Source organism: Argiope bruennichi, chromosome 1 (genome assembly GCF_947563725.1).
Source record: "Argiope bruennichi chromosome 1, qqArgBrue1.1, whole genome shotgun sequence".
Classification (NCBI taxonomy): domain Eukaryota; kingdom Metazoa; phylum Arthropoda; class Arachnida; order Araneae; family Araneidae; genus Argiope; species Argiope bruennichi.
The window spans coordinates 73,238,812-73,382,990 of NC_079151.1; the positions used below are offsets into that span (position 1 = coordinate 73,238,812).

The 144,179-nt window shown below is 28.6% G+C and overlaps 5 protein-coding genes and 1 long non-coding RNA gene across 16 annotated transcripts in view; 4 read left to right on the forward strand and 2 right to left on the reverse strand.

Moving 5' to 3' along the window:
• Positions 1-431: 431 nt before the first annotated feature.
• Positions 432-5,931, reverse strand: LOC129968682 (noggin-2-like). Its single transcript, XM_056082825.1, has 3 exons — positions 5,735-5,931; positions 3,937-4,214; positions 432-829 (listed from the first exon to the last, which is right to left on the reverse strand). Exons 1-2 carry the CDS (start codon positions 5,929-5,931, stop codon positions 3,944-3,946), a joined length of 468 nt encoding a protein of 155 aa, XP_055938800.1. The 3' UTR covers positions 432-829; positions 3,937-3,943.
• LOC129968688 (uncharacterized) lies at positions 2,841-33,817 on the forward strand. Its single transcript, XR_008784439.1, has 3 exons — positions 2,841-3,032; positions 5,872-6,127; positions 33,730-33,817. It is a non-coding gene; the product is annotated as an uncharacterized LOC129968688 (long non-coding RNA).
• On the reverse strand, positions 18,149-81,855 carry LOC129968622 (proton-coupled folate transporter-like). 3 transcript variants are annotated; one of them, XM_056082722.1, is made up of 7 exons: positions 81,818-81,855; positions 75,642-75,754; positions 27,989-29,302; positions 25,674-25,916; positions 23,751-23,834; positions 21,729-21,885; positions 18,149-19,074 (listed from the first exon to the last, which is right to left on the reverse strand). In XM_056082722.1, the coding sequence occupies exons 3-7, from the start codon at positions 28,980-28,982 to the stop codon at positions 19,011-19,013; spliced, it is 1,542 nt and encodes a 513-aa protein (XP_055938697.1). In that variant the 5' UTR covers positions 28,983-29,302; positions 75,642-75,754; positions 81,818-81,855; the 3' UTR covers positions 18,149-19,010. The 3 variants fall into 3 exon arrangements, with proteins under 3 accessions (XP_055938697.1, XP_055938688.1, XP_055938703.1); XM_056082713.1 differs by lacking the exons at positions 75,642-75,754; positions 81,818-81,855 and adding an exon at positions 46,535-46,563; XM_056082728.1 differs by lacking the exons at positions 75,642-75,754; positions 81,818-81,855 and adding an exon at positions 41,283-41,421.
• Positions 81,856-84,636: 2,781 nt separating this feature from the next.
• LOC129968640 (proton-coupled folate transporter-like) lies at positions 84,637-105,234 on the forward strand. Of its 7 annotated transcripts, none has more exons than XR_008784438.1 (7): positions 87,910-88,417; positions 92,206-93,282; positions 95,657-95,893; positions 96,504-96,587; positions 101,513-101,669; positions 104,567-104,726; positions 105,090-105,179. XR_008784438.1 is itself a non-coding variant. In XM_056082775.1 (7 exons), the coding sequence occupies exons 3-7, from the start codon at positions 92,301-92,303 to the stop codon at positions 105,169-105,171; spliced, it is 1,542 nt and encodes a 513-aa protein (XP_055938750.1). In that variant the 5' UTR covers positions 87,914-88,417; positions 91,569-91,647; positions 92,206-92,300; the 3' UTR covers positions 105,172-105,234. The 7 variants fall into 7 exon arrangements, 6 of the variants coding, with proteins under 6 accessions (XP_055938733.1, XP_055938750.1, XP_055938715.1 ...); XM_056082775.1 differs by lacking the exon at positions 104,567-104,726 and adding an exon at positions 91,569-91,647 and having other exon boundaries at positions 87,914-88,417; positions 105,090-105,234; XM_056082766.1 differs by lacking the exons at positions 87,910-88,417; positions 104,567-104,726 and adding exons at positions 88,492-88,646; positions 91,569-91,647 and having other exon boundaries at positions 105,090-105,234.
• A 13,008-nt stretch (positions 105,235-118,242) lies between these two features.
• On the forward strand, positions 118,243-131,370 carry LOC129968670 (uncharacterized). 2 transcript variants are annotated; one of them, XM_056082801.1, is made up of 6 exons: positions 118,243-118,311; positions 119,951-120,998; positions 123,300-123,536; positions 125,627-125,710; positions 130,089-130,245; positions 131,140-131,370. In XM_056082801.1, exons 2-6 carry the CDS (start codon positions 120,029-120,031, stop codon positions 131,207-131,209), a joined length of 1,518 nt encoding a protein of 505 aa, XP_055938776.1. In that variant the 5' UTR covers positions 118,243-118,311; positions 119,951-120,028; the 3' UTR covers positions 131,210-131,370. The 2 variants fall into 2 exon arrangements, with proteins under 2 accessions (XP_055938776.1, XP_055938786.1); XM_056082811.1 differs by lacking the exon at positions 131,140-131,370 and having other exon boundaries at positions 125,627-125,748; positions 130,089-130,197.
• A 9,078-nt stretch (positions 131,371-140,448) lies between these two features.
• The window catches only part of LOC129968604 (solute carrier family 46 member 3-like), a 25,875-nt gene continuing 22,144 nt past the window's right edge, over positions 140,449-144,179 (forward strand). The window contains exons 1-2 of one of the 2 annotated variants that reach the window (XM_056082690.1): positions 140,499-140,584; positions 144,010-144,065. The gene's annotated coding sequence lies outside the window, so the exon portion shown is untranslated. Of the gene's footprint in view, positions 140,585-144,009; positions 144,066-144,179 lie in introns of both variants that reach the window. The other variant, XM_056082699.1, reaches the window with a different exon arrangement.

Sequence of the window (144,179 nt, forward strand, 5' to 3'; positions counted from 1 at the left end):
CTAGTAAAGCAGTAAATTCTATCATCAGAACATTTAAAATCACTTATTCAAAATTGTTACAAGAGAAAAATATGAATGCCTCATAAATAGTATCAGAACGTTAAGAAAAATGCTGGTTGTGCGCTTGAGAAAATTAAAGCGGATGGTCTAAAATATTCTGTTATTTGCTATTTGAGATATTTAAAAGTTTAGAAGCATAATATTAGAGATCATGAAATACTTTTAGTTTAAAATTATTAAATTACTTTAAGAGTCTTCACAAATTTCAATTGGGAAAATATAATTATTTTGTTAATAGTTTTAATAACTTAGTTTTTCACTGGCCTTAAAAATGAATATTATATATAAATAATAGATGGTTGCCAATGTTTTATTTTGTTCGTTTAGCAGTAATTAATAGCTTAACGCATATAACTTAATAATTAATTTTAAATGTTTCATGTATATAGGATACCAATGGACTAAAAATAATTTTTTCAAAGTACTTCATTACCTATAAGTTCCAGTCTCATGTTTTCTACAAAATTTCTTTCCCTTTTAAGAAAAGTTAATGCATCAAAGTAAATCGTTCCTCGTTCATTTTCGCAAATATAAAAATATCGAATCACAGAATTTAGTCATAAATGCTCGCTACAAAAGCACAGACAATTGACTACTGAAAGGCCGCGATATTTAAAGCTGCAACAAGTAATACTCGAACAATAGATCGCCAAAAGTATTCTCTTGGTTCCACATTCTTCGGCTTGCAGCAGTCAACCGAATCTTCGGGAATTGTTCAAGCTTTGTGCAAAATTCCCATTTCAACAATGCATCTTGAAAGGCGTCATTCCTATATTTAAAAAAACGAAATAACAAAAACAAATAGAAATTTTGAATACAAACTATTAACTATAAGATAAAACATAAGCTCCATATTGACGCTTATCTTAATTGTCCACAAAACTTTTTTTCAACATATCGTTTTATTATAATATTCCAGCAGTACTGCCACGATAAGGCAGTCACGCCAAAGAGTGGAAAAAGTTGAAACTCGCTGTGGAGAATTTCTTTTTTTATTTAGTTAATAAAATAGTTAACTAATTTAATAATTAATAATTTAATAAATAATAACTAATTTAATAATTATTTAAAAACAATTAATGTTTTTTTTCATTTTATTAATAGTGCTTTGTCGCATCTTCAAGTTTGCACTTAATTTACTCATTATCAAATAAATTTTATGCTGAAATGGGCTTTTTAAATAATGTTGTGATATGTGCTATTTATTATACATGAAATGAGCTTATATTTGGTTAAATCAAACGAATAAAATTAATTAATAAAAATAAAGAATTTCTATTTTTCCTTTCGCTGATAAAGTAAAGTGATAAAAACCTTGACTTTAACGTGAATAAAAATAATCTTGAAGCAAAATGGAATTGATTTTTCTAAATCATTTATTTTAAATTTCTTTTCGGTAAAACACATACTTTCTCTATTTTGTTTGCAATAAATATTTAAATCTGTATTAAAACTGACAATCTTCAGTACAGCAAATTTAGAGCATGATATAAAAAAAATTTCAAGTATCAATTTCTTCTATCTTTTTAAATACTAGAGATATTTATAAAGCAATTATAACTAGCATTTGCATTTATGTGTTGATAAAATATGTATACATTTACTTGAGTAATTTCTTTAAATTTCCCCTCGTTCTTATATATAAAAAAATTAATTTCATATTTTTCTATAAAAAAACTATGTGCTTAATAACTGCAGAAGTTTCGTAAAGATATTTTAGCTATAAATTTGCTTTTAATACTGTTATATTTAGAAGTTTTTAGCATTTATTAGCTTGATTTGTCAGTGTCAATTATCACGTCAGTTGATTATACTATTTTTATTTTTATTTATATACTGTTACTTCGTATTCAGAGAAATTTTAAAGGATGGATTGTTAAAATAGTTATTAATAATAGAATGACATATTGAGAGCCACTAACTGTTTTCTAAATGTCATTGATATATATATATATATATAGATGTTACTTCATTCTATTAATACTATTGAATATCGGAAGTCGTAATATACAGACATAAATTTTGATTAAAAAAAGTACAGTTTTTAATCTTTTAAATTGTTTTAAATAACATTTTTTCCTTTGTAAATGTAGCAATTTATTAGCTAATTTAGCGAATCGATAATAGAGGAAGTTATTTATCAGAGTCGGCAGGACTTTCTCTTTAGATAACAATAAAAAAATTCTTGTGGTTTCAAATTTGTAACAATTGAGCATATCTTCTAAACTTCTGATGTTACATTGTCTCTGGTTGCTCTGTAACGCCACATTTTTTTTTCTTTCTTAAGAGATGACATTCCAAAATTTTATTGGCGCCACATATTTAACGCGCTTCACATGAACACTAATTGAAACTAGTTATGATATGAAATCACCGTCCTTAAAGGATCTGAAATAATATTTTCCAAATATTGTGGATAAAAGAATTCCTGTTTAATAATAAAATAAGCAACTTCAAAAATGGAGATATGACTAATACTAGATCAAATATTTTTTTCTTGAGTTTCCATAAAAATGAAATTTTCTGGATCAGATTAGAAGCAGTAAAGCGGTAGATTGATTCTGTCTGTATTGCCAGACTGTTGCATGAAAATTCATCCATCAAGATGTGCCAGCCCCCTCTTTTAGTCTCCCCCAAAACGTTCTCCGAAGCCATCCTGCATTTGAAACTCACGTGACTCACAAAATACAAATGCGTAGGCGTGTGCTTTATAGCATCTATCTGTTCGTTGTCCCCGTTGCTTCTGGATCAGATTTTCCGAGTTGATGACGAAGGGAAACGACAGGATTTCAGTCAGTGCTGCGTCTCATCGTCAGTTTAACAGTATACGTACTCAAAAGATATTATAGGCATGGTGAAACATACGATTTGACGCTTCGTTATTTAAATGCTTTGTTTTATGATAAATTTTTTCATTTTATATTTGGATAATTACCAAACACTGATTTATTTCTGAATTATTATCATTTTCGGTAAGTACTTGTTTTTATATTAATGATAACTTATATATTAATCTGGAATAGAAGGGAAAATATAAAACGAACGCAGCTTCTCCATTTTTGGTAAGATTTGGAAGCTATTCAGGAAAAATTAACATTTAAATAAAAAAAATGTTGGTAAATGAAATTTTTGTATAAGTTTTAAAGCTTTTCATTCAAGATTAGGCTGCTGTAATGTTAAAACATTTAGAAATCGTTTGAAAAATATGTACCTAATAAACCTAAAATATGTACCTAATGTTTTGGGAAAAATCTTTTAGATTATTTGCTCGTTTTTATAAGAAAACGGAAAACTAATCAGTCTCTCCCAAGTTTCTGTTAAATATGCTGATCAGACAAAGTTTTTTTTTTTTAGACTTTTATGCACAAATTACAGTATTATATACTTTTACTCACTTTTAAATGTTATTTTTTAATGAGAGACGCTTGTGTATAAAAATTCAATATACAATTAGACTGTGCAACGGTTAGTAGCTTGATTGGCTAGAAGATCAATTGATTTACATAACTTGAAGATACTTTTTCTCTGTAAGGAAAACCCATGCAAGTTAACTGCCTTTCCTACTTATAATAGAATAATATGAAATGGCGGGTTTCATAAATTTGGGAATTATTGTTTCTGATTAGAATCTAAAAACGGAAGCAAAATTTGTAAAATAAAGTTTCATTAGACGATGCCTTGACAACTCTACAAGCAATTTTAAACATGTATGATAGTTTCTAGAATGCTAACAATTTCTCTTTAATAAATTAAAAAGTATACTTACACTTGAGAAATAATAAAATCTTACATTTCTGTTTTCATCATTTTGGTCTATAATAGCAATTGCTGAAATTAATTAGAAATGATTATTTACTCTTATATTCAAGCACTCACCATTCCATTAACAGCCACACTGGCATTCAGTGACCAAGGGATACTGCACTTTCAGCCAATTGCAATTCTTTTTCTGATCCCAGTTCTGGCAGTGCCATCGTAAGAGAACCTTATTCACTGATTTGTGAGGTTTGCAAACCATTCCACGGGGAAAAGAGCATGACTGACGAGCAGCGCAGGAATTCTCCAAAAAGAATCGAGGCCAGAATCGAGGTCCTAAATCTTTCCACTTCTGCAATAATGGGCAATAACTCTGCAACCATAATAGATCCCGGAATCTATCATGAAAAAGCTTCGTTGTAGTATTGCTCTTAATTAGCAAATTATAATTTTTTCGCCACAACTTTTTATTTATCACAAATTCTAATTTTATAATAAACTCCAAATAAATGTTAAAATGTTTTTTTTATCATATGTTTTAAGCACTTTTTCATATAGTTGTAGTTTTATATGGTGATTTTTAAAATTACTTTATCGCTAATTTAAATTTCCCACAATGAAAATAAAGCAACCTTAAATTTTGTTAAATAATGTGAATGGTCTCCTCAACTAATATATTTACTTATTTGTGATTTGTTTATTTATCTTCTATAAATTAATTTTACGAAGTTTTTAAGCTAAAAAGTTTAAAAAATTGCATCTAAATTTGCTACTTCAACTTTTTTCCATGGAATATATCAATAATTATTTGCTGAGTTGAAGTAATGTTAAAGATAGTAAAGTGGCAAGGAAAAATAAAAATGAATAATTGCCATTGGCTATACAGAAAACATTTATCAATCAGATTTCTGAAACGATTTGCAGTGAAAGAAAAATTAACTTATCAAGTTTCAAATGGTATAAAATAGAAATTATTTTTATCTTGCAGTGTTGAATATTTTTCTGTGTTTTAAGAATTTTTTTACGATGTACTCATTATGTTTTTTGATTCATAGAAAAATATTGCGTTTTTATATTTTAATATATATTATGTATGAGGAAATTTCTGTTCAAATTTTATTTTCTTGAAATGCATCCGGAGTTATATTTTTTCAAAAACAACCTATTAGATTTTAAATAAATAAAAAGTTATTACATTGTTAATGAGGAAATTTTAGTGCTGCTTTCTAAACTAAATTGTCCGAATGAAAATTTTCGAAAATGCTATAGAATGCTGCATATTAAAAGAAACAGTATTTATTTAAGAATTTCTGTAAGATTCATGATATCAATGGTATAGAAAGACTTTCGTATCTTCCAAAATAAGTTTTAATAAATTTTAAGAAAGCGCTTATTATTATAATTAGAACTTAGTTTACGAAATATTTTCTATCTTTTTGTTACAGTGTTTTGTGTATTAATTATTGTTCGCTTTTTGCGTACATATTTTATTCTTTATTAATATATTTTTGCTAATGGTACAAAATTACATTTCAAAAGAGCTAGTTATAACAGACTAAGAATTTGCTAATACCTCTTAAAAGAAATTTAAATAAAAATATAAGCATTAGTGACGTTAAGATAATTATATGTAAATAATTTATACGAATAAATTTTGCAAATAAGATTGATTTTGTTTATCAATATAATAATAATCATCTTAATTTCAATTTATAATTGCGAGTATGAATTCATTGACAATGTAATATTTTGTATTTTAAATGAATTTATATTTTATTTTTTGATAATTTGTTTTTAATTATTGATTTGATAGTTCTAATTGATTTGAATAGTTTTTAATTTGAACGAATTATACAGAAAAAATAAAGTATAATTACTGAACTAATTATACTGCAAAAATAAATTACAAAATACAAACCTTCTTCTCATTTTGTTTCCCATCTTTAAGTGAATCCGTTTTCCCTCGGCCATTTTCACAAATTGTAGGTGCATTCTTTTGATATGTTTGGGCAAAGGTCCTTGTGGTACAAACTGACCAGACCGTGTCTTTTTCAGATTTAATTTTACTGTGCCATTGGGAGACAATGTGAAAGCTGATGGCTGTTCTGAGCTCATTACCTGCGAATCGAAAAAGTTGCCCAGAAGATTTTTAAGAGTCCCTTCATCAATATCTTCAGGACTCGGGTCATACATGGCGCCTTCGGGCTCCATAAGTTCCAATACTGGCATAATTTTAGATACGCTAGGTCGCCTTCCTTTGGACTTGGTGCTGACAATACACAAGACTGTAAAAAGAAGACATCTCGCAAATGTAAGGTATCTCATCTGAAAATAGAATATCGAATAACATTGTGAGAATAAGGCTCTAAAAATTGATTATTTAAAATTAATTTTTTACTTGATTAATTTATTATTTTATATTCATTACTAGCATTGAGGAAATGTTAATCTAATAATTTTGTATAAAAAAGCATTTTATAGTAAAATTGACAGATGATTTAAGATAATGCCAGGTCAAACTTTATCAAACAGAGAATACGTTTTACTGAACCTAAATATTTAGTACAGAGTGGCTGCATTAAAATATTAGTATCGCATGGATTTTAGTTAGTGAATGGCAAGACAGGTTAGTACATTCGTGAGTGCCATATATGTAAGTATTGAGAGTAAAATCTATTTAGTGAATATTATTTCTTATTTAAAATAGAATTTTCTTTTTCCTAAAAAAAGAACAAATTTGAATTGAGATAATTCTTATAGAGACATTTTAAATGATAAATAATAACTTGATGTTCAAAAGAAGAAGTGCTTAAATAAATTAATTGTGTTTTGAAAGCTAAAGAAAGCATTTATTTTTAGATGTTTGAATGAAAATCTCTATAATTAGTTATGATAATCTCATATTGCATTTCATATTTCTTTTCGGACAGCAAATGTATCCATATTTACTTCGGAAATTTCTTAAAATATGCTTCATTTTTATGCTATTTTATAAATTATATTTTGTAAAATTTATAGTAAGTGTTGTTAATGTTTGTTTTACCAGAAATATGGTATTTTTCATGTACCTCAAAGTTCTAGGTGCAGTCATTTTTATCTGCTCTTTTTAAATAGCCAGAAACCAATTATTTTTCATGATTTTTTTTGTTGCTAAAAAGGTTTTTATAATAATGTAATTGTAATTTACAGTTTTAACCTATTTTCTCCTTTGGTATGTCGTCAAAATACTATTATACTTCAGAATTTCACTTTAATGCAATTCTCAATTTCTTTCATTTCAGTTATTTGTATAATTTGCAAATTTCACAGTAAGCGTTTTATTCTATAAAATTTTGGTTAACTTTAAAGATGTAAATTGTTATTTCTTACATTCCTTCTAATATAGTTCTGTTACGTTTCATATTACATGTTCTCCAATGGTTTCATCAATAGACTTTTAGCAATTTTTCCTAAATATGGTAATGCTTTCAACAGATATTCTGACCAAACATAAGCCGCTATCCTAAATTTAATCCCGTAATAATTTAGGCCCCACAAAAAAAATCTTTGTATCAGGCCCCTGTTTTTGTTCGAACCAACGCCTGCGAAAGTTAATATTTTCGACAGGGAATTGAGAACTTAATCGACCGTTTAAAGCAGAGTCAAGATTCGGAATACATTTTCAGCAACCGGAAATTTTAAAATAATTTTTAAGTAAAAAAACATTTTTCACTATCAATAAGGTAAAACAAATTTTTTAAATGTCTCTCTCTCTCCCATGTTTGGCTTATTGAAATTCTGTTTAAGGAACAAGTTTTGCTCGCCACCATTTTGTTTTGCGATGCAGTACTGTGCATATCCAAAGGAAACAGATTGTAATTAATAAAAGTAACCATTTAATTAATTGTCAATAGCATTCTTCATGTAATCACTGTATTTGTGAACAATATTCGAAGAAAACCTATTGAGTAGTTTAGATTTTTATTGGATATGGGGATATTGGCGTTTTAAGTTTATTTATATTACTGACATAATTAGGCAAAAAAACTTTAAGAGTTAATCCACTCAGCCTAAACAACGGTCCGATTTGTATAGTTTTTTTTAATATGAAGCTCATGTCTCATCAGTGGTTGCCTGTACTGTTTCCTCCTATCTTTTAACTATATCTCAATAACTATATATATATATATACATTCTCTACGGAGGAAAAAACCTCGACAGAGTTTCCTAGCATTTAAGTTGATTTTTCCAATTTCCTTTTTTTTTCAAAGCATATGACTTCAGATACTTGATGAATAATCACCTGTTCCCCATCTCTCATTTTCGAGAAAAATTTCAAAAATATTATTTCACTCTACATTATCTTAAAAGTAAATTTTATCGAATTTTTAAGCCTTCACCTAATCTCCTGGTGCCGACTGTATAGATAAGTAATTCAGTGAAACTTAACAGAGCAATTTTCCATTTAGAATTCCTTTATTGCTTCTCTAAATTTAATTATTTCTTAAGGAATTACATTTATAAATAAAGTATTTTCTATTGATTTAATAAATATTTCAATAAATAAAACAGGATGGGAAAACTCTACCTAAAATATATTCTGATATTGTTTTTCTTTCTTGCAAGATAATTGTTCTAACAACTTTCTTCGTTTATTGATTCTCATTATTTTCTTCCACTGAAAAATTTATTTTTTGTTGAACCCTTAGTGAATGATCTCTGCCTGAATTGTTTCAGCAACACCGTTTTATGGATCATGCCTTGATAATCAAATCAATACTAACTATAAATCAACCATCAAAATTGGTAATTAATTCATACAGAAATTGCGAATAAAATTTAATCTATTTATTTTGACAGTTCCCTGTTTTAAACTTCCAAAAGTAATAAAAAATGCGTTTAGTTGAATTATTGTAAAAAATTCATCTTAAAACAAAAAGAGCAATTTGGGCTTCATTTATTTAACAATTTCATCAATAGATACATTATTCATTCATTTTTAAATCCTTTCATTGTAAACCTTTTTAATTTTCATTAGATTAGTTTTAACTCAATCCATTTTTATTTTTCTCAACTATACTGATTATAAATCAAATGAAAAGAAATCATTTTTTAAACTTCAACTTCGAAAAAGGCTGCAGAATATTTTGATGTTATTGTGAATGTTTTTGATGTCGACATATCAAAAAAAGTATTTACTTTTAGAGAAATTCGAAAATTTTTAATTTCAATTTATTAGGTTTAATTTTATAAATGATAATTTTTCTAATGATGCCATTAATTTTTTTTGCTTAGTTCGTGTTTTATATGTAACATTTGTAAAATTGTATGCATTAAATGTTTAAAAGAGAAACTCAAAAAATTTTTAAGATGAAAAATTTTAGTTCTAATTTCTTGATATTCATTTATATAGTTAATTTGTTTTAGTTTTTTCTGAGATAGATAAAAATGTAATCAATATTGTTTGGGCTTACCAAATTTCTTCCATATTAGGTTTCAAATTAAGTCAAAGGTCATTATGTGGCACCATGTTAACTATTGACACAAATTCCAGGTTATTAATCTGGAACATTATGTTTCTTCATTATGAATAAAATAAATTATTGCATTCTGTCTACAAGAGAATAGATAATTGTTTTGCGCGAAATTTTTTTCGACATATAGAAGAAAAATATATAGTAATTTTTCTCTATGTAATTACAAATTCCAGATGGAAATTCGATATATAGCGATCTGCAATCTATGGAAAAAGATCGTATGTCTTTCTTTTCATTGTTTTTTTTTCAAAATGGGATAATAATTGAAAATATCTTCCTTACAATTAGACATGAGAGCACTTATAATAAACCAATTTTTATTTCACTTTATTATATGATGTAATATAAATTTGACGAAGTGCGAAGCATACGAATTTATGAAATAATTTTATCAAGTTCCTCAAAAAGATCCAAAAACGTTATTCTGTTTGTCCTAAAATAAATCTATATTAATATAGAATAAAAGCAGTTTCAGAGACTGCGAAATGTTACCATTTTAAAAGGAAAAAATAATTAGGAAAACAATGAAATTTAAGAATTCAGATAGTTTAAATATTTTTGAATTTTTGTAGGAAAGAGTTTCAGTAAATTTTAAATAGGTCTCTTGCACTTAATAAGAAAGTATTTATAAGTGAAAAGGGACTTTAATAATTTTCTCATTGCAGATTTTGATTCTTGTTTTTTACTGCAAGAAAATTACTATATTTTTAGTAAGAGTAATTATTATACCTTGTACTATAAATGCACGGGAAAAATTATTATTTCTATTTCAAGAGTTTAAATTTTTACTCTAGAAACAAACATTGTTAAGGAAAAATGTCAAAAGGCAATAATTTCAAGTTTTTGAAGTAGAAATAAAAGAAACATAAATGAGTTTCCTTTCTAACCATGCTACATTTCTTAGAAGATTTGGAATTTATTGTTGTTTATACTTTTAAAATTGTTTTGTATGAACCAATTACATTCATTGCTATGCTGAATTGGAAGATAAATAATATTTGTAAAAAATATTTTTCTGAATCTTCAACTAGTAGAAGTTGAAAATTCATAAAGCTATAAGCGAAATTTTATTTATTTTTTGATTATACGAATATTTTAGTTATTATCTATCTAAAAAGTTAAAAAATTTCAATCTCAATGTATAACTGTTAGTAAAGGTTGTATTTAATACTTTTGTCATAACGTTAGATTTTTTAAAAAATAAAGTTTAATTTCTGATATTGTAAAAATACATTTCAGAGAAAATTTTAATTGAAAAAAAAATCAGAATTATATATTTTAAATATAATGTTATTGCATATACAGACTGTTACTTTAATGAAAATTTCAGGAAGGTAAATCTTCTTAGAGGAAGGTTTCTTCTCTTTTATTTATAAACGTGAATCCAGGATTTTTCAAATATCGCAGTTTTGACTTCTAATTTATTTATTAATCTTTCATTGTTTCTTATGGAATTAAACAAATATTCAAAATGTTATCTTTTTTTGAAAAGAATTTTAGCTCGATAAATCTTAAATATAATATGTTTCGTTGTATGAAACCTAATCAAAAGTATTGAAGTTTAAAGACAAATGGCGGGAGAGAAAATGCATTTCATTCGGAGACTTGCTTAATATTATTTGAACTATTAAACTTATTTTTCCAAATGCAATGATCTGATTGATTGAAATATATTATGATTGATCTTCTTTTATTTCTTTTTAGTAAAATATGTTAAAAATTTTTTTTATCTTTAAAATATTTTATCCCTGCTCACACAATTTAGAGACATATGCAATGCATATTTTAATATTTTAATTACAAAAAATGGCTTGGTGTAGTGGTATGTGGACTATTTATAATATTTAAAAACCTATAAGGAAATGGAAGCAATCTTTTTTTCTTTGAGAAATCAATTTTCCTAAACTGATAAATTCTTCCGGAAGTGCATATTAACTCTCATTCGCAATGTTCTCTTACCTTCTGCATCGTTTTATGCTTGGATATTGAATTGTATTGAAAGATAAATCAGGAAATTATGAAATAGTGTCTGTTGAGATTTTACGTGTTATGGTTATTTTCTGCACTTTTGAAAACCAATAAATCAATGAAGTTAAATTCTGTATACTTTATAATAACTACGAACAATGATAATATATTCTGAAAAATATATGATAGTTCCCTGTTACGATGATTCGAAATCATTCGAAGTTACCGTAATAATATTCAAACTTTTATATCTAACTCCGCTTTTTATATCTATTTTAATGAGATACTTTTTTAAAAATATATGCCATTTATTTTATGAAACTGAAATTTTAAAAATACAATGACAATTTACTGCTACTATGGAATTATCTCTAATGAATCATTGCGTTGATGAGTGAAACGATTTTGGCGATATTAGGTGATATGTAAAGAGAAAATACCTATTTGTTTTCCAACTTCAAGCACTTGGCCAAGTTACTCTTATAATTTTAATGTTTAAAAAACATAGAATTGAAACTAAATATTTCTATTAGATAGTTACATGCATTTCTATATATTAATGAATGCGCATCAGTAAGTGTGAATATGTTTCACAATGTCTAGTAACACACGGATGTTGCGCGTTTCATCAAAAGAAATAACACAGTGCAGGTGTGCAAGCAAAATTTCTTCTTCATTATGTATGCATACAAAAAAAATTCCTCTCCATTGTTAGTGACAAAAGAAATTGAAGTGATTTGTAAGTATGCAATTATTTGGAACGACTTTTTAATTTTATAACTATAGGTGAAAGGAATAACTATAGGATAGGAACAATATTCTTTATATAAAAAAAGTTTTCTTTCTTAACAAATTGGATGATATTGACTAAATTTCAACACAGAAAAACATAATATGTGAAAGCAACGCTTTTCTAGAAAGATAAATCCGACTATGTTTGAATTGTGCCGAATATAGCCTATTTTTATGAGCACATAAAAAAAAGAATTTTTTTTAAAGAAAAAAATTACTGCTTAATTAAGTTTTAGATAAATAAATAGTTTTTGTTTTAGTTTAATTAGTTAAAATTAAGTTAGTAAAAATAGTTTTTGATAGTTATCATAATGTTAAAAATCCTAAAATTTAATTTAAAACTGAAATTTTTATTTTCAAACGCATATATAGAAAATCATATTCAACTGCTGGAAAATCGCCAAATGAATACCTAATTCCTTTCTCATTTAAAAGTTTTAAATTATTTTCCTAATACGTATAAAATCATAAATTATAAAACGTTAAAAATGTAGATAGATAAGAATTAAAAATGAAATTCCTAATTACCTGATAGCTGTTTGAATTTATTAAATCAAAAACAAAACTCTAAATATATTTTAAATTAAATAGCACATAGGAATTATCGAGAAATCACAACCATTTTAAATGAAAGCAAGTAAAGATATAATGTTTGCATAAATATTGCTTTTTTTTGTCTAGAGAGATTATAATTATGGTTACTTTATGATAAATTATAATTTAATAAAATTTTTTATTTAAAGCCTGATATATCGTTGTTATTATTATCTATCACAAATTTGAAGCTCAGAAATATTTATGGCCAGTAGAAATATTTGAGTAGCTTTTGTTTTACTTTTTATGACAAAATTTGCTTGTTAGTAAGTACATAGTATTTAAAAGGAAATATCTTTAGTGTTAAATTAATTGGAAAAAATTCTTGTTTTCAGATTCTTTTAATGCGCTTTATTAAATTAATATGTAAAAGGATATTCTAAACTAATAAATTTGAAATCCTACAAAAGAATTTATAATCTTATAATATCTAAACAACATTTTTTCCATAAAAATTGGTAGCATAGTAAAAAAATAATTAGATGCAGAAATGTTTGTTGGATAAGTATTTTCTCGATGTCTAAAAAGAAAATAGTCCTTTTTACTCAAAAATGAGATATCTTATTTTTTAATACCAAACTATAACACGTTGTAAACACATTTCGATAAAAGAAAATTCTGTTCATATTAAAAACACAGGATGAATATTTCACAAGCCTTCTTTATACGAATTTTCCCTGTAAATGAGGATACTTATTACCAAACGGATAATTAAGCGTGGCTCTGATGAAATAGCGTAGACAGTAGAAAAATTTGTGACTGAATATTTTTCTTGTAATAAAATTGTTGTACAACTTTTTTAATGAAAGTATTAATGGCATTGACCATTAATCTATAAAAGAACATTTAATTATTTATTTTACCACCTTACCCAACAGGGTTCTTATATTTTTAAGCTGAAAAGAAATTCTAAACAAATTTTAATCTCTAAAATTTTCAGTTCACAGAGAAGCTATAATTTGGAAGTTTTTCGTCTAAGTAAATGTTCATTTAATTGAACATTATTTTCAAAAATTAAAGCCCCAATTTATTGTTTACAATTGTTGCAATACCAATTGCAATTTGCATTATTTATCGTCTTTACATGCCTTTCTCGATAAAAAAATGAACATTTAATAAATATTTTAATATATCTCCTTTTTTATGCTAACGCAGATTAAAAAAAAATGAACTATTGGATATAAATATTTCTCAATTTTCGACAACATTTTTACACATAGCGTGTATTTTATTAAAATAATAATTTCCTTTTATTTGCGATTGACATTTGCAGTATTTTTGTAACTGCACACAAACTTCGGTCGAAAAATCGGTTCTGGGGGATAAAATGTTTTGAATTTTTTGAAAATATTATTTTTTAAATCAAAGTTCATACAAATAGAATTTATTCTACTGATGATAAGATGATAATTTGCACTACTTTTTGTACACGCAGCTTCCTAAATGACAATAATTAGTAGAAGAATTATTTTTTTTAAATTAAAAACTGCTGATCAAAATATTCTAATGACAAATAAAATATTCTTACCATGTATTAGGGATAAATATTAATTTCATTTCACCTGCGAAAGACCATTGCAATTATTTATATTCCTTGCATGCAATAATCGACAAAAAATCATTTTTTAGAAATAAAAATTATTTGAATGAATTTAAATATAATTTTTTGATTAAAATATAAGTAAAAAGTTTTTTTTTTGTTACGAATAATCATATGCACCACGTTTTACATATCTAAAATTTCTTGCATTAATATCAATGGATAACCGATGCATTTTCCCATTAAATATGAAATGCAAATTATTGCATAAATCCACAAAGCATCCTTATTACGCATTATAGAAAAAATATCAGTTTTTTTTTGTTTGTTTCTAGCGGAAAATCATTCAAATTATATCTTCCATGCAATCGCATGCAAAAAAATATTTATTGGGAATAAAAATTTTTGAATGTCATTTAAGAAGTATTTTTTAATCGTAATTTGTGGAAATCGATTTTTATTCCATGGACAATCATTTGCACATTTTCTGACATTTACAAAGTTTTTTTTAAATGATAAAAGTTTGAAAAAAATATTTAATTAAAAATGCAATGCAAACTATTCTGTTAACTAACAAAACGCGCTACCATGCATTGTAAAAACTTTGTGAAAAGTTTCCTCGTCTTACCTTTAGGGTTTGCTGAAGGCGCCTAAACTTTTCTTCCCCTGCTTCACAGACTGAAGCGCGCGAAAGACGGAACGAGAGAGAGAGAATCTGGAGAGAAAAGATGCTCAAGATGAAGATGATATTCCGGAGGCCACGCCGACGTCGAGTCTAGACTCCGGGCCCACAGTTCGGGAGACAGACGACGGACGCCTCCTCCCATCCGAGCCCCCCAAAATGACTTTTTTTCCCCCGAAAGTCCCCGGGGCTCTTGTGAGGTCGCGACCCTGAAAAAAAAGAGGGGAGGCGAAGGGGAAGAAAGTTTAAGAAAGTTCCCGCCTTCGTAAACAATAGTTTTGTAGGTCGGCATGCAACGATCCAGTGGGCAAAGGAGACACGCGAGGTATTTTTCTTCTGCATTTGATAGATATTGAATCAGTCACCGTCGACATTAACTTAATATGAAGACTTTAAAATGTAGTCTGGTTAGTAAATAGCATAATAAATTCAAGTTTTGTAACACTTCTAGTTATGCTTTCAAAAAAGTTATTTCGCAATATTTGTCAGTTATGTTACAATATATAACTTAAAGAAATCCAAAAGCAGCGTATTAAATTGGTTTGACTTACGAAACACTGTATTCTTAAATATTTGAGATGAAATTTTAAATCTGTAACGACTTTGAAAGATATAAAGGTGATAAAAAAAATTCATTTTTACAGATTCTTGGGAAGCTGCATTATTAAGATTTTATTTGTTTCATACATTGATAGACCCTTTTTTTCTATATACTTAGTTCCTTACTAATTAGTAATAATAAATGAAATTGAATCATATGCTTTCATTTTTTTTTCTCATCGCTTTAACGAGTGCAGCATGGATGGAATTTAAATTTTCTCTTTTGTTTATTTTAAAATGAAGTTTCTTTGAATTTAAAATAGATTTTCATATCCATTGTTAAAAATTAAACTCCATAGAAGCAGTTATTTTTTTTAATAATATAAAGCTAAATTAATTTCTTATAGCATTTCATTCCTTTCAGATGTTGAATTTTAAAAATTTCTTTTGTTTTCGATTTTAGTGTCATAATTTCATCTTAAGATATCTTTTTCCTTTTCAGCTATCACAAAACACGTAATTAAAAAAAAATCTTTTTCTAATCAATACTATAAAATTTAAGAATTTATCCATATATGATATTTTTTTTCATCATACAGTTTAGGAAAAGTATTTTCCGTACAAGTGATTCCAATGGCTTATAAGAATAAATTTATGCACTTATATATTAATAAAAAAATAGTTTATAAAATTCGGTCTAGTAAAACAAACGAAAAGTTGAAAATCGGGATTGATGCAATTCGAGAATAAATAGTGCTCATTGAGCTTTATAGAAAACCTATTTTATTAGATAAATAGAAACAAATACGCACGACATTTGCTTGATTGCACAAAGAATAATAAAAGACAATATTTCTGTCAAAATGTATCGTCAATTAATAATGACAGCGAGCAGAATTAATTGCTTCGAATCAATAATTTAAATTTAGGCTGTTGAATCTTTTTTTAAATTTTTTTACAAAGATTAGTTATAATTACTTATGTTTTGATAATAATAATTATTTTTTGTTGCTTGAAAGAAAGGCACTCTTCATTCTACGTAAGTGAATGTTATTTTATCAACTTGAGTCAAATCTAACATAACTGGGATGCACGCAGCTATTTAGTAGCAGTCTTTCACAACTTACATTTTCATATAGATGGTGACATTCGGTATTGTCGAAATGTTCAAAATTTCTGCATTTATTTTTCAAATTAAAACTATGATTTTAAATATAGCCTTTAAAATAAACGAACCGTAAAAGATTAAGCTGTGCCAAGGGGAATGATTCAGATATGCACCCACAGTGTGACTTGCCGGATGTTAATGTTAGTTATTTGGTAAAAAAAATGTTAGTTATTTGGAACTATCTTCTAAAATGATTAATTTTTATTTATATTATACTATTTTTAGGGCTTGAATGACTACCAAATTGACAGAAATATAATGAAGGCGAAATACTTTGCCATTTCTAATATTGATATTTTTATTTATTTATTTATCAGCAGATCATTTTCTGTTTTTTAAAAATCTTCTTGAATGAAATGTTTCATCAATATATTATTCAATAAATTTGTTAAATAAAAACCCCTAGAAACAATATTCAAATTCCGCAAAGTATGATATCTGAAACAACTATATTGACTTTCTTAGTGAAATTGAATTTGAGTAAGAATTAATCAAAATTCAGCCGTTTCTCTTTAATCTTTGTAGATGTCACTGTGTATTTTCATTACAATGCCACGATGTTAATAGTACATTTATAATTCAACAGAAACACTACGCAAGTACAAAAAAACGCAACCCCCCAAAAAATTATATTAATTTGTAATCAGTTCATTATTAAGGAAATGAAAATATAATTCATTTTGATTGCTAATGAAATATAATATTGTAAAGAAATTGAACAAGAACACACCACAAATTTCTTTTAATTTTATTATAAAAAAAATGGTGTAGAAGTTCTGCAAAAATGGTAGTGAATGTAAAATTGATCAATATCCAACGGTCAAAAAATAGAAAATGGTCAAAACCAAATTGCCAATAAAAATGCTACTCATTAAAATGAATATTATATAATTTAGTATTCCTTTAATCTAACTCCTCCAGTTGTCTTGTGTTTTCGAAGAAGCGATTTGGAGCATAAGTAGTCATTGTATGCCGCTGTTAATAGAATTCGTGCAACTTAAACAATATTCTGATGCTCACATTTTATTATATTTATTAAATACATCATTGTTTTTACAATTTCATAATATTTTGAGCAGTAAGCACATTTCTAATTAAACTGTGTGTGTGTGTGTTTTTTTATTGAGTCTTTTTTTAAAAAGGAGATCCGATGCTTTCTTTAATTGAGCGATCCGCTGCTCAGTTAACTGTCAGATTATTGAGGGATTACTGTCAGTTTTGAGATGGAATTTCATATTTTGTTTTATAATCTTTTAAATTAAGAACATAAAGTTTTCTAAATCAGACAAAAATGTGGTTTGCTATGATTTCAAAAAACCTTTGCAAATGTTTCTAAATATTTCCAATGAAATTTGAGATAAATTGCTGGCAAAATTTATTTTAAGTTACAGTTTCCATGATCTTAGTTCACACTTTTATAAAAAAACACAGGAGAGTAAATACTATAATTCGTTATTTAATCGATACACTTTGGTTAATATGTAATATTATATAAGCTTCAGAGAATAAGAATAACTTCGAACGCCTTTAAATTAATAAAAAATTTTTATTAGATCATTTACAAATACTTGATACAAAAACAAGAAACGTTTAAAATGATGACACATAAGACATAAAAAATATAAATCAGAAATAATAACACTTAAAGATGAACATGAAGTCATTTTCACATTATGAAAACCTTTTATTGAAAAGTATATATCTATCAATAAAAAGTTTTAATTAGTGATACAATATATCACAATAACAGAATTCTGTTTCGTTTCGTAGGAACCATATCCGCGTTTTATGAAAATGGCATTTTCTTATCAAAGTAATATGTATATTGTGTTTTTGAATTTTGGATTTCGTTTACATACAGTCTGAAAGATAAATATTGTTTAATGAATTAATTCTTTCCTTTCCTTTCTTCCAATGTAAAAAAACGGTCAGTTTCTTTTTAGTCGAAAATGAACTTTACTTCTGTTCAGAATGCAAAGATACCGGGGAAAGTCAAATGATTCATTTTTCTTTCTATTAAAAAATTCCGGCATATTAATTTGTTTTTCATTTATTACTGTTTGATTTTATACTATTTCTAATTCAGTTTCGTTTTTTTTCTTTCACGTCAAACATATTCCAAAAATCTCATTCTTATATAAATATTCTTACTTTTCTTGTTAAATTATAATAATATCAATTAAAAAGCAGAAATAATATTATTTAATTCAAAAGCATTTGGTGTAAATAATTTTTTCATTCAGTTTGGTGTGGAAAAAAACAAGTTCCATAACTTTATAAGCATTTGTGTTATTAAACCTCAATTAAATGTATATAGATTCTAAATATTTAATTAACTTTCATTGATGAAGAAATAATAATACAAACAGAAATTTTCTTTCCTTTTAAAGTATTTCATTGAACTGAAGTGGCTTCTTCTTGCATGCGGTGACTTTTTCTCAAACAAATAAAAGCCCATCTGCAATAAGCAATCGAAAAAAGATCATTTCAAAAATAAGAAGACGAAAAAAACAATTTTTAATTACAATATTAATCTATTTATACATAAAATTACAGAAAAATTTAATTGTAAGGAAAAATTGGTAAATAAATGTTATATGATACATTTCAAAATAATAATCATTTGCCTTTCTCGAGTCAGGTCAACAACAAAGAATTTTTTATATATAAACATAATTTATGCTTAACAATCAGCAAAAACCATTTATTCGGTGATATTTCACAAAATCTAAAGAAAAGTCTTTAGAATAAACTATAAAGAAAGTCAATTTTATGTTGATCATTTCCTCTTTTCATTCAATCTTTTTTGCTTTTTATAGTCTCAGTATTGTTTGGTTAAACTGACAAATAAAGAAGTAAGAAGAACCGGAAAAATGCGAATAATATCCTATTTATATGGTAAAAAATATCATTATCAGTAATCTTTCTATATCCATCTTATAAATGAAAATGAGAAGTTATAGTTGATTTTTTCTCCTTCTGTCAGACAGCTAGAGAATTACGTGACAAATCTAAAAAACGTTTGGGTTTGAACACCATTTAAACAGTAAACTGGAGCAAGTAACACAATTTCGATTTCTCTTTTCTGGTATCGAATTTTTTTTTATCTTGTATATTTGTTATAACACTTTCGAAAATTTTTCTTTCACGTCAAACATATTCCAAAAATCTCATAAAATGTACAAAAAAAAAAAAAAAAAAAAAAAAAAAAATCGGGGTTTATTTTTGCTTTCTTGCTTACATTCATACAAGAACAATATCTGAAAATATGTGCATCCAACATTATAGATTAGAGTTATTAAAAATGATCCTATAAAATCGTCTAAAAGTTATCTTTTTCCTATAATAATTCGGTGCGTGAAAAAATTTAGAAAAAGAAAAGAGTGACAAAGAGATAATATTGCATATTCTAAAAGAAATATTATGGATGTTAATACTAATTGAGAACGTTTGGTTGCATAACACACGAACTCAAACATTTTAAGTCGCACATTTGAACTAATAGCCTTACTATATAAAAATACTATATAAGAAAATATGAGAATAATTGAAAGTTGCGGCAGAAAACTTTTTCAAATACTTTTTTTTCAATGTCGAAAGTCCAGGAAATATTGTAGAATCCAATCGAATGCGAAAAATGGGCTTAATTGTCACCAGAAAAGTAATGATAAGAATAGTTTTCTATTTCTCACCAAGCACGTCAAAATCGTGCCGATCTCCAAAAATTCGCTAAAAGACTGCCATTCTAATGGATATCAGAAATGTAACAAACAGCTTTTAGAATTTGCAATAAAAAACTGTTACGATTACATTTGGAAAAAAATCGTCCCAAAATATTTCAATTTTGGCGACCAGACATTAATCTTAAGTCTAGTTGTAAACGTTGTGATTTCCCTACAGAAATTGATATTTATCTCTTCTAAGGCAATTTGTCTTTGTCTATTCTTCACAGACTCAAGATACAGACGTAGTATATAAAAATATTAAAAATAGACAAAAGTATCAATACTATTTAAGACTCAGAAATTATCTTTTTAATGATATCAGTTTCCTTTCTGTACTGTTTCCCTTTATTTTTAATAACATTTTAACATATTAACATGTTTCAATTTGATACACTGTCTGAAACAATGTTCATAAATGCTATGAAGGAATTCAAACTCATCCATCAAAACATTCAATCACCTGTTTTTTATCAATCATTCACTCAGTAGTAGGATTTTCACTCCCGCTTTTACTTCGTAATATGCAACATTTAATTTAGTGTAAATTGATTCAATAAATTTATGTTTCTCAATCTTATTTAATAACAAATAAATTTAGCAGCTTAAAAATTCCATAAACTGGGTGCACAAACTGGTAGCGAAAGTCGGCTAGTTTAGATTAAGTTACATTCTCCTTTTGTGAAGTTAGTCAAAAATTTGATAAGACTTATTATTTACTGTAATGACGATGTGGCGGATTTCATCCTTTTTAGATCCTTGCACCTTGCACTTACGAGTTACCACTTTCATATAGTCATGGAAAAGCATATAGGCGAATAACACATTAATATTTGCTAAAATGCGTTTTAGTCATACTTCTAAAATGAAATCTCGATATTGATTTTTTTAACGATAATGTGTAGAAAGTAAAAAAAGAAAACTTAAGTTTTGAATGTTTCTATATTACCGACAGCCCTATAAAGATTTGAAATAATTTCCATCAAATATTTTTGTAAGATTTAAACTGAAAATTTATTTTTATTAATGAATATGAAAACCAGTATTTTTTGTTTTTGTTTTAATAGCTTTGAATAATTCAACTGCAGATTTCCTTATCAAATCATTTAATAATTGTTGATTTTGGATTTGTGAGAAAATGAGAAATTGTGCGGACCTATTATTTTCTGTAAAACAAACTGAAGATATAATTCGTATTTTTTCCAAATTAAATAAAAAATTACACTTCAATTTTAGAAGTATTGATAAGTGGGAAACTCACTTCTTAAATGATGAATTAAAGTATTTATTTCGACTTAAAGAATATTCTAAGCATCTTAACATATTTATTTCGTTCTTCGTAATATTAATTTTAAATAGGCTAAAATAATGGCTTTTTTGTACAACTTACAAAAACGTTCCGAGTGGAAGAAGAAGAAGACCCACAATCATCAAGTAACTAACGCTTGGGAAAATGTCTATAGTTGCATTAAATACTTTGGTGATAACCACTGTTCCAACCATAGGAACTATAGCTTCACATGTGGCCAGAAATGAGAACACTTTGCCTAAAAAAAATCGATAAACATAACTGAAACAGGAATAAAATTCATAAACGATAAGCACTAAATAATAAAACAAATTTTATCTTTTGCATTAACCCGTATTATAAAATAGACCACAATAATAGCTGAAAATAAAACAAAACAACTTTTTGATTAAAATATGAATAACTTTATTATTACTAAAATACATTTGTTTCTATAATTGCTGGAAAATTCCCACCTAAAAGCTAAAAGTTTCATGAGAAGAAATTAACATGAATTATGCAATACAATGTAAGCTGCAGAATAATATGTGAGGATATTACCAAACATTTATTTTATTTTGCAAATATGATTCATAACTAACAAATAAAACATTGCTTCCTGCTGCTATGTAGATTATCAACCCGAAGCTCTGTTGGATTCATCGCTGCCATAGGAAATTGTTATGTATTGTATAACAATACATACAACGCAAAATAAACACCAAAAAAATTGCACCAATGGACTTCAATAGCACTAATCCTCCACCGAAAGATATGATGAACAGTTATGATGATGTGTTAAGAAAATTTCTCTTATAAAGATAATGGCTTCTCCGTAAAATTCCTTTAAGAGATCTTCAGTAATTAATAGAGAGTATCAGGCTATCTGCAAAACATGAAACGATTGGTTTCGCTTTGCAAATTAAACTTAAGTTCAACCATGAAACGATCTACTCTCAGTTTAATAGCAATACTGTGAATATCGCAATGTGAATCAATCAAATGCTTTTTTCCTTCAGTCTGCCGTTTTTTGATTCCTTCTTTCCCTCGAAGACAAGTTAGAAAGTTCTTTATGGGAAACTGAAACCGGTCTGTTTGCGTTTTGCTTTTCATAAGCAGAATCTTTGTGTCGGTCTCTTCTTTCTTTTTTAGAGGATAAAGTAGTTACTATAAGTATCAGAGAAGACGTATATGTCCGCAGACTTCGTTCAGGGGATCTACTAATTGAAGCTTCTTTCCGAAACCAGTAAAAAAATATTAACTAAGTTAAAATCGTTTGCAGCTATACCAGCTATAATAACGTCTTATGCAATTCTGAATTACTAAAAAAGAGTGATTTCGTGCGAGGAATTACTGCATAGTTCTATTGAGAGAATAACCAAAGAACTTGAAAGTCAAGGAGTGACGAATGTATACTGAATTAAAATACGGAGGCAGAGAACTACTCCTTGAAGTTAAAAGTCTGGTACTCACTCCAAAACCACATCAATCCATAAAAGCAGGGTACAAGAAGTAGACTGTACGACTATACACACTGAAACCTTTGATTTGTTTCCAATATCAGCATTTTGGCCATTCGATAACTAGTTGTCACGGGATCTCTCTTGCGCCCTCAGTGCTGCAGTCGGCCATGATAGCTCTGCGTGCACTGCGCAAGAAATTTGCCTTTATTACAATGTTCCTCACGCAATATTTTCCATCTTATGTCTCGCATGGAAAACCAAAAAAGAATCAATTGCAGCTAAAGTTAAAATACAGATGTCATATCCTGGGACTCAAAGAATTCTCAGAGTTCGGACACCGTCAACAGGAAGCACTTAGACATCGGCTATTAAGGAACAACTAAGAACTGTTGTTATACAATATAATAGCTTTTAGTTTCATACTTTAGAAGCTTTTAAAAACTTTTAAGTTTGTCTTATTTTTCAGTAATACAAAAGTGAATACTTGAAGTGGCGAATTTATTATTTCTTATCATTTATTATTTTATTTTTTATATAAATGTTTTCAAATTTTGAAAGTAATGATACATTTTACTAAGCTATGCGAATCATAAATATTTTGAGCAACAAATAGGAAAGCCCTGTTTTATTCTAAGGAATTTATGATCTTATTCTTGCTTACCTAACTCATCTCGTTCTGCGACTTTTGAAAGGGATGACCGAACAGCAAGAGGAACTAAGCCATTTAAATATCCAGTAGCATTTCCTAAAACCATATAAAACGTCCATTAAAAAAACAAATTACAGATTTAGTACATAAAAGAAGGCAGAATAAAGTAGGAACATGCGCCGAGGTTTTGAATGTTACAACAAAGAGAGTTTTTCATTGCTTTAGCTTAACTTAAGGTATGAATTAACTATGATGTTTGTACTTAAAGCAAGTTTGTTTTTATAAATAATGGCCAAAGCAACCATCGAAAGTCGCTTTTTTTTATTCGCTAACTGTGATATTTCCTGAAACAATGATGAACACCACCAAGAAAACAAATTATTTTTTATTTATAACTTTATTGTCATAATTATACTCTTTGTAAGTTTCTACTGCTAAATGAAAAACACAGATGAAAATGAAAACGATGATATCACGCTTTTTGTATAGGACAGTAAAAAATTTCCATCAACGCGGCAAGGTAGAGGCATATTACTTTTTGACTAGTCTAAGATTACCAAAATGGATATAATCCTTATAAAAGAACAGACAGCATTTCAATATTTTCGAGAAGAAAGCAATATTAAAACTTAAATGTATATGAAGGGATTATCTACCCCATCTTCTAAAGGACGGCAGCTATCAAACAAAAAAAAAAATTTGACGCAAAAGTTGTTCATTATGACAATTGTTATGGTAATAGTTTATCACATTTTAACAATTCTTTTTATCTTAAGCTGCAAAAGGGATACAGAAAAAAGAAAAAAAAATATTTCCTCGCCATTTCCATTATTAATTTCATAAATATTTTAACTTATGAACTGATAGAATGTGAAAGAATACTTTCTAACTAGATGCCACGTGCGTAGGCAGAACAATGGAAGCTTAACAAAGTTATCAACCCTTAACTAGTAATGAGTGGCAACTATATAAAAAAAACTTATTCGTTATGATGAAATATAAGGAATTCCTATTTGCCAAATTTAGCGACGTAATGAATTTTTATTTTTCACCGATTAAAATGGAAATCAAATCCCCTATTTAACGAATAATAAACCCTTAATTAACGAATTATTTCAACAGTCGGCATTTTTTTTTTTGTTAGTTTGGGTTCGAAAATACAAATAAAACTGAATTATTTATTACTACTGTAAAAATCCGATCAAGCGTATTGCTACAGAATTAAAAAAAGCTTTGGCAGAGATAAAAGCCAAATGAGGATTACAGTTTTGTTTGCGGTTAATGATGATGAAAATAACAAGTGGAAGCCATTTTTGATACCAAAAGTAGTAAAGTCGCGACGTTTTAAATACGTAAACGGTAAAATACGCAGAAAACAAAAACACCGTGGTGATTTCTTTCCTATTTATAGATTGTTTTGAAGTATTTTGGATAAGTCTTTGAAGATAGAAAGAAAAAATTCTTTCGTTTATTACTTATGTCTCGCACATCCTCCAGTTTGCAATTGAAGAAACGTCAGAATCAAGCTCCATAAGGTAAGTGCAGAATTATTTTTTTGTTTGTTTTGTTTTGGACCTCTATATTAAGAATAACCCCCGATATAACGATTTTTGGTCGAGATGAATTTGTTCAACAGAGATCTGACTGTTTTCATTCAATTAAAATTTGATCAGGATGGTTTGAGGTTTTACAGATCATGATTAGTGAAGATTTGCAGAAATTTTTCCAAAGTCGTGATGAATTATCGATCATAAAAATAATATGATTGCTTTCTCTTTATAAATTTATAACAACCGTTGAATATTTTCGACTTCTACAATATAAGCATAAAGTTAAGAAAAATCATAAAAAATTCCAATTTTCAATTTTTAAAGCGGTACATTAAATGACACAAAATAAAAAGTTTTTGGATAAAAAAAAGTAGAATAAACTTACCTAGGTAATACAGGTATACTCCATAATGGGCAAAGGCAAAAAATGTATATTTTGCCATCATTGAAAAGACCCCCATAAGTCCCAGAGCAAAATCAGATACTTTAAATATGCGGACTAGTATAGGAATAGAGGCACCTAATACCACCATTGTGGTTAGACTGAAGATGGTATTGATGGTATTATAGGTAGTGGGATCCCAATTGTATATGTGATGAACGTATATAAAACCAATGCTACCTAGTGCTGAAATTAAAATATTTGCTTACATTAATTAAAATGATTATGCTATAGGTGAAAGATTTATATAAAAATGAAATAAAAATATTTGATGGTATGAAGGTCAAGAAATTAATTTCTAATTCTAAATTTTGCTATCTCACTGACGTAAGGCTTAACTTTTTTTAATTTCACAAACTTTTAATATTTTAAGTGCCTTAATATTTTTAATGAAATTTATTTAAATGAAATATATTCAATTTGTTCTTATTTCTATTTATTTGGAGCAAAGTCTGCAACGAACTTAGCATATTAGTTGTTATATCATGGTATATTATAGCGTCAAATGTGGCCGAAATTTCTGATGAAATAGCAAGAAGCATTATCCACTAACGGAGTTCTTGATAATATATAAATATCTCTTTAAGATTTACTGAACACATCTAATCACCTATGCAATTGTTTTACATCAATAAAATATTTTGGCAATTGCGCCATGAAATTTTCATATGATAGCGATAATATATATTTTTATTACGTAATAATAAATAACGATTTTAAAGCGTATCATACGCATTCCTAAACAATGGTGCTAACAAGAATTTCATAGATAAATTTAATGATGTCGTTATGAATAGAAGATTATATTTGTTGTCTCTCTTATTTTAATCGTATTTAAAAATAAGTATTTAAAGCAAAGCAAGTTATAAAGCATAAAAGTATAAAAAGTATATAGTAAGTATAAAAAGCAAATATTTCGAAATTATTCATTTAATATCATTTTTAAGTTCTTCTTACAGTCACACTAAGATACAAAATAAATATTGAAATTATTTTAATACGTATCTAAATTGTTCTGAAAATGAACCAAATTTTCACTAAGAAATAAACTATTCCTACAAAGTGAAAACAACAAGAAAATAAAGATATGTGGGACATGAAGAGCCATTTTATATTAGGAGAATACCTGTTTTAATCTTTTTATAAAGATCTATGAATATACAGAAAAAGTTAGAATAACAGAAAAAGTTAAAGTAGGAAATGAAATAGAAATCATTAGTTTTGTTTAATGCATATTTCATAATCTATTCTTAAATGATCATATCTTCGTAATCTACCCTTCTTTTTCAAAATGCTTGACTTCTGCTGTAATGATAAAACAATCCAAGACCGATTTCAATATTTCAAATTAATTTATCTATATCGATGTCTACCACTAAGTTGTGAAGGCAAATAAATAAACTGATGTAAACAGAACATAAAAGTGATTAAAATTAATAAAGATACGGTACTAATGTTAATAAAAAAGGAAAACTTCAAATTATAATAAACGTCGTTTGTTTGGCATCATCGAAATCTTAGATTCATAAAAATTATGGCAGTATTTTTTTAAGAATTTTAAGTGATCAACGCTAAAAACGTAGCTGTAACTTTGAAAATTAAACTGTAAAGCTCAAATTACAAATTTTTATTGTATTTAATTGCATTTAGAAACATTATTTAATAAAATTTCATCACATTGAAAATCATCCCTTTTTTATGTAATCTGAATGTTATCGATATAACAGGATTTTAATTAAAATTCTATTAATTGTGAAGCTTTGCTTCTCTCATATTGCTTAATTGTGAGATATCCATTCAGTTAGAATTAATCGAAACATTTCTCAAAATTGATTTTTAAATCAAAATAGTTGGATGATTATGCTCGATTGATAAAAAAATTTTTTTGTTAGCATTCCTAATTTTAAGAAATTTAAAATAAAATTATTCAACTACATAACGTTCAGGCAAACCGTATCTGAACTTAGATTATTTCTTCATTTCAGATATGATAATGTTTTAATACAGTTTTTGGATTCCGATTTTATTCGATTTATTCGGATATACTTGTTCTAACCCGTAATGTTAATACATATGGAATTAAAGTTCTAATTGATTTTTTTCGTTGAAAGCACGACCATGTAATTAAAATGTAACAGCATGTTTACTGTTACATTTTATAATTACATGCCATAAAAATAATATCAGAAAAGATCAGAGTATGTGTGTTCTATAATCGATGCCTAGACATATGCGTATATATAAATAATTATACTTACATTCATAAGTCAATACAATCACACACATTGATGCAAAATACAGCAAAATCAGGGCCCTTCCATTATTTTCTCGTACTCTTACTGAGGCTTTCCATCCTTTTAACAAACTTTCACATACGAAGAAATCGCTCACCTTCTCCTTCCATGTTGCAGTTGAATTGAAACCGGTTGTTTCTTCAACGACAAGCAGGAGCCATGGCAGGCACATGACATGCAAAACAAATCCAATTATGTATATATAAAAATATCCATAGTAGCGATAAACCAAACCACCGCATAGGCCTCCAAGTGCCATGCCCAGGTTGAATGATATTTCTACAAATGTATACTTCATAGTTCGTGTTTTTCTTGACGACACTTCTGAAGCGTGACTGTAGATGATGGTCAAAATACAAATGAATCCTCCGAATAATTCTGCCGGTATTCTTGCTAAGACAACGAAAAATAAATCAGACTCGTAATTATAAGTGCATAAGGTTAGACCAATGTCACCCAAAATAGTTCCTACGAAGGCCATGAGTAATGGCAGCTTTCGCCCGTATTTGTCACTCCATGGCGCTATGAAGACCATCATAAAAGCTCCAATCAGACCCACGAGGCTGTAATACATGGAATAATTGTTTGCAAGTACCTCCACGTCTTTTTTCTCCGATGGATAATTACTTAGATTATTACACACGCTTTCAGAGTAATTGAACTTGTACAAACAACCTTTATTCATCATCATGTTCGACAAGCAAGAAAGATTCATGACGAATGCAAAAGAAAATAAGAACATAATCGGTTCTATGGTTAAAGACCTCAAGCAAAAGCATACTCGCATACATATGTTTACTTCGGGGTCACTTGCCATCATTAATGGATCTTTATCATTGACACTTCCATACTGAATGTTTCCTTCGTCACTTTTAAGTGGAGTATTAACTTCAGCCTTTTCAGGTTTAGTGTCAGCAGAATGCTCGGCCGTGCCGTTCTCTATATCTTTTTTCTCCATATTGTGAATTATTCTATAACAAGTAATTGTATTTAAGCTATGGTGCTAAATGCGTGTTGATTGACAGTTAATATTATCACAGTCAGTCTCAGTTAATGATTTTTGAATTATGATAGATGCATGAACACAGTTCTGAATTTCTAGTTTGTGGCTTCCATTTTAAGAGTTGTATCTTTAATTACTATAATAAAAATTTACTGAGTAGTCATTTTCAAGAGTATATTTCTATATGTTGAAAATTAAATCTTGTTTATCTTCAAATGTGCTTTCATCCTACCAAACATATTCTTCAAATATATCTATTTATTCTTTTTATTAATCTGAAAAGAGAAAGAGAAGCAAATTTATTCATCCTTGTATTGAAAATAACTGAACAATATTTAAATTTTGTTTCATAAAAGGAAATTTTCAAGCCTATCACTCTAAAAAAACGTTTTTTGGATTCTCCATTATTTCATAAATTTTTCGCAGAATGAATGAAATACAAAGTTTTACTATCAAATGAGTCTAAATATACGCACTATTTGAGAATTACATAAAAATTGTTAATATTAATAAAAAAAACGAAATAAAAATGAATAAGGGAAAGTATATAATTATACTGATTGCTGATTAACTTTTGAATTGGCTGCTGAAATAGTTCCTTGTACCCAAATATTCTATAACCGACAAAGAAATTAACTTTTCTGAACAGTTAAGAATTTCTTAAAGTTACATACAGTTAATAAAGTTTGATTTATAAAAATTCATAAATGCAAAAAAAAATCTCCTTTTAGTTTGGTTTCCCATCATTAAATTATATTTTGTGTAACCTGTTTACTTAACAGAATCGTTTTAACACTAAAAAAGTAAGAAAAATAGCGTCTAAAAAGCAATTACAGCTTTCTTAACTCTTGCAAAATGCTCTATTTTTAAATAATTCTTTACACACAAGAATATTTTTTTTAGTTTCTGATTTGATACTAATGTTTGGAACAAAACTTTATAGATGTCGCATAGTCTGGTGAAATTGATGTTTTCTCAAAAATCATCTGTACACAATTTTGCCGACATAGTAAAAGTGTCTACAAGAAAGCTTCGAAACATTTTTGGTTATATATATATATTTTTTAAAAATTAAAACTTTAATTGTTTCATTAGTAAGAAAGCATTTCAGACATTTTGTGTCACGTGATTTTTATTCGGACTATACATTTAAGACTTCTTGGTGATGTGTTTTTCTTCTCTAATAAGAATATAAATTAATCGTTGACTACACATACAGCTTCATTAAGAATGTGGAATTATTCTTAAGTGATTAAATGTGAAAGCTAATAGTTCCTTTTATGAAAAGAGTAACAGAAGAAAAGAAAACAGAAAGTGTAACTTGTCTTCCTTTGAAACAACTGCATATAAAAGTATCGAAACGTTTTTTATTCTTTTTTCGACTGCTTTTTTTTTTTTTTCATTTGAGTTTTCTTTGTGATGATTGACATAAACAAAATACAAGTTGCAATGAAATAATCATGACTTATTAAGATTCAATTTATTATTAGATTTGGGACAACATATAAAAATAAATAACAAGCAGTGAAATAAATATTTAAAAATGATTAATAAAAATATTTGACGTATGCTTAACTACCTTAAAACTGAGTTGAAGACGATTCTTTAAATTTCATTTTCTATCCTAATTGAAAGAAAATTAAATTTCCTTTTTTAATATCGTATTAAATAAATTTCTTTCAAATTTTGAAGTGATGTTTTTTCTTCTTCTAAACCTAATAGGTCTTAAAAAGCTGACTTAAAATTAGATGTGATTTTTAGTATTTTATTTGTAGCATTTGCACTCAGTTAAATTATTTTAATTTTATATGCATTGTATTGCCTATGATCGAAGCACAATATTTGATTTCTAAAATAATGGATGCAAGTATATGATTTCAATTGGGAAAAAAATGCTTTAAATGATGCAAAGAGTTATATTTTACATCATTTCAGTCAATACATGCACTTTTAAAAAAATTATGACTCTAAACTTTTATGCAATCTTCCAATTGTAAAAGATTTATTTATTAAAATATTCTTGATGTACCATTCTTGATTTCCACTCTGAAATTAAAATTGATAGAGGTCAGAAGCATTGAAAATCACTATTTCAGGCGATTTTATACCATTTCAATGAGCGTTTCGAGAAAGATTCGCCAAAGAGCACTCAGCATTCCGTTTGTAAAAAATAATAAAATTTCAAATTTCATAACATCGTTAGTTTCATTTGCAGGCGTTTGCTTTTATTTGCTAACGTGTTAGGAATATTTTACTAAAAAGTGTATAAAAACTTAGATGTCTTCATTTTTTTGAAAAACACATGTATTGAATGAAATAACATAAAATATCATTTCTTTCATCATTTAAAACATTCTACAATTTGAAATATCTTTAACGGCTTAGCAATTTTTTACAAAGCGACCTTTAGAATGGATCTTGTATATATGCTGAGAAAATCAAATCTTTATTATAAATTGTTTTTCATAAATTTATTATGGCCTTTAAATCTCGCAATATTATTTTAGCGAATTAATTTTTCATTGCAATTTTTTTTAATTCATTGTAAATTTTTCTCATACAGCAAAAAGTGATTTTATTAGAATCTGCACATACTCTACAGGATTAAAAAAAAAGTAAAACGCGATTATTACCTTCCGATTAGTCGGCCGTTAGATTTCTTGATAATTATCAGTTGAAATTATCCTTGAACTGTCATTAATTCAAACAAGTACAAAAGTTAAAAAATACTTACCATTTTGTTCTATCAACAGAAAAATAAAGCTAAATAATCAGCAACGAAACTCTTCTAGGATTTGACTAGCGTTATAGAAATGAAGAAAAATTCATCTACGTCGGGGCAACGATGATCATCAAGCTACTGCTCTTTTTATTTGTCTTTTTAAAGTTTATTTCAAGCTTGCTATAGTGAAAATTATATAAGAGTTCTTTTAAAATTCTAGTTGTTATTTAAATTGCATATCTTTGATGAGAAAAAGTCTCTCTTGATCTAATTCTTATCTTCTCCTCTAAAGGGATTTGAAAACTCATCTTAAAAAAATATAAAGACATTGATAGTTTAACTTGGAATTCTCAAAAAATGCTTTTTGAAAGATACTGAGAATTTTGAGTTCAGTGATAAATTTACCTTTTTTCTGAAAACGGTATGTTTTTATTAATGGATGTTGTTAATTGACTGGAAATGTAACTAAAACTTAACATCCATTCTTATATGACAAGAATGTGATGTCATTCTTATATGACTATTCCTAAATGGAAATGAGTTCTTCTTATCATCCGTATCTAATTTGAACCTTTATTATCAGTTGTATTTGTTTTTTATATATCGACTGATGATTTGCTGTTTAGTGGATAGAAATTTTCTTGGTGTGATATCTGTCAAAAATCAAATTTGCACATTGAAAGTTTTACATATCCTTTTAAATACACTTTTATTTTAATTTAATTTTATTTTAAATCATTTATACGGTGAAGTGATTTTTTTTTCTTTTGAATAGATAAACCAAAATAATTATAAAGTGCTTATTATTACAGCATGTTACATCAAATATTTTTTAATACGATTGTACTAGGAAATGTTTTGCAATTTCAAACGTGAACATTTTTCCTTATTAATCATTGTGTCTGACCAGCGTGCTCTGCATATTAAAATCTTTACATTTCGTAACCTTCTTTGAAACAAGATTTATGAAGTCACCAGAAATAGAAAATGCTCACGTTACTACCTGCATATTAAGTAATGCGTTACTAAATATAATATAAACTGGCTTCAGAAAATGAGTTTTCTTTCTTCTTCCTTTCTCTTTTTTACCTGCTTTCATCTTCTTAAAATTATTCGTTGTAAGCATATCAATAAGCACTCATCCATTTGCATTTCGTTGCTTTTCTCAAATAAGAAAAGTTTATATCAATTTTGTTCGTTAACTTCTTTTTATCTAATAAACTCATTAAATGTTTGAATAATTCATCCTTTTTACCAATCATTAATAATCATTTAAAATTTGCTAATATAACAGATTTAACTGATTAATAAAATATTAATAGCCCTTGTAGTACTTTTTATAGAATTTCTATAGCTCTAATTCATTTGTACTAGATAATTAATTTTTCAGCATTTTTGCTCCACAACAGAATTCCTCAAAAGATATATATATATATATATATATATATATATATATATATATATATATATATATATATATATATATATATATATATATATATATATATATATATATATTAGTAATCATAATTGTTCCTTTTCTAAATGGCATAATATTATTAATTCATGCCTAAAAATATAAAATAATAAATATTATTAAAAGGTTTGGCCTTCAATTAAGTTCATATCAGTGCCCTCCTAAAATCAGCAAGTCATTTGTAGATGTTCAACAATATACATAGCAGTGATGTGTTAGTGTTTAGCTTATGATTTAAGGTTTCATACTTCTCTTAGTTTTCTCACTCTCAGTTTTGGTTCTTGATGTAAATACATGACAGTAAATTTAAAAAAAAAAAAATAGAAATTTCATTGTTACATTGAAGCTAAAATTAGACATATTCTATTGAGAAACAAAAAAAGTTACTCCTAAGAATAAATAAATATGCATGTTAATGACAGATTTAATTTGGTTATTAATTATTAAATTTACTAAATTCTTTGAAGGAAAAAGGACGCAATTTAAGAAATTTTTTTTCTAAGGATTGGAACTTCTAATTTGAGGCATCGCAACCAGCCATGGATCTACGACTAAATCAGCAACTGCTGGCCGTTGAGTGCAAGAGAACCGTAGGCAAGTTGATTAAAAATATACTATCAGCCTAATTGTCGAATTATTGAGTTTTTCTAGTATACAAATTTTTGTTAATTATAAAATACTAGCTGCCTTTGGCAACCAGCCTGTTCACCAATCTTAATGCTCGTTAAAATTTTAATAATTAAATATTTATGTAGCTTTTATTTTAATAGCTTCTTCATCAAAATATTTTAAAGCTTCAAATTTGATAGTCATATAATTCACTTATAATATTATAAAGGCCTTCAGCCATGACGTAATATGTATCTCTCTAATTTTCTGTTAGCTCCCGTAGAATTTATGCTTTAAATTAAAATTGAAATGATTAATCTGCAATTAATATAAAAACACTTTTTACCGAAACGAAGCATTTTTTAAAAATGTGAGTACTGAAAACAGAATCGCTGAATATTTAAACCTTACGGGCACTAAAGAATATCTTTCTTAATTTATGTAATATCTCAAGAAGTGTTCAACAAAATATTCTCAGATTCATCATGAACAGATCGATTAATTAACAATGTTTAGTTTTAAATGCATCAAACACTAAGAAAATAAACAGAATCGTTTGAAATAATCGGTCGAAAACATGTTAAGCCTTCAAAACCAAGTTCGTATCCGTTGAAAATAGAGTTGTCAACCATCAGAACACAATGCGCATGCGTGAATTTTCAACGTCAATTATGGTAACGCAAATGCGTGAATTTTCTACGCCAGCTGGGGTAACGCTACGCAGATTAAAAATTTTTAATTTCCTTTATTCTGTTTTATTTTAATTCAAAAGTATTTCAGAATGAACTGAAATATCGATTAATTAACAATGTTTAATTTTCAATGCATCAAACATTAAGCAAATAAAAGAATCGTTTGAAATAATCGGCAGAAAATATGTTAAGCCTAACCTCTTTAGCGTGGGAAAAAACTGAAGCCTTGCTCTTTTGGCAGTGGGGAAATGAAAAGATTTTTTGGCGGGAAAGTTAGTTTTTATTTAATAATTAAAATTCTAATTAAAAATAAAAAAAACACCCATGTTCACACTCCCGACCTTCAAGCATGTGCGAAATTTGGTAGCTGTAGGTTGAACTGTCTGTCTTGTAGAAAGCCAACACGCACGCACACACACACACACACACACACACACACACACACACACACACACACACACACACACACACACACACACACACACACACACACACACACACACACACACACACAGCTTTATTATAAATATAGATTAAGGTACCATTAGTAGTTTTTCAAGTAATGTTCCTAAATTTATTTCATTATGTTCACTGCGTCTGCCAAAATTATAATTTGTATGTACCTGAAATTATCAGTTACAATAAATAAAAAAAATGCATATAAATTTTCAAAGTTACTGAAATTAAAGAAATTAACTTAATAAATCATTAAAATGATGCTAAATAATAAATTGGGAAAAATAAGAAACTAATTTGACCAGTCTAAGAAGGGATCTCATATTGTGCATTGCCTGGGTTGGCAAAACTCTTGTCATTGATTATAGCATAATAATGTTTCAGTTTTATTTACCTATCTTTATTTTGTTAAAAAAAATTTCTATTTATTATATAGTGATGGTAACTAAAAAAATACACATAAATGCATTTCACAAAGCCGGCAAGCAATATGAAATACATTACGAATATGAATCTAATAATTAAAAACAATGAAAATTACTAAAATACATTTAAAAGTATTTTTAAAATCCATCAAAATTAGAAAAAAAACAACTTTAAAATTTGTTTTCTATTTTATTTCTATTCAATGGGCTGATATGCTCAGAGAATGACGTTAAAATGTTAATTAATGTTTTATTAAAAATTTAATTAGAATTTTCAAAAATACTATCTTAGAAATTACCTACTGTCCAAGAACATATCACATGAACTTTTAGAGCACTTTAAACAATTTTTTTCATCAATACCATAGCATAACGCTATTTCCAAATAATATGCGATGCTATAAACAATAACATGCTAAAAACTATTGGATGCCATTAAAATGTATTTGGGAAATTAGCTCCTAAATTTTAAACTATTCTAAGCCGGCGATTTTAAAATTCCTAGAAATTATGACTTTTCTTTACTGAGTAATGTATGTCTTCATTCAGAACTTGTAGAGAAAATTTATAATTGTTTATAAATCGATATTAGAATATTTATAATTTATTATATATTCATAGTTTTCTGTATCATTACGTCGAAAAGTAATAAATATAAATGAAGACTTCAAATGAATATTCCAACTGAATTTATATACCTTTTCTCTTTTCATGCATTTTAATTACCTATAAAGTTTTGTAAATTTTGTTCATAAATGTATTTTTTCATATTGATATGTTTTTTCTTCCATTCAATAACGATTTTTTTTATTTCTTTATATTTGAAAGACGTTTGACTTTTCGGAAAGGAAGTCTTTGGATAGACTGGCAAATAAAATTATTGATGAATTTATGGTCGTTTATTCCGCGTCAAGTTCTATCCTCAAAGATGAATAAAAGGTTTATTCAAGTATCATATTTTTATAAGTGATTTCAATATCTGTGACGTATGCAAGATGTATAGTTACATCTGAATGCAGCAAGATTATTGTCAGATAAAAATCTTAGACCACGGACATCACATTTATCTATTGCGAGATTGATATGGAATATTTCTTATTGAAGCGAAAGTTCATAAAATATGCTTATTTTCTCTGCAACAACTTTTCTAAAATCTTGAATAAAATACATACCTCTATGCTTGTATAAAGCTATCAAAACTGTATTTTTAATTTGCTTCAACATGTAAGCAACTGTAATAAATGACTTCAGAATAATTTTTGTCAACTAGAATACTTTCATTTCAAAGAATAAAAATAGAAAAAGAAAAATCTACTTTAAATTCTTATTAATTTAAATTCTTTTTTTATTCTTTAAATTCTTATTATTCTATTTAATTTCTTATTTCAAAGAATTTTTTTTGAAATATTTTAAAAATTGATTATAATTGGAAATTTTATTTTACTAACAAATCATCATTCTTATATTAGTAAAGATAGTTTTCCGATTGCAATAAAAAAACGTAAGCTCCAATATTTTAATTAAAAATACGCTTGTTATGGACTTTTTTTCATTGTTTCTTTTCAATTTTTTTTCCGTTTTACTTTTGGTACTATAAAATCACTATGTTTCTTTTACAAACTTTTAGTAGCACTGTATTTTGCGACTTTTAGTAATACTGCAGTTTGCAACTTTTAGTAGTACAGCAATGGCAACTTTTCAAGAAAGTGTTTTTGATCTTAAATTTTCTGCTTTGAAATTGTTGATATTTTCATTAAACAGAATTAATTGGAATATAAAAGGCTTTTCACTTTATTGTAATCATACTTGTAAAATATTAAAAATCCTTTATAACTCGGACAGCAGCATGAAATTTTGTCAACAAAGTTAAAATTAAGTACAAAATATACAGGGTGTGCCATAAATTCGTGTAAATTACAAAAGAATAATAGAAAAAAGCAATGCTTAAAAAACTGCGGTTTGCTGGAATATGATCAAAAAGTCTTTGGACTTTTTTTTCCAATTAAAATTATTAAAAAATGAACGATAGATGGCGCCCACACACCAAACCGAAACGGTTTATGCAAATCAGGATAGGTATAAAACACAAGGTTGGAAACGAATCCATCATTCGATATCAGCAGCGTGCCATCGTTACCAGATCCAGCATTAGTGATTAAACTTTTCTATAAGAACGATCAATCCACGATAAAAGCATTGCGAAAGTTCCGCACGGTGAAAGGAAGCAAGGTGAATAAATGAGTGGGATACTGAATTTAACACGTCGTTTTGAGAAAAAAGGGAGTTTGGAGGATTGTCCACAATGTGGCTGACCATGCATCAATGCGGACTGCGTCCCTGTTGTACAAGTGTCATTGAAAATTTGATAGCCGAGATATCAGTGGGAAGTAGGGATTGCAATACCGGTATACCGGGATACCGAATACCAGTATTTTGAGCTATTTGTACAATTTTGTAATATCGGTATTCACAAGTTTAAATACCGGTTTTTCGGTATTTACTAGAAATTTTTAAAATTGTCTCCACTATATGTTCAGGTATCGCGAACATAGCAATATAGTATACGCTTTTGTTTTTATGTTTCCCTAACGGGCGAAATTAATTAGCTAATTAATGGCTTAAATAATTGCTTAATTCTAAATTAGCGAAACATGGATTATCCCTGAAAGAAAATATTGTATCAATAACGACTGATGGAGCAACAATTATGAAAAAAGTTGGAAAGTTGATTGGTGCAAATCAGCAGTTGTGCTATGCACATGGAATTCAATTAGGAGTAATAGATGTATTATACCAAAAATATAAAGAACCGAAGAATCCAAATACTGCGGATATAGAAACTTCGGATTCCAACTATATTACATTGAAAAATCGCACAGAAGAAAGGCATACCAAAATAGAAAATGAATTATGGTATTTACATAATTCTAATGATTTTAAAAATGAAAATGAAAAGAAGAAAAGAAAATAACCAATTCAAATCTGATTAAGTTAGAGTAAAGTTTCTAAAAAAATTTTCCCACAAACCTATCCACATTCAGAATTCGGTTCAATTATAGAAGATTATGATGTCACTACTGTCGATAGTGAAAAAGAATTGTCTCTTGAATAAAAATTAGAATTAGCAATAAATAAAAAAATTTCAACGAACCAAAATACAATACAGAAATCGGCTATATCCAAAACCATCCGACGAGAAATCGATTTATTTGAAGATGAGGGATTTAGAGATAAATACTTGGAAAAAGTATATTGCGCATTGCTAACAGTACCACCAACTAGCGTAGATGCCGAAAGAGCGTTTTCGAGAGCTGGTCATTTTTACACAAAATTACTTTTCAGGCTTAATGACAGTACAATGGATGCATTAGGTTATTTTTAGATCACATTTCAAAAATTTGTAATAGTACCACAAACTGAATAGTGATATTTACACTTTTTTTTGTTATTTAAATAAATAAGATGTTTCTTTACTTTTTTGTAATTATATACTGTTATAATTTATAAGTTGCAAATTATTTTTTGTGATATTTACGCTCTCTAACAGAACTGGCAAATAAAAGAAAGAAACACCTGTGCTTTCTTTCTTTTTCTAAAATTTCTAATACCGGTATTAAAACCGGTATCCCGGTATTAAGATTTAAAAAATACCGAATACCGGTATTGAAATTTTGGGCCGGTATTGCAATCCCTAGTGGGAGGTAATAGTGTTGAGAGAGTAACGAGGATTCCGGAAACTTCAATCTAAAGCATTTTGAAAATAATCTTGAAACTGCATCTGCACAAGATATAGGCTCTTCATTAATTATTGCCAACAGAGTCCGAAGAAGGACAAGCCTTTGCAACATGGGCACTTGTACAAATGGAACATGACCCACGGTGACTGCTGAACATCATGTAGACTGATGAAGCTCACTTTTCCTTGCATGATGACGTCAATACTCAAAAAAATCTTATCTGGGCGACATCAAACCCTCGTGAGTACACGACCAAACCGCTACAATCTCCGTGTGTGACTGTTTATTGCGGTTTCGCCGTTTCATTTTGGGACCTATATTTATGAAAAGCATTGTCCTATAACCCGCTAGGAAAACCAGTTCTGTCACTGCAGAACTGTATCTTACGCTTTTTCGAGACCATATTGTGCTTGTTTTGCAGCAAAGACGTGCATTACCTGCCGTCTTGCTGCAAAACAAGCACAAGCTCCTTCTTATGTTACTCGTTCTATTAAGACGTTCATCCTAGACACATTCTCTGAGGACCGAATGATAAACCGAGAATTGCAAAATTAAGTGGTTCTCACGATCGCCTGACCTTACTCCAAAGGACTTTTGAATCTGGGATACCTAAATTCTCGTGTCTACCGAGTCTTTCCATTCACTTCGGTGGAACTGAAAGATGCTATTCAAAGAATCGTAGGAGGCATCTATGTCGACATATTATACTCATCTGTAATAGGCGCTTAATCCCTGTGATGGAAGTCATGTTGAACATCTTTTGCTTTAAAATGAAATAAGTTGCATTAAGTTATTATGCTCTGTTTTATCGATTCCTTAAACCATCTCATTCTGAGCGCCATCCATTGGTCATTTTTTAAAAATCATTTTTAATAAGAAAAATATCGAAAGGTTCTGCTAGTCCCCGCCAACCGCAATTTTTGTCGAACATTATTTTTTTTATTATGATTTCTTAAAATTTCGCTTTACGTACCCTATATTTTTTATTTCCATAATGTAAACACAACCCAAAAACATCTGATTTTAAATAACATTTTTAACATTACAAATTATTTCTTCCTTCTCTTATGTAAAAAAGCCAAACCCCACATATAAAGAAGGAAAAAAAATGTTGTTATTTTTATTGTTTGGAAAAAGTTTTTACAACAGTTATTGATTGAATCAATATTCTTCTCACTGACGCATTCATTATTTTTCATAAACGTTTTTAATTTGTTCTTTCAGTTTATCTCACAGAAATTCTGATTTTAAAATAAATTCTGATTTGATCTGACCTCTTATGATCTCACGAAAATAAGACGTTAGTTTTCAGCCAAGAGATAAGAAAGGTTCGGTAGGTAATAAGCTTGCACATTTATTTGTATTCTAAAGTAATTATTTTTTTAGTCCAAAATCATTCTTGAATTTTTTATCTCTTTGTCAGTTTTGCTAAAATCATTTAAGCGTTTTGACTCAATTATTATTTTTTCCCACAATTTTTTGTGCAACTCTCATAATACATTTTCTTTCATTTTTTCAATGCATTTACCTTTTATAATGCAATATAATGTGATAGTGAAATGAAATGTCCGGGTATAAAGCAACGAGACTCAATTTCCAAGAAAATGAATAATAATTATTATTTAAAGCTATTATCTTATTTTCCCAAATTTTGTATTTTACTTGCCTTGGAATTCAGCGAATGCGTCTTTTTATTGTTAAAAAGCTAGTTGGAATCTGGTCTTCCATATTTTGATACCCAAAAGGAAAGTTAAGAAGGTGAATTTCAAATTTTAAGTAAAATATTTTTCTCAAGAGATATATTTAACGCTATTAATTAGTAAAAGATACTTCTTCGTGATACTTGATGTAAAATATATTTTTTTTAATGAATAAACTATTTTGCTTTGATATTTATAAAAAAATTACTCATATCTAGTATGGTGATCTGTTATGGAGAATCAGTCCCATTCAATTACAGAACCTGATGAATCATTAATAACGGAGTGCGATTGATTTTCTTTTCTGAGGATAGAAATGGATTAATGGAGTAAAATGGAATGTTGTGTTTTATAGAAACAACACTTGAATTGATATTCATTCACTAGAATTGTTCACCACACCAACAAGAAAACATTCAATTCTGCAGAAAACTTACGGATACAGCAAATTTTTATTGGCATTGGGAATTCTATTCTTAATTCATCAATCATACATTTGAGATTCTGCTTTTTGCTTTCTCAGCTTTCTGATCAGCTAAAAATGTTACAAATATCTTCCCACTAATCTGAAAATAAAGAAGAAACTTCGAATTGTGATTAGTTAGAATCAAGCTTTTCATTATTGAAAATTTAGATTTGATTTAAGAAAATAAACAGAGATGAATATGTATGATGCAACATAATTAATACTCGGAATATGACTAATACATGGACGAAGATTAATTAAAAGGAGGAATCAGTCTGCATAGTGAAATAAATTTGGAATAATTGGATCAGTAGGTAAAAATTAAAATTTTTTATTCTGACATTTATTTGTTAAATGCCAAATTTACTGCTTATTCATTATCATTATTTTTTTTAACCATATTCAGAAAAATGTCAAATGGAATTTTCTCCGTGAATTTAATTCAATTATTTTGTTCTATTATTTTTCATTTTTCTATTGTAACAACTAAATACACAAGAATTGTCTGCATCAAGCTATCAAGACATGAGGGCTTTATTCAATAGTTTCAATGCGTGTGCTTTTATATCATATTTGATTTTATATCAAATGTCAATGAGATATTTTTTAGATTTTTACATTTTTACAATAAATCGACTTTCAGTAAAAAGTGTAATGGTATGTACAATTATCAGGTTCATATAATCAATTCATCGGTATATGTATCTAGCTTTAAGCTCTCTAAAAGTATTTTTCCAATTCTATAAGATAATTTTATGCGAATATTGTTTTCAAAAATGTTTTTTAGATTTAAATGTCGGTAATTTAAATTCTAAACATAAATAGAAAAGTGCAAGTTTTTTTAATATACATTACCGTTTACCTTTTTTTCAATTTTGATTAATGTCACATCTTTGTTTCTGGAAAACGTTTTTTAATTTTTATACCCATATGGTAATTTAAGCACCATACAAATGCACATGAATTTTAAGATTTTAAACAGAAATAGAGATTTGTGCACATTATTCGAATAATTTTTTATAATTGCTCTTAATCAGTAAATATTGGATAATAAATTATCCAAAAAAGGGATGCAAAAAATTTATTATTGATTAAAAAGCTATTACGCGCTTATTTCTCGCGTTATTTGTTTTGAACAAAAAATAGAAAAAGAGTGAATCTTGTTTTTAACTTTTTAATGATTATATTGATTAGAACTGATTAAGTAATATGAAGAGATATGAAACCAATAAAATATCATTAAAAATCATAAGAAATCTTCTCATAAGAAAAAGAACCAGCGAAGAATTATTTAATTATTAAAAGCACCATTTGAAGTATCTTTCATATTTTCAATAACATACAAAATACTCTTTTGAAAATAGTAATTTTTCTTCTGATAAGATATAAAAATTATCAAATTAAATTTTTTCAGTATAATAAAAACCTTTTGACAATCACCATTCTCTAAATTTAAATGTGCACTTAAAATTTTATAAATCGGTAAATAATAGATAAATAGTATTATATAACGAATATTCATGTTCACTTACCTTTCCATGTTGGGGCTTTCCTGCTATGATCATAATTCTACCTTTTCTGAATAATTCCGTTACGAAACTCTCGCTTATATTTACTTTAGATTTATGAATAAATTTTAAGTGAAACTGGTTAATCTTGTTCTTATTTTAAAGGTTGAGCTTTAATCTTATGAATCGCTCTATATGAATTTCAATTACTTTAAAATTCATAAGAACATCAAAACAATGAAAGATATTTTCATCAAGATTTAAAGTTAGACTAAATGAAGTCTCCAGCAGTGACAAATTAAATTAAAATAAAAGGCATTATATAAGGCATGAATGCTGCGCACGGTCTAGATATAATTATAGAAGGAAATCTTCCCTTTCAAGAACATTAATTAATTAACAGGGTTTAAAACCTGTTATCTAATACGAATGCATATCTAAGTTGCAAATTCTAAAAAAAGGATTCGTATTTCACTCATTTGATTATCATGACATAAAAATGATATAGAATAAACATATAATATTTTAGACCTGTTCCACTACAGACACATTAAACTTGTATTTTTTATTTGCCTAGTTTTTTTCAGGTAAATTATTTAAAATTGGAAATTTTGGAATTATTTTGTTTTATTATTATTTTTGTAAAAAAACATCTTTTAATCTAGCAAATGATTTTCATCTTTGAATAAGATAATGCAACAAACATTACAAGAGCCATTTTAAAATTATGTGTTTGCTGAAAGCAAAGCACATTTTAAGTAATTAAAATTTTTGTATACCGCAATTAAAAAAAGTATGTGTCAAGTGTATTTGATGTGTAATAAAAACTGCGTATGATTCCAATTTAGTCATTTTTGCAAATACAGCATTTTATTATGTGAAAAAATTGAAAATATGATAATTTAACTCTTCCAAACTTTAAATGAGGAAAGGTTTCTATAAATATATAATAATATAAATTTTAATAAAAAAAGTAAAGAATCAAATTATTCCAGAATTACTGAAAACTGTCAAAAAAATCAATTAAATTTTTTTTTCCTTTAGAATAGTTTCGAATTTTGAAACAGAATGCATTAATTTACTTAGAATGTATGATCTTTGATTCTTTAGTTCAAAACTAATGCAAATTTATTAATACTATTATTTGGGATTTCTATCAAATGAATATATTAGAAGTAAAAAGTTAACTTTCCGCATAAAAAGTAGTTTTTGTCTAAAAGAATATGTACATATTATCTAGAGTTCATTCTAAATCTATTGCAAATGTGGATAGAAAAGCTAATGACAGTTCACCTTAATTAATTTCGATGAAAATGGCGATTTCAAGAAAATGCGAATAGTTCAAATTTAATGCGATTTTTTTGTTAGTACTACTGCTGATTTCATAGTAGTATAGCATGTAGTGACGTACATGCTGTGTTTAAATCGCCCTTATATTACAAATTATATAAATTGCACAATTTGAAATTCGCAAATTTCGCTTTCAGTTTAAGTTTCCCATTCACGTGGAATATTATTTTATATAAAATTGGTGATCATGAACAACTTTCTACTTGATTTTTTTTTTCATATTTCTAATATTTTTGGATATATAATACGTAAGGTGTGCATTTCATCTCTAGGGATGTTGCAGGTCGTCTCACTATTTTGGAATACCTATATTCCTATGAACACACGAAACTTTTATAATTATATCTGCACTTTTCACAAATGAACGTGCATGTTTTTCAGTTCCTACATTTAAATTTGAAATAAATAATAACTTGCAAGCATCTGATTGTAATAATTTTTTTAAAATAGTTTTTTTGCCCTCAATTTTTTAACAATGCATACAGATGTTTTTCTTTAAATTGGCATAACCTCTGTAAGCATTTCAATATCGATTTTATTTATATTTTGTTTAATATATGCACAGTTACGAGAATTATATTAAATTTCGTTGCAACGGAAAAGAAAATGAATGTGAAGTTTTACATTCTAATGCATGATTCATTTTCTTCTCTTTTCTATTGACTTTTAAATAAGGCACGAGACCGTAATGAAATCGTTTCCTATGCTGAAATCGAATCTTATCTGAAATTATGTTAATATCAAATTTTGAAATGATAAATTTATCAGTTTTGATAGAATTGCCATTTCCAACAAGATTTGTCTATTGATACGAATATTAGATTTGTCACTATCATGTGATTCAGAACGATAGAAAATGATTTATGAGCCCAGAAACTCCTAACATACAAGATTTTATGCAATTTGATTAAAACATTTCTTGCATATGAATAACTTACGCATTTTTTAATTTTGCTAAGAAAGATAAAGAAAAATTTAAATCAGAAAATTATACATTTGACTTCTTAAAAAGACTTAAATTTTATCTGTCTTTTGAGGATAAAACTTTTAACATTTAAAACACAATTATTTTTAAAATTACATTTTGATATAAAATTTTCAAATTTCGAAGAAATTAAGATGAAAGAATTTAATTCTTGGATATTTTCAAATAAAAAAATTAAATTACTTGCCTATTTTTTTAACAAATAAATTTTGTGCTGCTATAAATACTTACATAAAAAAGTTAACTTCAATGAAACAGAAAATAACAATAAGAAAGCATATGCAAAGCTACGCAGAATAAAAACGAATGTAAAAGGACATGGTACATAAGCATGGTATCATCGTAACTATGCATTATTTTATATATAAAATATTCGTATTTCAAAGATATGCTTTAAAGACCTATTTGTTGCTGAATTTAATTGTGGTATCAATTTAAACTGATTTCTAAAAATCTTGAAAAATATGAGTAATAACAGAAAAAAGATATAAGGAAGTTATTGGATGCATAAATGCTATTAAGCATATTAATTGTTAACGAATGAAATAAATTTGATCTTTCTTTGATAAAAAAAATCTCACGAAGTCAAGAAGTAAAATTATGCTTCATTTTAAAACAAATTTTTATCAAAATCTTTTAAAGAAAGATTATATAAACGGAAAGTATTAAAATTATTTAGTCAAAGCTACTCATCACTGAAATATATTAATCTGAAAGGAAGAACAAAAGTAAAATTAATATTTATTTACAAAATTGCAATATAACTATATGAAACATTACATAAAAATGCTTATACTGGATGGAAAAGTATGTAGCGTTGAATGAAAACTTAGGAACCTCTAGATAACGAACGGCGATTTCATCTATTTTCATAATAATAAATTTACATAAATTCATATACTTAGATAATGCAACAATCTCTATTAAATTTAATCGAAATTTTATTCTGGCATATCTGTTTATGTGAAGTTATTTTCGGGAGAAACTGAAATATTTCTCAATGATACTTGATAATAGATATGGATGCACGGCTAATATTGCTTAAGGTAACACCCAAACATGACATCTATTTTTGTCCTTTCAAAATTATATTATCGAATTTTAAACGATAAATACCTCCTTATAAAATAAATATACATAAACGGATAAACACAATGAAAAGAATCTCCATCAGTCATTAAACAACAAATAATCCGTTACCTGATCGTAATCGACCTGACTTAAAGAGCTCAATTTTACACAATTTGATTCAGTAATTCTTAATAAATTTTAATTTTGATCAATATTAGCTTTCTATTTCATTAAAATAAGCGGTGCAATAAAATAAAATGTATGCAAAACGATTATCTAATTATGATGACAATAGGAAAGCAACATTACCTACACCGAAGTGAACTCCATATTCTCCTTCCAACGGAATGAGCCGGTTTATTTTTATACGACGAATATAGATAGCACGGACCAAGGTCGTTCGATAAAGCTATCTGTGGATGAATCTAATAACATGCATGATGGAGACAGAGAGAGAAGAAAAGATTTCAAAATTTAATTTTTAGCGGTGTTTTCTTCTCCGCAATCTTATCCGTATGTATATATATATATATATATATATATATATATATATATATATATATATATATATATATATATATATATATATATATATATATATATATATATATATATATATATATATATATATATATATATATACTGCCCTGCTTCTCTTACCTTAATCGCTGCCCAGTAGTTAATTTTTAAACTATGAAAAATAGGCATCTACTTTAAATTCGAAAGAAAAAAATGCTCTGAATGATTTAAAGAATTTTATTTCATAATCGATAAATGTATTGCTAAAAATTAGGAATTCCAAATTTTTGTACTACTTCCTAGTCCTATCAACCACATATAGTAAAATATTTTTGGCCTTTAATATTTTAAACATAAAAAAATCCACCCTTCTGCGATAAAAACTAACCCCTAATTATTTCTGCTTTGGATATTTTTATTAAAGATTATTTCATGCATTTCTCGAGACATTTCTTCAGACATTTGACGGTCTCGAGGAAGGTCTACGAAAATGCACTGCATTTCTTAGCAGTGACCGTTGACTGGTATATAATTCCACAACTAAAATAATGGAATTCGAAGCTTCATTTTAGTCTACTTTAGCAGCAGAAAATTCGAACCTTCTTGTATGAAATGCTAGCGAAACAAAAATATTTAATTAAATATGATTAATAGCACCAGGAAAATGTTTAAAAGTTTAAAAAATTACGTATTTTAATCATTTTTAGCTTTACATTTATTAACTCAAACAACATAATACATAAATATAATTTTCGATATTATTTAAAGCAAGTTTTTTCAACTGGAAGTATATGGCTTTCTGAAACGGTTCAGAAATCAGCTATTGGGGAACGATATGAGAGAATTTACATTATAGTTATGTCTAATGAAAAAATGAACGCTTTAATATCAAAACAAAAATAATGAAGAAAAGTGTAGTCTTTTATATCTTAAGTAATCTACTATAATGTAAATATAAGAAATAATTAATAAATATAAAATTATTTGATATTTTCATTGAATGATATATTTATTTTTTATAGTACTTATACAGAATGTTCGCCGTACTGAATTTGATTGTTAAAATGTTATTGTCCTATAATCAGGACATTGAATCATTGTAATTTTATGGCTTTAATGTATAAGTAATTTTTTCTGCACTTTAGAGAAGTTAGTTAGACATGTATAGTTTGAAAAATGGCCAACTATTAAAGTAATATAAAAACTAAATAAGCAATATAAAATGTCCCCTATGATCTTTCACGTATGAAATTGTATAAAGAAATCCTACACTTAATAGTACAATTGTCAGCTTTGGAATCGTGATGCTAAGTAATGTAGCCTCACTGTGTCATTTTTGCTGGAGATAATATTTCACTCCATTGTGATTAAAAAAAATAAAAAATGACTGCCAAATGTATTAACTGAGGGGGTTGCTTACACGGCCAGCTATCACAGTTGCCCTAAATTTCCTGGCAAATCGATGAATACAAATAATAGAATTCAACTTGGTTAAAATTCGCATTACTTTTGAAACAACAATAGTGCCTCTGGTCAAGACTAAGTTAAATCCTCTCCATCTTTTCATCATGAAAAACCTAATTACACTGCAATTAACGAAGGTGAAGACACCAGCAACATCAAAGATGTGCTCTTACTTCTCAGTGAGATGAATTCAATTTTCGTTATCAAAGACATATCTAAGTTCATAACCCAACTGAAAACAGTAAATGATCCTATTGATAAGCTATTCATCCATACGGATGCCATGAAAAGCAGTGAAGTTGCTTCTAATTAATTATTTCTGTCTTGTTTCTGATTGCTATGTAAAACTCTGAACTTCGTCATTCCTTGAACTCTTCTACTACAGGGCATTACGACCTCTTGCTTAATATTATCTCTGATATATCTCACTTCTTATATTATCTCTGATATCTTATATATTTCACTTCATTTGCAATGATCTTCAACCAGCCTGGAACAAACTTTATAGAAAGCCATATTTCGGTTTTGGAATCCATCTAACTATCTCGTTCTGTGATTGGTTCTTTCCTTTTTGATATGCCACGGGCTGGTATGATATTTTCATCTTGATTGATTGTGCTAATATTATTGTAAAATTTGTTCTTTTCATTTTCTCTTTTTCCCCCTTCCTCCACTTTCGATAAAATTATCGCATCTGAGAATTTTCATCAAAATTTTTTTCCAGTAAATTTTATTGAACTATGCAACTGCGATTGCTATGTTATTTATAACATAGTTAGGTGAGGAGATGAAAAGCCCTTGAGTTCAAATTTCCGTGAACTTTTATTTCAAATAAGCTATTCAAATAATAATTTATCTTGAATGATCACTGGTAAGTGTATTTGTCATTTATAATTTCATAAATCAATTAGTTAACTAGCAATAAATTGATGTTTTCTTATTTTAAGCAATTAGTTTGTCATAATAAAATCTCATCAAAAGAATCGAAGATATCAAAAAGTTAATATCTGTAAGAGCTGAAATAAAATGACTAAAAATATATGACATTTTAAATCTCTTCTAAAAAAACAATTTAATATTAAAAGTCTTTTCTAAGCTACAATAATTGGAGAAATCATATTAATGTTCTGCTTTGAAGTAACTTTAGAGTTTTTTGAGAGGTACTTCGTAATTTCGAACCGCGATCAGATGACGAGAACGATACTAGGGCTAACATGTCTCTCCTCCAAGTTTCCGCATTACTCCAGTTGGAGGGCATTGCCGTTTCTATGGTGGTTCTTTGATGGAATCAAGTTTCGAACTTGAAGTCCACCGCCCTGAAATCCAGACTTAGTCACTGTAATCCTTATACTTGACACAAATTAAAACCCAATGACACGATAATGCATAATTTCAGTAGTTGTCAAATTTGTTTAAAATAATGATTATTCAGATATTCATAATCTTTGGCCAATCTTGACTGCAACAAAGCAAACTTTTTTTTGTTTGAAATTTTAGTAGTTTTATCAAAAATGTTTACCAAGTATTATTGATAGGTACGGTGGTCTATATAAAAAATAAAATTTCTTGATTTTTCCCATCATTACTTTTACTTTTCAATCAGCATAAAAATGACTATTTGAATTATTTTTTAAAAAATTTCTGATTAGGAGTGCATGCATATTTATAATGATTATGGAATTATTATTAGGCCACGATTAGAGTGACGGTCCTATGCATAACTTAAAACTATTGTTTCCCAACTATACATGAAGTGATGTCAAAGCAGAAAGTTATGATTGTCTGGTTTATCTTGATTTACATATCATGGGGCAGATAATAATCAGTCAATCGGAACCATTATGTCATAATGCTTATTTGAAGCATTAGATTACAAATAGCAAAAATTTGCTTTGCTTGCTTTTCGTTAACTTAAAACTATTGTTTCCCAACTATACATAAACTATTCATTTCTCTATGCTTCACATTTTTAAAAAATAGTTTCCAGTTACAAAAGAAAACCCTGCATCAATTGAAGGAAAGATACCTATACATATTTTATTTATTGATTTAGTACCAAGAAAAAAAAAACTTTACCTCGACTGCTGCAAAATTCATGTCATTGTCTTGTTATCAATAAGTCTATTTGTAAAGAAATATCAGTACGCGTGGTTCGGATGATTGTTTTTTGATAGCATTATCTACAAAAGGTTGTAAGTCAAAATATTTTAATCTGATAATTTCATCACGAGAATGTTTCATAACAGAATCTGACAGATGAAAAAATTTAATACAAATTAAAGATCTCCGTAATACTAATTCATGGAAAAAAGCAAGATAAATAAATGCCTGAACATTTGCAATCAATTAAAGGTAATTTTTTTTTTAAAAAATGGCATTGATAAAATTAAGATAATTTTTTCGATAAAATTTATTTAAATATTTTATGTATGATGTTCTTCTAATATTGTTATTCGTTTATGAAAAAGGTATAAAATCTCAGTAAGGATTTTATCAAGAAATATTTAAGAAATGTATTTTAACATCTGTACAATAATCCTTTGATATCCGTAGACTGTTCAACAAAGATTGATCATAAATTGGTAAAAAATATTTCGCGATAGATATACTCCAAATTTTGATGCCTTTCACAAAATGCTTTCCATTATATTCAATGTATTCATCCCACCTTTTTTTTCAGTCTTCAAACACATGCTGAAAATTTACTTTTACAGGCCCTTTAAAATCGTTCCTGTAGGTTTTATCATAACCCTTGATGAAAAAGATTTACTCCGGAGGCGTTTTTTCAAATTGAGGGAAAATATCTCATGGGGTTAAATCAGAGCTATAAGGAGGATGGAAACAGGTAATGTTGATTTTGAAAGGTAGCGATGAGCAATCTCAGAACTCAGAATCTTGGATTGTTACTAGCTTGGAATATGTTATGAGAAATGTAAAAACCTCGGATGAGTTCGTAGATGCGCCATGTGGCTCATAGGGTTTAGAAATGGTGGGAACTTGAAATATTCAATTTGCAATAACTTCTTTAATATTGAAGATAGAAAAATTAATTAAATTAGCCGAATCAGCGCCTCATTAAGAAAAAAAATTTCGTATTTAAAGTTTCTAGATAGCTGCAAATGCTTATAAGTTAGAGGTTAAAAACTGATTTTTAAAGTCTTAATTCTGACTGTCTCTAACATCAATAATTTATATTGCCAAATTAAAAAAAAAAAAAAAAAAAAAAAAAAAAAAAAACGAATCAAAATCTCTACTTTTCTTTTATTTCCTTTGGTTTGCTGTCTGCAGTATTATTGAGAAGATACTATATTAAGACATATTGTAATAATAAAAGACAATCTTATGGCTTTATCTCAAGTATGGGTATATTTATTTATCGACTAATATATATTTATCGCGAAGAAAATCGGCAAAGATACCTTGTTACAGGGTGTGGCAGAAAAATCCGGACAAACAAATTTCAATGTAACTTGATTAAAAATTAATAAATTATCAAAATATAACAAATAATAATAAGAGTAGACTTTTACTGATAAATAAATTTAATTGATTTCAAAGTGGCCGGCTTTTATAGTGATGCAGAGGCGCAAACGCTTATTGAAATTTTCAGCAATAGGCCGCAAGTCTTCTTTCTTTAATCTATTTCATTCCAGCAGAAGCCATTGCTTTAGAGAGTCCAAACTTTTATGTCGTTTAATGCAAGCCCTAGAATCCAAAATGGACCATATACTTTAATCATGGGATTGAGATTCGGCGAGTATTGTGCCCGTTCACCAGATGATATTACGTCCAGAAAATGTTACTTCCACCAATCTTCTGTCTTTTTAGCCTTGTGAGCCGATGCAAAGTCTTGTTAAACTCCTACTTTAAATTGCTCAAGTGTGTTTTGGCTCACGGAAATATAACAGCTTCTAGAATGTCCCACTGAAGCACTTTTGGGATTATTTTAGCTCCCTCATCCACAAAAACCAGAGATGTTTTGCAGCTTTCGCAAATTCCGCCCCAGACCATGACCGACTTTGGGTTTTTGCGATGTTCACCAATTGCTGAAGTGCTTGGTGCATCTACATGCCAGATCCTATAGTTCTAGGAGTTACGAACTTTTGGAGGGTAAAGATCTTTTCATTAGTGAAAAGGAATCTCTCTCAGTTTTCACATGCGGCCCGTTCCAAAAGTTTTTGGCGTCTTGGGAACCGCACGAGTTTGTTTTCTTCAGTGAGAAGCTGAACTTTCTGGACCTTGTAAGGCTTCAGTCCAAGTTCTGGTTTTGCCATTCGTTGTTCTGATCTATCCCTTATTTTCAGTTCACGAGCGATCTTTCTCATGGAAACCTTCGAATTTCATTGAACTCGCTTTTTGATAACCTACGGCTCCTGAAAGTGTTCACCATACGTTTTAGTTCACTTCCTGAACTTTGGCCATCATTGCCAAGCTCTTTGAAACGATAGATTGCATCAGATAATGTTTGCCGAGGAACATTAAACAAAAGAACAACTTCATACTATTCGTTTTCCAACTTTAAAATAGCATATCATTTGCTTGGCATTGTAAAAAGGCCAGAAATCAGTATATAAACTAAAAGATACGTTATAAAATATGTTATAATTGAAGTGGTAGACAAAAAGAAATGAATAAAAATTGAAAAGAAATTAATTAACTTTTATTCTATGATGTAATAACTTTGTCCGAGTTTTTGTGCTGCACCCTGTATCCTATTAACTATGACATGTGGTTAAACCTAAAGTTTGCCAATGCAATGCAGTAAATACACAAATGCTGAAGAATGTTTAAAAAAACCCTAATGATAAATTTCGTTTTATTCCAATTAATAATTATAATTGAAACATATAATCTGCATAAGATAAGATCTTAGTTCCAATATTAATTAAGAAGAGCAGACGTTTTTTTTCCTTCAATATAAATGAAAAATCAAACGATACATTCGTATTTTCTGTCAGGAAACGTTATTGTTTGCATTTAATTTAAAGAAAAATATTTGCAAACGATAGTTGACTTCTTCAAATATGTTTAAAATGCAGAGATAAACTTTCAGTTCTGGCTGATTAATACAAATTTTTGACACTTGCTAAAAGCTTCAAAGCATTTCAATTATATAAACTTTGTAAGAAGTCTGGGTATGTACATTATTTTTTATAATATTTGTACTTTGATATTATTTATTTTGCAAGAAATAAAGAATTATTTCATAGCAATATAAATATTATCTATGGTTGATATACAATGTAATATTTCATTTTCACTTTATCGTATACAAAATATAAAGAAGATATAATCATCAAAAAGTTCAAAGCGCAGCATTTTATGAAACTCGAATCGTATCGAATGTCTCTGAGTCCGAAAAACATATTTTTGTTATTATGGCTATCAATCTGTCTGTCTGTGACAAAGATAACTCAAAAACACTTTGAAGTAGACAAATGAAAATTCATAGCTGTCTTTCCGACACATTTGTAGATTTCTATCAAATGTTGAGTAAAATCTGCTTAGAGGAAGTTTGTCTATATGGTTGTTTCAGTAAAAATGAACTCAATAATTACGAAACGCTAAAAGCCAAGTAAATAAAATTTGATACACAGAATTAACATCTAAAATAGAGATTTGTATCAAAACTTGAATTAAATCTGTCAAGCGGTTGACCATCTGTCGGTCCGTACTTTCTCCTGCTTGTAAACGCGATAATTCATAAACACAATGATTTAAATCAATGAAACTCATTATGTTATTTGTTGCCACAATTGTAGTTTCGCGTCAAATTTTGTTGTGAATCGGTCTGCAATAAGGCATCCAAAACACGTATTCGCAAAATAGTAAAATACCAGATTCATATCAAATATCTGTATTTTGTAACTGTCGTCATATCTGTAATTTGTAACTACTTTCTATGGCGTTAACAACGCTATACAAGGTATTCGCGGCCTTATCCAAGTTTTATGCGGGTAGAGGGGGGAATAAACTGTAGAATATGCAAGAATGTTTTAGGAAGATCATTTCCTTTGGTTTCTGTCTAGGGATTGGAAGGAATTCGAAAACAATAACTTAGATAAAAAGAAATCTACCTTTGCCTTCCACCTGGCCGAACAATTTTTTTTATATTTTAGTTCATTTCTTATCTTATCTTTTAAGTTTTTAGTGTTTATTTTCCATTCTTGTTGATCATCGAACTCTCGAGCAAAAAATAAATAAATAGAAATAAGCATCGATATTCCAAAATAAACAATAGTCGATTAAAAAAAGAAAATATTACTTTTAAAAATACGCTCGTGGTTTGCTACTCTACGACCCTAATGGGCAAGATGCCACTGGGTTTTCCACAGATTAATAATATTTAAACTTTAATTTTCGATTTCTTACTTGAGCAGTATGATGATAAGAAATAAGGTAAATGTTTCCTAAATATTAATAATTTAAGTATCTAATTTAAACAATTGATCAATATACAACAAATTAGGATAATATATTACCTCCTCCCTATTATTTACAAAATATTAAAATTATAACTCGATATAAACACTACAAAATTACATGCATTCGAGCATCTTTATCTTTTGTTTATATTGCTAAAGAATGAATTATTATTACGAAATGGGAGTTACTAATAAGAAATGAATCCAATAAATATTTATGAAAGGAGCTGAAAGTGGAATTTGAATTTGATTGCAAGGTAATCAAACTCAACATTTATGACAGAACTTCACTGTTTGTTTTACAAGAGTGGACAGCAATTCCTTGAGAAATATTCCAGAGACTTGTAAATAGGCTTTTCTCATAGAGTAGTAGACGTCTCTGCAACAACAACAAACCGCTCTACTTCACATTAAATTTCCACGCATTTGCAAACTAAGGCATTTTAAATTCATTCAATTCACACAGCGAATACAATCAACGAAATACCGTAAACTTGACTCTTTTTTTCCATTTTTGAAGGCGCCCGGTTCTTTTAATTATAAAAAGCACAGAGTAGTCATAAAATACTTTCCTAACTACAAAAATATTACAAAAAAACCTGAATATAAAACTGTAAACATTTTACTATGGAAATGTATCCTTAATTTTTTTAGTCCAAGAGATACTGCAACTAATGCAGAAATAGTAATTTCTACATTGTAATCAAAATGGCACCAGAGAAGGAAAAACTTTAATGTGCCCTTTGGTTTCCTGCATTCAAACCGAATATTAATATTTAGTACCGATTTTGGGGGTTTTTCAAACCCATTTGAAAATATGGATTCACTCAAGATCACAGATGTTATATCTGGATGCGACAGCCGAAATTCCAGACAACACTTGGTAATAAATCTTAGAGTGTCAAAGGTGAATACCAGTACCGCGCTGAAATATACTGACGTAGGTAATTTTATCAAGAACTTCATAAACATCCTTTCCACTATATCGAGACAAACCATATGTCAAATTCTAATATTTTTTTGTAATTAAGGAAAAGCTTTCGAGATTACACCGTTACATAATATTACATTTCTGAGCAAATAAATAATATAATAAAATGTATTGCTATTTATGATGTTAAATTTATTGCAATTTAAAATAAGTATTTACTTTATTTTTAGTGCATTTAGCAGATTTCTTATCTTTATTCAACTCAATATTACTATAAGAAGATTCAAGTTTAAACAATATCAATTTATGGAAAATCAGCTATTCTTATATAGAACAGAAAATTTGATGAGTTTCGTAAGTGGACAGCTAAACATTATTTACTATAAACATTTATACTACTTAGGATATTGAAGATTTTTTATTTTTAATATAATGAGTGATGGTATTGATATTCTGTAAATTTCGCTTGATTTGATTGAAAATTCTACACGTTATAAGCAAAACGTAAGCAGGAAAATTTGGGATTTAGTAATAAAATTTTTATATCTTCTCCGATCTATGCCTTATTTTCATGGAAATGCATATAAGTATTAAAAACTCTCGAGATAAGACAATAAAGGTTGCAAATGATTGCTAGATTTTTGGGGAGAACCTAAATCATTTCGTCTGCCATCAATTTCTGGTTGGTCCCCTTAATACCCTCGTGAACGAACTTTCATTGTAAAAATGTGAATTCATGTATATTCTTTAAACGATCTAAATTCAAATGCAGTTCACCCTGCCTTTCTAGAAAAAATTTTAAAAATGTAAAAATACGAAAGCTTTTGGATACTTTTGATCAGATAGTGTATATCGTAAGTAATGAATATGAAAACTGTTCCCAGAAATTTCTTTTCATTTATGCAAATAAAATCTACGGTTTTGATAAATGAGATTAATTTTAAGACTGAATAGCAATTCATAATTGTTTTGAGACAGAGAGCAATTTTTAAACTCGTATCACATAGACATGGCTTGAATGATGTGATGGTAAGTGTTCTTCATCTTAAATAATAAGGATTGCTCATTTATATGCATACCATTTGTATGCATTTCTCGTACACTTTTAAAATTAAAATAAACATCATGATTCAAATTTGTTTGATCTTTTGTCATTCTTGTCCTTGGGAATGAAAGCAGAAATGGGTGTTTTGTTATCGCGTTCAAAGAAAATCATTTATTTGTTGTATTCAAAGCAAATTTCAATAAATATCAAAAGATAAAAGAATTATACGACATGTAAAATATATTTAATTATGCAAGCGCACAATTTTAGTACATTCAACAGTCCCTTATTTCTAATTTCATTTCTACTAAAAATTATTTAGTCTTTGCGTGGTTTATAGAAATGGATGCTTAATGCAATATATACACAAAACAGCAAAGACAGTTCTTTTGATGTAAAGGTATTTAAATTTACAATGCCTTTTCCTATACAATATTTGATATTAGAATGCAATCATTTTGAATTTTTGTTATCATTTATCGCAACTGATACAAAAGTATCATAAGACTGAGTGGCCTTTAAAATATTACGTAGAATTGTCCATGAGCATTTAGCAACAGAAAGGGAATTATTCCTTACCATTTTTAATAATCCGGGAACAATGTGAATGGTTTTCATTGATAAGGGTCATCACTAGCCACAATACAATCTCTCTCGTAGAAGGTACGCTTCATCATTGAAGTGAAAAGAATTTGACTCGTCAACATATCTTTACTCATCAGAGAAGCGAGAGCCTGCTTATTTATACAGAAATGTCTCATCCACATACTTATGGGTTCCCTTATGGGACATTAGACATATGTAGTCCTTATGTTACGATTTACTGATACCTTTGTAAGTCCCGAGATTTACAAGTAATTTTTTTAAAAAATAGGAATTTTCTTCTGACCAATTAGTTAGGCATTATTTAGGGATAATTTGTAATTTTTGGGATAATTCGTGATATTTTTTCATAAACAATTAACCAAGAAGTGACAGTGTATTCATAGAAGTGGGTGACTGCGATTCTTGTCCCATTAATTTGTTGAACATTTAAATTTCTTTTTAATACTTGATAATTATAGTTTCTTCATATTTTAATTGTGTACTGGCATACCTAATATGTTTAAATTGCTTAAAAATTCCAAATGATAGTTTTTCTCTTTGCCGATTCCTATACATTAATACAACTCTAATAAACTTTCCAATCTTGTTCTGTTCTGTTTTTCATATTTTGTTTATTGATTTTTGTAGTCTTCATTTTTAGGGATAGTATAGTTATGTTGAAAAAAAATTATTAACGCTGTAGATATAAATTAATTGGAATTGTTTTATATATTTTCTAGTATACATAGAAAAGGAAATAAAGGAAAAATCAAAATATATTCATGGAGATTATGAAAAATCTCCGTTTCAGTCCGAAAAATACAATTTTGGAATTATGTCTATCTGTCTTTGAACATGATAACACAAAAATCCTTTGAGTGAGTCGATTGAAACTTGGTATGAAAATGTTATACCACATTTGTAAATTTCTATGAAATCTTAAAATGCGATCCATTCATAAGAAGTCCGTCTAATTAAAAACGATAACTATAAAACTTAGAGAGTTAAATAAATAAAATTTGGCGCATAGCATTAGCATCTAAATGTAGATTTGTATCAAATTTTGGATTAAATCTATCAAAAAGTTTATCGTTTGTCGGTCAGTAGTTTTGTGTGCATGCACGTGGTTGCACACATTCATTCAAAAGCGCAATAATATAAATAAATGAAATTTGCAATCGTGTAATAGCAATCGTATTTCTATGTCAAATTTTGGTTTTTAAACTTTCATAAGACAAATTCGATTTTCGGTGGCTTGCATATTAAACGTTACCGGGGGTTAATCACTAAAAAATAGATCCACGATCGATATTTTTAACCATTTTTCGCCAAAGCCATTTAAGGTATTCAAGGCATTCTTTCATTTTTTGTGGAGGAAAGGGAATTTTAGAACAAGAATAATATAAAAATGATGAGTCTCAATGTTAGGTAACTAACTCATTCTTCGTCTTTTGCATCAAAATTAAAATCAGTTTTCTATTCAAAGTATAAGATTCAAAGTATAAGATATTTATTTAAAATATATATTATTATATGGTGTTGTAAACTATTTCTGTATTTAAGAGGTAAGTGCTAGTAACATCTGCAATAAAGTATTAAATTTCTCATTTTTTTTTTGTTCATCTAGAGAAAATAATTAATTTTGTTTGAATGTAGTTAGAAAAACCAAAAGAATTTTTGATGCTATCTGAATTATTTTCTTTTTATGCTGTTCATGCTTTGTTGACATTTTTAAAAACGTTTTTAGATACTGAAAGCATGATCTCTAAAACACAGAATACTTTTTTGTATGTGTTTCTGATAAATCCTTTTTGAAGGTGAAGCTGTTCAAAGTTTAAATTCAAACTGCTTCTATCTCAATGTCTACCTAATCTGCTTTGATTTTGTCTATTAATAGAGCAAGTAAAAAACAACAGCTTTATGTAACAAATTTATGTATTCAATAAGTGGGTCTTACTAATCGAGTTTTTATCTTTCTAACATCGAATCTTGTTAAGACCGAATTAAAGGTTGGTTAAAGCTTTGCATATTTTACATGATAAAAAGTTTTATCTGAAACAAAATTTAGATTTTAGGAACTCAGTCACAATTTCATTCATCGCATTAATATCAAAGAATTTTTTAAATAATATCATTTGATTTGTAATTGTATGTTATAATAAATTACATTGACTTGGATGGTTTTTTTTTGTCGTTATATTTTTGTGTGCATCTCCAGTCAAGATTAACTTATTTGCCAACTATTTCTAAAGGAAGTTGTGCTAGAATTTTTGGATAAAAACGCTAACTGCTATTCTACGAAACACGATTCCCAATACGAGTGAATCCCTTTTCCATCTATACCACAAAGTGCTTTACTACTGAAACTCGATAACTAGTTAATGGTGGAGTGAATTTACTTCCGAGTGGACAGCCAATTATTCAAGGTAATTACTATTACCTTGATTACTATTTCAAGGTAATCAAGGTATAAAATAAGCCTACATTGGTTAGTGAGCCAAAGTTTCTTAATCAGTATATGTGTGTATCATCTAAGAAAATCAACTGTATTTTAAATTTTTGGAATGCTTTGGTTTCCTCTACAAGATTCAGATTTCTTTATCAAGGTCCAATTGTGTAGACATAATACATATGAATCATGTCAATAATAATGCCTTTTCTTTGTTTTCCCTTTCGTTACACATGACGAATTCCATTGCCTTTCATTTTATTTTTTAGATTTAAGTCAAGGGAAACTGAAATCTTCCTTATATATTTTTTTTTCGAAAGACATGAAAACTTCTCGGATAGTAAGAAAAAAATGATTTATTGTTCCTTCTATTTTACAATAGCAGGATGTCGCGTTTCCAAATCGTCTTAAAATTCTACAAAAATTAACCAAAAAAAATCTTTAAGAAGAATACAAAAGAATGCAATTATTTTAATCGATTGGAATTTCAAAAAACTTTTTGTTAAAATTTTCGAAAATCTTTTTATACCGGCATACTAATTTTAAAAAAATAGAAGTGTAAATATGCATTGTTGCTACTTTTTAAACAAATTTTCAAATATCCACTAGCGATCTGAATACTTTTGAAATGTGAAAAAAAAGGAAATGTGTAGTTTCCAAATGAAAACTGTGATGAAAAATACTGATATATCCATATTTGTCCACGATCAAAACCCAAAGAATTGATAGCAGAGAATCGTTTCAACAACAGAGGTTATTCGTGCTTCAGAAAGGTCATTGTCGATCAGCCACTAATGTTACGTGGCACCTTCCCATAATTTTTCAAAATGCATTAAAGAAAGGGGGACAGTTTTGTAGGAGGAAAGAAAACGTGCAGAATAGTTCTAGATCATCTACATGTTTTATTTAATTCTCGCAATTATTTTGAATAACTTATTTTGGTCAAAATATCAATTTGAATATCGATTTCGATTATTCATTTAGTTAACCGTTTGTTAGTAAATGAATTGAAATACAAAGGCATTAAATGTAATTACTTAGGGGAGGCTTCCACATTTCTCATGATTTTTACCCCTCGACTCATTGACTTGAAGACTAAATTCACGCTCTTGCCAAATAAAGCGCTAATTTCATTTTGTAATCCATAATATATTTTGCCCTAACAGAAATGAAATTACAACACAACACCATGTAAGACAAAAAGTAAAGTTAAGATGAATTCAAAAGCTGATATAACGGATTTTGCTGTGTGAATGCAACGTCACGTGCAGTCACTCCTTTAAGGACTTACGTGAACACATTTAATCGTATTAAAGCTGTTCTTTTTTTAAAAAAAAATTTGTTTGCGACTTTTGCTGTTGTAAACAAATAAATTATTTATAATGTAATTGTTATTACTAGTACAACAGTGAAAACGGAATAAGCAGTTATAACTTTTTACTTTAAGCGTTCTTATGATGAATTTTATCTAAGAATCACATGAAAAATAAAAAAATTTAACGACAAAAAAAATTAACACTTCAGGTAAACTAAAATTAATAGAAAAATTTTATGTAGACATTCAATTTTAAATTTTGAGAATAAAATACTTTTACATCAGAACTTTCTGAATAATCGATTTAGCTAAGAATGAATAGTGAAAGCTTGTACTGTGTTATAGAATCTTTTCTTTAGAATAATTGGGCTTCATAAAAATGAGATTATCCTGATTATATATTTTTTTCTATAAATGCACAGATTTTATTCTTTTCTGGATATCATTTTTTTCTCTCATAGATAGTATATAACAGATTTTCTCTAATCTAGCATAGATGAGCCTGGATATGATGTAAGATTATTTATATGTCCGGACTACAGAGGGTCAGTAGAAAAATACAAACTGCATTGTATCGCTCTGAAACGTTAATAAAAATTCAGATAAAATTGCTAAACACTTATATATATATGTAAGTACATTTCATATGCGTAATATCTGAATAATACATAATATGAAAGACTTTGACTTAACACAAAATAAAGCGCATAGACCCCTATTAGCTAAGTTTTAGGTTTGAAATAATCTTTTATTGTCTTTCGTTTTGTTTTATATGATTGATTCACTGATTGCTTTGTCTTGAATATCTTTGAAAATTAAAATTTTGTGCAAGTTAAATCCTATCGCTTCAGCTCACCGTAACAGAATGTTAGCTGCCAATACAGCTTCATCATTTCTGGCAGTGAAGCATGGCAATACATTTTCAATGTCATCATTTTTTTTCCAATCCTTGATCCTCATTTATCTTTGCAACGGTTTTCTCATCAATTAGGTCAGCAATGAAGTTAATTTCCATAACTCAACTTCGTAAATCTTTAATGAGATTTCTGGTTCCTCCAATCTATATTTAGTTGTAGAGAGTTCTTCCCCCACCTCAAAATTAAACTATGTGTCTTTTTTTGGTGTCCTTTGGAAGAAATGAATGGCCAAGTGTTTTACCAAAAAGTTAGTACTTTTGATAGTCTGTCTTGATTCCGGGCTTATTCACTATTGATCACAATATTGTTATGTGGAATTTTTCCAAAATATGTGTTATGTCATTATCTGTTTGACTCATAATATCAGTAGAATATGAGTAGGTGTTTTTTACAATATACATACATCATTTTAATGATTCCTTGATTTGATTGTTCTGATATATAAGTTGAATTTGAGTTGTAGAGTATTTTTTGGTCAGATACATTTTCTCTATCATTAGATCTTGAATTTTTATATTTAGCGTTTGTTCTTCAGAGTAGGTGGTAACATTGTTCAAAATAAGTTTCTGTGGCAAATTTTTCTGTTTTAAGAAGTTCTTAACCCTCTAAGGGTTCCACACGTATTTCGACGCAGCCCCATAGATGTCTTTAAAGTGCACTGCACGCATTTTAACGTAGGGTAACGAACGATGCAAATTCGTTTTGCACTGAAAATCACGTAGGGGTGTTACTGCACCGCAGATGGTGTCGACGTATTTTAACGTATTTCTTTCCCCCTACCAGTTTCGACATCTTGATGAATTGGAGGGGAGACAACACAATGAAGTTTTACGGCCATTTAAGGAAGTCACAGGATCTGAGAGTCCGAAGATTCCTTTAGGCATGGGGCATTGTGATGGTGCCGGCGTTATGGAGGAATGAGGGGTGAGAAAGGAAAGGGCTCGCCCAAGAAAAGAGGAACAGGAATTTTTCCCCAATTGTGTCTCCCATAATGGCTCTATGTAGACTTAAATTTAAATTGCATTTTGTTTCAATAGTTTTTGTTTGATATCGATAGGGATAGGATTTCTTTGATCTAAGCGTTGCCTCAAAGTTCCATTGAGTTATTTTTTTCTTAATGCAGTTTTATGCTTACTTGTGATTAAACATCACATTGAAGTACTAGCAACTCGAAAGGGATATATTTGAAAAATTGCCATCAATATATAGTTAAAATATTAAATATATTTTTCATTCTTAGTTCAACTGTTATTATGATTCAAATTTATATTTTTATGCTAATCTATACCTCCAATTATTTTTCACGAAGTAAACAGATGCAAATGAATTTTGCGTTTTTAAGCAGTCTAAATTTCACAGAATATAATAAAATATATTATTATATTGTTTCTCTTATCTTGTAAAAATTTGGAATAATGTGTCGTTTTTTATAATGCGACTCCTTTTCAAAGTTTTTTTTTTAAAGAACTGAATAGAATAATTTCATTCAAATTCATAAAAGAAACAAAAACATTTTTTTAAGAATTATGTCTATTCAGAAAATTATTAATATTTAGTTTTAATATACCTTGATGTAGATGAAAGCAAATAGTAAAATAAATTTAATTCAGGGTTTGATTTATTTTGTTAGGAATATTAAGAAACGAATCGCATTGTAAAAGTCTTAACATTGTAAACAATCTGAAGATATTTTTTCAACAGTTTATCAAAGAAGATATATTTCTTAGATAAAATTACAGATCTCTAAAACACTTATAAAAAAATAAGTAGGTAGTTCAAAAATTCTGTTCTTATTTTACAAGTCTATTAAGCAGTATTTTTTTTTTTTTGTAAATAAGTTAATGAGCATTCTTCAATATAGAATAAAAGCTGAGTGGATAAATGAGAACTTTTGGTGAATCTTGTGCTAAGTACAGAATGAGTTTTAACTATACGTTTTTAAGGATGTTCTAATACAAAATGGTGCAGATAAATTCCTGAATGGTGCATGGATAATAAATTATTTTTGAATGTTCAAAAGCTTAGCATTCATAGTTATGCCTTGAAATCACAACCTGCTATTTTCTCCTATCAAATAAATGACTTTTCATTACTTTATTCAGATTTTGTTACTGATGCTGGTGTTACTTATGGAAGAAAACTTCATAAACTGCACACTAATGCAGGATCGACCTTAAAGGTTGTTGGGCCCAAACAGGAAAACAATTATTATTATTATTATTAAAAGCAATCCAAGGTTTACAATCAAGGTAAAGATCAATGGTAGCATCAGCATTCTTACTTTTTCCTATTCATCTGCTTATGCAGTGTAGAGCTATCCATATTTCTTAGCTCATTTTGAATAGAATCAAGTATGAATTTGGTGCGTCTTCCTATCCTTTCAGACTGGAGCAAAAATTCGACACATTCGCAATAACGATATCAAACCAACTTACCAAACTTCATTTATCTATTTTGTATGTGTGCGTGTGATTTCAAATAATTATTTAAACACTCATGTGTAATAAATCCTTTGTCAGAATACATTTAAAAAAATTAATACAAATCTACATTTTGATAAAATTGCATGATACATTTAATTTATCTCGATGCTTCCGTTTTGGGATATCATGTACAGGCATACATGACTTTTACATACAGATTTCTCATAATCAGTTTATCTAATATTTGAAGATAAGATTACATATAAATTAATTACAATTAATTATAGAAAGGTTGCTATATGTTGATTTACGATAAAGAAAGAAATCGTTTCTCAAATTCTTTGACTGGAATGATTCCTAGTGAATGCTCAGCCTTTTTAACCCAAGCTATTGAATGGGGAGGTTAAAAAAAAAGTGAATAAAGGGTTTTAAAGGGTTGAAAAAAGGGATTAAGCCATATCCAGTATGCTATATTAAACTGAAATTTGAGAAACAATTGTTTATTTTTTAAACCAATTATATAAATAATATTGTCAATCATATATTAATTTTCTTTTTATATGAGGGCTAATGACTATTGATATATCATCAATGATCACCTATCATATATATATATATATATATATATATATATATATATATATATATATATATATATATATAATATCTTCTCAGTATATTCAGTTGATACGCCTATGGCGGAATTACTTCCAAAACTTGCTCCAGTCATTCGACCAAATCTGTCAATTTATATTTCATAATAAAACCATTAGACCATTAGATATATCACCAATGATCGTCTGCTCTATATAATTTTTCAATTTCGAAAGAAGAAGAAAACGCCTTTTTTTAATGTATTTTCATTTTGAAATAAATAAATTCTTTCTTTCCACTATTTGGCTGCATGATTCATCAACAATTCAATCAAGTTTATTAATTTTTTCTACCGCTTGGAGATATATTTGATAAATTATAAAAATAAAGTATCAAGCGTTGTGGATGGGTACAATTTGTTTCCAAATTTTTTTTTTTTTTTTGTAACCATGTTTCTCTGCGCGCTGGGGAACGTGAATACAGAATTTCTGCGAAACATGCGAATAACTTTGTATAATAAATTTTACGAAAACCAGTTCTGTGATACTTGAAGTTTATAAATATTTTACTGAAGCAGATATGTATTGTAATGCTTAGAACTAGTTAAATGAATATTATAATTCGGTATAACTATACTGCATAATATTTTAATTATTCTAATAATTTATATATTAAAAATTTTCTGTTCTTTATATAATATATATTATAAAGTGACAAAAGAAAGCGACAGGAATTTGAGGTTGAGTTTTGAGGTTGAAATGGATTTCTCTTCATGATTCCTCTATGAGCTTATACTGCGGCCATGAATTTATACTTTTGTTCCTTTTGCTTGGCTCCTTTTTAGCATTGGTTTCTATATATGTATTTCCTCTTAAAAAAATTAAAATTACTGAATTTGTGTATTTTAGTAATGCGTTTATTATTCTTGTTGTCACGTGAAGTATTTCCTTTTAAAATATTTTCATTCTATTACTTTTTTTAATGGATTTTGCTGTTGAATTCTGTTTATAATTGCCCTTATTGTGAGGATATAGAAACAACACAAGAATAAGCAACACATTGAAAATATTTAAAAAGTATATCAACTTATTTTTATTGAAATGGCTATTATTTAATTATATAAAGTTTTTATAAAGTAAAATGCGTTTTCCTGTATTAAATCCAACATCCTACACAACTGTGAAAAAGATTTCAATTTTTGGTTAGTTCTTTTGGAAGTTATCAAGAAGTACAGTAAGTAAAATGTTCTGTTGAGTAAAATGTTGAGTTGAGTAAAATGTTCGGTTTGTAGAAAAACGGCGGCCCAAACTCATAGCGACACGGGTGGCATTTGAATCCGTATAGTGTGAGACGAGCCTTAGGGCCACGCGGTAGGTTAATCGCGAGATGGTCTTTCTGATTTAAAGGGGGGGGATCCATAAATCAATGGAATAGCTTACAAATTAGAAAGTAACTGCTTTATAAAGGCTTTTTTTTTATCAAGATTTAATTTGATAAGTTTGTGAAATTAAGTCAGTAGATGTAATCGTTTAAACACTATTATTAATTTTCGACAAAAAATATGATTAAAAACTAAAATCAACTTTTGATAATAATATGACGTGATGTTCTAAGACTGGGCATATTTTGTAAGTATCAAATTTCGAGAATCTGTGAATTATTCTTTTCAATAACGAAATACAAAGAGTGATTATTTAGTTATGGTAAAAGATAGCTTCATACTTAATGAACTAAGGTATGCGATTAATATATTCCTTCTAATATTGAATGTGTTTATATACTAAATGCGATCTCCAGATTTATTTTGAATTGCTCTGAATAATCATATCATAAATCACCATAGCACTCATGACATAAATCATCATAAAACAGATTTCAAAACAAACATCATAATATTGATTTATTTAGAGGAAAGAACACGAGATGTAAATGTTATTTATGATTTTCAGGTATGTTAATTGTTGTAATATAATTTAGAATACGGTTTATTAAGTTATAATCAAAATAAGAAGTGCTTACGTCCTACGCGCAACTACTAAACCTTTTTTTACTAATTAAAAAAAAAAAGAAAGAAAAAAAAAAACTTTATTTTTGTGTATTTCAAAACCGATTCAAGGCTAATGTCAATGATTCTGGATACAACAAGGCTACTTTCATAAATGAAAGTAATTGCTTACACCGGTAATTACTTCTAAATAAGGAACCAGTTACCTCTTACGCTGGTTTTCAAACTATGCTGTCAAATATTTGTAAAATTTATACATCCCAATTTCACTGAAATACGAATATCACTATTTCTTCACTAAATCCATTTACTTATATAGTTTGATATTTTTACAATGTCTATGGAGGTAATCAACAAAAGTAAAAACTTTTCTAGTAAGCAATTAAAACTTCCAAACTTTGTTTCAAATACAGTTCTAAGACATAAAATTTCTTAATTCAATTGTGGAATTGTTGCGGTTCCTACCAAAGCAAGACGCTTATTCTTTTATTGAATCCATCGTCATGAATTATTGTTAAAAAAAAATGTTTTCGGTGATTTTTATCTTCACTCCTAGCGATCATTAGAAAGAGAAAGAAAATGGAATGTTGCAAAGATACGTTAATGCAACATATGCTTTACAAGTTTAATTTTACATATTTAAATCATCAATTACTTTTCCACAGTAAATTTTATAAAAATATGTAAGCACAATTGAAACTTTTGTCATTAATTTTTTTTTTTTTTTGATAAAACTAGCAGAAATAGCAATGAATAAATAGTGTTTTCTTTTTTAGAATGTACGAAAATTAGAAAATTATTACGTCCATTGTATTTTATTAAAGAACATCATAAATGTATCGAAATTTACGAGGAATGAAATACTCCTGTATAATATTTTAAAAGAATCATTTGTTTGTTCCTTTGAATATTTTGGAAGATAGCAATTTCTTTGAATATGCACACAAAATAGTGAAAAAGGTGGGAAAAAAATAGCAAAAAAAAAGTCGATAATTTTAATAAATTTCTAAAACATTTTAAAATCAATAGCACAGTCTATAATTTCAAAAATAAATTTTAAATAAGGTCATTTAATCTGCATTTACCTGATATATTTGATGAGGTTTTAATTGAAATTTTCATTATTTTGAAACATTTAAAAGCGAATATGCCATTATTTTTCAATAAAAAAATGATTAAAAAAAGTATTGAACTTTAAAAAAATTGATGTGATATATTTTAGAGCCTGGGTCATTAATACATAAGTAGCAAATCATATGGCTCTAGATTTGTATATTTTTTAAGCTACTCAATCAATTTGCTGATTTGCATATTTTATTATAATAGAAGATAATGCTATTTTAATGATAAATCGGTTATATATTGTTATTTATACACATCTCATTGACATAACTATTTGTGATTAGTCCTAATTTTAGACAAATGCTATTCAAATATTGATTACTCAGTAAAAAATATTACAATGATTTATTTGAAAGAATAATAAAGGAATATGAATGGAATTTGAATCCTCATTAATTACTTATTTTATATATATATATATATATATATATATATATATATATATATATATATATATATATATATATATATATATATATATATATATATATATATATATATATATATATATATATATATATATATATATATATATATATATATATATAGTGAGACCGATGAGAGTTTCTGTGCTTAAAATACCTAGCAAAAATTAAGAGAAAACCCTTCTGTTTATATTTGCTCTGTACAACTTTTTACAGAGCGATATCTACTATCGGGGTTATAAAGCAACAAAACTGGATCCCCATACACTATTCCTAGAAACCATCTGACTTTTCTAGCCATAAACGAAAGCTATAAGATCTGACATGAATGAGCGGTAATTTGCGCATACCCCAGGGTGTGTAGACCACCCGTGAAGAAGAAGAGGGGAAAGAAAAAAGTGCTCGCGCTTGCTGTACATTTCTTTAGGAAAACCGAAACGATTGTGAGAGAGAATACTAGTCAAGTTTAGTTCCCTTTTTAGAGGTTTCAGACGTAGAATGAAAACGCTCAGAGGGTTAACGGCGGACATAAAACACTTATTGAACTTCTCATGAACATTTACTATCGTAACTCATATCTGGGATTAGTCCATGTAATGAACAGGAAGATTCACCATTTTATTTTGAAATGCTCGTTTTGAATGGTCGCTTTTTTTTTATTGCCTACAACTTGCAACTTTAAAATTAGCTTTCCTGTTACATTTGGACAAACCATAACCGTAATTCGTTTTTTTTGGGGGGGAGTTTTCGATCAGGCGCGTGTTTTTCGTCAGGCATTACGAATACTATTGATGAGAGTTATCGCCAATTAATATCAATTTCATCCGCATTGAAAGCGTGGATTAGTCTTAACTCAGCTATTTTTTTCGTTCAGTTTAGTTTTAAATTTATAAAAATATTCATCTGCAGACAACTTTTCATTACTCACTTGTAGGCATCTAATGCCATAGTTGTTTTTTTAAAAAAATTATACAGCCAATTTTTACTGACTCTAATATTGTCTTTTTTTTTTGGACAATCTGTTTGTAAAAGTATTTTGACTTTAAAAAAAATATCACCAGAAATTGGATCACGTCGTGATATCTGTTGTGGAATCAAGATATAACAACTTCTTTGACTTCAAGAATTTAACATACCTCAAAATTTTAAGGTCATCTGGATCATTACCGACAGATTTCACGAAATTTTCAATTTTTTGACGGTTGCTCATTACATCATAATTCGTTGATCTACCAATATGGTAAATTTTAAATAAAGCTGCTGAATATCGCCATTATCAATTTTTTTATAATATCCCATTTGTCAGATAAAATTGCATGCTTATGTTTTTTGTTTGTTTAAATCAGATATAATGGTTCTCTTGAATAAAGAAAAGAAATCACAATCAATTATCAACTAATTCACGTTAAAAGTAATACAACTGTATATATTATAACAATTAGTTTTTAATATGGAAAAAAACTGATGAGCGCAACTTATTTTGTTAATCTAAAGACTTTGAAAAACAAGAAATGATAGAAAAGAAAAGGAGTTTGCGGATTGTATTCACTAAGGAACTTTCACACCAGGCCAACAACTGCGACGCAATAGAAGTCTTGTCTACCACAGGAAAATTACATGACTCTGATGGGACAATGGCAAATAGTTGTCCAATGAGGTTCCTAAGGTGTCACCAAGTTGGAGCAATACTGGGACAACAGCAGGAAAATAATTATTGGGGGCATTAGTTGGCATCGTATGAATGAACCTTTAGAGAGAGACAAAAAGTGTCTGATCGGTAGTTAAATGTTTTATTGGTAACGCAAATCTGGTGCGCACAATTAGTTTTGATAAAATGCGTGTCTAAAATGCATTCACAAATCTTATGTATTTTTTTTGTCACAAAATAAATTTGTTATTATTAATTTAGAATCCGCTCTTTGCTGAATTATACAGTGGTACAATTTTTTACTCGTGGAAACGAATGTACGAATATTTTATGGGAAAAAATAGGTTAAAATATTCAGAAGAGTAATTAAAAACCAACAAATCGCATATTGAAAGAAGGAAGGCTTCAAATTTTAACTAGAAAAATTATTCATCACCAAGCAACATATTTTAACAAGTACATCGGACTTGTGGGAATTTCGGATTTGTGAGAGTCTATCGTGTTATAATATAAATTTCGTATAAGGAATCCTAGGTGTACAAATACATAAGATGACACAATTAAATATATATGAAATGTTTCATACAAAATGATTCGTGCAAACTCTTAATTGAAAATTTCACAGCAGCCGAAACTCGTCTAAAGTTAATTGCGATACGAAACTCAACCGTATAAATTGTATTGAAAAAAAAATATAAATATATAAGACTTAGAGGTTTTTTTTTCATTTTGCACGAGCCTACATATCACGTGTTGTTGCGACCTTCGTATTTTTCCCCCTTTCGTTTTTTTTTCTACCCGTGCTGTGACCATAAGTTATTCGCACGTGTGTTAAGGTCACTTTTGCTTTTGAATAATATTCGATCTATTTATAGAATGAATTGCCACCTGAGCAACGCCTTCTTTTAGTACAGGTTCTATTTAAAGAAGGTCGTTTAGGAGTTAGATGTTATCGGGTGTCTCGTGAAAGGAACTTCCTTTATTGTCGCTTTTTTTTTTCTTGTTTGAATAATTTTAGATAAACTTATGAAAGTATTTCGCAAACTGCTTTTTAAAAATGCATAAGAGATGGTCGCAGCTTTAACTATACCTAGAAACTGGACGCTATTTTAGGAAAGACCTCGGAAATTGCAAGAAAAAAAGTCATGTCACTAAAGGGCATGTGAACTTTATGCTTGGTACAGTTTTACCTTCTTGTATAGAAAATAAACCAACAGAAAGTGCCGTATTCATCAAGAAAATTGATTTTAAGATTTTGGTGAAGAAACTATTTTTGGAAAGATACCTGCTCACGACAACTCGAAACTGGAACGAAGCAGACAAATGAAATCTATTATGCAGTTTTTACATCAAATTTGCAGACTGCAATCAAAATAGGAAGGATTATGGGACTTTTCTCATGCTTATGACTTCCTGTGCATAAGCATGCAATCACGATATCTCAGAAAAGCATTGAACTACTTAGTAAAAATTTGGTATATGAATAAAGATTTGGTATATTTGGCTTATCACTAGAAATGTTCAACTACATTAAATTCTGGCAAATTCTGGAACTTTCAGTCAGTTTGGTGATGAATACGTGACCGAAACAATTGAGAAACGCAACAAGGTATTTGTTTTCATCAACAAATTGAATCGGCAAAAATTCGGGAAAGATTTGCAATACCTTTATTTTGATATCATTAAAAAGACTCTTTTTAAAATTTTGAAATGTAAAATTCATTTTTTTTTGCAATAACATTATCGAAATTTATTGAGGAAAAACGCAAAAATTCAGCCTATTTTTTATTAATGAAAATTTAAAAAAAAATAATTTAGGGATGCCCATTTTATCCAAAGCGTCAAGGTATATAAGGCCTGTAGAACGCCAATACACTCTGAGACCCACACTCATCTTTATTATTAGTATAAATAATTTTAAATAAATAATTCAATTTTTAACAGTTCTTAAAATTTCTTTGTTCAAACCATGGCGAATATAGCACAGCAAACATGCTAAGAATGCAACGAGAAGGCCGTGAGAAAGTATTCTGAATTTCGAAAGTTTTAAAAAAAGAATTCGCCGACACAGCGTTTTGGTTCCTTGGGGAAAATAGTAGCTAACATAATTTAAAAGTCCAAGTTATAATGAATCCATAGCTTGAGTGATCAGAAAATATTTTTTAGAACGTAGAAATAATTAGAAGTCATTACATGTATATGACAATGTCGAGGGGAGAAATGAACATTCCCCTTGATTAATTTTTTTTTTTGAAAAAGTTGGTACATTCAGATTGCTGCTGCTGATGTGAATGCAGAAGTCACCTGGACTTTGAAGACGCCTCTAAAGTACGTATTCTCTTTATTATTTGTTTTGGTTTAATTGTTTTACATGCAAAATATTATTAAAACTTTTAAGTACAATCATAAACTTTTTAACAAAATTAATTCGAATAAGACATTTTATTGTTATGGAAAAATTTGTTCAGTTAATTTTTTTACTCAATTTACCTAATTTAAAAGAAAGAAAAAAATTCATTAGTCCATAATAAGTAGACATTCATATAAAATGACGAGTTTTGCACGTCAGACAATGGGATGTTTAAAAAAGTTAACCTTTTATTTTAAAATTTGGAAGCGAATTTTTGAGTAGAAAAATATTGAGAATTGGATTTAGGGTTTTAGGCCACAAAAATTAGATATGCCTAATACGCTCCAAATACGCAACAATTATAAAACTACATTCCCAATTCTAAAAAAATGTATTCATTTTTTTAAAGACGAACCTTAATCAATTTTTAAAAAAATAAAAGGTAATAAGCGCAAAATTGAAATAATTCAGAATAGTCAAAACGTAAAGCGTGAAAAGGGGCAAAGTAAGTATATTCCTAATTAATACGTTGAAATAAAAATGCAATAGAAAATAAAAAAGATGTAAAATTGCTATTGTTATGAGCGGTTTGTTATATATTTTTAATAATTATAAATCAACTCTCTCCATTCAAAATTAGAATTGCTCTTTCTAAACAGACAATATCGAAGATCATTGGGCCTGTACATTAGAAATATGTCTTGATCAAACGTTTCCTTATATTATTGAGAGAGTTTAAAGAGCATTCTTCTGATATGAGGTGATTATGAGGGCTCTTTCTAGAAACCCTTGTTATTTTCCTGTTTTAACTGCTCCCAACAACATATCTCATCGCCAAAAGAGAACATTATATATGACCTAAATACTTAGTTTTGAGAGTAATAATCAGAAACTAATAATCAGAAGGAATTACTACTTGTATCAAATTCTAAAATTAGGAAAAGTTAAAAAATTAAATTCCTAGCATTACAAGTCAGCTTTAAAAAACTGCCGAAAAATATTATGTAAAATTAGTTTTCATTGTTTTCATCTTTATGCAATAACTAATGCACCGGCAAGATGGTTAACATGAATAAGCTGATCTCGAAATGCCAACCGGACACCTGTCTTAAATACGACCTTCAAATCCTGCTCAGCTAAAAATATTTTTCGTCTGGAATATTAATTATAAATAGTTCTTTGTTAGTATATAAATATACACGAATCTTATCAGGGATGTAAGAAGATTTTATATTTTTATGCAGCAATTGTGTCCCTCAGTTTCATTCATTGTTTAGTTAACTTTATATGAATTATTTTTCTTTTTAAAAATAATTATCAAAACGTCTTTTAAATTTAATAATCATCTATACATATAAAACGCTAACATGCATAGCATAGAAAACGCTTTTATTATTTCTTGTCAAATGTAAGAAAATCATAATACGAATTTCAGACTGTTTTCTTGAACGCTTTTATAACTGCACTGAATCGGGCTCTTCACTTAGCTAATTAATGGAACAGCAAACTGTAATTAGAAATGTTCTGTGGAGTGTTCGCCGTATCACTAAAACTCAATTTAGTCACAGGTAAGAAAATACAAAAGAAATCAACAACAATTAATGATCGATTCAAACAACTTAAAAATATAATTCCTTACATCATTTTAGAGCATTTTTCCGATTGGAAATATATGTTTATCTCTATCAGTTTCGAAATGAGTTATTTGGTCAAAATGAGAGCGGGCACTCTTCATATCTGAATCTGGATGATTTGCTGATTAATTTTTCTCAGATACTTTATCTAGATCCATTATCGTTTAAAATTAGCACTACGACAGGGATTAACTTGTTTTTATCACATCTACACATGAAAACAACAGATATTAAGAATCATAAAAAAGTGTTGTTATAATGACAAGCGTTTTAAAGTTTGTTTTCATATTTCATAATAAAAACATTCATTAAAAAAACTTTTTGTCGGTATAAGAAATTAATTATATGTAAATGTGTCTGAAACATAAAACATAAATTTTTTACTCACTTTGTGTATGTTCTTGATTATCGTATTCAGAATAAACCAGCACAATTTAAAGTTGATTGTGTTATATTAAGACAAAGCTTCAGCTCTATAGGTTGAATTCACGCCAACGTGATTTGTTCTCATGACAACTCAGCCATGCAAACTGCGTGACATATTATTATTTTGTATTAAGAGGACAGATAGAAAGAAAATCATCGCCCTTGGACGTTTTCCTAAGGTGATTGCAGTACTGGTCAATCATAAGTTATTAGCTAAAAGTTTAAGTAAAAAATTTTAAAAAGAAGGTACAAATACATAGGTTGTTACGAAACAGTTTTCATTGTAATCGCATCTCTTGCAATGCTATCTGATGACTTGATCTTACAATATGAGCGTTTAGTTCAACTAAACCGGTCAATTCACAAGAAAGGACAGAGAATAAATAACAACGATGTTGTTACATAAGAAAAAGAGGTAAAAGAAAATGAGAAATTCAAATAAAAGAACAGAAATTTAACTTTATAAATTTATTTGACGAAAACAATTAAAACAATTTTTTTATTATTCCAGCCTAGTATTATAAAATTTCAATTTCTTTTGGAAGTATCAACTTGCATAATAAAAAAAGAATATTAGAAAAACCTTGTTTACTGAATGACAAAGAATTTACCTGCATTTCGAAAGTTTTATCTGATACTCTGAGAAGAAAAAAATATGAAATAAAATTACTCTAGAATCCTATTCTTATTACAAATTAAAAAATTAAAATTACAGAAAGCCATGCAATTCTCAAAAATTGAGTTTTCTATTTCTCTGCTTTTTGCCGATATTTTTCAACAGAAATTTTTAAGAAAAGAAGAAGGGGGAAAAAAAAGAAAGAAAAGGGGGAAAAATCGAATATTTTCCTTACACAGCCTGCATAATTTGTTCCTCTCGTTGTTTTTATAAGTAGTGATACAGTTCGAGAAATCCCTTCACAACATAGTACCTTGCTGCCTTAATTGTTTAATAACACAAAAAAGCGAATAAGATTAAATTTACGAAAATCGAATAGCACGTTGCTTGCTTGATTTAGCCATATTTATCAAAAAAATATTTCTGAAAAGAATGAAGAATTATGTTATACACCTAAACAAAACTATTACAGGGAAAATTTAGACATTGAGGAAAAGAGGAAACGATATACATATTATTTTACCTTTCGGTTACGAAGCTTGCTTCTCTTCTGACTACACATCAGTAACACACGCGCTCGAATAGTTGAATCGCTTGTAAAAAAAACAGACGCTTTATTGGAACAACGTGAAGAGTCTGGAAAAAAACAATAATATTCTAGGCGTTAGAAAGAAAAACATAAAATCCTTCGCAATAGAAGTGCCGCAGTAAACATTTCATCTTATTTGGGCTCATGAATTATAAAAGAGTAAAAGAAGAGAAAGAAAGAACGTGTTTTTTCTTCTTCATTCTATTGTTGAAAACAGAAGTCGAAAAAACTTAGATGCTTCTCCGTCGTCGATTTTATAATAAACTAGCTGAGTCAACTGGGTTTCCCGGTATTTTTCTGATCAAAGGAGGCAAGAAATGATTTAGCAATATAAATAAAATAGTTATTAATATGGTTATCGATGGAATTTTGATCAAATTAAAATAGCCCACAAAATGTAATACATTTCTTTCATTTGATAATACAGCATACTTCATTTTATATATTTTTTCAGGCTGATAGGTCTATTTTAGGGATTGTTTCTTTTTAGGAACACTGGGCACAGACATTTCACGCTAAATTGAGCATTTGTGAAATATGTTTGTTTTAACTGTATTTGCATGAATATAGTTAAAACCCTTTATTCTTATTTATTCTTTATTAAACAGTTTATTCTGCCCTTTTGCTGATATTATCTGTTGGTCAATGACAAAGAAGCATCATAATATTTAAAAGCGATGTTTCATCACTCATTCTTTTTGTTATGCATTATGCTTGTACGCTTGGTTATGCGTCGTGCTTAAACAAATGTCTATTTTTTGAAAACTTAATTGTTCTATTAAATATATAATTATTTTTAATATTTTCATTCCCGTATTATATGCATCCCGTCTCCATACACATACCCTTCTGATGAAATGAAGTCGAGTGTTTGGATATTATATAAAGGATAATGACCTTTATTAAAAGTTGACCATATTCGAGACCTCCTGATACCGCCATCACATTCCGTTCATCACTCATATCTATACATTTACTTATTCCCATCTAATTCATTAGGATGAGTTACGGTACGTCCTCCCGCTGGTGTGGTGTGGTGTGGAGAGGGGGGTGCCAGCTCAGGTGCCGTCCTCGTCATCTGACCGCGGTTCAAAATGACGAGGTCTGTCCCAAAATAGCCCTAGTGTTGCTTTATAACGGGACGTTAATAAAACTAAACTAAAGTAAAAGGATGAGTTACGGATTCTCTATGATTTAAAGTGTTTCGGTTGAAGAACGAAATATATTTACGTTCATCGGAGTGTTGATCAAACATGTCTTAGCGTCAAGTATCATAACAAGTAATTAATTAGAAAATTAATTAAAAATGGTTTAACCTCACCAAATTTCTAATTTGTCAAGTTGAAACAAAATAATCAAATTTTAGGCCGATTGTCCCATTTGTTATATGCATGATAGCTATTCAAAATATCCGCAAAAAAAATAATAAAATATAACACTATATTTATTTTTCAATATAGGATCATTTGATGTTGATACACTTAACCCAGTACCGTGCGGTTCTTTTTATTCTGCCCATGTAGTGAGATTTGATCATTCTATAAAGTAAGTAGTTAGTTTGATCATCATTTCATTGTTCGACAAAAAAAATTTCTATCATCCTTTATTTCATGTTTGTATACAAGTAGTAATCTGAAAAAGCCAAATCAAGAGAATATAGTGATACGGAATCATTTATTAACGTAAACCGAGGTATAGTTTTGCACCCACAACTGCAAAAGTGTGATCTGTTGATGGAAAAAGACCTGAAAGAAGGTGGGGTTACGTTTTCCTTTCTTTCATCATTATTTAAATGATCCAGCAAAGAAAAGTATTACTATCTGGTAAATGCTTGCCTCCTGCCTAAAACTTTAAGCAGCGAGTATGCCAAAAGTCTCGTTCTATAATGTTTTCCTGCTAAAAGTGGTTTCAATGTTCAGATGGGCAGAATTTACGCCTGCGTCACGTTGTTGTGATTTCTAGATATCGAAGACTATATACTTTCTGAGAATATTCGAAATAAACATTTCATTCAATCGCAAGTACACAGATAAAATTAAATAACAGGGGCTTCGCAAATGGCTAATAAGTAAAACAAACTTATTATGAGAATCACGTAGACGGATTTCTTACCAGGAAGTGCAACATACAATCAATGCTGAGCCAGTGACCAATCAGCACCTTCATGACTCTACCATTAGAGAAGCCGGGAGCTTGATTAATTATTCCACAACTTCCGATTTTCGTGCTCCGGGTGGCTTTTTTGAGGGCTGATAATACCCGTTATTTTCTATATTTCATTAAACTTATTTTTTAAATGACATGAGAAATAGCCCCCCAAAAAATCCATGGTTTATGAATGAAAAGAAATATTTTTTCCAGTGCTTGACTGCTGTAGCATAAAAGACCACAATTGTGCATATATTTCTATTTCTCTAAATTGGAATTAATAATATTATTCCAATTTATTCGAAAATTATTAAATTAATTAAGTTAAAATTAATTTAATAATTCGAACGTTCATTTTTATGTATGAATAATTCGTACATAATTAAAGTATTCTGGTGAAAAGGTTTTTTTGAAATTTTAAATCTGCCCTCAATGAAAGAATACCGAAATTTAAATATTATGCTTTTTAAGTCCCGTTTTATCTGATTTTAATGTAAGCTATTTTATCAAAACTATATCAAGAATGCTTTTATAATACATTTTGGATATACGTGGTAATTATAAATGATCAACAGGTATTGAAGAGATACAAATTTAAAAGTATTAAATACGATCTTTACTGTCGATTGGGAGGGGACCAGATTTTAATTCTTTATTTTTTTGCTGTCATTATTCCACGCATGTTATCAGAAGCAGAAAAAACTCATTCCTGTGTTAAAGTATGTGACTACGTCCGAAATGATTTTTTTTTTCAAAACCGCTGTAAAATAGTTGTATTTTTGAATTTTTGCATAAAATAGATTGGAAAAACATTCTTAAAAATAAGTGTACGAATTGAATGCCAAAAGGTTTTTTTTAATTCAAAAAAAATTTGTTTTTAATTTAGTAAAAGGCGATATAAAGCAAAAAAACTTACCAGTTTAGAAATTTATCAAATAATTTGTTCAAAATATTGCACACAGCTTAAAAAATATATTACTTAGTTCCTAAACCGGAAAATAAATAGTGTTTCTCCCTAATCATTAAATAGTGTGCTTCGGCTGATAAATAACATGAAATTGTCAATATTTTCTCATTTTGAAACAATAAAACAACTTTAAAATATTTCTAAATGAACAGGTTTTTATCTCATCAAAATCATAGTTCAGGAACTGTCTTACATAGTGATAAATTAGTATACCATGTTTGAACAAAAAAATATGCATTATAAAGTAATTTATAAGATTTTTCATTAGAAATTTCTATCGAAATTCAGAATTTGAGAAAATAACATTTAAAGACGTAAATATCAAGCATTAAAGAAACCAAGTTCAAATGACTTAATGTAGAAGATTATTCATTATGAACATTGAATTCGAAAAAATAAAAATGGTATTTTTACAAAAAAATCGACTTTCCAGCGTAATAACTTTAAGCATCAAAATGAAGGAAGAGATTTAATGTTACGCGTTTTAGGTTGTTGCAATAGATGGGTGAGTGTATTAGATTGTAACGGTGACTGACATTAGATTGCCAGTGCTGGCAGCTTAATCCTCTTAACGTGACTGCAATCCGGTTGCATTAAAGACATTGAGCATGTGCCACTGTTGATAGCCATGTTGCGCTTGTTAGAATCATGTTATCAATGCTTTTGTAAACTTCGACAATAACGTGCTTTAATGTTTTTAGTGGAAAGTAGACAGTTGTAGAGATATTTGTTGCATAAAGCGATTAGACATATACAAATGTCTTAAGCTATTCGAAAAGAGAGAAAAAAAGAGAGGGAAATGTTTCCGTCTTTTAGGAGGTTTTGTTAGTTTTCATAGTTATACTTTTTCAAATATACTAAGTTGAATTCTGATGATAATTATGTAATTACCCTATATATTATAGCGAAATTTAAAGAAATATTTTTATCAGATATTTAAGATTGTTTCTCTAAGTGACGTTACAATGCTCATATATAAAAAACAGATTGCAAATTTCATCATGTGAGTGTGTAATAGTATGATTTAAAGTATATCAGTTCGGCTAATTTAGTTGTATTAATGTCCCGTTTGAAAGCAACACGAGGACTATTTTGGGAAGCCCTGGTATTTTTGAGCTGTGATCAGATAACGAGAACGACACCTGAGTCGGCACCCTTTCTCCAAACTTCCACACCACACGGACGTTTGGACTTGACGGATTTAACGTGCACCAGATCCGCTTACACGATGATTTTTCAGTGGAATCGGGTTTGGAACCTGAAGCTCTCCGGTTTCAAGGTCGAGACTTTACCACTAGGCCACCGCGGCCCCTGCTTTGAAATTCAGGTAACTTCTTTTTCATTATTTTTAAATGTAAAATAAACAGGATTAAAAAATAACAAGAGTTTTTATTTTTAAATGGTAAAATTCGGAATATATCTAAGGAAAGATTTTTCTTTTAGATTATTCATGATATGAGTGAAATAAAAATTTAACCATTCACATTTTCTACCAGAAAACTTAAAAAAAATTTCAAACATAAAACTAATAATTTTAACCGATATGTTTGAAATTATCAATGCATTTGAATAATGTAAAAATAAAATTTGAATAATGCAAAAGTTTTTTTTTTCTTTCTTTTCATTCAGTGATTTCTCTGAACAAATATTTCTGCGACAAAGCTTTTAGTAACATCGAAGAAGAAATTAATTCTAGGAAAACAGCTTATTGTGTTTCCAGATAGCGACGACAAAACAGCTAAAATGTTCTCCATTTCAATTGCCTTGTTTAAAATTTAAAAAATAATGGTAATAGATATGTATAAGAATTTATCAAATATAATCAAGACATTTTGAAGGGTCTTTCAGAAATATTATTTATCAAAATGACACGGAATTTATTTTTCTTCATCCACTTTTTTTCCCCGAAGTTATATTCCTTATATACATTTTCCAACATATTTGAATTTTTTCGAGTAAACATGAGAAAATGTACGAAATCTGTAGAGCAGAAATTCTTTTTCATTATCCAATAAAAATATTTCTCCTTTTAAAGCTTCTTTGGAGGGGGGGGGGCGAGTGTCCAAACAAATGTTTCCAAAGGTGTTAAATCTATATGCAAAATGTTTGATTAAAAACCTCGATAGACGGTTATTATCAAATTGGGCATTCAAATTAAGAGAATATTTTAGAATGAGGTTGCTATGGGCTAACAATTAAGAAAATAATTAAGTTTTAAAGTATCATTAGATACACACACACACACACACACACACACACACACATATATATATATATAGTACCTACCAAATATTCAAACATAATAGATTCCAAATAAATTGGCGCACTGTTTCAGTGTAGTATGCTGAATAATAATAATAATAATAAAACTGGTTAAGATAGAATTATTTACATATATTATCGATACTGTTAAAAACATACGTTTTCGGCTCTTATTCGTGTCTTATGACCCCTAACTATAAGTTAACAGTTTATAAACGTTTGTTATGTACTCTACATATTAAAACATCATATTACAGAAAAGGATATATAAAATTTAAAATACTATGCGCATTTATGCACTTGCACAATCTAAATTCCAACATACATTTAAAATAAATAAAATATTAATCTAAAACACAAGCTTAATTCATACAAAAATACTAAAGAATATAGGCCTAAAATGAAAGAGCCAAAACTGAATATTTTAATTTATGGTATATGCGCAAAACACATAGGAAAATAAGTGTCTGCTAGCAATGTATGACTAAGTAAATTATTGCTACACAAAATTATTTAGTTATCTATTCTGAAAGACGAGAGTCTATTGTATGTATATAGTTAATAAAAAAAAATGAATATGCGAAATGGCTGAATAGAAACTATTGCCGCACACAGAAAGAATCATGACATTTCCAATGCTAAATACTTAACAGGATGGAACAAATCTTGAAAACAAGACAATTTGAATGGGTTTAAAACAATGTAAATTATCGTTTTATAATAAATTAAATACCTTTTTTTAGCTGGATTTCATGATGTTTACGAAGAAATTGACGCAGTACCAAGATAAATTCTAGTGACATTCAGATAAGAGATTACATAATTTTTCTCCGAATTCAATGCAGTTGCGTAGAAGTTGATGAAAGTAGACAATGCCTCGATTATCATAGTATTTTCCGGGTTGTGTTATTATTGAATTTATAATATTATTATATTAATCGCTCCTGGTGATCAATTAGTTCCGCGGTTATACTGGTTATGTTAAATTTCAGTTAAATCGTTTGGATACAGCTTCATGTTCCACCACATTATCAAAAATTAAGACTGTTATTTTAACCCAGAAATTTTTATCTATATCTGTTATGTCTTACATATATATTCTATTCATTGTATACATAAACCAACTTAATTCAGACCAATCCCATATATCACATCACTATTCAAAACACACATATATGGCTCATCTATCGTTTAAATTTTACGGTATAGTAACTGTATAAATATTTAAACAAAATCTTTCTTCATTGGCATTCAAAAATAGAAAGAAAAGCACGTGATTAAATATTTGATAAAACACATGAAAATCTTTGAGCTTCATACGAATGTAATGTAATCTATTATTCGAAATTAGATAAAAAAAAATAATTTTTTTAAAAATGTCAACATTTAGAAGAATTTTGCACGAAAATTGTTATCATTAGAAAGACAATTTTTTGAAATTTCTAAATGCTGTGAAATTTATTTTTTGGTTGTAATATTTTCGAAAGCTATCGCGTAAAAGCGCCAAAAATTAATTTAATTTTCAACTAATTAAAATTTCAAAAAAAAAAATCTCGGAAATGTCTGTTTCCAGACTCCAAGGTTTGTTTCTTCGAAATTTTGTAGATATAATTCTAGCGGTTTGGTCTGTAGAACATCAGTACACGCACACACATTCATTTTTATTATTTGGAGAGTTACGAGCACTTACATAGCAATTTACTTCGTTACAAAGTTTTAAGCATTTTCCTAAGGATCAAATCTAACGACTGAACCACAATAGTCTACTGTCAAAAGATTAAAATTACACGAACAAAATAGAAACATAGTATGTTGATAAAATTTTGAAATATACAATTTGCACACTTTGTTTATGATAACGATGAACGGTAAAAAATTGCAAGAACTTACGCTCTAAGAGAAAAAGAAATCATTAACAAATTTTTGAGCAAACTTCTGTATTTAATATTTTTATCTTATTTAGTGTTTTAATTCTTGTTTTTAAGTGCAATGATACTATGAGAATATTCGTGCTATACAACAGGCTCTATTTTAGAGGGAAAACTGCTTTTGACATTTAATTTCAAGCGATTTCGTATCCTATAATACACTAATTCTCATAATTTTTAGTATATAAATAAAAATCTAAATTTTATTTCTATCTTAGAAATATTTTTCGATTTCCTTTAACTTACAAACGGATACTCGACCCGTCCGAAGACACACGGACAAATCTGAATGACTAAACCGCCGCAAAACAGCAATACTGGCGGGAAGTCCTAAGGGTCACGGTACAGCCCTTTCCTTGGGAAGCACGTCCCGTCATCGATGGGTGGTAGACGACCCCCACTTTTTCTGTACTCATCAAGGAAGCGAGAACCAACCCCCATACCGGAAGCTTCTCATCTTTAATTATGTGGTGCTCCCTCGTTAAAGTCCCTGATTAAAAGTCACCTGTCCAAAATATAGTATTTATAATAGAATTATAAAACTTTTCAACTATATTAATAAATGTAGCTTTTCTGTAAAGAGCAATACAATAATAGAGAACATAATAAGGTTTGTTATTTACGAGATTTAATGCGACAGATGGGCCTATTACGCCGTATTTGTTCATAAATTGTGATTTTTATCTTCAAATCGCAGCCATGCCCTTATTTTAATTAAAATCAAGGCTGTAAAATCTGCTGATATGTTGAAAGGCATTGAAAATTTTATCATAAAAGCAAATTCCAGCATAACAATTTGTCTGAGATGTGTTTATAATCCTTTCTTCTTTAGAATAAAATTTAAATAAATTATCTTTTTCGAACATATATATGAGAATTCTGTCGCATAAAATATTAAAAGCTGACCATAATCTTTACCTCAAATGATATCTCGCACAAAAACAGAAAACAAGTTTCGTATCCAAGTTTCATTTTTAAAAATTTTTGAGAATATTCTTATACCAGAGATGCAAATAGCATATGGCAAGTGAGGAAATTTTCATAATCATCAATTTAATAGGAGAGAATAAGAAGAAGAATCGCCTTTTTATATTCCTTAAATGTTATGTGTCAGTATTATAATCTCAAAAATAATGTAAGTGACCATTATGTATCACGGTACATGTATCAAAGCTGGAGAAACCTCGTTAAAATATCTTCACTGAATGTCTAAAGCAGTGCATTTCAATATAAAAGCTTTCAATTTTTTTATCATCCAACTTCTGAAATTATTACATCACAAAATGTAAGGCTTTTAAAAGTATTTCAGGTATTAAAAGTAAGTATTACAAGTCTACCTAAGTTTTGTTTTGAAGAAGCCATTAAGAGAAAACTATATATGTAATATTTAATTGGAAATTTTAGCAGGTGATAAAAATTTTTGGATGATGTTTTGAGAATTTGAGCTGAAATTATTTACGTATTATAATTTGCTCAACTTTCTAGATGGCGAGTTACCGATGATTGATTGGGAAACACGAGCCGCACACGCCGAGCTTGCTCTTTCTTGAAAGTGGTCAAGGCCATCGTCTAATTATACCGCCTTCGTATAGGCACTTTTTGCACGCTCGGCAGACCTGAGCTTGTTACACATCTGAAAAGAGGTTCACAACTTTTAAATTCGAGATTACTGTATAATTGATATTTTTGGCACACTTTTAATGAATTTCTTTTAGATACAATCATTTGGGACTTCAGTAAAATTAATAAAGCCATCATTCAGTATTTTAAAAAAAAGGAAAGGAAGAAAAAGAAAAAATAATTAAAAAAAATAAAGTGTTGAAATTACTAAATGCATGTATACTATTTTCTTTACTTTTTGTATTAAATAAGAAAGTTTTACTGAAAAAATATTTATATTTCCATAATAACAATAAATAATAGAGCAAAAATTAAAAATACAAATAAATGCACAATTTATTGTATATTAATAATATAAAAGTAATATAAAATATGTAATCAAGCGCATAATCATATGCTCATAATGCTTATAAACATAAATATTGGATAATAATTAAAAGTTAAATCTTAAAGGAACTGCTTTGAACAGGAGAAAAAGAAAATTAATAAAAAGAAAATAATCATTGTAAGTGAAGATAGATGGCAGTAGTTATCTAAGTGATAATATCAATATTTTATTTTCTCTATTTTTTTGATTATGCAAGTTTATTTTTACTTCTAATAAATTGAAAAGCTAATCTTATGAAGGTGAAGCACTTTCCTTTATATATCTTATTTATTTTTATCTTTTAAGAATCTTTCTCTTGCCATCTCACGTCAGTTTTTTCCAATTTTTAAGAATCCCAGCAAATTTATAAGCTTATTTGAAAAAAAAAAAAAAAAAAAAAAAACTCTTGCGAATTTGATAAGAAAGGTAATAAGTTGAAACTTTCGCAACATTTTTAACAAAAATATAAATCTCTGTTTTCAAATGATAGATATCTTTATTGCATGTATTACCTTAGTATTTGATTTCAAATATTCTTTCATAATCCGTAATCTGAAAACATTATTTGTTTCAAATAATTTTTTTTACAAAAGAGGTTGTTGTGAAACTAGACGCTAATTTTTCATCATACGGATTGTATGCCACTGAAAAATGAAAAATTCATTTTTACTCATTTTTTTTCACAGACATAAATGTAAAACATTTATAAAAACAGAAAAACTTTCATAATAATTTTGCATTTCTTCTCATATTTGGATGGAGTGTTATTAACATGCCTCATTTCATTCCTCAATAAAAATGGAGTTAAAGTAGAAAATATCTTAGAATTGATATTGAAGAATATGTTTTGTATATAATCTCTATATTTAGGTTAGTTTACATTTATCGAGATCCGTAGGTGCTGCATGAATTGTTTTGTAATCCAGTGCGAGGATACTCTTTTATATTGTTGATATTCATAATCTCTCAAGTAGTATAGCCTATTACACAATATTGTGCTAAATCCTTTTATATTATTAATATTCAATAATTTAATATAATATTATGCCTAACATCATACAATATTGTACAATACATATGTGTTACTAGGGCAGTACGGTCGTTTTATGTTAAATTTAATAAATACAGGGAAAATAACTGAGATAACTTGAGATAATAATAACTTGATAAAATAACTTGAGATGTCTTTCCTTTAACTCTCTATAAGCCCACATTTTGAAACCGGTATACAATTTTGGTATTATTACCATTTCTTTAGCTTCTTAAATTTTTTTAATTCGCGTACTCACAGAAGTACTAACACTAAATTGTAACTGATCTAATTCTAATTGGTTTATGAATTGATTGATTTAATTTGATGTATAATTGTGCAGAAATCTATTTTGATTATGTATGTCAAGTATATGATGTAATCTTAAATCATGGTTCAATATTTCAATTCAGAAATTCTTCATACGTCTGTGATCCGCCAACCAAAATCTATTTTTAAGTTTTATTTTTAAATCTGAAATTTGATACGTATCTTTAATTCTGGTAATTTGCTATGTGTTATATAATTGCATCGCGCAATCCACCTATCTTTTATTTTTGAGATGTCCTATTAACATGCTTACGGATGTACAAAAAAGTATCGTACTGGCAGATTTCACTAAAGTTTTGAAACACATCTACAGATTGTGGCGTGTACGAAACTTGAGCGAGATAAGAGGTAGATACGAGCGTGGGTAAAAAGGTTTCCAGCCTATCAAGGAAAAAAAAATCTGTTTAATGATTGCTTTATTTATTAACGTAGACTCCTTCCAAAGATATACACTTGCTCCAGCTGTGTGGCAATGCTTGGATCCCCTCTCTGTAAGAGCTTACTTCTCAAAGCAGGCATTCGTTACTTAGATGACTTCGATATCAGAGCAGAATTTTCCTTCCAGCCAGAAATTATTTCAGTTTGGAGAAGAGTTTGTAGTCCGGCAAGGCCATATCAGGAGAATAGAATGCACGAGGAAGAATTTCAAACTTCAGTTCATGAAGTTTGACCATCACAATGACAGCCTCGTGGACGGGAGCATTGTCCTAGTGAAACAGTATTTTCTTCTTGGCCAAACCTGGTCTTTTTTCTTTGATTTTGGAATGCAATTTATCCAAAAGATTAGCAAAATATTCAGCATTGATGGTCCTTCTTTTTTCTAAATGATCCAATTATAAAATTCCCTTAACAGTTCTCTTAACAGTTATTCCAAAAAAACTGTTGCCATAACCTTTCCAGCAGATGGTGCACTTTTTCCTTGTTTTGGTGCTAATTTGTCCTTTTCTGTCCTCTGTTTTAATTGCTGTTTGGTCTCTGGAGTATAGTGATAGATCCATGTCTCATCTATAATAAGAATACGCAGCAAAAAAAATCAGTTGGGTTTGAATTGTAAATATCCGATATGGTCATGCGCTGCAGTTTTTGATCTAAGGTCAGTAAACGCGGCACGCATCTTGCTGACAACTTTCTCGTGCCCAAAATATCGATTAAAATATGATATGTTCGTTTTGTGGATATACCAACAGATTCAGCAACCTCTGTCAATTTCAATCGCAGATCATTCATACCATTTTTGTGACCTTTTCTAATAATTTCATCTGTTGTGGTTAATTTTGGCTTCCATAGTGCTTGTATGACCACGTTAAAATCTGCAACCCATGTTTTAACAATTGTAAATGAAGGAGCAGATTCCCCCAGTGTAGTATCTAGCTAAGTTTTAATATCCGTGGGAAATAGGCCATTTATAAAAAAATATTTTATCACAGTTTGCACTTCAGTTATCTTCACACTCGGCTAAAAACAAAACAAGAAAGTTTTAAAACAGCACTGTATAAAAACAACCAAACACAAATCTTTTAAAATATGCAAGAAGTATTAAACAAAGATGGCACTTTAAAGTGCTTCGGTCAAAGTTATTCCAGGAGCGCCACCTCTGGGTCAGGCAGGAAACTTTTCATCCCACCCTCGTATTGAAAATCGCCTATCAAATTTCATTTGCTATTTCATCGTATCTTATCATTTCCTTTGTCGGTTCATTCTATCTTATCATTTTTTTAGCTGTCTTATTCACATTCAAACAGATATGATTCCAAACAGCAGTTTCTTTACAGATTTAGCGAAATCTTAGATATTAAAACTGATCAAAATATGAAGGAGGCGTTTTTTGAAGTTTATAATACTTTTCCTTTGTATATTTCATATGCGAAAAAAAATTAATTCTGTATCACATCTGTAAGTTTTAAAATATATCAGATATTTGATAAAAAAAAACATAGCATCAGTGCCGTGAAGTAATATAGAAAGTTATGATTGCTTCGTGTATTTTCCTTGGTATAAAGAACAAGATCTTCTAGAGGCCTTTAAACAGACAATGTAAAAACACAGAATATAAATAAGGTTCGTATCTTATTTTCTTCTATTTTTCTAAGATAAGGCGAATAAAGCAAAATGATATCGTACTAAACAATAGGTTGAGATATTCATTTCTTGACTACGGGTAACGCAATTGATTAACATAAAATCACGATATCACATCTTACACCTGCGGTTTAACATTGGATAAATGCATTGAAAGTTTTATTTTTATAGCAGGAACTGAGGAATTACCAACAGTAACTCAAAACAAGTGGGTAACAGTTTTTATTTATTTATTTCAGTCGCCATTTAATGGAAAATGTTTTCTTCTGGAACAAGCCATTTCTTTATTCTTTCAAAATGATGTAAAAATTTTGAAATTTGAAAATTATAATACATTTAATAGTAAAAATTGATATAATATAAAACTTCCAGTGCTTATTAAAGCGCAAAATCAGTAATTAAGATAAATGACTACAAATATACCGACATCACCGATTCGAAAAAAGTGTTACTCAAAATTGGCATCTCAGCAAATTAGCAGCAATTCAAATTAGCAGAAAAATTATCAATCATTGTCTCCTAATTGCTGCATAATTGTAGTACAAAATAATCCTGTAATTAGAAAAGCTCTTTCAGATTCTATGTCAGTTGTTTTAATAATTATCACATAATATTTTACCCTTTATGTTTCCCCTATTTCAAGATTTTATTAAAGTTTTTTTGTACCTGAAGTGAATTATCATATTGTGTTATCTGTCATATTTATCTGTTTTTATTAAAATGCCTCTACTTGCCACTCTGTTTAATGCTGCCACCGTAATAACTGCAGTAGAACTTATAATCTCAAAAAAGTCTATAATTATGCTCATAATTTATTGGATTATCATAGAATTTTATATATATCTTCCTATCAGTTTCAGAGTAGAAAACTTTATTCCCATGCCATTTACGGCTGAATTAACCATCTCAAATATCATTTTTTTTTTCAAAACGTATCATAAAATATCATAAAATAAATGGCACATTTAAAAAAAACTTATTAAACTGCAAAAGTATCAATTTTTATTGTATAACAAGAAAGCTGAAATTGTGAAACATCAGTTGAAACGAAATTTATTTCTAATAGCTGTCTAATTTCTAATGACATAATATAAATTTTCACGTAATACGCATTTTTAATTCTACATGAGATTTTAGTTTTAATTCTTTTATGTCATATAAACGATGTTTAGAATCATTTTTTTTATCTTAAGAGTTTAATAATGATTCATTTATAAATGAGTGATCTCTTTTTCCTTCATCTATTCATGTACAGTACATTCTGCAAAAATTATAGTTTCAAGTACTTGGTACTGGGCTCATATTTTATATGAAATTTGGTATAAAAATGACTCCTACCAGGAAATGGCGTAGGCAAAATAATACTACAAAATACACATTATCAGACTTTGAAAGAATTAATACCAGTTAGCAGTTGAAAATTTTGACGATTTCCATTTTAGCGATGCAAAATAATAAATAAGTCATCGAAAATTAACGACTATGGGAAATGGGTTAAAATTGGAACTGTAGGAAATATGAAATATCAGAAAATATTCCAAAACTAAAAAGTTTGAGTTTAGATTCTTAGTTACTATAATCTATCCCATTTTTAAATCTAATCACATTACTAAAAATATTCCTGTTTAAAAACTATAGCTATAAATACAATCTACTTTTTCAAAATATTTCGGATAGTTCAATTCATCAATTCATATGATCAATATGGTCTAAAAATATATGGTGAAAACTCTCTGTAATCAAAATTCATATTGAAAAAAAAATAATGCTTCAAAATACGGTCAAAACTCTCTGTAATCAAAATTCATAAAGCAAAATAAAAATAATGCCTCATAATATGGTGAAAACTCTCTGTAAACAAAATTTCATTTTGGAAAATAAAAACAATGCCTCATAATATGGTGAAAACTCTCTGTAATAAGAATTCATATTACAAAATAAAAATAATGCCTCTTAATATGGTGAAAACACTGCAATAAAAATTCATATTGTAAAATAAAAACAATGCTTCATAATATGGTGAAAACTCTCGGTAATAAGAATTCATATTACAAAATAAAAATAATGCTTCATAAGAAATTGAAATTTGCGATAGCAAAATTTCAATTTAAAAAAAAAATTAATTAATTTTTGTTACACTTTCGGAAAGTTAAATCAGCACGAGTGAATTATAACATTTTCTTTTATACAGACATTTATTTTCGATACTTTATTTTTTAGTATGCTTTTATACACGAATATGTTTTTATTTTATTTTTTCCAAATAGCTTAAATTATAAAGTAACATTTATAACTCTCTGAAGAAAAACGTGGTGTTTGTTTCTGCAAGACAGAATGTAATTTTAGTGATAATTCCGCAACAGACAAAATAATTTATTTCCTAATGTTTAAAGATACTTAATCATTTGCCTCAGCAAAACTATAAAAATATAATGCATTGAGATGTAAAATAAGTGTATGGAAATTTTAATTCAAAGAAACACTATTATTAATATTATCCATATAGTTATTTAATTATTTTCATTCACTAATTTAATCCTAAATCGGACTTATAATGAAAATAAATAAAATACTCTTAACCCTTTTGTTAGTACAATGAAAAATAATTGCTTTTTTATTTTAATTTTTTCTTTAACTTTTTGTTTGTTTATAAATCATAATTTTAATAATTACCCAATATTGAGGCAATTTTACTACCAAATTCTACCAAAGATAGGATATAAAAAATTAATTTAATGAAACCATTAATTGATGATTAAATTTTGAAAATATGAAATGTGGCCACATGATGAGACGATTTCTTGTCCTCAAAATTTCATACCACATTCACTTGGAAGACGGTTGCCTTCCGACATCACATTCAGCACAGTCTACATACGCGTCACAGTGATCTTTCTTCGGAATCCAAATAAGCCACAGTTCTATTTCCAAGCAGGGACCTAACCATTAAGCTATCAATAACTCCCCCAACTTTAGATAAGAAGCATCCTAATTAAAACAAAAATTATCTCAAAATAATTCAATGTTCTCATATGAGTAATACATTAATTATATATTTTTTCTCTAATTTTAATAATGTTTTAAAAATACCCTTAAATATATTTTACAATTATACTTTACACTGTTTTAGTTAATACACACACACACACATCCCGGGAGGCATGATTTATGTGCAAGCAGCAGCGACGAGCACACCAACACAAAACAAAGTAAGGAAAAGCTAATGAAGAATTTATCCCTGTGATTTATATACTGTGAGATTTTTATAGGAATTTCTCTACACCAGGGCAACCCAGGTAAGGAAATTATAAGGGATCTTTTAAAAGAATATGCTTGGATCGACAAATTATTATCCTTTCACTCTGAGTATAGGAACTTGTCGATGTCAGCAATTTTATTGAGATTCTGTTGTATTAATTAAATAAAAAAGGTGGAATTGGATCAGGAAATAAGAGAATATTTTAGAATGAAATTAATATGGGCTGAATTAAGATAAAACTTTGGAAATTAATTAGGATTAAATTAAATTAAATTTATATATATATATATATATATATATATATATATATATATATATATATGTGTGTGTGTGTGTGTGTGTGTGTGTGTGTGTGTATGTGTGTGTGTGTGTGTGTAAACCAAAAAACAGAGACGAATGTTTCAATATTTTGAACGAGATATTCCAATAGCTTTTTATTTTTTTAATATAACAAGCAATTGTTTAGATTGCTTAATAATGTTAATAATGCTATTTTTCTTTTTTTTAGATTTAAGAAACATCTATCGGGATTTCAACTCAATCTTGAAAGTGTACCTATTATATTTATAAGTTGTAATTAAACAAAAACCAACAACTGACAGTATGTCTCAAAAAGATTCAGCCAATCTTACAAATAGTCACGTTTCGTATCAAGGGGATTCTGATAATCTTCCTCCATCTCTTCATTTGGAGAATAAAGCATCTGGCGGCGATGAGAAGGACATATCTGACGAAAGCCAAAAAACTGAATCTTGTCCGAATCGCTTTGGAAAATGTTTGAGCAGATTCAAGCTAGAAATCTTGTCAGTTATATTCATGTTCTCCTGGGTTTTGAAAGAAGTTTCATCGACTTCTATGATTCTGGACAAAGTGTGTTTGGTTCATTGCAATTATTCTCATGAAATTTGTGACAATTTAGATAATTACACCGACATAAAATCTTCGGTGGCGAAAATGGCTACAAATTATGAACTTGGACACAATCTTATACAAACGGCACCAGCAGTTTTGATTTCGTGTTTCGTTGGACCTTGGAGCGATCAGTATGGCAGAAAAATTCCATTGTTAATTGCCATTGTAGGAATGGCATTGAATACTTTCGGCTCAGCTATATGCGCGTATTTCTTATACTCCAGAATTGAGTACTATTATATTCCAGCAATATTTACAGGTTGTTTTGGTGGAGTCGTGACTGTCTTGACTGTTATTTACAGTTATGCCTCAGATACGACCGTTGAAGTAGGAAGAACTATGAAGTACGCTTTTTTGGAAATGGCTCTTGGATTATCTCAACCTTTAGGAGTCGGTGCTGGTGGCTGGATTTACAAGTTTTGGGGCTATCCTGCAGTATTTCTGACATCCGCAGCTGGATTAACCGTCAGTTTTGTTTTGGTAGCTCTCTTTTTGCCGGAGACACGAGGTCAGGCAAACCACGACGCTTTGAAAACCAAGCTTAAAAATCTGTTTACTTTAAAGACATTGAAGGAAGGTTTCGCAGCCGCTGTAAAACAGCGACCCAATCAAGGTCGGAAACAAATATTGTTACTGATAATATGCATGTGTTTCATAGTAATCGCAACTAATTGTAAGTACTTTTTTTAAAAAATTTCATAGAAATATATGAGATTTATTGAACTAAAAACTAATCTTAATTCTAATTAATTAATTTTAGCAGTTTCAAGAAGGAAACGAGTCCAGAAATGATTTTCTTGGGGAAACGACAAAAAATGTATTGCTACTTTTTTTCATTTATTATTTTTTTAACCAATTTTTGCGTGAGGTGTTTGCATCAAGTATTTACTTAGTGGTTGCCTTTCTTTTTTCCCATCTAAGAATCTTTGTTATTTTTGTATCTTTGTTAGTTCTTCTTTAGTGCTTTCGATTAATTGGTTCTCATTTTTTTCATCAACTGCAGTCTTTTAGTTTGCGTTAAAAAAAGTGTGGTTTACAGACTTATAATTAAGACAGAAATAAAGTAAAATAAAACAAAAATAATGAAAATTCCTTTTTTCTAAAAAGAACCGCACCTTCCACCCCAGTCGTAGGACCAGAGGCTTCCGGTATAGTAGGCGAATCTCGTTTCTCATGTGGGTATATGAAGGCTGTGGGATCTAGTTACCTTCAGTTCCATGATTGTTGGATTTGTGCCGCGGTCAGAGATAATCATTGGAGTTCAATTTTAGTTCTTGCCTCTCTGACATCATGACAACTGTCATTCAGTTGATTCGCGGCTCCTGCAGAGCAGGGGTAACTTTTATGTTATTATAATAATATGCAGAACTACCAATAAACACAGCAATATTCAGTTTAAAAATATTCTTCCACTGAAAACAATACAATTTTGATAAACAACTTTCAGATTACCAAAACCAAATATCCCCCCTGGAGGGTACTTCGAAATGAGAATGAGAAACTTCCAGCATGGTGGTTGGTTCTCCCCACCCTGGAAGGTACACGAAAAGGTGGCGGTGTGGCTCTTCCCATCGATGACAGAACGTATTTCTTTAGGGAAGGGTTGTACTGTGGCTGGTGATGGTACTTTGGACTCAACTACAGTTCCCGCCATGCTGCTGTTGCGTCAGTCCGGTCATTCAGTATTATTTATCCGTGTATCTTCGGGTGGGTCGAAGAATCGGTGATATGACTTACCAAAACCAAATGAACATTATTTAAAAAGGGAATTTCTAGCAGCAGGATTATAATTTGTTCACTTCGTAAAAGTGTTAGAAATTTCCTCTACACGGCAATATGCAAGAAATTCAGACGTTGATATATTCATGATTTTTTTTATAATGAGGAAAACAAAATGATACAGATTTGCAATTTATCTGTTTTGAATTAATTGCGATGGATATAATAATTATTTAATAAAATACATTACTTATTATGTTTCCTAGAAGGAACTGTAAATGTTCGCACTTTCAGTTCCAATTTTAGTCTCATAAAATAGGGGATATTCCACTGTATATAAATGATTACTGTATATAAGCGTGTAAAGCCAATAGATCATAATAATTAGCTCATTCAAAAAATTTTAAAATAAAGTGAACAAGAGAGCCCGTCTCTTAGATTAAGTGATGCAGTTTTTATTTTATTTTATTCTCAAAAAATATATATATTTCAAATTTTGGTACTCATATGCAGAATTCGTTTCATTGGAATCATATATAATTTTATATTATATTATTTGCAAATATTAAACACCTTTTAAAATCTATTTTTAGTGACATTTGCGTGATTATATATTAAGAAACTATGTAAAATAAAAAAATAAAATCTTGTATTTTTTTTTTAATTTTCAAGTTACATATCCTTTTAAAAAATTTCACTCTATTTATTGGAACTATATTCTCAGAGTATGCATAGTTAGGGGTGAGTTTATACAGGATTCTGTTTTTTTTTTTTTTTTTTTTTTTTTTTTTTTTTATTACTCTTATTGGTTTATGGTTGTGAAGCTTAAAATTATCGCCTGTCACCATATTTTCGATTCTGCTGTAAAACAAATACTTTCAGAATATATACATATATATATAACTTAAGAAAGTAAATAACAAAACTTTGGTTAAACAGTTCATTAATTAATTGATTAAATTTTCAGTATTTCTAATAACTATCCTTTTCAGTAACTATTTCTTTAATAATTTTGTTCGTTAATTCTTCAATTTATTTATTTAAACTTAGAAATCTGTTTAAAATTTAAAAAGTTTGGTACTATATAATTTCGTAAATTTTTCTATAGAATAAATTATTTTCATTTTTTTTATTATATATTAATGTATTTAATGTGTTAATATCCGAACATTTAAAGAATTACTTTTCAGCTAATAATAAATTTGAATGTGGGAAATTTTGAGATTCCGTTACAGTTCAATCACAAGTGAAAAAAAAAATCCTTTTTATGCTTTTATTTTTAATATAGATTTTCTATAATACAATTGAGACTGAAATGATTTTTTTAGCTACGGGCAACGTAAATTACATTTTTGCTCATCTTGTATACAATTGGGATAATACAACATTTTCAACAAGCAGAGCCGTCTATTCAGTCATTGGTGTCGTTGTATTAGTCATCGTGGTTCCAATATTAAAATATTTCAAATCCGGAGATCCCGTCCTTGGATTGATTGGAACGATATCCATTCTTTTGAAATACGTTGGAATCGGACTGGCATTGAAACCAGCAGTATATCACATTGGTACGTATAGACATTATTTTTTTTCTTAATATGAGAGAAATCTGTTCATTATCTTTCACTTTTTTTTTTTCATTTCTGTAGTGACATTTTTTTATGAATTAAGGATTAAAATTATTTATTAGTAATTTATTGTATCTATATATGCTGAACTTAGCATTTGAACTTACTGATTTGGAGATATTGATTTATTGATTCAGACTCTGGCTTGTAAGGATTACAGCTCAAACTCAACTCTTAAATTCATTCACTCAGCATACACCGCATACTCAATAAAGCACTAAAATATTTCTTAATAAAGTTAGAATTTTGCTAATATAAAGTGACAATAAAAACAATATTTATTATAACATATAAAAAAGTTCTCATTTATTGTTTGAAACAATTAATTTTTATAATACAATCCATTTAATATAAAAATTTCTATTTAATGAGTGTAAATTTATTGTCGTTATTTTTACTATGATTTGTTAAACTTCTTTTATTTTAAAATATGAAATTACCATTTTTTTAAGGCAAATGAATTTGAATATATATTGAGGCAATATGTAACTGAATTTTCATGCATATGCTTTTTGATTGCTGAAAATCGATGTTTCTCGTATTTCCATAGCCAACATTCTAGGCAGCTTGAGCGGTTGTGCATCTCTTGCAGGACGTTCTCGAATTTCTAAAGTGGTTTCAGATGAAGATATAGGTGAGATATTGAATTTTAGGAGTAATAAGCAGAACTAGAATTAGTCTTAATGATTATAAAAGGTAAAATTATTAAAAACATAAAATAATTATGTTTCTTCACTTCGCTCATGCTGGGTATTTTAGATCAAACAACATCCAAAAATATCTGAAAATGAGTCAAACTCATGGCCAGAAAAATCATCTTCTAACAGTAAAAACCCCTGGAATGATTTCATGTTGCACAATATCTGCAACTGATACACTTGATATGGTATATGGTTAAGGGGCCACTTAACAAATCAATAAGTCATAACGGTGGACTTGAAAAACACCTGTAGAATTCATTTTGTCAAATTTTCAACATAGTAGTGTATATAAATTGATACCACGATACAAAAAAATATTTAAGACATTGTGCTAGAAGTTACCAAATATGGTAAGTAGTTGCTCCTAGCGTGGTAAATTCTCACTAAAAACGAAATTTTTAATTAAAAATCAATAGAAAAGCTTGATTATTTTCTCCAGTGACTTTGAAGCATATTTTTCAGAAACCAATTTTTATACCACTCTAAAATACAAAGAATATTCTTTACATTACTTAAATAATTTAAGAAATTTTCAAAAAAATTAGTTTGGAACTAATTTTTTTGTTGCAAAATTTATTAGTTAGCTTGTTTTATCTTTCATTCTAAATTTGTTCATGTATATATATATATATATATATATATATATATATATATATATATATATATATATATATATATATATATATATATATATATATATATATATATATACAGGGTGTCTCAAAACCCTTGACCTCGGCTTTAATTCCTTAAATATTGATCATAGACATATACTGCAAATTGCAAAGTTGCGTAAAAAAGGTGTAAAATGTTATGAAATCGATTAAAACTTTCAGGGGATTAAACTTTAAAAAATACAAAATTTAAATTTTTATACGGACCCCGTACAAAAAAATTTCTTATGAGGAAAATTTGACCCATTCTCTAATAAGGTCATGTACAAAATTGCAGCAATATATCACAAAAAGTCTCAAATATATGAAACTACTTAATGCTGACTTAAACCACTTTTCGATGCCTGGATATGAATTCGCAAAGAGGAAATATCATATCGGATGTTCGTGTATTAGTGGTCGTACACAAGTTAACAAAGAAAGTAATGATTGAATAAATAAATAATAATTTTGCTACTTATTGGTTCAAAAGAATTAAAAATTTGTAGAAATAACAATTTAAAGGAGAGATTGTAAAAGGAAAGATTACATAAAGGAAAGATTACTTAAAAGAAAGATTACTAAAGGGAAGATTACATAAGTTTTTTTTAAGTGTTCATTGACTTTGCTATTTTTAAGTTATATTCTGTAATTCATGATATAAATTTTTAAAGTATTTTTCAGGAAGCATTGATATTAAAATTTGTATTTAAAACTAAAGATATGAAGCACATTTAATTTCCTTATGGTGCATTCCTGGGTCGCGTTATCTGCACTGAAGCTGAAAACATTTGCATTTTAATTTGTGATTGACCCTTCACCAACTTTGTCTTAACATATCTTTTAGAGTTTTCATGATAAAATTCTTAAATTTGGTACATGAACTTATTAAAGAATGGGACACATTTTACTCACAGGGAATTTTTTTGTACGGGGTCCGTATAAATATTTAAATTTTGTATTTTATTAAGTTTAATCCCCTGAAAATTTTAATCGATTTCATAACATTTTGCATCTTCTTTTACACAACTTTGTAATTTACAATATGTGTCTATGATCAATATTTAAGGAATAAAAGCCGCGGTCAAGGCTTTTGAAACACCCTGTATATATATATATATATATATATATATATATATATATATATATATATATATATATATATATATATATATATATATATATATATATATATACAGGGTTTCATCTACAAACGACGTTTAGTAGATGAAAATCGCAAAATATAGAGAGCCCGAAAATTGTTGGAAACTGTAAACAATTAATAAAAAATAACAAATGAGGTTTGAACAATAAATTTTCTTTTATGTGAAAGCACATTCCCAAAGGTTGTTTCTCACATAGGTAACATGCCGATTTGAAAATACGGGGGGCGTAAGTTATTGAAAACCTTAAAATTGTTTATAAGCCATATCTTGAAATATATTAAAAGTTGAAGAAAAATAAAAGCTTGTAAATGTAAGAAATTTTATAATCAATAATTTGATATAAGCATGTATTATGAAAACTGAGGAGATTTTAAGATATTTAAGTAAAACTGAAATGTGTACAAAGAAACATCACTGCAACATCGGTACCGATGTTTGCAGAGGGTTTTATCAAATTCGAAAGATAAATTCAAAGAAATGATAATAGGCATTAAGGAGATGAAAAATTACTATAAAACATTGGGTCGCAGGTGACGTTTATTCGGGGCAAATCACAAAAACAGACATCGAAAAGACAATGAACCTGTTGAAGAGAATGGCTTATGAATGCAAAGATTAGTAAAAAGGTAGTCTAAGAAAAGAAACGTTTTCGCATGTAAATTTTCCATGCGTTTGTGGAAAATAAGGGCAGCGAGCAAATATTCATTAATGAGCATTGTAGAATTGATGGCCGTTAAACTTCATTCAGAAACAACATGCCAGATTTCACGAATGACGAATACGCTGATATGCATTTAACTTACGGCCGATCGGATGATAATGGACGCCTTGCACAAAGAATGTTCCAAGTCCATGTTCCAAAGAGGCGTTGGTTCACGATACCACGTTTGCAAACATCGATCGACTGCTGCGCCACACAGGAAGATGCATACTTTTCTGTGAGAGGTTTAATCTCAGATGAAGCCTGCTTTACGAAGGAAGGCGTCTTAAACAGGCACAATGCGCATATTTTGTCATTCTAAAGTCCCCACATAATTATCTTGTCCCCACATATTATATTTGGGCAGGGTCATCTATTGGGATCGTATCTTCTGTCCTTAGTGGCGAAACGTACCTTGTTTTCTTCCAGCACGTACCTCCGGATTTACTGCAATACCGACAATTGCACGCTAGAACATTTGATTAATGTGTGATGGTGTGAAAGCACATTTTAATTGCATTCGTGAAATATGACTTGTTGTTTGCGACTGAAGCTTAACGACCATCAATTCTGCACTGCTCATTAATGAATACTTGCTCGCTGTTTTTATTTTTCTCGAACGCATGAAAACTTTACGAGAAGGTTTCTTCTCGATTACATTGTTCCTAATCCATGCATTCATAGGGCCATTCTCATCGCCAGGCACATTCTCTCTTCGACGTCTGTTTTTGAGATTTTCACCTAATAAACGTCATCTGCGACCGAATGTTTTGTAGTAATTTTCCGTCTCCTTAATGCCTATTATCACCTCTCTGAAACCAACACCCTCTGCAAACATCGGTACCGATGTTGTAGCGATGTTCTCAGGTACACTTTTTAGTTTTTCTTGAATATCTTAAAATCTCAGTTTCTATACTACATGATTATATTAAATTAAAGAGCATAAAAGTCCTTACATTTTCAAGCTTTTATTCTTCTTCGAGTTTTAATATTTTTGAAGATATGAGTTATAAACTAATTTTTCGTTTTCTGTAATTTATGACCCCCTGGATCATCAAATTGGCATGTTACTTACATGAAAAATAACCTTTGGGAATGTGCTTTCACTTAAAAGAAAATTCATAGTTCAAACATCATTTGTTATTTTTTTATTAATTTTTTACATTGCCAATGACTTTGAGACTTCCTATATTTTTGTGATTTTCACCGACTAAACGTTATTTTGAACCCTATCTTGTATAGTGAATTTTAACTTTCTTGATACCTAATATCACCCCTCTGAATTGCCGGTCGAATTCGGCAACACGTTGTGTGTATATATATATATATCACTTTAAACGAGCAATTCTTATATACATATAAATTTATTTCGTGTATCTCGGAAATGGCTCAAACGATTTGGGTCATATTTTATATTTAAATAAGGTTTTGCTTTTTAAGTTCGTGCATATGGGTGTCCTTCCTGAAAACATGCGATTTTACACACACACACACACAAAAAAAAAAAAAAAAAAACAATTTTTATAACTAAATATTAGAGCGTTTTTCTACCTGCTGTCATGCTGACCTTGCCATATAGGGCTATCTTGTAAATTTTTGTTGTAATCTCAAAATCTTGGCGTTAATGGATATGACATAAAGTAAGTTTGAAATGTAAATCAGTATATGATTCGTATATAAATATTTTCTTCGAAGAAACATGATTTTACAAAACAAAAACCCTATAATAATAAAGAAATAAAACTGTCGAACAAAGTATGGTTCCCAGGTACTCATTTTGTAATTTCTCGGACTCCGTTTTCACTGCTCTGCAACTTCAACTTCGGAATTGAAGGGGTTATTCATTTTTCCATGAAATCAAGGGTTTGCAAATTAATTTTAAAACTATATAATATCGAAATTCTTTCGCTCGCTCGTTCTTTCGTTATTTCTGCTTTCTGCCTCGGTTCACCATTCTACTCTAGCTTACACACACACACCATCGATTTGATTTCAAAATCTCGTAAGTCGTTCTAAATTTTTATGAATTTGGGATTTATTTGGATTTTAATAAGAGAAAAAACGAGAAATACTGTTTGAAATGCCTTGTAAGCCAGTTCATCAAATTAATATTCCTAGTTTACATTTAAAACCATTATTATTGTCTTATGAAAAATTTCCATTTTGCGAGTTACGTGGTTTTTAAATTAGGCCAACAATATTCACCATCAGAATTTATTCTAACTACTGACATATCTGTCTATTTCCTTTTTCTTTTATATAGTCTAATATCTTGTTAGTTTTGTTCAGTTTTGATGTTTCGACCGATATCCTTTTGACGATATTATTTTATTTTGCAGGCAAAGTTTTCTCATTTGTGGCAACGTCTGAAGCGTTGCTTCCTATTTTAACGACAGTCCTTATCTCTCAAATTTTCACAGCTTCTCTTGAAATATATCCTGCTATGCCGTACATCGTATTGGCACTCTGCCTGATTTTACCTCTCGGTGTCTTTGGGTGAGTATCTAAAGCTCCAATCCAAATAACAATAAAATTGTGCTTATATTATTCTATGTTTAATTTGGTTTCTCTATAGGCGAGTTATAGGTGGCAGGCCTTACACTCAACCGTATGCTTTGATGGAGAAGTTAAATAAATAAAACATAAATAAAATTCCGAGTTTCATAAAACCTTAACGCATTTCTATGAAAGTATAGCGTATTTGAATCCGAATCTACATCCCCGGAGCGTGTTAAAAGTTGGAGGGGAGTAAAGCCTATTCATTTTACCATGAAGATCGGAAAATGAAGTGAAGTACACTCCCGAATATCCGGCCTAATGTGGCAGAAGGGTAGGCAGGATAACAAATAAGCCGGAGTTCTATGAACTCATTTCTTTGTCCACCAATATCAGAAGACAAAATTTTTATACCAAAACTCAATGTTTTAATATGTATTTTCTTATTGAATACTAAAACCTCCATTTATCTCAAGCTAAGTAGAATGTGAACGCTACTTGGCGAATCATAGAAGCAGTTGCCGGTCGTCAGAGTCTAGTCGCTGTATAGCGCATCATTGCTCCTCCATAGTTACTACAACTTTTTTTTCGGTTATCGCCCATTTTGAAATCTTCACTGTGCAAACTGCACAGTGAATGCAACAGATGCAACGCCTTGCCTTCCTCGTTTAATTACGACGAAAGAAAAATAGCTCAGAGAGTAATGAAGCCGGATAATATTCAGATGCTCGGAAGTGTACTGTACTAAATATTGGCCAATAGCAATTAAAAATGAGTTTAATTAAATGAGTTTTGAAACATTTTAATTGCAAAATAATATAAATTTCTTCATATTTATTATTTTTTTACTTTTTTAAATTTTGAAATCAATTGCCTCTAACTATTTCGGTCACTGGTACGTAATCAAAAATTTACTTAACTATTCATCAAGTGATAATTTAGTTCTGAAAACATGAGAATATTTTGCTGCCATCGAATATTCATATGTGTATGAAATTTCAATTTTCTGACACATTAAGGAAAAAATGAAAAATTAAATATCAAAATTCTATAATTACAAACATGAAACAAATAAAATTAAAAATTAAAAATTGCTCAATTAATGTATTAATTTTTCGAAAGCTATAAAATAATTTGAGGATTAAAAATTAACTTTCAATTTAATCAATAAACAGTTTCTAATATTGGAGCTAATGAGGACAGGCGGCCGTTACAACAACAACAACAAAAAACATTCTGCAAAATTTTTGGGAGAATTTCAGTTGTTTTTATTAGGATCTATGAAATATAAAGACAAATTTTCGCACGGATCTTTTAATCAAATAATGTTTGTTTTGTAAGGAATCTTTTAATCAAAAGCTCAAATTTCAAAAGCAGACATACATCTTAACCCCATTTTAATAATACATATTTTGTTTTTTCGCATCTATTTCAGTAATTATTATTTGAGAGAAAATATTTCAAGCTAGATTTTTCTATTGTAAAACAGTAATTACTTTTCTGGAATCTCTCTCAAGTAACCGTTTTTTAAGTCACCGATGTTTAAACAAAGATGCTATTACACTTTTACAATCAAAATTGACATAGCTATTAGATTTTTTTTTACATGTATATAAAAAATGGTTCACCAACGTTCATATTCTCAGTCTAATACGACTGACTAAAATTATTGGCCAATTAAAATTGGCCAAATTGGCTTAACCTAGAAAACATCATAGTTTAATCTTCGAAGAACAAAAACAAGTCATTAATATATGTACAGTTAGATTAAACATTTGAAACAGTTTTCATATTCTTCGTATATTGTTCATTTAAGGCAAGCGTTTCAAGCATCACTTAGAATACTTTTGTTTCCCAGAACTGATGCATACCGTTGATTTATTTTTAAATAAAGACGGTGAATATTCATTTATCTAACGGTTCAGATATTCAGATAAATGAAGAAGTTTCGGCCACGAATGATTCAATTCATTGTCATAGACATGAAGCATTGCATCTTTTTTAATGCACTATAAAATGATTATTTTTCTATTCAAACGAATTTTTTTCAATAAAAAGGATTTTCAAAATTACGGTAGATAGTAATGTAAAAACAATTGATTGATATATTAAATAAAACCTGCTGAATGATTAAGGGAAAATAAAAAGGTCATAAAAATTTCACTGAAAAAATACAGATGCACATTTAGCTTGTTAGGTGTTAGCAGCATTAAATAATTATAGCTTTACATTAGCATTGTATTTTATTGTGAGATTCAGATCATTTACTGAATAATAAGGATTAAACTGTATAACTAACAATCTGTATATTTGAGCTTAATTCCTAAGAACTGTGAACACTCTTGTATAAAATGGAGTTCTTTGATTTTTCATGTAACTTCACCAATTTATATTTTAATAAATTTGTATTCTTATTTCTCGACAATTTTTCGAAGCAAAAAATCTGGAAACCAGATGAAGATTACTTGGTGACCAGTATTACACAACACCCCACCACAACCACCAAAAAAAAAAAATCTAAAATCCACATTTAACACAATTTAGTAACACTTTTTATCAGTACATACTCATCTAATAATTGAAAAGTATTTAGATAATATTTGATTTAAATGCTTACATTTAAGAAAAATGCAAAAAAAATAATCTTTTCATTTGAATTTTTCAATGTGAATAGGTTTTTTTTTTTATTTCCTTTAACTGAATTTTTAAGATTAAAGAATTTTATGCAATGCCATAACGTTAAGATGACTTAAATATGATCGTGAATCTTGCTTTGTAATCTATGATCTTAAAAAAATATTTTAGTAAAATATAATGTCATAAAGATTTTAAAAAAAATCTATTCATTTTATTTTTGAAGTTTTGGAATAAACAAATTATTGATTTATTCTAATTAGAAGATGTAGCGAGAATTCTTTGAACTGTAATGTGTTGCCAAATAAGATAACCGAAATCTACCTTTGGTGAATTGGCGAACATTGACTTGCAACCCTCACAACGAAAAATGAACTTTCCAAGATTTCTTCAGTCGATGTGTGATTCCCTTGAGTGCATGTGGTAACCCAATGTTTACTTTCTAGTTGTAATTGTTTTATAGTATTGGTTAATTAAAATTTGTTTCAAATATTACTTGACTAATTCCTATTAAGACCATTATAAAAATAGGCTTTATTAGTTAATTAAACTTATTTTATATGTATTTTTTGCATAATAACAATTTAATGGAAATAAACAACAACAAAAAAATACTTCAGAATATTTTTTAAACTGCGAAAATATTAGATATAATTTTTTTTTCTTTTAATACAAATGCCATTATGACTCTAAATTTTACCAAAAAATATCACATGATTTCTAAATTACAGTTCATTGGTCCTGCTAATAGCAACTATATTGATAAAAGAATGGATTTTTTCCTAGGTGGATGACTCGTCTTCCGAATGCAAGCTCTGCATACAATGAAAGCGACGACGACACAGCGCCTGCGAACACCGATGCTTGAAAATGTAATGATGCATAAATTATTTAATATTTTGTTGATTTTTTTTTATTAAAATTCACTTTTTGAGAATGTGAGTAAAAGTCTGTTTTATTATTAACACGGTAATTATCTTTTATAAAATACTAGCATTACCCGCACAACGTTTCCTGTGGCATAAGATCGAAGAGAAAAAATTAGCTTTAAACTTAAGTCTAGCTTCCACCGGATATGACATGGGTATGTCACGCAATATCAAACAAACATAAAAATATGTTTAAAAGTCATCAAAAATAACTACAAAACTATTTTTATAGCACACATTCAAAAATATTTAGATCCTAAAAAAGTAAAACTATGATATGTTCATAGACAAAATAATTCATTAAAAACATAAATAGAAAAGCTGTTTTAAAATGTAAAAATACAACAAACAAGTCATTGTACCCACTGTTCCACATTTGTTTATTAACTCTGTATAATCTGATATAGAAATAAATTTCAGCTTGCTTCATAACATTTCTTTGTAAACTATATTGGCTGTTTCTCCACCTGGTGAAAAGACAAAAAGATTTTGTTTCGCAATTCAGGCGGAGTACTCCTTTTCGGACCAAATATCAAGAACTTGTGTTCTGTTACTTCTCCTCTGTCTCAAATTTAAATATCTTTCTCTGTCAGCAGATAGACAATCGCTTCTCTCCTCATGAGATTTATTCGATCTCTGTGATTCAGTTGCAGTTCGATTTAAAAAGAAACGGTTACTTAGCTCAGTGGCTCTTAACCTTTTTAAGCCGCGACCCAAATTTGAGAAATATGTTCATGTCGCGACCCAAAAAAAAGTCAAATTTTTTTCATTGCTTTATTTTAGATCGTATTTTTAAAAAATCTTCAATCCTACGATGATGATTTTTTTTAACACAAATTTTTTATTTATTTTTTAATAATAAAGATAAACAAAAGTACTTTTCGATCCAAGGAAAATTTAATTAATAATCAAGTGTTTTTAATAATTTTTATTGACAAAATTAAAATATATTTATAACTTTTTGAAAATAATTGACATTTTAACTTATTCCTAAAAAAAAAAAAGAAATATCAATACATATGTTAAGTCTTATAAATTTTAAATGCAAGTCATACAGTTTTAATGAGAACCTTGTGCTTGAATACATTTTGAAAGATCATTAAACCTCGGTTGAATGCTTGTCAAGGAGCACCTTATATCTATTTCAGGATTTAACTTGTTCCGGTAATTGTTTTTGATTACACACAGAGCCGAAAAACCAGCCTCACACATATATGTTGTTGCAATGGGATCTTATATTTTTTGGATATTTTTTGATCTTGTTAATCACATTCATTTTCGATTGTTGATATTTATTCAAGTCGTCATTTCTAAAATGTCTGAAATTTGGTGTATTACTAACTTTTTTGGTTCGACTCAGCGCGACCCAAGAAATATACTTCGCGACCCAATTTTGGGTCGCGACCCATAGCTTAAGAACCGCTGACTTAGCTCAACAGGAGACCTCCTTCCTTAAGTGTGGACATTCTTCCTCTGATATTCGCTAACCGAACGTTTCTTTCCTCTACATTTTCATTATCGCACAACAAACGAAGCGTTTTGGCATTTAATGTGCTCCGACCAAGGTTGGATTTCCTTTTTTTGGAGCATAATGGCTTTGAATCACTGTTTAAAATCAGACGTAGACAAAGAAATGTATCGCAAATGCATACCACAGCTATTGCTATTTGCGCATGCGCAATTTGAAGTTTTCGCACATGCGCAGATAAATGCAAAGCCCAGATACTGCTGTTTTACGCATGCGCGAATCGTAGTAGGAAAATAATTAAAATCGCAATTATAAAATTCCTTTTTTTATTTTGATATGACTTCAACATACTAAGACCTTCCCCAGAAAATGACCTACAAAATGGTATAAATATCACCAATATCAGTTAAGTATTTCTCCAGTTTTTCTCTTTCAAACATGCCGACGCTTTCAACAGACTTCATTTTATACTATGTATAGATGACTAATACCTAAACATAAGCGGATAATAATATAAAATAAAACATTCGAAAAAGAACATTAAATGATCGGGTCGTAGCGACTATCAGTTTGTAATTGATAATCAACCAATTACAAAACTCCCATTATTAATATATGCAGCAACTCTTCTCAATGGAACGCAAGAAATGTTAGAATAATCACAAGACCGTTGTCCTTCCTGGGAAGCTAGAACGCTTTTATTTATCCAGTGGCTTCTCATTTCAATATTTACGGTGGACGGAATCACAAGAGATAAATCATATTTTTTGATATTTAAAGATTTGGACTCAGAAGCAAATCTCGACTTATTTAGAAGTAAAGAAAAATTGAAAAGCAATCTGAATATTATTCAGTAGTCTGAATAATTGAGAAAAACAGTTAAAATGTGATTCCTTTCTCTTTTCAAATTTAATTTAAACCAAATTTAATTCTTGTACTTTACATTTTTCTTTGATTTTTAATCATTTTTATAGAAAATTAATTGTATGCTTATGGGAACTAAATAACCATAAATTTCTTTAAATGTTTGAAATTTTTTATATTTATTTAAATATTTCTCTTGTGCGGTTTTCCGAAAATAGATTATTTAACTTCATGACCAGCAAATGATTGATCATGTAGTTTCATTTTCTAAATATCACATAGTGGTGAAAGTAAGCTTTCTTTTCGATAAATTATGCATGAATTTAAGCAGATTGTTAAATATCATTTAAACAATGAACGAAAGCGAATTCATTTTGCCGAAGAAGGAAATGAAGAAAGTTTTGGAAGGGAAGGGAAAGTGGATATAATTTGCTTTAATTGCTACATTTATGTTAACTTTCAAAGCTCTTTTGTTTAAAAAACTGCATTTTTTTAAAACATAAATTGGCTTTAATAATTCCCTTTACATATCTTGAAAGTCTTAGTTACGTTTTTTCTTACTTCATAATTTTCTTTTCTAATCTCATTTTAGTTAGATTTTAAAAAATTTGTTTTCGAAACGCTTACACTATCAAGAAAAAGACAAGTCATCAGAAGTAAATGAATTCAGCAGCCCTATAATTTTTTTCTACAACTGTAGTAGAAAGCAAGATAGGAGTGAACAAATTTAACCCTGCAAATTTGCAAGAAATGAGTGCGGTCCTTCAAGCATGAAAGCAATGAAACTGGCAAAAAACTAAATACTAGACAAAATGGAACTGAAACAAGGATCTTAATTTTAAAATAGGAAAAAGCGAATTTTTATAAGCCAATAAAATTAAACAGATCATATCATATTGATTAGCAGAGAAACTAAAATTTATTTACATTAAAAAAAAACATTTCGATTGATCAAAAGCATTCTTCTTCTGATGAGTGCTAACAGATGGATATTGATAATCAGAACTGAATCATTTTCTAAGCATATTTATTTCGCCTTGCCAGCGGGGTAACCTCAAATATAGAGATAAGAGACTTCTGATATGGTGGTTGTTTCTCGCCGTCCTAGGGAGTGCAGCAATGGTATGGGGTCAGCTACCTCCCACCACTAAAGGGTTGTTGGAGGGGCTGTATCGAGCGGATGATAGCCCCTTAGAAATTACTCCTAGTTCCCGCCTCATGGCGGGTTGGGGGAGTCATTTGTAATTTGTAATTACTTTGTTTTGTGCAAAATTTGATATAAAAATTAAGATTTGGTATCGTTAAAAAATTCGACTGTGAGATATTTATGTTTCTGCACTTTTTCGCAAAAACATTTTTGAAATTATATCTGAAAATCTGTGTATATATATATGGACACGACCATTAAATAAGAGAAAAGAGCTAGATTGTTTAAATTTGGTATTTATCAAACTTTGAATAAAATCGAGCGAAAGGAAGATCAGAACATCCCTCTGTGTGTATTTGAACAATATAACAAAATCCAATAAGATGGATTTAACCTTTGGTTACAAGTCAAAATTGTTTACATATATCAGTTATCTAGCAATAACCGTCCACGGTTAAATTTTCCTCTTAGCTGACAATCCTTGTGTACGATAACACAACAACTCAAAAGGAAAAAATAAAACGAATGAGATTTAGTATGCGATATTTATACCAAAATTGTGGAGCAGTATGAAATTTTAGTCCATATGTGTATGAAGGTGTATTATGTATATGTGTATTAGTCCATACGTCCAGATACTTTTCCAAAACACTTTCTCAATACTTTTCATTATATATTAAAAACAAACACGTGTGATATTTTCTGGAACTACAAAATTAAAAAGATCTAAATAAATCCTAATTATTTTATAAAAAACGTTTTCATATTATAAAGCAATGTTTGATTTATTATTTTAATGTTTCTACAAGCAATAATAGATGGGCAGTTAAATTATCTATTTAAGAGCATGAATTTATTTTTAGCTTAATTTTACTGCATCTTCTGTTGAATGAATTCAGGAGAAATTTCATTCCATTCTTAAATACAGTAAGAAAGTATTTCTTGCAGTCGTAAAATTATTGAAAACAATTGCAAAGATATTAAAAGTTCGTAATCTATTTATAAACAAAGTAGAAACAACAACAACAACAAAAAAGCTGAGTAGTTTATAGAAGGAAGCTTAAAGCTATCTTTCAGTACGTAATAATTTCCTTGTGTGATTTCTCTTGGTTATACTAAGTTAGAAATGGGATAAAATTTCGGCATTTTTTCTCTTGGATTACAATATTCGTCAGTACAAATCTGTCAGTGATGGTTTGTAACAGTATGTTGCAGAGTGAAACACAAATAGCGAAGGGTGTATTACTTCCATACCACAAAGACTTGCTTTCATTCATCCATTGTATCAGAGGTATTTGAATAAATAGTCGTCGTGTTAAATATCTTTGAGCATTGTGGTAGGAGCATAATATTTCATGAGCACAGCAGCCCTTGCAGACCTTGGCTGCCTGAACCACGCGCACTTTCCAGCGCTTTCTATCCCCCGCAACTCCCTTCAAGTTCTTAATCCTCAGAACACTCAGGTCTCTTTCTGCATCATCCAGCCATTCGATTGGAAGTATTCCTCTGGCCTGGAATACCATAGGATTTTTAAAAGTGGATATATTCAGGTTGCCGTTTCCAGGGCTTCTCCAGGTATAGCCGAACCATCTTAACCTATTGCTCCGGATAACCAATGTTATGTATGGATAACCTATAGAGTTTGTATAATTCAAAATTGAATCTAGTTCGCCAACATCCTCTATCTAGTACTAGGCCAAAGATAGTTCTAAGGATCTTTCTCTCAAACATGTTCAGAGAATGTTGAGTGTTCATGTTAAGAGTCCAAGTTTCACTTGCACAGAGCAGAACAGGGATAATAAGCGTTTTATAAATTCATAGTTTAGTTTTTCGACTGATTAAGTTGGATCTTAGTTGTTTTTTCAGTCCAAAGAAACATTTATTTGCCATTTTTATTCTGTTGTCAATTTCTGCTTTGAGTTTATTATTGTCATTAATCATTGTGCCAAGGTTTTGAAACGATCAACTTTTCCGAAGGTATGACCGTTAATACACAGAGAAATACCGTGATTTATAGTTGAGGGTGGGAATTCCATAAATTTGGTTTTATCTTCGTTAACGGTAAGGCCCATATTTGTGGCAGAAGTTTCCAAAGCTTGAAAGGCCTCTCTCACTGCCCTTTCTGACCTTCCAATAATATCTATCTCTAATGTATAGGCCAGCAGTAGAATGGATCTATTCCAAAGAGGCTGTTTCGGTCTAATACACTATCTAGGATACATTTCTCCAAGGCAATGTTAAAAATCAGACAAGCAATGGAGTCCTCTTGACGCAGGCCTCTCTCTTTTGCAAAGGCTCAGATAAATGGTTTTGGATTTTAAACCTGCATCTTCCATTATTCAGTGTAGCCTTAGTTAAATTAACAAGCGGCGCTTAATATCCCTTTCACTAACACTGCGTGCGTCGACTCCTCATACTGATATACGATTTATCATTGGCAGATGCCCAGAGAGCAACATCAACATTTTTGCACTCAAAAGACAAGCGAGAACCAACTATCGTATTGAAAATTTGTCATGCCGTACCTGAGGTGCTCTCCGATGGGTTGAAAAACATGTCAAGTCATGCCATGAAATTTTCCAGACAAACTCATCTCAACTGTCTAATTATTGCGCGCAGAAATTGTTATCTTAAGTTTGGATACTTGTGGAACTGAAAGAATAGCAGGAGCTTTAATTCGTCTTTTTCCGACAGCATAATGATTCTTATACTAATGATCATGTGCGATTGAGATCTAACACTAATTACTAAGTGTGATAAAGTACTAACATCTATGGATAAGTGTCACATTTTCTCACGTGTCAATGATTAAGATTACTAAATCATTGTCACATTGTGTGTTATGTAGCCTTCCCAAACGCTTTCTTAATTGCCCTGCCAAAGTCGTTTGAACAATCACCATCTATCGAGGAAAGCTGAATTTCAGCAAGTTGAACCTGTTTGCAGAAGTGGTACAATGTTACAAGCTCTGCTGTTCCTGTTTTATTCAAAGATACATCGCCACGAACTGTTTAATGTACCATTTTTCTCTTGAAATGCTCAGTCATTTACCAGAATTCTACTTCGTGAAATAAAGCCGTTGGAAATATATATACCTTTATATTTAAGCGCAACATAGATTTATACAATGTTATTTAGATTCATTTTTCTACTGGACATGCTTTTGGTGAGTAAAAATATAACTTTTGAACTTCTTAGCCAATGTATTTCTTAGTACGACAGACACAACTGATCCTGTTTTGAATCAAAGCCTCTGTATCATATTACATAATATAACATTTTCAGAAATAAGTAAAATACTTTAGTAGCATGACAGTTGTAATGAACGCTGAATGAAGAACGATTCGCTGAAAAGAAGCTGCCAAGTTTACGTTTTCTAATAAATATTCATCATCCTGATTTCATTATTGTCAACTAACAATTCTTTTAAGCTATTGTTGCACAGGGAAAAAATTTAAAAAAGACTTTTTTAAGTCAGCTTATTAAAAAAAAACTCTAAAGTGAAAATATCCTTTGATATTTTCTTAGAAATAATTCGAACCATCATGAGGTGTTTTATACTTTTTTGTACAATAAAGAATAAAGTTTGTTGGCGTTCTAAAGGCTAACCGTTTGATCTAAACTTACCAAATTTCCACTTATATATATATTATTATACACTTATTACTGCACTTATATATAAGAGAGGAAATATGCAAATCGTAACGATATTTTTTTTTTTGAAATTTTAATTAACTAAAAGTTAACTGAAAACTTTGGATTTTTTTTTTTTTTTTTTTTTTTTTTTTTTTGCGTAATGATTTTTGAAAAATTATTATACCAAATATACCTTTACGCTGCTTCGAAATCTAAAAAGAATTGTCTTTTTAATTATACTAATTTAACAATTTGGCAGTTTTTAAAAAAAACATTTCTTTGCCTAATTCTCGACAGTAGACTACGTTGTTAGACTGAAATTCAAACCGCTTTTATTGTTCATCAAATATTTAATTGAGTGATTTTCGTCCATTTCCAAAAGCTGAGGGAAAATGATTGTTTTTAATATCTGTGCAGTTTACAAGATAAATAAAAAGTAAAGTTACAGTACGATAAAATTTAGAAATTAGATAAATCGGATATCCACATTTTTAATAGCGCTACGATGTCGTGCGACTGATCTCTATTATAAAGGTTCATTGTACAACAAACAGAACATACAGGATAGTACGACTTTAATATTTAACAATTTGAGGCTTAAAAGCATCTTATTGACGGAATCATAGACGTGACGTTTTGGGAAAGAGCTGCAATTGAAGTTTAATGCAATCAATATCCCTGACGAACCACGGCTGGACGTCAAAGGCTGCTAATAAACAATAAAAAATTATTAAAATCTAAAGGTTAAGTTTGATTTCTGATTCACTTGCTTCAATAATAAAGTATTATTGCATAATACATCGCATTCTTTGTTACAATCAACAACATCAAAATTTTTTTTTTAATATTCATTCACTCTCATTTTATTGTTCATTATTTTCATTTGTAATTTGAACTGTACATTTTTTTTACCATCTCATAAATAAAGCATGGGCAGTATTATATTCTATAATACGAGCTTCACATTTTGCTGAATCTCTTGGCTTTAGACTTGCCTGAACCCGAACAGAAACATTTTTCAAAACTATATCTGCTTTTGAACACGATATTTCAAAAGCATAACAAGCAAGAAAGATGAAATTGAGCACGCTCTCTCTACATCACAATAGTAGATTTCTTTCAAATTTCAGATGAAACCCGCAACAAGAAGTTTTCTATCTGCCGTTGCATCATTATAATATATAGTTTTATCACCGTACTTCTAAATCAGTATCAGGTTTCCTACAAAGTCTGTCTATCTAAATTATTGATCATTTAACAATTTTTCTTTACTGAAAAACGCAGCAAGCTTTATTAAGGAATTCTCATTTGTGGGCTTCACACCAAAATTATAGATATACAGGGTGGTTATAATTAAAAGTTCCACTTTGAAATGGAATAAAAAGAAAACTACAGGATCAAATGTTATTGAACTTGGTAATAATTTAAAAGAGATCATGGAAATTTCTTTTCTACCAAAAAAAAAGTTCAAAAATTCATCACCAGGGATAAAATGGCGGTGTATCAATATTGTTAAGCAAAATATTGCATGAAGACACCGATTTAAAATATGTTTAATCGTTTCTGAAAGGTGTTACAAAGCATGTTGAATGTGTATTATCTAAAAAGCACCGTTTATGGTGATAATCTAAGCAATTTGGCAGAACTGTAAGATGAGATACACCGACATGTGAGTAACATTCCTCTTGATATGCTAAGAGCTACTGCTGAGAATGCAGTGATGCGATTTAACTTACTTTCAAAAAATGGCTGACGCCACATCGATCATGCTTTATAACACGCTTCAGAAACGATTAAGCACATTTTAAACCGGTGTTTTCATATCCTATTTTGCTTAACAATATTGTATACAGCGACATTTCCTCCTGGTGGTGAGTTTTTGAACATTTTTTGGCGGTAAATTAATTCCCATGACCTTTTTTAAACTATTACCAAATTTGATAACAGTTGACCCAGTAGTTTTCCCTTTTATGGCCCTTTCAATGTGAAACTTTAATTATAACCACCCTTTATATATCTAATTTTCCCCAAAAAGGTCAAAAGAAGAAGATTCATATGCACATTTAATTCCTTTTATTGTATTAGAACCTCAACATAAAACTCGTTACGAACCTCCTCTCGTTTTTCGTTAGCATTCGAGAAAAAACGAGATTTCCCTGGATTTGATGTATACCGCTCAATTTATTCACTTGATTTCACCATTTCTAGGACGCTCTCGTTGGAATTAGCACAGCAATTTTTCTACTCTTTTACTTATCATACATGATATATTATTAGAGATTTAAAAGAAACAAGATTAATTTTCTCATATTAGAAGTGACTGATAAATTGTTCAAAAGTTTTTGCTTCATTTTATGCTCTATTAAGCAAATAAATAGTCAAAAATATCAGAATGATGTATTTTTGAATGGATGCGACTCTTTTCCTTTCTTCTGAGATATAATGACATATCTATTTATCAACTTATTATTAGCCTGTTAGTCCGCATCATATCTATTTCCTTTTTACTTCTCTATGATGATAAAGTGAGTGAATGAAAAGTGAACAAAATAACCTCATTTAAATTCTTGCCAGAATTCTTACGACAAAACAGTTTGTCAAAACATTACTTACGCTCATCAGATCTTTGTGATGTGATGTTTATAAACAAGATAATATATTCTAATTGTTGCTTATATTTCAAATTATAAGTTTTCTGCATTTGTCTTCAAATGACTCCATAATATTTTTCGCTTTTGAATTAGGAAGAACAATTTTATTTTTGATATTTTTACTTTCATTTTAATTTTGACAAATATTTACTTTTAACGAAATTCTCTTCAGACCTTTTCCAGTTATCGTTATTACGAGAAATACAATAAACTTCGAATAATAGACTAAAAGGTGTAATATAGAATGAATAAAATTAGAAATCTATTAAATAGTTTAGTATAATCACTATTTAAAATTAATAGCCACTCTTGAATAGAGCTATATAATGTCAAAGTAAAATACATATTTAAAATAGTTGACTAAGCCAAAGAGCCAGTCGCCATATTCCACCAAGTGGTTCGATTTTGCCATTTTTTAAAATTTTATTTGAAAGGTCATTAAACCTGAATATGCCATCAAGGATCAGCTGCTCTCCACGATCCTCCACTTCTGAGGTTCATCGTAAAATAAAACTTTGAAATAGCCACTAGCTCAACAATTTTGGCCGATTTCTTATTCGCTACCGTCTGAACAAAACAGAACTATTCCAGTGATGGAAAAAAAGTGTAGCAATTTATTTTCGGCTAACTATTTTTATCTGTCTCTTCATTAAGATGTATTTCAAAATATGTAGCTTTCTGAAGCATAATTATGATTACAGATATATCTGTTTAGCGAACATTTATTTATGTATAAGCTACACAATTGTGCACTTATGTCTCTTCTTGTGACTTCTAGAATAAACATTCGAAGATATTACTTGCTATTTTTTATTACTTACTATTTACTTGCTATTTTTTAAATTAATCAAATTTCGAGTAGAATAGCATGGTCTCGAATTCTTTAAAAACGAACTGTAAAGAAGACGCATTTATGGATTATTAAGTATGTGGTTTGCTCTCATTTTTACATCCAAGCAATAAGATAATAATTAGAATTTATGTTGAATCTTTCTTCCAAATTGGTAGGCTCCATTTAACATCTTTTCTAATCAGTATTTTTAAAGACATATCCTGTAAATACCCATAATAAAATTTCAACTCCATTCAGATATTTGAGCAACTGATTGAAATTGTAGATAAATCTTTAAATTATCTACAATTCAATTCGTTTATTTATTACATCTTTGATATGAAATGAATTTTGTCGGATTTCTTAAAAAAAATGATAGCAGATTACTTTAGGGATATTAATGGACTTATAATTAAAGAACTCATGTCAGCAGTTAAATCATAACCCGAAACTGAAGGCCATAGATTTCCTAATTATCAAGTCTAATTCTAAATGAAATTTTTCAGAATTTTTCAACAACACGTTATTATTATATTATTTTAATTAATTATTATTTTATTATTATTTTAAATTACAAACTGTTTCACTGGAGACATTAAGTAATTTTATGTTTCAAATGACTAGATTATATTTTTCAAATGTTTAAAATATTTCAAACAGCTATTAGCTAACAAAGTTTGGAAAAGTATCTTGAATTTTCAAAAATATGTTCCGGCGGCCCTTTCAGTTATTGACAAAATTTAAGTAAGGGTTAAATGATGTTGATAAAATTATTGCGATGAAATCCATACCATTTTCAATTTTAAATTTACTAAGCCTTGTTCAATTTTACTCATAACTGAAATAACAATTCTTTTCCCGTTTCTTTTACCTCATATTTTCTTCAGTGACTTAATTCTAATTCGTATATTAGAACTTAAATTAGATTTATTTAATTAATTCTTAAACAAAATGCAATTAGTTTAATGTAGCTTCTTATTTATTCTGGTATTATTCTTTTTTTGTTATCATTAAATTATGTTAATGAAATTCAGAATTTATTTATATACTAACCGTCTCTTTACGAACAACTTATTGGCCATTTACATTGGTTAGATTTAAGTAATTAAATTTCATTTAAATCGTTTAGAATAAAATTTCACATTCATGATTCCATCAAAGTATCAGACATTAAAGCCGTGTTATTTTAATTATCTTACATATGTTCTGTTCAATGCATACACGAACTTTTCTAATGGCGTCCAATTCCATGATATGATATCGTTGTTAAAAACATAAATGTCCGGTTCATCTGTCTTCTAAATTTTGCTGTTTCGTAACTTCACTATTTTATTTGTCTTCTAAACTACGCGGTTATTAAATAGAATTCTTCTTCTTTAGCTTTCAACAAAGGAGAGAATCACAAGATTAGATCATTCGTGAAAAAATGAAAACGCTTTGAATTTTAGGGGAACATGGTAATCTATTGCTGAAAATTATCCAAAAAATATTTTAAAAAAAAAATTGCCAAAATTTAGAAACAATTTGCACTATCAATAACATTAACTATAATTTAATTGGCATCGTTAAAAAATCAATTTTTTAAAAATTTTGAAACGGTATAAATTTTATTTTTATGCTACAATATTTTCTGAAGGTTTTATGAAAAGGCACCAAAATACAACTTAATTTTTAATTTATTAAAATTATAATTAAAATTTTATTGAAAACTCTCCTAGACCCAAAGTATATATGTACCAAATTTGATAATTGTAAATCTGGTCCGTAAACATGCATACACCAACATACATGTACGCACATTTATCCTTGTTATTAGTAGAGATAGAGATTTAATCAATTTTACTTAATGGATTGCTTTTCAATTTTAAATAAGTTAGCTGATATATCTATATTATAATGTACTAAATAGTATTATTTGACCTGAGCATTCTAATACAAAGTCTGAGGTAATTTTAAAAAATATTTTTTGATTTTAAAATACATACTTTTAATAACACAAAAAAAGTTTAATAGATATCTGAAAATCATTTTTGTTTGACTGTCATTTTTCTCTTTTGCATTATAGAAGCCAAACGCCGAACTGTTTCATATTTCTACATAAAACGGCTGCGCAAAATGTAAGGTGTCAATGACTGATTAAATGACATAGATGTATTCCTAAAAGACACGCACCGTCACATTTCTTACGTGACTATGACATTGCCTGAATCACTCATTTACATTACTTTTCAGTTTTTTACTTGAAATGATAAAGCAATGCTTCTTTACTGAATGTTTGATCTGTGCAACTGTTGCGCATTCCAGCACCTTGAATCAACTTTACTTCCAAAGGCGAAAAGAAAATAAACACACACTTCCTCCCTCTCTCTTAGCGACAGCTATTAAATTTCGTCACGTGAGTCTCATTCGTTGCTTTGTTTTCGTTCAGTTACATTAAGTGACACACGATCCTGTCTCAGCTCCAGCTCTAGCACTTTGCAGGTAGTCGATATGATGTAAAAAACTGTTTTTTTAATGAGTACTCGATAATAGTATTTCTTTAGAATACATTTTTCAAACCTGTTTTCTTTCAGTTTCTTATGTAAAGTTTTCTATCAATTTAATTAATAATGATAAATGAATTATGATTAAATTAATAATGGTAAAATATTTGAGATATTCAAACACTTGGATATGGATACATAATTTTTAATTATAAATAATCCTTTCTAATTATAAAGAAGAGAAGAGCATATGTGTGTTGAATCTCAATAGTACAAGCAGCTTGACCTAAAGTTACCAAATTTAACGGCATATATATATTGGAGAGTGGAAATGTGCAACTCGGAGAGTTTGTTTTAATTTTCATTAGGTTTTTAATTATTTAAATTTTAAGAAAATGTTGTCACTTTTCTGCGATAATTCGCGAAAAAGTTATCGCGGAAAACTGCTACTGACTTCACTTTAAAATTTTTAAAAAAATGATTTTTTAAAAATAATATCAATTTAGTTGTCATGCGATTTTCCCTAAATTTTGGGCACTTCATAAAATATTTTTGTATGCTTTTTCAGCAAAAGATTACATTGTTGTCCTGAAATTCCAACTGTTTTCTTTGTTTCGTCAAATATTTAATCGCATGATTTTCTTCCGTTCTTGAAAATGTAAGTTAATGAATTCTGCTTATTATCTGCACAGTTTACATGAGAATTCAGGAAGCGAAATTATATAACTACAAAACACAACGTCCACTTGAAGCAAATCAGTCAGACATTTTAAATTCTTAATGACACTGTGTTGTAATGGGATTCGATTCCTTTGGAAAGGTTCATGTTCACAATAACTGCATGAAATGTAAAGTTATTAAAATAATTAAGTTTTAACGCCTAGCATATTTCTGATGATTGAAAATAATTTGTAGCAATAATCATTAACATCAAGTTAAGTATAAAAGATTTAATTGAAACTAAACACAATAATATTCCAGGCGATTTAAAATAAAATAAAAATATAATATACGTAGGATATTACTTTAAAATTACAAACTATAAGCGTAAAATAATTTTCTACAATAAAATGTTGTTGCTAATGTAATTTCACATGAAAGTCATTTGTTGCTTGAAAACTGGTTACAGTTTAGAGATAAATTATATAAAAATATGATAATTGCTGCTTCAAATAGTTTATTTAAAAAAATACATTGAATGAAAAAAAACATAAGGCACTGTAACTGAATTTAAACAATGATAATAGAATGTTTTAAACAATAGGGTTTTTTTTATTAAAAGATTATTTAAACAGAAAAATTATCGCTTTTTAATTTTTCTAATTCGGATTATTTAAAGAAAGAATTATAAATAAATGTAACATACGGAAAGAGCAGGAAAGTGATGGCTTTAAATGTAAACTTATCACATTATTAAACCCGTTTTATTAAAAGTTCATACAACAACAGAATGCCAGTGAAAGAAAAAAAGTCAAAAATTTGTTATATATATGCACTCAAACTTTCCCAGAAACTCTAATTTAATTGTATATCGTTATTATATATATATATATATCTTTCAATTTGTTGATCATATAAACTATTAAAAGTTAAATTATTGATTTTATATTATTTTCTAATTAGACGTTTCTTTTCAGTGGCCAATTGATTACAAAAATTTATGGTGAAGATAATTATATGAATTATTTCTTCAACTTAAGAAAACCGTCATTGCAATGTCTTCAGCATATTCAGAAAACGTCGCAAACTCATATTATTCATACCCTGGAAATTCTAATGAGACTTCTGTATCAGTACATCCCCAGAATAATGATGATATCAATGACTACAGTGAACCATTGACTAAAGGAATGAAATCCAATACAAAGTGTTTCAAAATAACTTTTGATGCCTTCAAGATGGAAATATTAACTTTTCTTATTTTGTTTTCAATTAACGTAATTCAAACTACATCAACATCCATGATTCTGGACAAAGTATGCTTAGTTCATTTCAATTATTCTGCCGAAATTTGCAATAATTTAAACAATAATACCGAAATAAAATCAGCAGTGGAGAAACTGGCTACCAACTATCATCTTGGATATTCTCTTATCAAAACCGTTCCGTCAGCTATACTATCAGGCTTCATCGGCCCATGGAGCGACCAATATGGTAGGAAAGCTCCAATGCTCATTGCTATCTTTGGAGTTACTATAGAGGCACTTGGATTAGCTACATGTTCTTATTTCATGCAATCAAGAGTGGAGTATTTCTTTATTCCGGCATTATTCTCAGGTTGTTTTGGAGGTGTTATCACCATATTGGCAGTAATCTACAGTTATGCATCGGATTTGACAGCAGAAGAGCGAAGGACTACGAAGTATGCTTTCTTAGAAATGGCGATAGGTTTAGGCGAACCTTTAGGGTCAGCATCTGGAGGATGGATTGCAAATTTTGTAGGATATCCACCAGTATTTCTGCTATCAGCAAGTGGATTCGTCATCAGTTTTATCTGGGTAGCATTTCTGTTACCCGAGACTAGAGGTCTCGGTAACGAAGACGATTCAAGATATAAAAAGCTGTTTACTTGCAAGGGAATAAAAGAAAGCTTCGAGACAACTACAAAGAAGAGACCTAATAAGGGCCGGAAGCAATTATTGTTGCTCATTTTATCCATGTGCATTGTTGTCACTACTGCTTATTGTAAGTATATTGTTCAATGATTTACAATTTAAATGAAGTGACTAATTTTTTGTGAAGTTGAATCAGGAATGCTCTAGAACAGGAATTGGCTTTAAACACTGTTACCCCCTTTTTAGAAACTGAATCTATAGCTCCAACTTCATCCTCACCATAATGAATTTTTTTTCAGTACGTTTTTCCGACAGATGTTTTTTAGTCTCAAAATAAATTTTGGGAGGAAAGTAGTGTTTTTATATGTAATAGATACAACATAAATGATAACGAATCTGCGCGAAATTATTGAGCTCATAATTTGATATCAACGTTTATAGCGAAAAAGAGTTTCTGACTATGGTGAGGTTTGAGATACTGCATAAAAACGTAACTTTAAATGAAGACATGGGTCGCTTGCTTACATATTGTGCTTTTTTCCACGTTCTGCTGCCGTGTGATTTAGAAAAAACTTTAATCCCACATCACATTTCTATTCCACATGCAATCAAAATGTTGTTGCTGCTCCTGAGAGCTAGAGTTCGGGTAAACAACACAGGACGTCAATTAAGGCAAAAGTTTGGAAAAAAAATATAGATTTTTAAATAAAGAAATAAAATAAAACATTTAATTATTTAAAGATATTTTAAAGAAAATGTCAGAGATGTGAAAAGTATTAATAACATAATTTACTGTTGCTCATATCATTCATTCATTCACATTCTTCATATATGAATAACGAAAGAAAGAGATAAATTTATAAAGCATAGAAGACAAATTTGTATAGAAGTTAATAGTCGAAATGAAATATTTGATTCTTTTTTTTAAATGCAGAACTATTAAGTTATAAAAACTGTTTTATTCGAGACAGTTTATTTAATTTCATTGAGAATCTGTGAAATCTAAATCTCAGACCATCTATCAGAAATTGGAGAAGTTTCAACTTATTCGTGACTTGGTCACTTCAGACATGCTTTGATTTTACAATTAACTAGCTTTAATTAGATATGCTCATTTTTTTAGTTAAAGCTAATTATTAAAGTTCATTTTGTTAGTTATAAGAATGACAAAACGCGTGGCTGAAAACACGAAATCTATTTTTTAAATAAGTTTTTTTATAATGAAATATTTCAATACTTAACTTAACCATTTTTTGTTTATACTTTTATCCTTCAATTTAGTTTTAATATTCTTTAGGATAACAGATTAATAACATTTCTTAGGTAAGCAATTTATATAGATAAAAACAAGTTGAAAGACCCATTGCTGTTTTTTTTTTATTTATTTTTTTTATTTTTTCGTATCTGGTGTAATGTGATGATGATTAGGTGTGTGCCGAATTGGAAATACGAAGTATATGAAAAGTTTTCTAATCGTCAAGAAATACGAATTCAAGATTTTATCGAATGAAATTTTAACTTCCTTGAGTTCCAAAAACATATTTTTCTCTTTATGTCTGTCTATTTGTTTATTTGCCTGTGTTCTCGAAAATTGCAAAACGCATTGAGCTAAACGGATGAAATTTGATTCATAGATTTAAGACCAAATTTGTAGATTTCTATCAAATTTTGAAAGAAATACATTTAGAGGAAATCTGTCTGTCTGACTGCTTGAGAACAAGTGAATTCATTAACCACAAAACATAAAGAGCTGAAGAGAACAATTTTGTTCATGTGTTTTGCATTTAAAATGTTGATTCATATCAAATTTGGAACCGAATTTGTCAGATGGTTGATCGTTTGTCGATCTGTACTTTCGAATGTGGTTAACGCAATGTTACACAAACATAATAACTTAAATAAATGAAATTTTGCATATGACCTTATGATCACAACTGTATTTCACGTCGAATTTTATTTTTAATCGGTTGGAAAAAAACTCTACCAAAATAAATATTCATGCGATAAATCAATGAAATTGTTAGATTCACTCCGTAGATATTTCGTAAATACAGGTCCCCAATGTCATGCATGGTATTCGGCGCTTTACCCAAGGTACACAATTTTACGCAAGAGGTGAGAGATAATCTTTTATTAAAGAGTAGCAAGAAAGTTTGGAGGAGACTACTCCTTCTAGTTTTTATTATATTTAATGTGTCAAACAATAAACCTGAAAAGATTATTGAATAGTTTCAAGAAAATGAAACCTTTTTTTAAGTTAAAATCAACAGAAATGACAATGCAGATGGACAAAAATATTAGTTTGTTAAAATATTTGAATAGTATTTGACAGTTTTTTAAAGGATGTGCGCTTAATGACGCAAAATAAAGTTTTATTGATAGATGCATAGGTAATTTAAATTATTAACAAACATTTAAATAATTATCACAGGTTCAGGCAGCATCAATTTCCTCTTCGTCCATCATCAGTATAACTGGGGACAAACGATCTACTCATACATTACGGCTATTTATTCCATTGTTGGTACGGTCACGTTAGCTGCTATGGTACCGACATTTAAATACTTTAAGCTAGGAGATCCTACTCTCGGACTCATTGGAACAACATCCATGATTATGAAGTTCATTTGCTTCGGATTGGCGTGGAATCCTATTCTTTTTCACTTTGGTAAGTTAAAGACTAATTTTGCCATTAGTTTAATTAATATTTGAGTAGCTTTTCTGAATATAAAAAATGATTAATGAAGTCACATGAAGTCAGGTGATTTATTTCATTATTGTCTATAAATAAAATCTTTATCTGAAAACAGATGATCTCATTTTTAACAATTTTACAATGTGTTATCAGACATATTATACGTATATAAACTTGGAAGATGAGACAGAAACATTAATTATAAATAATTTTCTATGCTTTTATGTTTCAATTAGTTTTCTCTTAAAAGCGTGTTAGTTGTGCATTACAAATTACAACTATTTTGAAATATGGAATGCAATACAATAATTTTCTCTGACAGAAAGGCTCTATTGCTAAAGATTTTTTTTATGAACTGAGACCAAGTTTATTTTGATTACATTGAAAGCAGAAATTCTCACTGTAGAGTAGATTTAGGAAAGGTCCAAGCGAATAATTAACTGGAATATGCGGAAATGACAAATTATGTAGAATTCGCCCTGCTTTGTTTCCACATGCTTTATCCATAAATGTAAATTCTAAAAAATGAGTTGTTGCCTTGATATTTAACTGTGACATAACTTGTATTTTAATCATATGTCAGCAGTTAGTCAGGGAGAGCAAAGGAACTAATTTTAAGTAGTGAGAATAGCATTCATCTATAATTTAAAATTCAATGATATAAGTACCAAAGCTAGTCCAAATGCTTTTAAATATTTCGGCAATTCAGTGTGGTTTTACGATATAATAACGTTTTTGACTTTTATTCACATAGCTTCGGACGTTGTTAAGTCTTCATCTGAATGTCATGAAGGAAAACATCATTTGGACTGTTAAGAACTTTATTCTACTTCATTGCTCAGTGGTGGAAGCCTGTTTATTACACACCGAATACACTTTATTGTATATTGAAGTATGAGCAGAGTGATGCAGAACACGGATCATTTAATTATTTTTTTTCTTTCTCATCATATTTAATTGTAAAAAGCTGCAGAAACATTTTGATCTTGTACCTGCTTGACAATTCCTGAAATTGGCTCCACGAACAATCTGTATCCCTCCATCACTACGCTATTGATTAAAACTAGCTTGCATTATTCAGGTGTCTTTTATTCTGAGTAAAAAAGGAATATTTACAATGATTTAAATATTCAGCTCATCTCTGGTCAGTCACAAGTCTTTTTTTTAAATAATCTTTAAGATTATAACGCGGTATATAATTAGGTGAATTTTAAATCTTTCTTTCTGTCATACAGTTGCAAATTTGAATAATTCATTTTATAAGATGCGATTCAAATGATTAGCTGTCCTCCATTTAGATAGTTTTAAAATTCCGTCAATATTCTTCTTTTTGTACATTTTCCACACAAAATTAATGTAATTAATTCCCCACATTTTCAAAAGTCTAGAATTTGGTTTTATTAATTTCTGTTGCAGATATCTCGAAACAAAAGAAAGCTATTTTACATTTACCTTTTTTTTGAATCAATAAAACATTATAAAATAAGTTGGTATTTTTTGTACTCTATTATTTTTATGTATTAAAAAGTTTTGGGTTCATATTGCGATTAACAGTATTTAGTTTCAATTTCTTGATTTCAAAATTTAATCAAGTAAAACATTTCTAATACAATAAAATAATTTTTTTCAATTTTTATCGTTTGTAAAATTTTGCATTTTTTTCCTTATTTCTTTTATTATATTTGTTTCAATAAAGAATTTTCAAAACAGCATTTAAAAAAATATGAATATATTCATATTTATATAAAAGCATTTAAAAATTAAATATTTTTTATTTAAATGAAGGACGTGCGATATTTCCCCTTAGAATAATACTTCTTAATATTTCTTAATTTTAATTCTTCTTAAATTTTTACATAATTTTTTACATAATTCTTCTTATTTTTTCAGTCTGACAACGGTGAATGTATTTAATCAATTAATAAAACAAAAACTTCTTAATTTTTTTTAGTTTTAAAGACATTGTTTAAAATAAATACTTTGATGAGAGAGAATTTTAATAATAATATAAGTATTTGTTAAAATGTCAAGAAAGTTATTACATACCTTTTCTTGTCTGATAGGTAATATTCTAGGTTGTGTGGGCCGCTGCTCTCTATTTGCAGCACGTTCCAGAATTTCAAAATTGGTCTCCAACGATGACTTGGGTAAGATGATTGTATGAACTGTTCATTCCCTGGTAAAGGTATAGTTTAATATATTTTCAAATATTATTAATATTTTTAAATCATACATTTTGATTCACAGCTCTGAGACATACCTCTAAGGATGGTAGAATACTGGACAAGTCCTTAAATACAATTTACTATCTTAGACACCTTCACATTCTCTTACATTGCAGAGTTGAAACACTCTATAATTTTTCGAAATATTTATTACTTCCTTTTCTATATTTTTTCACATTTTCTTATTGAGTAATTATTGATTTTATTGAATGAAATCAAAAAGTATTTTTAATTATAAAGCAAGGCTGAAATAGGATCACCTGAGCAGTTAATAGTATAATTTTGTGTACTAAATATTGCAATTTTTAATAATAGAGAAATAATTTTAATATAAAAGCAGTAAAAGTTTTTTGTAATTAATTTATTTGTAAAATATTGTGATTAGCGGTTTAAGAAATACATTTTAAAATAGAGAATAATTTTGTGAGCTGTCCAATTAAATCACTGATCTCTCAGTATAGACCACTCATTTCTTTCGGTATTGTTAAAGTAAAAGCATTTTTGATTCTCAAATTCAAAAGAGTACAGACACTATAAACTCAGGTTTTGACATTTTACAAATTATTTCATATTTTCTGCTTCTTTTGTTTCCTCACATCACATAAATGACCTTAATCTGAGCTTTCATTCTATATAGAAAATATTTGATGTCTTTAATACCACTTTATTGGTCTTTTGTATAGTTTAGCTTGCCCTTCTTCCATTTTTTGGAGGGCTAATAATGATTAAAACTTCTTCCATGACTTCTTTCTGGACTAATCCTTTAGTTAAAGATAATAAATAGTCCAATTGATTTAACAATTCAGTCTAGACAACTGCTCATGGTCCAGTCTGAGCAATATTATTAATTTTTATTTATTTATATATAATTAATTTAATAATATTTTAAAACTATTTTAACTAATTTTTTTCTAAGTAACTGTAACAAAACACGATTTATCTCTGCGGAACTAATAATATTACTTATCTTAAAACAACCTAGAGATTATTTCTATTTTGTTAAAATGTTTAAACCGATGATAATTAAAACGACGTAGATCCTCTACTGCTGTCAGGTAGTCCGTTCTCTGAAAAATGATTTTAAAAATCAAATTTTAACTTATTTCAATGTAAGACACCTCTTATAGATTAAATATTTAATATCATTGAAGTTAAATCTACTGGTCCAAATTAAATAACTGCCCAAATTCATCACTTCTTCTCCGTAAAAGTAATTTAATTTCGGCGTTCTTGTTGTTCTTGGAATCCTCATCAAATATTGGTGACATATAATGCCTCTGGGAATCAATTAAGATGCAGGTCGGAATATTACATCTATACTTATAATAAAGCTCAATGTGTGTGTGTGTGTTGGCGCTCTACAGGCCAGGTCATTTGACATACAGCTACCAAATTTGGTACATGTATATCTTAGAGGTCGGGAATGTGCACCTGGGGTTCCTTTTTTCGAATTTTTAATTAGAATTTTAATTATTAATTAAAAACTAACTTTCCCGCCAAAAAAATCTTCCCTTTTCCACACTGCCAACTTTTCCGCCAAAAAAATCTTCCATTTTCCCCAACGCCAAATGAGAAAGGCTTTAGCTTTTTTTTCTCCCAACAGTAATGAGGCTAGGGTTAAAAATTTTCGGCGGATTATTACAATCGATTCTGTTTATTTTCTTAATGTTTGATGCATTTAAAATTAAACATTGTTAATGAATCGGACTTTCAGATTCATTCTGAAGTACTTTTGAATTAAAATAAAACAGAATAAAGGAAATTAAAAATTTCTAATCGGCATAGCGTTACCCCAACTGGCGTAGAAAAAAATCACGTATTTGAGTTACGTAACTGGCGAAGAAAATTCACGCATGCGCATTCTGTTCTGATTGTTGCCATGACAACCGTTATCAATGGATGATTTAAATTATTTTTGGGTTAGTTGCATGCTTTTGTAAGTAAATTGTATTTATGTTAGTTATATATTTTTTTGTATATACTTATAGTTTAAGTACATCGTTTTTTAATTAGTTTTTTTAAAACCTGTTTTGAACCGTTTATTTTAAACGATTCGTTTTATTTTCTTAGTGTTTGATGCATTTAAATTTAAACAATGTTAATGAATCGATCTACTCATAATAAATCTAAGAAAATTTTGTTGACAAACTCTTGAGATATTACATAAATTAAAAAAGATATTCTTTAGTGCCCATAAAGTTTAAACGCTCAGTGACTCTGTTATCAGTAATCATATTATTAAAAAAAAATGCTTTGTTTCAGTAAAAAATATTATTATATTAATTGCAGATTAATCATTTACACTTTAATTTAAAATATAAATTCTACGAGAGGTAACAGAAAATTATTGAGATACATATTACTTTATGACTGAAGGCCTTTATAATATTATGAGTGAATTATATGACTACCAAAATTTGAAGTTTTAAAATATTTTGATGAAGAATCTATTAAAGTTGGAATTGCATAAAATATTTAATGGTACGACCTGAGTTTAATCCCCTGCGTGGCGAAATTTTTAAAAATCGCCAACAACGGTCTTGCGAAATGTTGAAAAGCAAAAGAGCAGATATTCAATTATAGTGCATAATAAAGATTGCCAGCTTTGGCGCGTTATCGCAGAAGGGGATTAAACTCCGGTTCAACCTATTTAATTATTAAAATTTAAATGAACATTAAGATTGGCGAACCGGCTGGTCGCCAAAGGCGGCTAGTAATTATATAAAAATGCGGACTGAAAATTGAACAAACAGCTTAGTTATAGGATCAAACTTCCTTCTTTTCTTTTTATTTTATTCTTTTTATTATTTCTTTCCTTAAAGCGTAACATTTAAATGTTTATTTATTTATCTCAATTGATATGAATTACTGTAGTAGCCCAAAAGAATACTTCCTCTCTGTTCTAGGCATTCAGGAAAAATTAAATAGCCGAGTCACCGTAACATATAACTATGGCCATTATGGCCGATGTATAATAACTCTTATTGGGATTAGCACATGCGCCAAGCCTCTCACACAAAGGTATAAACCGTCATCAGCAATGAGCTTAGGGAAAAATATCACTGCACCATACCCATGAAGGAAGTGAGAATCAACTATTATGCTGGGAGTTTCTCATCCTCATATATGAGGTCTCCCTCAACTTGCAGGATCGATTTTCACAAAAAAAATCATTATACTCTAAAGGAAAAATCAAGCATATTTTTATTTTAATTTAGAGTGTCTGAAATCATTACTCTTAACTGACATTGGAGCAGATTATATAAAACATAAAACTTGGCTATTATATTCCGCCAAAATGCAGAAACTTTTGAAATATGAAAATGATTGTATAACTTTTGACAAATGGAAGTTAAAAGATAATATACTAAATAATTTTTGTAATACTTTTCGTTTAGATAGGCCTTAATGGTTTTATTAGCTGTTGTGATAAGAAAATTATTTTTATTTTATACTTGGTATTGCTCAAGCTGAAAATGGTTTTATGTCTTTTACGAATAAAAATTAATTATTTAAATAATTGTCTAAAGTCGTCGACATGGTCGATATTTGCAAGTAAAATTTAAAATGCTTATAAAAATAGCTTATAACAAAAAAGGTTACAATTATCGCTTATCAAATCAGTTGAGATTGGTTATGTAGTATAAATACCATAAACAAAAAAAAAATCTTTAAAATGGCAGGTGACTGAGTGAAAAGCGGACGCAAGAAACATAATAGTAATTTAACATAATTTAAAAACAAAATATTAATTTTCAATGTTAAAAGTTTTATATAAATTAAAAATAATTTTGCATAAAATAAAGACGAAACAAGACAAAAAATAAACACGACTTGGCATTTAATATTTTATATGAAAATTGAACTGAGAATATCAGTTGCAACAAGCAATTTTTAGAAAAGGTCAAAATCTATTTTCTTCTTAATTTATTAAAAGTTTTCAAAATAAATTTTAATCTAACAAAAACAGTAATTTGTACTCAAATAAAAAAAAATGTCTTAAATTGTATAAAATACTTTCATTCATTAATAATGATAATAATAAAGATAAAATATTCTATTTTTATATCGCAATATAATTTTTAATTAATGAAAAAATTATTTCATTAAAATGAAATAATAAGCACGAATTCTTCTCTAAAAGTGTTCGTTTCTTATTAAAGGAGAAAAAAATTGCCCTTTTATTCAATCATTTGGTTTTCTATATCTTGCAAATTATTTATAAATTTCCTTTTATTTATGTAGCTTTAAAGATATCTTTATAATGGTAATTTTAAAAATCTTCGCCCTACTTTTACAGGCAAGGTTTTTTCTTTCATGGCAACTTTCGAAACTTTGTTTCCTCTTTTGATGGTCATTCTCATCTCTGAGATTTTTAATTCATTCCTGGATACATATGCTGCGATGCCATACCTCATACTAGCTCTCTGTCTGCTGTTACCACTTGCAGTTTTCATGTGAGTATCGGAGGATTTTACAATAGATAGGTTGTAAATTCGGACGTGATATATATTAAATAAGTCAAAAGTCAAACACTTACTCATTTATGTAGTATGGAAACTGGGACAGGGAGCTGCTGGCTCAGGTGTAGTCCCATTAAATTTCAAAATTATAAAAGCTATTCTACAATAATCTTCTTGTAATGTCAAGGGGGTAATTACTATGAGGATTTTAAAAGGTTTAAACTGAAATAATTCCGGTTTACAAACAAATATGAAGAGCACATTTTACATATTTTCTCCTGGATATATTTTTTATAGAACTTAAGGGATGAAAACAGAGTGATAAAAGGACAGAAGAAAAAAAGAGAAGATTTATTTACATTTTCTTCAATTCTCAAGATAAATCGCGAAGGAAAAAACAAAAAATAAGTCTGTGCATCAATGCATAATGTTTTAACGTATGTTAAACAAGAACTCAAATCAAGGACTGTTTCGGAATTGAAACAATTAAGAAAAAAATTGCGTTAGGTTCTGTTGGAAACGCAATTTGTTTTCGAATTTCTCTATTCCCATTCAACAAAAATCTTTCATGTATGGATTGCCATAAAGGTCTCCCATATTATTTTCTTTTAAACAAACCTACTAATAAAATATTTGTCTCAAATATTTCTAAAACAATATTTTTATTTCTGAAGTTGTGAAAATATTGATGACGGATTTTTGCTATTATTTTATATACTGGAGCATTAACAAAAATCCAATATTTTTTTATACAATAGCATTTTTGACGGTAATACTACAAGCAATTTTAAGTCTTTTTTATTGATAAGTACCATGTTTTGTTGCAATATTAAAGGATTTTACAAACCGATAAAAATATTTATTGATAAGATTCTGTTTATTTTTCAGTTGGATAATTCGTTTGTCAGCCAAGGATTCTACATATAAATATATCGAAGAGGAAGGAACGGATGCTTGAGTATGGAGCTATTAAATGGTACAACTTCAGTTATCCGGAATCCAGCTATCCAGACTAACGTGATAAAAAAGAAAGGAAGGAAGGAAGAAATCTCCAAATAAAATCTTCTGGGGTAAAAACGTGTAAAAATCGCGAATCATCTGACTTAGGGAATATTTGAAGCAGTGATATTTTAACACAGTATGTAAATATGCAAAATGTAAATAAAATTATTTTTGAAATCAATAAATTAATCTTCTGTAATCAAATTACATTTTTTTCTGAAAACCGATTTTTTTTTTCTAATTCCTCACGTAATTACATAATCGCTTATCTGGATCGTGTCTGGTATTAAATAATCCGGAGACCAGTAAATTATTTTATAATATTGGAGGATAAGCCATTTTTATAAAAAATATCTCATATTTATTCTGTTATTATTTTGTAAAATTTATTGCACGAAACATTTGCTCAATGCATTTTAAAGATGCGTTCCTTTTCTGATTTTTCAACTATTTGAAATTTTCTAAAAAATGATGAGAATGCAATAAAAATAAATTTAAAACAGTTTTGAGAAACAAGAAACGTAAAGTTTTCAAACTTTTCTTGGGATAGATTCTAATTAATCATCTCAAAATGTCATTGCATTAAGTGGACGAGTCGTTTATTTTAAGAAACAGCTTGATAGAATACTCGAAAGTAACTTGTATGGCTCACAATTAGAAGGCATTGCAGGCAGAGACAAGCAATAATAATCATAGAATCATGTTCTTGGAATAAAACTTAAAGATTGTCAAAACTCTTTAACAATCATGTAACTCCCGTTGCAAGAAAAACAAAGTCAAAAGAAATACATCAGTGCCTCTTACATTTCGTATACTATTGATGCAAAAACAAAAACACAAGATTCATTGATCAAAATTAATAATGTGACTATTTTCTCTTATCAACGCTCATCGGAACTAGGTTGTTTTCTTTTATCAATTGCTTACATTAAGTCAATTGTATACAAAGAGACATACGAGGGTTGGTTAGGAACTACCCGGATTCATGTTTTAAAACATTCTGTTTCTTATACTTTATAATTCTGTAATAATAATTACCTTTAATATATTTTTTGCTTCTTCGATCTTTGCATAACTTCTTACGCATTTTTCACTGTTGGGAGCAGTTTTTCAAGCAATTTCATGAAATCGTTTTCATCTCCTCCATCACTTTTATTTTCACTGAATTAACAGTCTTTATAGTCTAGTTCCTTGATCATAAGGAATAAAGCGAAGTCACACGGGCCGAAATCAAATGAATAGAATAGGTATCCCATGATAGGAATATCATATTTGCGCAAGAATGGTTTGAAAAGTTCTGAATTATTCTTGTTAAGAATCCGAGATTTATTTTGTCATAGATATGCCACTTTCTTTTTACTCGATCAAGTATAGTTTTAATGACTCTTGTCTAATATTATTAGTTAACTATTTGACTTTGAAATACCTGATACTCTATCACAATGGAATAGGCTGTAAGTGGCGTCTGGGTTTTAATATGTTTTTCGTCTCCTGTCTTCATCATAGATTTGTGGAGAACAATGGTGCTCGGACACGATTTTATTATTATTTTTTCCTCTTTTTATCATCTTTCATTTCAAAATATGAAATGAGATCACTAACGTTTGTTTCCAGAATGTCCCCTAAGATTGTTATTCGAACCCTCTGTATCCCCTTAACTGCCTGGTCTTTTAGCCGTTGCCCAATCAATGCGTACAATCGATCTGATGTCAAAAAAATTTGTCGAACTTGGTCGGCGAATACTTAAAGCATTCTCAAATTTCTTCTTACTTCTCTTTAAACTTTTTTAAGCTAGGAGAAAAATGTTTTATATTTATTTATTTATTATTATTTTTTAATCTTGAAGACACTTACAAGGAAAACGAGAAGAAAATTTAATATATTGGGCAAATATAAAAGGTGATGTTGTTCTCCTTTTTTTAAGTCACCTGACGGCACATATTGGGCTTTCCTCACATGAAATATCCAAACCATATTGGGGAATTGAAGCTTCCGCTTTGACTTACAATTATCGCGCACAAATCACCTTACCAATTCGAACTTCATCTTACCTTTATATTTGCCTCTATATATTTTTTAAAAATATATAAAATTTCATCTTGAAGAAGATTGTCTTTAGTTAACATTCTTGATTCTAGATTTCTTGATTTTCTCTATTCTAATCTATCTTCGGATTTTCCAAATTGTGGATCGTGAGCCATAGGTGAGGTACCAAAACTTAATAAAAAAAAATATTTAAAAAAGATTTGGAACATATATATCTGACCATAATTTGCAAGCATTTCATATAAGCTCAAAATTTTCATCAACCAATATAGTAATGATACAGTAAAATAAAAAATAAAAAAAATGACGGACAATCTGCAAACAAGCGATTATATCGAATGACAAGAAATGAAGAGAAAAACCTGTCTTTTCAACAAATAAATGGCCTTTCCTTCTTCTTCTCCTTTTTTTTTCCTACAAGAACATCAACCTTATATCGCTATCTCCGGTTTAGCTTGAAGTCAGTTTCGATGCAGTGCTTCACACTCTATCAATAAAAAGAAAAAACAACTCCTCTTTGGTATGAACATTCAATTCAGTTCAATTTCAAAATGTATTAATATCGAAGAGTTTAATTTCCATTTCTGCAAACAATTATTATATTAAATATTAATGTTTTTTATTTCATAAAAGTTCCTTTTTTACCATAAAATTTCTTACAAATGAAACATGCTATTAGATGACAATACTCATTTTCCCTTTTAAACCCCTTTCCCTTCTCTTATAATAGAATCTACCGTTATGTAAGTTATCAAAGTATCAAATGCTAGATGTTTACGTCATGTATTTTTCGTCATGATTCAGAAACCATTCAATGCTGTTCCTAACTTTCCTTCATGTTCTTTTTAATTTATTTACTGTTATATCTTCGTGTGTGTGTTGCTACATAAAACGTTTTTGATGTTAGCAATATTCGTTGCTTAAATCTCGAATACATGTACTGTTCGTCTCTAAAAAAATTAAATGCGCCGAGGATGAATTGAGTAACTAAAGATTCAGATTCGAAAAAGCTGAATTGCAATTATTGAAAATTGGGAATATCTTATCTAAAACGTACACTATGATTTTAATATTTTAGTTCAGCACTAATATTTTACTAAGAATGAAGATTTTAATTCTAATCTTCTTATAATATTTTTATTCTAAGAATAAATATTTTAATTCATACTTTCTTATGATATTTTAATATTTTTTTATCTTTGTTATTTTTATTGAGGAAATGAATGCCAAAATAAAACCGAAAAAACACGAGAATCTCACAGAAATATTCTAAATAAGTTTAACTTTAAATCGCGTTTGTATTTTTAGTTCATTTTTTTTCTCATGATATTTATTTATTGTGATCTGATTTCTTTATAATTTAGTTCTCTTTTCAATAAAAAGATATTTTATCATCTTCCTTATATTAATAACAGGTTGTTTAAAAACTTCATATTTTTATTAATTTCTATTTTTTTTTTTTCAATTTTTAATATTTTCCTAATTTATTATCTGTATAGACAAAATTAAAGAACCGTTTGTTTGTTTTTTGTGGCTTATACAATTCCAAATCCTTTAACGGTTTTAAAATAAGTCTGTATAATATTCCGTAGTAAAATACTCCTAGTAGAATTTACTGCGGTTTTGAAATGCTCCCTATGTCCTCAAAAGGAGAGGAAATGGCGACTGAAGGATTTTACGTTTTTTTCTATAACTTCTAAACAAACTATTGCAAAAAAAATAAAAAATATTTTTATACAAACGTAAAGTTTAAAACGTCTTTTTCATCCATGAATTTCATTTCAAACGGGCTGTTTTCTAATTCTTATCATTTTTTTAAGCAAACTTTATAACAATGACTTTTCCCCATTTAAATATTATGCCAATTTTCTGTCTAATTACATTGATCATCACTGGAGCACTTTTGCCAATTCTGAGGATAAGTTTTTTCTTCGGTCATTTTTATTTTTGCTTTCGTTTTGTGTCTTTTTTTATTGAATTTGATTTGATATGTTTTAAAAAGCCGACTTTTAAAATTTTTGCAGTCGTTTGAGATGTGTAATCAAATTTTGTCTCATATTTTAGTAATTTTAGAATTTTAACGCACAGTTAGCATGCCATAAATATTTTTTCTGGTTTTTAGTTTGAGTTTATTAAACAGAATTCCATTTAAAAACAAATAAAGAAACAAATATAAAATATTTTCAAAATATATGTTAATTTATAACATATCATTTCACGTTGGAATTCCCAATGCTCACATTGCATCTTGCTCAGTGAATTTGCAGGTTACCTAAATTTTGTAATAACTGGAATTCTGTTTTAGTAACAGTTAATAATGAAATCCTAACTATTACAATTAAACATTTTATTTCTTATCGAATTTATCCCAATAATGGCATTTTAATGGCCAACTCGTTTAGTTTCTCTGTCCTTCAAGCCTTGAAAAGTTTATCTTTCAAATTACAGAGAGTTTTTTTTATAACAAAACTAAACCTAAAGATATAAAAAAAAATTTTTAACTAAACTAATCATAGTGATTTAAATTTCAGGAAATTCATTTTTTTTTCCATGAAACAGCGGATTCTGCCACAAAATTATTTACAAAAATGATTCCATACTTTTAAAGGTGATATTCCTTCCATTTTATCCCTTATTCTAAAACTTAAAAATTAAAAATAGGACGTAATAACAAGAAATGTAATGATTTGCGTGATTATTACTTTGGTCCTACTAAATAAAACTGGACTAGATGACAACTCTTATTGACATTCCTGCAGTCAAAAAAGGGACATTGACTATAATCTATTCGAACAGTTTGAAATATTCAACACATAGAATAAATCTATGGAACATGCATAATCTTAATCACAAATTAATATCATCTGACATATTACTACAAAAACGGTTTTAAATAAACGCCATTAGCAAATTCTTCTTCGATTATTACAGATTTTTGCCTTACTGTATTAATTTTGATTTCCTCTCACGAGTCATAACCTTTTTTTTCTCCTGAAGGTCCCATTTAGCATATTTTTTTTTAAACAAAAAATATTTGAGCCAAAAAGTCTTTAAGTTGCTTTATCTTGATATTTTTAACCATTTAAATTAAAATTTAATCTCTTAAAAAACTACTATGAATCTAGAAATTCGATGCTTCTACCATGGCCGATTTTATACAATCAGAATCCAGATTGGGCACTCGAAAGAAAATTTAATTCATATCCAAAAGCGAACACTGAAAGTATTTTTTCATCCAGATTCTTTAAAGTAGTAATTAATTAGGTAAAAATCTCTTATAGGCTCAATATAAAAACTCTACACCTTAAAAGTATGTATGTTTTGCTTTTTTTAAGTACATATAGAACAATTAGGCTATACAATAGGCTGCGGGTATAATAGCTAATTAGAAATATTATGGAGTCGGGTCTTAAAATAAATATTTATGATACTTACTGCAAAAAAAAGAAAAGAAATATAACTATGATGAAATAATTTCTAAATTAATTTATTAATTTATAGTTAAGAACTCTAAAATTATTTATATATTTTATCGCCATTTTCAGCAGTGAAAAATTTCATTGTAGAATATCGTTTACAAATTTCCATTTTTGCAGATATGAAACAAATCATGTTAAATGAAAGCGTTTAAAAGTAAAAAATAATTTTAGTATAACTGGTTAAATAATTATAAATTCAAAAAATCTCATTTAGGACATCTTTAAGAAAAAAGAAATTTAAAATTAGGTTAAATAAGATGAATAAAACTAACGTTAAAAGAAAACGATATTTTTAAAAAAATTAGAAAAGCTTAAGAACTAATAAAACTTTAATGGAATTAAAGTTCTAACGAAAGAATGAAAACATATTACCCCGAAAGATAAAAAGCAAAAACTAAAATATTTTTCGAAAAACAAGTGGATTCCATATCTGAAATAACTTTGTGTTTGCCACTTTGCGTTTGTGAAGGTTGAACAAATAGATTCTTTTCAGATGAGTTAAATAAAGATGCATTAATATACACATAATGATGTTTAGGAGGAAAATTACGATAAACTAATTCTATTGTAAATAGTGGATTAGATTATGGTTGGAATTATAACTCCTTTACCTTGAATATAATATTAAGTGCAATCATGCTGCTGATTTATTTAAAATAGTAACTTTTTTTTGTATGTGCAATTAGAAAATGTTTAGTGCTTCTATGTAAAATTTCTGTTTTGAATATTATAACTAAAATTAGAAAAGATATGCAAAAGTCATCTGGCCGAAAAGTAAATATCGTACAATAATTAAAAGCTTACGTATTTTAATTTTATTTTTATTTTTAAATACATTTTAATGCACTTTTTAAAACTGCTTGGATTTTTTTTGTCACCTGTATGAAATATTTATGACTCATTTCTTTTTTTAGCATTTTTTTTCTATGCTTCCAGTTTAAACACCATTGTCTTTTTAATATCTGTGTTTCAGCTTGAATTCATTAGTTATGACTACAAGAAATATAGCAGACACGAGGCTTCTAAAATTATAGGATTAAGTCTGACTAATATGATATTTCAAACAACTCGAAATTGAAACTAAAGATCAAGAACAATACAAGGAATTTAATTGACATGCATTACTACTAATTTCTTTGACAAATAAGCAGATACCTAAAAATGGATAATTCTCAATATTTGGCTATAGGTATGTATTTATGAATGCCTACGGGTACTGATTATCAAAATTGAACAATAAATTTGGGATTTACTTCTACACATTTCTTATAGCCTGTATAATGTGTTATGCAAAATTGCAATAGTTGAAATCCGCATCAGATTATTCATTTTTGCAAAAAATCAAAAGCTGGGATTTTTTTGTATTTAAGAATTTTAAAAATTAAAAATAATATGAAAGCACAAATTTCTCTAATCAAGTTGCAATAAAATATTTCTGGTGATTAGTCAATTTTGAATTCGAACAAATTATGGAGATCTCTGTTCAGTAAAATAGAAAAGACATCAAAAAGATGTAAAAGGTAGGATGTTAAATAAAGTAAAATATGTTGATTTACTAGAAAATAAAATTGTAGATTGCTATAACAGGAAAGAACTTTACCAAGCAGCAAGAAAACAATAACATGCACTTTGAAATGTTTCCTTTGAATTCTGTAACATCCTTTTTTTTTTATTTCGAGGGAAAAGATCTCATAAACAATTTAGATGTTTGCAAACAATAAAACCTTTATGTTGCTTGTTTTATGTCCTTGTGCTTAATGTTTTTTACAAATAGATTTTATTTCAGAAAAACAGAAAATTATGGAAAGGAAATAGGGCATTCCTTTTTAAATATTCTCTTACTTAGAACAAGACATTAAAAAAATTTATTACTAATTAAATACTTAAAGCAATGTTTACTTTTTAAGATAACGTTACTCATAGGTTTTACATTCATTTGAATTTGAAACATAATTTTTCTTCCAGTAAAATTTCAGTAATATGACTAAAGTATTACAATTAAGTTTGGAGAAAATTTCCAAATGCCAAATAATAATTTTTTTTAATATGCGGCAACCATTCATATATTAAATGCTTTTAGGATTCTCAATATTGGTATTATTCTTTATGCATAATAATTTTATATTAAGCTTGACATAATATATTTAATATTTATACTGATCGAAGATACGATTTCAAAGCGATATAAATTAAGAAAATTGATCGGAAGGATCTGATATTGAAATAATTATCTGAAAGAGCACCATCTAGTTAATAAGCGTACTTGTCTTTTGAATATTATAATATAACTATACCATAATGAAAAGTAAGAATTCTTATCTTGCATTTCAAAATGTCTGGCTTTTTTTATTTCAATTCTTTTGACTGAATTCAAATTCCATCAATTGAGGATTCAATTTTTTAAATTTTCTTATGTTTTTCATGCTTTTGGAGAATTAATTAAATTATTGCTTTTAGAACGTTAAATCTACTTTAGGCAAATAATGTTCGAATGGGCAAGTCTATATAAATTTCAGATAGGAAATAATGTATTACTGATATAATTTTCTTTGAAATAATATAATAAAATAAATTTTACCTAAAGTCTACTTTTTGACGAAAAAATCTCACTATTTCTATTGAGGTAAGAATATTTATTTTTATATAAATCTCACATAACGTTATTATTGACTACTGACAAACATTTCCAATGCAAGAATTTTCATTTAGTTGCATACCTCATATATAGACCGTAAATCCCAGTCAGTGACAAAAATTAAGAAAATATCATTATTATTCATATAGTTATATATAAAATTTCTCTAAAGTTTAAATCACTGTAATTGGCTTATGCAAAAATCCCGAATGCAAGAATAGAGTGTAAATTCAAAGACTTTTGAAATGAAATTATTGTGAAATGTAATCCACTTTAAATAAATTAAGTTAGGTACTTAATGGATGTTTGAAGAATTTGAAATTTGAAATTCCAAAATTGACATTTTTTAGAATTTTGATTTTCTAAAGTCAATAGTTTTTAGAATTTTGTTCCTTCTTTTCAAAAATAAACGCAGTGAATTATGTACGCAATTAAATATAATTATCGTGAAGCTTTGATGGACTTCTTAAAAATGCTTTTACTTCTTTAGGTTCATCGTCCAATTAAAATTAATTATATTTAGGAAGTTAACTGAAAGCATTAGTGCTGTTAAAAGGGAATAGTTTGTCTAATATCTAGTCGCTTTATAACAACTGAACTCATGATAATTCAGCAAATCAACAGTATTTGCTTGAACATTTTTGTCCGAATTCCGAAAATCTTAAGTAAATTATCTAAAGATCACAATCAAACTATCAATTCTAGAAATTCATCTGTAATTTCCTGATTTTAACATACAAATATTACACGATATCCAGATTCTTGAATTTAGCCATTTTGGAGATCTCAACAAGTTGTCATTTCCTCATAATCATCAACAATTTTTACTTTTGATAAAAAAGTACTACACTTTCAAATAAACTGTAACTGAAAGTTATCTTAAAATTGCACTGAGACAATGAAATTAGTTATCAATATTTGTAATGTTTTTAATCCTCGAAATGAAGTTTTCTCATGATAGTATGTTATCCTATCTGATTATAAAGATACATATCTGAATGCCATTATGCAATGCATTTATCAGAATTTCTATTATTTTAAGACATTCAATAATCACAAATTGAGTAAATACTTAATAAAAAAGGGCTGTATTATTTCAAGGTGTTTGCATGGTCTAAAATTTTCATAGTAACTACTTTCTGTGAAGCATTATCTATAGAAAAGCGTACAGGTAAAATATTTATGTTTTATTAACTATATTTTAAAAAAATCAAAAAAATTTAATAAACAAAATCAAATTATGTTATAAGTATGAAAAGTCACAAGATATTTTATACGCATATCAACACACATGTATAATACAATAGCGTACAATATAGTACAACATGTATAATGCATAGCACAATAAATAGTTCATAAACCTTTAGGTGAAAAAAATGCTTTGAATAAAGTAAAGAATGAAGTTTTATGTTATTTGAGTCAATAAATGTATTCTGAAAAAATTTGGAAACTCTTAATTTTTAGTAAATTGATATTGACACATTTAACATTTCATATAAAAAAGTCACAATCTTTTGCGACAATTGTTGACCCATTTATGAAGATTTTAAATTTTAATATTTTAGACAAATAAGCAGCTGGCTGAAGAAAGTGACAACCATTGATTACAATGAATATTTCTATAGCTTCCCGTTTTATGACTTTTCCTGTTGATTACATATTTTTGTTTTAACAAATTAATTTCTACTTTTTTGAATATTAATAAAAAAAGCAATTTATATATATATTTTTAAAAATTTTAACGATGTCTTCAGAAGTAAAAGAAATTGAACTGCTAATTACTTGATACAGCATCAAAATTAATAAGGGAATGTATAATCCCGAATTTTATTTAAAACTAAATTTTAAAAAATTTATTAAAATGCTAAGAAAAATTAAATGAAAATCAAATGGTATCATTTAAAAAATAGTTAACAAAATTTAGAAAAGATATATATAGCGTTTTTATGTGTTCATTACCTCTGCATTTTAAAATTATACCTCTCTCTCTAGAACCACCTCTCTTAAAAATCATAATTCGTTCCAGATTCTTACTTTTAATGCGAAAAACTTAATAAACGAAACAATTTTCTCCATGGGAATACATGTAAAATAAGACAACGCCTACCAATTTGAAAAAAAAAATCATAATAATGTAATTTATTATTTACTAGCCGCCTTTGGCGACCAGCCGGTTTGCCAATCTTAATGTTTGTTAAAATTTTAATAATTAAATATTTTATGCAATTCCTACTTTAATAGCTTCTTCATCAAAATATTTTAAAAATTCAAATTTTGATTGTCATATAATTCATTCATAATATTATAAAGGCCTTCAGCCACAACATAATATGTATCTCTCTAATTTTCTGTAAGCACCCGTAGAATTTATGCTTTAAATTAAAGTGGAAAGAATTAATCTTCAATTAATATAATAATATTTTTTACTGAAACAAGGCATTTTTTTTATAATCTGATTACTAAAAATAGAGTCACTCAGCGTTTAAACTTTATGGGCACTAAAGAATATCTTTTTTAATTTATTTAATATCTCAAGAGTTTGTCAAAAAAATTTTCTTAGATTCATTATGAGCAGATCGATTCATTAACAATGTTTAATTTTAAATGCATCAAACACTAAGTTAATAAAACGAATTGTTTAAAATCAACGGTTGAAAACAGGTTTTAAAAAAACTACTTAAAAAACGATGTACTTAAAACTATAAGCATATACAAAAAATATATAACTAACATAAATGCATATTAATTACAAAAGCATACAACGAACCTAAAAATAATTTAAATCCAGTCAGCATCCGTTGATAACAATTGTCAACACAATGCGGAATTCAGAACACAATGCGCATGCGTGAATTTTCTTCGCCAGTTACGTAACGCAAATACGTGATTTTTTCTACGCCAGTTGGGGTAACGCTATGCGGATTAGAAATTTTTAATTTCCCTTATTCTGTTTTATTTTAATTCAAAAGTACTTCAGAATGAATCGGAAAGATGGATTAATTAACAATGTTTAATTTTAAATGCATCAAGCATTAAGAAAATAGAAAGAATCGTTTGAAATAATCCACCGAAAAATGTTAACCCTAGCCTCATTACTGTTGGGAGAAAAAAAAAACTGAAGCCTTACTTATTTGGTGGTGGGGAAAATGGAAGATTTCTTTGGCGAGAAAGTTAGTTTTTAATTAATAATTAAAATTCTAATTAAAAATTCGAAAAAAGGAACCCCAGGTGCACATTCCCAACCTCCAAGGTATACATGTACCAAATTTGGTAGCTATAGGTCAAATGGTCTGGCCTGTAGAGCGCCAACACACACACACACATTGAGCTTTATTATAAGTATAGATAACGCGTTTTTTTACTTACAAAAATGTTGCCTAAAGACATTTGTCATTGGCTACATTTCAAAATCTGGCGAATAAGACACGGCTAAAATGAGACATGTTAAATAAATTTGTACCGCACACACTATTTTATATGCGCGATGTTTCTCAACATACTATGCAATAATTTCTTACCCTTTAACATCTCACTTATTTCACTGGAAGAATTTTGCTCTATTTAGTCTATTATGCCTTTCTCCATTAGCAAAATCTTCTCCGCAGCTTTTTGCTGTGGTACATACTCTCACAGACATGAACAATTCGGTAGTTTTTGCAATATTCTTCGACTGACTCATCGAAGTCGTTACTGATCACCTCTAGCAATAAATTCTCAGCTAAATAAATTTTTAAAAAAATCCTCTCCAATTAAGGTTACATAGGCACTTGCTGAAATCCCTCGAAGTTGTGTTCGGCAACGCTAACCAGCCAAAATTCCTTTCATGTTGATGTAAGAGATTTCTTGAAACTCAACACAGACTGATACAGACCAGCATGTGTCGTCACGGTGTCTCATCTCCACTTGTTCGGCGAAGCATCGTTTGTTAAGCGAGGCTTGATTGTAATGTTAAAATCTTTATAATTCCGTTTATTTTTTAATTGATTAAAACTTTAGTTAAAATTTTGGAAAAATCCGTCCACTGTCATAATTTTTCAAATATACCCGTGACAAGTTTCGTAATAATAGGTTTAACTGTCAGTCTTGTAAAGATACAGATCTGCATATTTTTCCATTATAAAAAAAGACAGCATGTTTCGACATTCAGTGATAAGATCAATAAACAAATGTCCCGCCTAAAAAATGTTCAAAAAGAGAACCGCATGTTTAATCTTGATTAACTTTCAGAAAACTGCTTATCATACTTTAATGATACTGTCACGTATTATTAAAGAATTCTATCATCAAACATTATTGTCATAATTAATTATCATAATTATTATCAAGATGTAATTAAACATGTTAACTCAAATATTCAATATTTTTGGGGCAGTTTTTAAAATCTAAGTATGAATTTTTAGTGAATCGTCTTTTTTTATAATTAGCAGTAATGGCACATGGTAATTAATTAATAATTATATTTAAAAAAAATATTTTGCAATTTTTGAAAGACCCGTTTTCTTCTATGTATACAACATGATTCAAACTTTTTATGTTTGCCCTTTTATAAAGTAGTTTTAGAAATCTTATGAATATCATTTTATTCTCCTTTCATAGGTTTAGATCTTGTAACATAATATTATCGTTACAGTTGACTCTCTAAAGCATTTTAAGTAAGTAACACAGTATTACTCTGCATTTATGTTCCACCATTTATACAATTTTTTTATTAATTCCTTTCGTTTTACATTACTATCTCTCTGGTCCCTTGAAAATTGTAAAAGAAT

Coding starts and splice junctions, on each gene's coding strand:
- LOC129968640 (XM_056082758.1), top strand. CDS start 92,301: ATGTCTCAAAAAGATTCAGCCAATCTTACAAATAGTCACGTTTCGTAT. Junction 93,283..95,656: donor CATAGTAATCGCAACTAATT/GTAAGTACTTTT, acceptor TGATTTTTTTAG/CTACGGGCAACGTAAATTAC. Junction 95,894..96,503: donor ACCAGCAGTATATCACATTG/GTACGTATAGAC, acceptor GTATTTCCATAG/CCAACATTCTAGGCAGCTTG.
- LOC129968682 (XM_056082825.1), bottom strand. CDS start 5,931: ATGAGCTCAGAACAGCCATCAGCTTTCACATTGTCTCCCAATGGCACA. Junction 4,215..5,734: donor GGAAACAAAATGAGAAGAAG/GTTTGTATTTTG, acceptor TTTTCATGATAG/ATTCCGGGATCTATTATGGT.
- LOC129968670 (XM_056082801.1), top strand. CDS start 120,029: ATGTCTTCAGCATATTCAGAAAACGTCGCAAACTCATATTATTCATAC. Junction 120,999..123,299: donor TGTTGTCACTACTGCTTATT/GTAAGTATATTG, acceptor TAATTATCACAG/GTTCAGGCAGCATCAATTTC. Junction 125,711..130,088: donor GGTCTCCAACGATGACTTGG/GTAAGATGATTG, acceptor CTACTTTTACAG/GCAAGGTTTTTTCTTTCATG.
- LOC129968622 (XM_056082722.1), bottom strand. CDS start 28,982: ATGGAGAAAAAAGATATAGAGAACGGCACGGCCGAGCATTCTGCTGAC. Junction 23,835..25,673: donor AGTATACCTGTATTACCTAG/GTAAGTTTATTC, acceptor ATATGGTTTTAG/GAAATGCTACTGGATATTTA. Junction 19,075..21,728: donor CTTCCACTCGGAACGTTTTT/GTAAGTTGTACA, acceptor TGCTTATTGCAG/ATGGGCTTTTATTTGTTTGA.